Source organism: Rhinolophus sinicus, linkage group LG11 (genome assembly GCF_036562045.2).
Source record: "Rhinolophus sinicus isolate RSC01 linkage group LG11, ASM3656204v1, whole genome shotgun sequence".
In the NCBI taxonomy this organism is placed as follows: Eukaryota; Metazoa; Chordata; class Mammalia; order Chiroptera; family Rhinolophidae; genus Rhinolophus; species Rhinolophus sinicus.
Genome location: NC_133760.1, coordinates 2,051,196 through 2,187,147, shown reverse-complemented (window position 1 = coordinate 2,187,147; position 135,952 = coordinate 2,051,196). Strand labels below are relative to the sequence as shown.

General features: G+C 43.9%; 3 protein-coding genes across 4 annotated transcripts; 1 reads left to right on the top strand and 2 right to left on the bottom strand.

Annotated features, from left to right (window-relative positions):
- Window positions 1-9,635: 9,635 nt before the first annotated feature.
- ZNF787 (zinc finger protein 787) lies at window positions 9,636-27,225 on the top strand. Of its 2 annotated transcripts, none has more exons than XM_074315420.1 (3): window positions 9,636-10,037; window positions 19,524-19,612; window positions 25,511-27,225. In XM_074315420.1, exons 2-3 carry the CDS (start codon window positions 19,534-19,536, stop codon window positions 26,578-26,580), a joined length of 1,149 nt encoding a protein of 382 aa, XP_074171521.1. In that variant the 5' UTR covers window positions 9,636-10,037; window positions 19,524-19,533; the 3' UTR covers window positions 26,581-27,225. The 2 variants fall into 2 exon arrangements, with proteins under 2 accessions (XP_074171521.1, XP_074171522.1); XM_074315421.1 differs by lacking the exon at window positions 9,636-10,037 and adding an exon at window positions 15,974-17,169.
- Window positions 27,226-40,852: 13,627 nt separating this feature from the next.
- Window positions 40,853-83,249, bottom strand: NLRP5 (NLR family pyrin domain containing 5). The gene is made up of 11 exons (XM_074315432.1): window positions 82,961-83,249; window positions 73,894-73,986; window positions 59,511-61,104; window positions 58,720-58,890; window positions 56,935-57,102; window positions 53,965-54,135; window positions 50,306-50,476; window positions 48,118-48,288; window positions 45,708-45,878; window positions 42,907-43,077; window positions 40,853-41,261 (listed from the first exon to the last, which is right to left on the bottom strand). Exons 1-11 carry the CDS (start codon window positions 83,247-83,249, stop codon window positions 41,129-41,131), a joined length of 3,303 nt encoding a protein of 1,100 aa, XP_074171533.1. The 3' UTR covers window positions 40,853-41,128.
- Window positions 83,250-91,335: 8,086 nt separating this feature from the next.
- NLRP8 (NLR family pyrin domain containing 8) lies at window positions 91,336-110,450 on the bottom strand. Its single transcript, XM_019710895.2, has 10 exons — window positions 110,078-110,450; window positions 107,997-108,071; window positions 104,739-106,323; window positions 101,813-101,983; window positions 99,834-100,001; window positions 97,986-98,138; window positions 96,672-96,845; window positions 94,669-94,839; window positions 92,927-93,097; window positions 91,336-91,764 (listed from the first exon to the last, which is right to left on the bottom strand). The coding sequence occupies exons 1-10, from the start codon at window positions 110,448-110,450 to the stop codon at window positions 91,674-91,676; spliced, it is 3,132 nt and encodes a 1,043-aa protein (XP_019566454.2). The 3' UTR covers window positions 91,336-91,673.
- Window positions 110,451-135,952: the final 25,502 nt, after the last annotated feature.

Sequence of the window (135,952 nt, the reverse complement as noted above, 5' to 3'; positions counted from 1 at the left end):
CTTCTTAAAACTTAAATAGGATCATGTCACTTTTCTGCTTAAAACCCTCCAGTGCAAACACATAATTGCACCCCTTCAGACCCAGGATTCCTCTAGCTTATATGTGCCTTTGTGCAAATTAGAAAAGGGCCCCCGAGCAGGGCATAGGGCTCTGTAGGTAGATCGGGAGGTGGGTTCAGCCCCCATGTCCCACTTGGCTGGGTGCCCGTAGGTAGGATAAAAGTTTTGCCCCCACCCTCAGCCAAACGCCACTCCCCCTCATGACCACTTTTCTACACCACTGTGCCTCACGGGCCTTTAACAGCAGTTCTCAAAGTCAAGGACACAGAGCATCACCTGGAAGACTTAGAAATGCAAATCCCGGCCCCCACCTGAAACCCACTGCATCAGGCACTGGGGTAGCCCCCGAACTTTGACAAGGCCCCCAGGGGATTCATGCACCAGCCGGCCGGCCTGTTAGAATAGTAACCACAGGGCTCATGCCAGGCTTCCTGAGTTAGTACCTGCAAAGCACCTAGAACACTGCCCGGAAGAGAGGAAGCAGTCGATAAGCATTACTTGACCTACAGCTGAGAACTAAGAAAAGCAAGCCCAACCCAGATGCAAAGTTGACACCCCCCCCCACCCCCGCACCACCCCACCCTGTAATGAAAACTGCTGATTTTACCACACAATGTCCGATTCATGTATGCTGGCCTGTATGATGAGACATCCCGAGTTTAGGGCACCACACAGCATGTGTGTCAGGGTTCAGACTGCCACCCAACACACCCCAGCTGCGACACCCTGGGCAAACCAGCTAATTAGTATCTTTATCTGAAATGGAGATGATCTAGCCCTACGATCCGAGGGGAACAATGAGGACCCGATTAGGGGCCCTGCCTATTGGCCTAAGCCCATCATGATGTTCCCAGTCTTGCTAGTGATTGGCTGAGGGTCGGGTGAGAGACAGTTCTGGCCAAGAAGTGTGAAGGAAGATTGGTGGGGTACCCTCAGGAGAGGTTTCCCCACTTCTTAAACAAGAGGTGGGCAGCAACAGGTATCCTTCTGCATTGTCCTATCTGTGGGTGACACTACACTGTGGCAGCCACCAGGCTGCCATAGAGGTGATCTTCAGAGATCCCACGTAGGCTGGGAGGGAGGAGCCGGCAATGGAGGAACCAGGCCTTCCTGGCACCAATGAGCTGCAGAATTAAGCCACCCTCGCTGGAGTGCCCCTACCTCCAGACTTCCCTTTGCATGAAATAATAAGTCCTCTCAAGGCTTTTCAAGTCAAGTCCAAACCAGAAGTGACAAAGTCACGCACGTATCCAGGGCCAGCTTCATGGGACTGCAGCCTGGACAGTCTCATGGGGCCCCACGCTGAGTTTAATGCGCTCATGTGGCCATTGTGAAATTCTTAACACTGTTTTTTCCCCAACACGAGGCTTTGCATTTTCATTCTACTCCGGACCCTGCAAATTAAGTAGCCCTTCAGGGAGCATCACCTTGCTGATGTGTGCAGTGTCTGCCCTTCACCACTTTGTGTTCATCGTTCAAGTGCATCGTAAACATTAGGGAGGAGTGGGATGAAGGAATGACTCCTTGAATGTCCTCCCTCCAGTTCTTCACCTGCTAATATTGTACATCCCTCAGTGATCAGTTCAGATGCCACCTACTCCATGAAGCCTTCCCAGACCACTTCCACCCCAATCAACCTGCCTCATCTGAAATCCTCAGGTGCCCCTACTCTCTCCACTTGGTGCCTGGTCAATTTTTTGAGTCAACCCCACCCACCCTCTGGTGAGCAACTCAATAGCAGAGGCCCAGTTGTTGCCAATTCCCAGCTTGGGGCCTGCCCAGTGAAAGACTAAACAAGGATTGAGGGAAAGTGGTTCTCACCCTACTTCCTGGGCCCAAGGGTGAGGATTCCTTTGGCAATAAGGTTAGCCCATACCTTACCAAAGCCTGCAGTCTCCTTTGTAGCACCGCTGTAATTATAACCCAAAATAATAATTAACATTTCCCTTTGCGTGAGGCTTTAAAGCAGGCCGATCCCCCAGGGCAGGGACGTGTCTGGTTCATCTCTGGGTCTCCAGCCCCTGGCACCCAGAGGCTCAGTTAATGTTTATTGGACGAATGGATGATGGTTGCGAAGGTGAAGGTGGGAGAGGACAGACCTGGATGGTGTGTCCCTGTCAGTCTGCACCTCACAGTGAGGGCTCCTGGGGGGCTGAATTTGAGCATGAGTCATCTTCACCAGGAAACACTGGAGAATGAATAATTAAATTGTTAATACATTGCTTAATGATGGGCTCACACTCCCCACTGTGCTGTTTCACCCTTATGCTCACCCCAGGAAATGTCAGAGCAGATGAAAGCATCAGCCCATTTTACAGTCAAGACAAGTGAGGCTCGGGGAGGTTACTGTGCCTTCCCCAAGGGACACAGCAAGAGAGAGACAGAGGTGGGGCCGCACCCAGGTTTCACCACCAGCCTTGTCTCCCTCCTGGAGGACCCTGGGCCAGCTGAGACGGCAGGTCTTCCCTGGCCAGGAAACCCTCTTCCCTGGACGCACTGTGAGCAGGGCCTGTGACAAGAAAGAATCAAACAGATTTATCTATCGTCACACAGTTCTGGAGGCTGGAAGTCCAAGTTCAGGGTGTCAGCAGAGTTGGTTTCTCACAAGCATTGACTTGGGGGTAACAAGTAAGTTTCAGTGAGTAAGCAAATTTGCAGCTATGGAATCCACATATAATGAGGACTGTCTATTTTTTTACAAATAACTTTTAGTTCTTTGTCAAGAGAGAATACCAACCAGACCTGAAAGTAGTGTTCTTGTGTAAACATGAAGTACAGGTCACTGTGTGAAGTGGCCTTTTCCAGGGTCAGTTATTTTGGGATACTGAGGACTTTGCGTGACGGTTAGTGTCCTTCCACAGAGGCTTGCAGGCGTTCAGAGCTTCTCTCTCCACCAAATTATGCATATAGAAATATAAAGAAGGTGCCAAAAAATGTACACACATTTTAAAAAAAGAAAACAAACTGTATTAAAATTGTAATACTCAATATACACCAATAACAAAAGATGAATACAAGTCACGTTTGACTTCTGCAATTACAAGAGGTGCTCAAAGTGGTTACCATCAGCGTCCAGACTCTTCTGATTATGGCGAACATTGTTTGGTAGAAATGTAACACATAAATGACATCTCTTAAAATGTGTGTACATTTTTTTGGCACCCCTGGTATATATACATACATGTATATGTATATGTATATGTATATGTATATGTATATGTATATGTATATGTATATGTATATGTATATGTATATGTATATGTATAGAGAGAGCGGGAGAGAGAGAGAATTCCGATCTGGGCAGCCTGAAGTCAGAGCAGGCCCTTCACCTTTGTAAAATGGAGCCCCACCTCACCAGTGGCCCCTTTGGTGTGCCAGGGAGATATGAGGTCAGATATGGAACCAGCAACCCAAAACATCTTATGTCCTGTGATAATGTCAGGAAAACCCGCCAGAGATAAATAAGCATTTATTTAAAAATGAACGCCTGCGGCAATGAAGAACCACTTCTGTGGTCCCTCAAAACCACTAGGAATTCATGCCGAACTTTTTATAGTTCTGAGAACAATTCACCGCCTAAAGAAAAAAGTATAACCGGTTTTACAGTTTGTTTACACTAACCAATACCACTTACACCTCTCTCGTTAATTTTCTCATAACATTTGTAATTGCCAAAGCAGGTGTCTGTTGAAATGAGCTGAAACCTTAAGCCTCACATATTTTTCTTGTTAAATAAGGAGCATATTTTAAAAAATGAATTTACAAAAAGCTTATTAAGTTAGCTTTATAGTTAAGGAGGTCTTTGAGGGGATTTTTTTGTTGTTTTTTAATTTTCGTTTTTTGTTACGTTTTTGGTAATCCATCTCTCCTTGGTGTCAAGAGTTTTAAGGGACAGAAAGTGCAATGTAGGCCAATTCAATCTCATTTGGGGATTTCAATTCTTTAACAGATGTAGTTAGAAAAGCATTCTAGTGAGACAAACATTTATTTCACAGTTAAAGAAGAAATGCATAGTTACGCTTTCATATTTCTTTTCAAAAAGGAGTTGCTGTGGTGGGGGAGTTTGCTTTACCCACCAAAAAACTCCCTTTGAAATCCAAATGCCCCACATAGTGATGTTAGGAGGTGGGGCCTTGGGGAGGTGACTAGGTCATGAAGGGATTAGTACCCTCATAAAAGAGGCTTCAGAGAGATCCTTTACTGGCTTCCACCTCGTGAGGACACAGTGAGAAGCTGGACGTGAACGAGGAAGGGGGTCTTCCACCTGAAGGTGACCATGGTGGAGCTTTGAGCCTGGACTTCCAGCCTCTAGGAACAGTGAGCAATACATTTCCGTTGTTTATAAGCCACCCAGTCGGTGGCATTTTGTGACAGCTGCCCAAATGGACTAAGACAAGAGGAAACACACTTACATGTGTGTGTCTACAGCGCTGTCTTCCACATGTACAACCTATTTCATGGGATTCACGGGAGGATGAAATGAGATCATGTGAACAGATCAGCAGTGTCCAGCCGGCGAAATTTCAGTTGATACTATTAACTCCTTGGACTGTGACATAAGATATCTGGTCTTCATCCAAGGTTCCTGGCTCACAGCTCTGGCAACCCTTGGAATTCTCTAAATGTGGAGTGGGACAGGGGTGTCTTTTGTTATGTTAATGAGGTAGCTTTTGGCCGGGGCTCATTGTCGGGAGAACCAACCACATGGTTAGAGGTTTGGAACTTTCAGACCTACGGCTCCCAGCCTGGAGGTCTGGGAGGAGAGCAGGGCTGGAGGTTGAATCAGTTGCCAATGGCCAGTGATTTAATCAGTCATGGCTTGTAATGAAGCCGCCATGGAAACCCAGGACAGCACCTTGGCCTCTTTTATCTGAGAGCGTGGGAACTGGAACATGCAGGGCCCCAAGCTCGAGGACAGTATCTCCTTCGATCGAGACCTTGTCTTCATCCGGCCGTTGGTTCATATCCTATAATGTCCTTTGTAATAAATCGACAGTCCTGTGAATACACAGGTTTTCTTGAGTTCTGTGAGCCATTCTAGCAAGTTGATGGAACCCAAAGAGGAGTCATTGGAACCTCCAATCTCTAGCAGGTTGGCAGGAAGCACAGGTAAGACCCGGGGCTTGCACTGGTGTCTGAAGTGTGCGTGTGTGTGTGCGTGCGTGTTTCAAGAGTTTCAGAATCAGATAGATGTGGGTTTGAGTCTCAGTGCTGCCCTTGCTCACTGTGGGTTCAGGACAAGAGGGCCCATCATTATAACCGGGGGTGGCAGGTGGAGGGGACAGCTGGCACAAACACTTAGAAGTGGGGAGATGGCAGCACATCTGGGAAACTTTCCAGTAGTTCCCTATGGCGATAGCCTAGTGTTACCTCAGGGGTCACCAGTGGGGCACTCAGAGATGCTGAGTCTGGAACAGTAGGTCAGATGAAGGGTCTCGGAGGCTGGGCTGAGCAGCTCTGCCTCCCTCATTGATAGGAGGGCTTTGGACAGGAGAGGAATGGTCATAATGGGGTGTTAGAAATCTCTTTCTGAGGCTGTGTTCATATCCCAGCCCCACCACTTGCTGTGTGGCCTTGCACATACTATTCAACCTCTCTGGGTCTCAGCTTTTTTGTCTGAAACTTGGACAAGAGTCTTCCCTGCCTCCTTCAAGCAATGTTGTAAGTTTGAAGATGCTTTGGACACGTGAAAGTCTTAGGTGTCTCCATTACTAAGGAGCTTCCCCAAATTGGGTGACCAGGGGAATGGCTGTCAGCACAGCCTTTGGCATTACACATACTTGGAATTAACAAGGCGACCACGTGGCTTTGGGCATGTAAGCTCCCCTCTCCCATCACCAGTTTGCTCCTGCATGCAATGGGAACAACAATAGTTTCTATCCAGATTAGTTGGGACATGCTCAATTACAAGTCCTAGGAAACTCATCTACAACTTGGTCAAACTCAGAGGACTTATTGTTCAGTAGGAAAGTTTCAAGTGAGGGATCGGTCCAGTCAATTTGATACAGTGGCTCAAAAATGTACCATGGGCTTGTCTTCTTTCCCACTCTCCACTCTGCTTCCTATGCTGTGGATCTCTCCCCAGGCTGGTACCCCTCACGATGGCAAAATGACTGCCACCATTCCAAGCATCACATCCCATATCTCACCATCCAGGAAGAGAGAACCCCACTTGAAATACTTCTCTATCACATTGGCATGAATTGGGCTACGTCCTACCCAAAGACAGGGTTGTGGGCTAGGAATTTACTTTGACTTGCTCAGCCCTAAGGCAGGTGTTACTCCCATTTTTTAAAATCCAGGGGTGGAGTTGCCTCCTCCCTCCCTCCCACAGACCCCTCAGCACTTGGCATGGAGGAGGCTTGGAAATCTGGGGACATCAGTGCAGAGAAGAGGGTGGCTGGGGTTACGGAAGCACCCATAGTGTCTGCTACCAAGAGTTGCCAGATTTAGCAAATAAAAACACAGGATGCAGTTCCACCGGTTTTTCAAAGAAATCACAAATAGTTATTTTGGATATGCATCTTTCAGAACGTTTTCATGCTAAAGATATTACTTTTGTCTGAAATTAAAAGTTCGCTGGGCATCCTGAAGCTTATCGGGCACCATCTCGTGGGTGAGAAGCACTTGAGAGTTGGGTGAAAATGCAGATTCTGACTTGGTAGGTGGGAGAGGGGCCTGAGACTGTATTTCTTGAAGGCTCTTGGGGCATGGATGCTGCATGTTGGAGGAAGGGTCCATAGTGTCCCACGGGGTAGGATGAGGAGTAAGGACGGTAATTGAAGTAAAGCACTCAGCACAGTGTCCAGCCCATGACAAAAACTCAAGAGATGGTTGGTCACTATCATGGTAATGATAATGTGAAAAGTGTGATTGTGTGTGTGTGTGTGTGTGTGTGTGTGTGCGCGCGCACGCGCGCGCGCCTGTCTGTCTCAGGGCGCTTCTCAGCAATTGTATTTCAACAGCTGCAAACTCTGCATCTCCAATCTGACCACTGCAGCTGTTCCCAACACTCAACAGAGATGTCATAGGAGGAACTTATGAGGAGGGTTGGAAGGGTTGTAGAGTGGGAGCTGTTCCTTGGGTCCCTGTACCCGGGATTTCTGTGAGCACAGCCAAAGCGGAGGCTTACATATTGACTCATTCAACCCCTTCTTCATTCCCTCATTTCAACATCAAACGAGTCTTGTAGTACACAATGTGCTGTGGGAGACTGGGGGTTCTTTTGGTTACAAGTGACCGAAACCTGAGTGGAATTCACTGAGGCCCGAATAGGGATTTCCTGGAAGGAATCTAGAGAGACTCACTTAAGAGAAGAGCTGGACATTGAAACTTCAAGAGGGTTAGGGGTGTTGGGGCACCAGAACTTAGTCAGGTCATTCGCTCTCTCCATCTCTCACTGCTCCGTGTAGCTTCATTTTCTCCTGCAGACTGCCTTCCTCCACATGGTGAGAAACAGGCTGTCATTGCTCCAGAATCTCGAATCCCAGAGAGGTGACTCTGTTTTCTGAATTCCAGAGAGAAAAATCCCAGGGAAGGCCACTGACTGATTGGCTCCGCTTGGGTTACATGACCACAGATAGATCTGCTTCTCTTTCTTCCTCCCTAGATCCTATTCAGTCCCATGGTTCTTAATTATGTCTAGATGCTGATGAATCTCCAAAGGGGAGTCTTGCCATTGTTTTCACTGCGTAGCATCTGAAAACCCTGTTAGTTAGCATAGAGGAATCTTCCAGAACAAAGAAACACATATGTCTTAGTCCCTTTGGGCTGCTATAACAAAATACCACCAACAGGGTGGACTATAAACAACTGATTTACTGCTCACAGTTCTGGAGGCTGGAAGTCCAAGATCAAGGTGCTGGCATAGTCACCTTCTGTTGGGGGCCTTCTTCCTTGTTCATAGCTAGTGAGAACCAATTACAAGGCCACACTCTCATGGCATGAGAACTGGTCAACGAAGTCTCTGGTTGGGAGCAGCGTTCCAGGAGTAATCCCGTCCTTTGGAAGGGAGAACAGGTTTTGGTGGTGAATTAGCCATTTCTATTGCAACCCCATCCTATGTCTGGGAAATATCCCAACATTAGTTTGGTTGACGAGACTCTGAATGACCCATGGTTTAAATCAGAAAGTCATTTCTCAAGTAGTATCTCAGCTGGCACATAAGCCATCAAGTGTCTGTCTTGCTACTTTTAGCTTATTGATTTACTGTCTACACTATATGGCTTCCATCTAGTGTTCCAACATAGATGCTCCAGATCTTACATTTAGGTTCTCCATCTGGGAGTGAGCAGCTGGAAGGAGAGAGAAGTTGTCCCCTCCTATCACCAGGCCACTGCAGACGTAATCATCTGATTTGGAGGAGCACACATGTGTGACGTTTCATATACACAGGTGTAAACTTCACACCCATAATAATTCGTGCTTATTTTTATTGTCATAGCACTTTCCCTCTGTTCTAAGATGTATTGAAACATTTACCTTTGAGATATTTCTGAAGGTGAGATAGACATATCTTGCTATTTAAATGTACATTTAATACCATCCTGTTTCTTTTCTCCTGAAAAATGTTATTAAATCAACCGTGCACATCTTATGAGTGATGGTGACTGAGAATTTAGTGTATACAGCGGCCACAATAGTAGAAATACTACTACTAATAACTAATACTAATCACTACCATTTTCACTGAGAGCTTACTATGAGCCAGAAACGGAATTAAGCAAATTTACACTGACTATCTCGCTAAATCGAGGCTGTGAAATGTGTTATTCAACGAGTGAATTGTACATCCCCTTTCCAACTCCCAAGCTTGGTGACTGTTAAAATGATGACAATAAACTTGTTATAAATAATAGTAAATCATCAGGTTCTTAGGTGAGAGCCAGCCAAGTATAGAACACGGAATAAACTACAGGGACCAGCCTGCAAGGACTCTATGGTGTAAACAATAACTTAAAAATGTATTTTATGTATATACTAACAAGACCAGCTAACATTCAGCCAGTGCGTACTAAAACGCCTGCCTCGCCAGAGGGAAGCGGGTGAATCTTTAGCAGCTGATCAATATTCTATTCTAGGGGTTTAGCCGAGGTTAAAGTTGGGAGCCAGCCGGGCTTCAGCCCGGGCTTTGCACACTCCGCGTGTGGTATTCTGCAAGTGCCTTGACCTCTGTCCCTCCTTATCTGCAGAATGGGACTGCATTATAGGATATTAATACGACCTCATGAATGTAGAGCCCTCGGAGGCATACACTGTTAATACTCCAGAAGGGGGGAAACTGAAGCTGAGATAGACATGGACATGGGCCGGCGCCTGTGGCCAACACGCTCTGTCGGGTAACGAAAGGACCAGGGTCGCAGATTACAGACCCCTCCAGCACGCGGCTGCGGGTCACTTGCAAGAAGCGACGGCAGGGAAAGGGTTACGATGATAGAGACGACTGGAGGACCCGGGGTGGCACGAGCGGCCCTCGCCACCCTCCTCATACCTCCCACCCACAGCCGGCGCGGGGAGCGGACTGCGCAGGCGCGAGTGCCAGTACCGGGGGTGGGGGGCACCTCCCCAGACACCGGAAGTCTCCGCCTAACGGGCCGAGCCCGCGCCTCCGGTCCTAGGAGGGGGCGGGGCCGTAGCCCCTCGGCGCGCGGAGCCATAGAGCGCGGACGGAGGACCCGCATCCTAGATGCGCCCGGAAGTGGCTCCCTGAGAGCCGTTTCGCACCATAGAGCGGGGGGGGGCGGCGACTAGGGGGTCGCGGGCTCGCCTTCCTAGAGCGGCGAGGACGGGGTGGAGGCCGGAGGGGGGGTGGAAAAGGGAGGGGGGAGTGGCGCGGGCGGAAGCGGCCTGGAAGGTCACTTCCGGCCTGGGCGCCCGTCCCCCTGACCCCCGGGTCTGAGTCGCCGCTGCCGCCACTGCCACCATCCGCGAGGGAGGAGAGAGGAGGAGTGCGGCGCGGCGGCCCCGGGACCGAGGAGGTGAGGGGAGGGTGCGGGGGCGGGGGGCGTGCGCCCGGGGCCAGGGGGGCGCGCCTCAGCAACCGGGCTGTGGACGGGGGACGGGCGGGGAGGCGGGCGGCGAGCGCGACTGGGTGGTGAGTGCGCGTGCGCGCCACTGGGGGGGCGTGAGGGCGCGCGGCCGGAGTCGCGGGGCGGGGCAGACGGGGGCGCGCTGGGAGGGCCGCGGGCGAGCGCGTTCGCGGCGGGCAGTGCGCGTGCGCGGCAAGCATGGAGCGCGCCCAGGTGGAGCGCGCGTGCGTTGCGCCGGGGGCTTTACCCTGGAGCTTCGCTCCGGGTGGGGCCACCGCGAACCCCCAGCCTTCCACGCCGGTTGTGGCCGGAAGTGGTGGCGACTCCGGGGGGAAGTTGAGGCTCCGTGGGGGAGGGGGCCACGCTGGCCGAAACGGCCTGACCGGAAGCGGCGGCCCTAGGGGGGCGAGTCCAGGTCCCGGCCTGATCCCCACTGCTTCCCATTTTCAAAGCTGCCTGGGTCCGTTGCTGCCTCGGGCGAGCCGCGTGCGGCCTTTGATCCGAGCGGTAATTACGAGCATTCTGGCCGGCGGAGGCTCATTCATTCCCTGGCGCGGGCGGGGGCAGGAAGCGAGTGCGCCGGCAAGGAAGCGACTGGGCCAAGGTCAGGCCCCTAGTGCCCCGCGGTGCAGGATGAAGAGGGTAGCTGGGCCTCCTGGTGACCCGCAAGGCCTCCTGGGCGCCGAACCGCGCGCCCCGTATCCCCCCACTCTTAGCCACAAAAGTGGACACCCCAGTTCGTGGAGATGAGTGCCCGTGGTGTCCTGCAAGTTCAGGATGGCGTGTTCAGACAGAAAAGTGACCCACAGGCAGGAGAGCCAGCAGCGAGCGTGGACGCAGGCTCTTCAGTGCTGGCCTCCAAGGACAGGGCCTGAAGCAGGCCAGTAGAGAAGCACATCTGGAAACAGAGTGCTCACCTGGTGACCAGAGCCCTGATGGATAGGTTCAGGGACTGTGGGAGCCTGAGGAGGGCACCTAGCCCAGCCCAGTGGAGAGGGGCCGTCAGAGTTTTAGGAAGGGAGTGACTTGGTCTCTGCGTCTTCCTGTTTCCTGGTGGCAGACCCCAGGTTGGGCAGTGCTGAGGATCCAGCTGGGAGGCAGGTCTCGCCTGGCTCCTGGAAGCACAGTTGCTGTTGATCCTGACTTACCTCCTTCCTAAGATTGTAAGCCTCTTTGCTAAATGCAGCTGGCATTCACCTGCTGCGTCTTCTGCAGTCCCTTCAGCCCTCCTTGGCCCCAGAGAACATTCAGATCAGGTTCCTCCTTGTGTTATCCCATGTCTTCGCCCTTTTCCTCTTGGAAGCCTTCTAGACCTACCCCCCACCCTGGTGGTGCTGAAGAATGACAGTGCCTGGTCCATGGGTACCATGTTTTCCCAAAAATAAGACCTAATCGGAAAATAAGCCCTAGCATGAGTTTTCAGGATGACATCCTCTGAACATAAGCCCTAATGCATCTTTTGGAGCAAAAGTTAATATAAGACCTGGTCTTATTTTCGGGGAAACACGGTAGATAGCACTGCAGCCAGTTAGCCAAGAGCTTGGGGGTCAGACAGATCTGCGTTCAAATTTCAGTTCCATCTTTCATACCTTTGTGACCTTAGGGAGCTTTAACCTCGGTTTCCAACTGGATAAAAGAGGGATGATAATAACAGTATTGATCTTGGTAGGAAGGCTCCTAATCCTTCCCTTTTAGAGCCAGAGAGGTGGGTTTAGAGTGTGTGGAAAGGATTCTGGAGCCAGACGTTCCTAGGCCGCTCTCCTCCAGTCCTCAGCTTCCTCTCCTCCAGTCCTGTGACCTTGGACCTGCCATTTCCGCTTTCCCAGGCTCAGTTTCCTCTTCATCCCCTAAGGTGGGGAGCACAGTCCACCATTCACTGCATCAGCCTTGTCCAGTGCTGGGCACATGAACACAGTCCTTTGCTGTATGGTAGGAGAGGAGGGTCGGTTAGCACACATTTCTCAGTGTTCCCCTGGGCCAGACCCAGATTTGGGTGACGGGCAGCAGTTGCTATCCTGGAGCAACTCAGAGTCCTGTGGGGAGACACATGCACAGGAGCAAGCGGCAGAGGGGCTGGGGTTGCAGACTAGCTCCTGGGAGCTGTAGAAGCCCAGGAGGGCCCTCTGGTTGGGGGAGGATATCCAGGGGAGGTAGCACGTCCTGAGTCTTGAAAGAACAGAGGAATTGGCCAAGAGGACCCTGGACTCCAGGGAGGATGGCTGTGAGCTCTGGGCCGGCAGTGGCAAAGGTCCGGCCATGGCCTCCAGAGGCTGCCTGGCTGTCCAGGGTCGTGGGTTGTCACTGCTGGGCACTGAGCTTTCAGGGTACCTGCGCCCAGATGCATCCCCCTGCCCCTAACCTGGCTCGTTCCTCCTCAGTGCTGCCTGAGGCCTCGCGGCAGAGGCAGACTGCAAATAACCACACTCGCTTGCTGAGCACTTGGCAGGTGCCTGCCCTGTGCCTGGTGCTAACTGTGCTAAGCCCTTAGGATGGAGGTGGTCCCCCATTTTAAGGGGTTGGGCCTGAGCCCCAGACCCCACAGCAGCATTGGAGCATGGGTCTACGTGTGATTCCAGATCTTGGCCCTTTACCATAATGGTGCCGTCTTTGTTGACTTAATTTCTTTTGGCCAAGGTTGGGGTCTGGGAAGACAGGCTGTTCTGAGGCCTCTTAGGTGTCAGTCATTGGGCTGGGTACTCGGGGCTCTCCCTCCAGTGGAGCACAGCCACAGGCTGGCTCGGGATCCCCAGCCGCAGCCCCTCGTTCAGGTGTGACTTTCACAGGTGGCAGGAGGGGGAGTTGGGACAGGTACACTGCCAGTGTTAGCAGCACTATTGGACGAGCACAGAAAGCTATGGGGTTTCTCTGTTCCGTCTGCTTGGACTTTGGTCTCATAGAACATGCTTCTGTCTTGTGCTGAGTGGGGAGTCCCATGTGGCCTTGGAATGGATGATGCAGGGGACCCAGAGAGGCGTCAGGCGTGGTCCCGGACTTGAAGCTCAGGTCATTCAGAGAGTCTTGGGTTGTTGGGGCTGCTGTGTGGGTGTCTGTGCTGGGAGCTAGTCCTTGCCCTCCCTTAGCATGAAGTCTGCTGGGTTGGGGGTGGGGGGACCCCACCCGCGGCATGTAGGACTCAGCTATAGTGATGGGAGTTACAGGGAACAAGTGCCAGTGTCCTAAAAGAAGGGGAAGAAGCTGCCTTTGAGTCTGGCCGACCCAGTTCATCCCTGCCCTGCTGCTCTGGCTGTGTGACGTTGGGTTGGCCCTTGAGCTTGTCTGAGCCCCAGCATTAGACTCTGACAAGTCCAGTCGATGTGACAACAGCACTAGGCACTTGCTAGGTTCCTGGCTTCTCTTTGAGCACCTCGCAGGCATCATCTCATTGTTCACAGAGAGGTGAAGGGCTTTGCCCAAGGTCATGTGGCTGGTGGGTGGGGGGCCGAGTCTAACCCTGCAGCCTGCCTGGAGAGGTTGTCCTCCGTTGCTCCATGTGGTGGTGGGACTAGGATTTTGTGCCTACAGCAGCCTGTGCTCAGAGTCTGCCATGTAGCCTGTGCTTGATGAATACCTTCTGCAATTTGAGAAGCGAGGACACTTGAGCTGAGGGAAGAGAGACATCTGGGAAGGCTTCCTGGGGGAGGTGCTGTTTTTGCTGGGCTCTGGCATCAAATCTTTAGGGAAGAGGTGGATGAGGTGGAAGTGTCTGCAAGAAAGGCCAGGGAGGGGGAGTGACACCCACCCAGAGGATGGGGGGGGGGTGTGGCCCTTTGGCCCAGTTGAGGGGTAACAGCTATAAGAGGGTCCGTAGGTGTGTGTCAGATCATTTTGGGGGGGCAGTCTAAGAGTATTTTCGTTTTGTTTAAACAATTATCAACATTTAAGAATCAGAAGCATTCACAGTCCTTTCTGATGGCCTGGGAACCCCAGATGGCAGCAGGTGGCCAGGGTGGGGCAATGGCTGCTCTGCTCTCTGCCACTCCTAGGTGGGGCTGCTGCCATAACAGTAGGTCAAGGTTCTAGAATTCTAGAAACTTCTCTTTCTCTTACGGTGAGAGTGGGGAGTGGTGACGGGCCGCACCTGTCCACCCTGGCCTAGCTCATTTTCTGGCCTGGCCCCTGGGGAGGGTTGGGAAGGACTGGAAGGGGGGGCGATGGCTGGTGCTGAACCTGAGGATGTGGGGAGGGTGGGTGGCTGGCAGCAAGTGTGTGAGTCCTGGGAGGCCAGGCGGGAAGCTGCTGGGGAGTCCAGAAGTGACGGGAGGGGGGAAATACTGCGCTGAACTAGACTTATGGGAGGCACGCAATCAGGGAACAGTGAGCGAGAGGAGGAAACGGGGCAGGACCCTAAGGGACTGTGATGCTCAACTCTCTAAATACACGGAAAACCCGCAGGAGGTGCAGGGCATGGTCTGCGGGATTGGATCTACCTGCGGACTCCACATGAGGTGGAAAATCTGCATAGACTAGTCTCCATGGGAAAACCAGAAAAAGTTCCAAAGAGACCCCCCCAATATTCAGACCACAGGATGGCCCACAGGGAGGGAGGGGGCAGGATGAGTTTCAGGCCTGGAGTAGAGGGGAAGCTGCTCGGAAAAGGAAAGGGGAGGGCTGGTCATAGGGGAGGAGGGGCTTGTCGGCAGCCCGTGAGACCACTTGGGGATCACTCCGCGCTGCAGAGGGGCTGAGACAGCCCCGAGAGTCCGGTGTCGAGCCGCAGCCGAGACCAGACCCTAAGGAAGGAAACGGGGAACATGCTTCTAGCCGGTAGTGGATGCTAGGAAGGAAGTCAGTCCTGCGCTGTGATGTGGGGCAGGGCCTGGGTGGCCTGGGCGGTGACATTTGAGCGGCCCCTTGAAAGGTGAGACAGCCCAGGCAGGTGGAGGACTAGGACGAGGCTTTCTAGGCAGAGGGAGCAGGAGGGGGAAGTGCGTTTGCAGGGGTGACGGCCTGGTGGGCCCATGGGGCCTGCGGAAGACTTTGGAATTTGGACTCAGTGCAGGGGGCTTTAGGCAGGGGAGTGATATGAACTGAGCTGCCTTTTGAAAAACAACAGTGTTACTGAGGTACAGTTCTCCTTCTGTGCAGTCTACCCAGCTAAAGCACATTTAGTGGTGTTTAATGTAACCGCAGACGGGTGTAACTGTCAGATTGTCACCGCACTGCTTTTAGGACGTTGTCATCCTCCCGAAAAGAGACTGTCCCCCTCCCCACCCCAGCAACCACAGCCATGTTCTGTGCACATGGAGTCATGCCTGTGCTCCATGTTTGGCTGCATTCACTGGGCACGTTTCGAGACCCACGCGTGATGCAGCAAGCATCAGTGCTTCCTTTGTGGCTGTGACATTCTGGTGTGTGGCTGGACCACAGTTTACACGTCCGTTCACCTGTGGATGGGCATTTGGGTGGCTCCAGCATTTGGCTGCTGCACCTTGTGTTTCTGTGAGCATGTGTGTATCGTGTGTGATAAGTGTGTTTTCACACCTGTTGGGCATGTACCCAGAAGCGGAGCAGCTGGCACGTGGTGGTTCTGTGTTTAGCCTTCTGAGGAGCCACCCATGTCAGCTGCCCCCTTTCACATTCCCACCAGCAGTTTCTCCATGTCCTTGACACACGTGCTGCCTTCTGCTTTTATTCTGTCCACCCCGGCAGTGTGCAATGGGACCTCAGTATGCTTTTCATGAGGATGTGTGTCCCTGAGGGCAGTGACATGGAGCATCTTGTCGTGTGCCCATCAGCCTTTGCGTGTGTTCTTTGGGGGAATGGCTAGTTCGAGCCTCTTTTAATTGGCTTGTTTGAACTGAGTGACTTACAAAGATGAGTTGCTCTGTGGTCTGCGGAATGGGCTGTAGGGGTGGGCCAGGGTGAGAGGAGGAGGAGAGGGGCATGCTGCACATGGCTGCATGGGGCGGAGTGTCAAAGCTGAGAAGTCCTTACTGCATTTGGTGACCAAAAGGTTGGAGGGAGCAGTGGGTAGGGACTGGTTGGGAGGTAAGGGGAGGAGGTAAGGAAAGCAGAGAGAGGAGTGAGAGAGAGAAGCAGTGAGCAGGCGCTCGACAGAAGGGTCTGGCAGAGACAGGAGGGGGCAAAGGGCAGCCTTGGGGCAGGATGAGGGGCAGCTCTTTCCTGCCACGGAGAAGCTGGGGGAGCTGGCTGTGGGAGAAGCCAGAGCCGGGCTTGGCAGCAGAAGAAAGGGCTGGGTAATTGGTGGGCAGGCATCCAAAGGAGGTGGGTGGGTCTAATAACAGCAATAACAATAATTTGTCTACAGCTTAATACCCGCGGGCCCTGTCAGCTCTGCGCTAATTGGATTGCTGGGGTGGGCTGGGCAGTACAGGTCCTGCAGGGTGAGGACACGGCCGCGTGGTGTCAGTATGACTAGGGGCTTTGAGCTGCCAGCTGAGAGTGGGGTACTGGGTGGGAAGGTTGGCAGGGCAGGATCTGCCTCCTGCCTCAGAAGTTGTGTGAGTTCACATCTGGACTGGCCTGGGCCTTCTCCAGGGCACGCTGGGGACCGTGTCCTCCAGGGAGCTGTGGGCCCTGCCACCCAGGTCGGGACTGCCCGGGCCACAAGCCTGGCGCTTCCTGTCTGCACTCACCCCTAGGTGGCAAGGGGCTGCAGCCCCCCAGCTCTGAGATCCTGGTAGGACTCAGAGTCTCTGGGATCAGGACGAGGGGCCTCAGCAGCTACGTGAGTGAGCAGCGCAGGACAGGCCTGGCTGAGCCCTGCCGGATGCCCTTCTTCACTCACAAGGACCCGCAGTCACAGCGCCTGGTCTACACACCCAGCTCTGCTGCCTGGGTCCCTTTGTGCAGAGGCCCAGTGCGTGCACAGAACCCATTCAGAGCTGGAGGGCAGGGTCCAGGCGGGGGGGCCATGTACCGAAGCTCACGCCTTCCCTCTGGGCTGCAGTCTGGCCTTTTCTAGCCGCCTGTAGGAGAGTGAGCTGGGCCTTTGGCCTCTCAGGGTTTCCGGCCAGGACGGACGCAGGTTAACAGAGAAGCCTAAGAATCGTATTTCCGTGAACACGAGGACCCACAGAAGTGAGCAGGCCAGAGTGCTTGTCCTCCAGGCGACAGAGTGGTAGGTAACTGCCGGACCTGGGAGACGAGAGAGGAGCAGGGATCCTTGAACTGCTCTGTTCGTGCAGATTTCTCTCCCGGTCGCGACTCCGTGCAGCCCGAGATAAGCCTATTTCTTCCTCCTGCTCAGGAAGCAACTTCACGTGGGGGCTTCATCTGCTTCAGCAGGAAAGGGGAGGTGGGACGTCCTTGTACGTGCTGCCTCCTTGATCTCAAGATAATCCAGCAGAGCAGCCTGTTGTGTGTGGTCTCAGGGCCAGCCCTCCTGTTCCGTTCCGGCCTCACAGCCTTCATGCGCGCTGTTTCTCCATTGGTTCCCTGTCGGCCGTGCCCTGGGCAGTGGGGCTCCTGGCCGTCAGTAAGCACCTGCTGAATGTGCTGCATGGCCCCAGGCAGGTACATGGCCCCAGACACCTTGCTTTGAGCAGACAGAAGGAGCCCCTAGCTGCCTGGCCCAGGACTGCCCCAGAGCCCCGCAGGTTCCCTCCCTGCAGGAAGCCAGGCCTGAGCTGGAGGCTGGGGCTGGGAAGTCCTTACACACCAGTTGTTCCACTTGGCAGGCACGTTTGGAAGAGAAGAAGGCAAAGGAGTGGTCTCTGCCATCTTACCTCCTCAACCCCCATAGCGCTTGGCGTCTTTCTTCCTGTTCTTTTTTTAATGTTTATGGTGTAGCTGTACAGTTTTTGAGTCTATTTTTTAATTGAGATATGACTCGCACACTGTAAACTTCGTCCCTTTGACGTCTACAGTGGTGGTTAATGTACTCACAGAGTTGTGCAGCTATCACCACTCTGGTTCCAGAAGGCTTTCGCCACCCTGCCCAAGAGCAGCCCCTTCCATCCCCACCCAAGCCCCTGGCAGCCACTTATCTCTGTCCTGGACATTTGTGTGTGGCCCTTTGTGACTGGCTCCTTTCACCCGGCCTTTGGGAGGTCTCTGATTTTCGGCTGCTGGGAACATTTGTGCACAAGTCTTGTGTGGACATGTGGTAGGTTTCTCGGGTGCATACCCTGAGTGGAAACCGCCAGACCGGTTTCCACAGAGCCAGCTGCCTAATTTGCACACCCGCCACTGTGCGTGAGGGCTCGTGCGGTGCTTGTGTTGACTGTGTGACCCGAGTTCCTGCACGGCTCTGTCTCCTGCTTTGCCCTTCAGGGTCCTGCGATTGTCCTCTTGTGGTGCATAGTCCTCGTGGCCACCAAAGAAAGCCAACTTACAGTCTTTTTCAAATCCTTATTACAGAAGCAATTACCCATTATTGTGGGGGGGGGAAGGGAAAATGAAGATAGAAAGAAAAATGTTATAGCCAGTCTTCCTGTTATCAGCGGGCCTGGCCACCGACCGTTGTTGCCGAGCCTGTGACACCTGTGGGCCCATGTCCATATGCCATATTTACAGTCAGGGCTGATGGGTTCTTTCCACTTTTCCTGCAAGAAGCGTTTTCTGAGGTTTAGGTTTCCCCCTCAGATGAGCTGGAGTGGGGTCATCGGTCAGGGGCCGACTTGCGATTGTGCCGTGTCACCTGGACTGCAGCTCTCACTGTCCCTGGTCTGCCATGTTGCAGGTGCTGGGCACCCAGTGGGTCTCAGGGCATGTCGGGGAGGGGACATGGGGGGCTGGGAGGTGTGTCTGAGGAGCTGGTGCCCCAGCTCACCAGGAGACAGACTGCTGTAGGCAGGTCCCTGGGCTGAGTGGGCTAGCTGGGCAGTGTCCGGACACCACACGTCTCCTGGGAGTGGCTGTGCCTCTGAGCCCAGCATCACTTGCGCTAGTGACCTAGCTGCCCCGCCCTGGCTGCAGGTGTCCAGGTGTCCTGCTGCATGTCACCTGTAAGGCAGATGTGACGGTGCCCATCTCAAAGGGACCCACATTTCAAATGATGCCTCCATCCCCTCTGGCCTGTGAGGCCCCACTGGAGGCTGCCCACATCTGTGGCACCCCTGGCTGCGTGGCCGACCTGGGCCTACCTTGGGCCTTGTCCCCATCGACCCTGCTGTCTGTGGTCCCTCCTCCTGGGAGATTTGCCAGGCCTCCCTGATCCTCCTCCTGCCTGCACACGTGACAGCACTGGCCTGCGTGTCTGCATGTGTTGGAAAGGGGCCGCTACAGCGGGTGGCTGCAGCCTGCGAGCTTCCCCCCAGATTGTGTGTGTCCTCAGGTCTGTCCCCTGCCGTGGGGCTGGGGCCAGGCCTCCCTAGTCCCTCAGATACCCACTGCCCTGCACCTTGTCTGCGGATCCATGGGGCCACTGTGAGCTGGAGCGCAGATTGGAGCCGATGCGTCCCTGCCCTGTGGGCACGCTGTTCATCTGCCGTTCTGTAAACTGTGTTCTCCTTTCTCGTCTCCTTCTAACAGGGACCCACACATGGAGCTGCGGGAAGAGGCCTGGTCTCCGGGGCCGCTGGATTCTGAGGACCAGCAGATGGCCAGTCATGAGAATCCAGGTGAGGTGGGCTTGGGCAATTGTCAGCGGACCCGAGCCCTTCCCCGGACCCTGGCTCCCTTCGCCTCCCCTCCGGTGGTTCTGAGATCCCACCTTTTCCTCCAGAGGCCTTGGCCTCGGCCTCAGCCAGGCCGTCTCCTGGGCTGGGTGGTCAAGTTTCCTTCCAGCTGCACATCCCTGGGGGCCGCTGGGGGCCAACTTCTCGCTGTCTCTTGTCAAGGGTGTCCCCTCCTTCCTGTCCCTCATGGCATGGTCCCTGTTCCCCCACTGTCCTGGGCACTTGGCCCCATTTCTAGTTGGTCTCTCGATTCTCCCAGACGGGAAACTCTTTAGACCAGGGTGGCAACTCCAAATACTGGCAGGGCCTGGGATGTGACAGGGTGGGGACAGCAGAGGCGTGTGGGGAATGACAGGACTGAAGAGGAGGCTGTGGGTTGATTGTGGGGGGAACGCTGGATGTCTGCGTTTTTATGGGAAATCTTTCACTTTAAATATTGGCAACGTGTTTAAAGCATTGCTTGGGTTGAATAAAACTCATCCCTCAGTGGAAGCTGTGCTCACTGTTTCCAGGGGCTTTCACACAGGGCATCTGAGAAATAAAGTGTGGACTTTTTTTCATGTGGCTGTTGATGCGTCTTCATGCCGGGTGTCATGCTGGCACTGGGTCCACAAATGTTTCTTACTGTAAAGGGTCACAGCGGAAATATTTTCAGCTTTGCAGGCCACGAGCTGTAGAGCAGTCACCGACAGAATGGAAATGAATGGGTGTGACCATGTACCAATAAAACTTTATTCACAAGACAGGCGCTGAGTTTGCAACCCCTGTGCCAGCATTGTGTAGTCATCTTAAGAGGAAGGTTCTGAAGACCTGGATGAAAGTGGGGGCAGGTTTTATAACGCACCTTGGCTCCTTCTGCTTCTAACGCCAGAGGAGAATGAAGAGCAGCTCTCTGCGGGTGGGTCCGGGCGGCCTCGGTTTGGAGGAGGCCCGGAGCCTTAGGGCTGGTGCTGGTGAGGACCCGTGGCCAGTGGGGTGCACACTCCCCCGCCCCTGGTGGTGAGCACTGTCACCCATCCTTCCCCTTTTTACCCCTGGGCTTGCTCCCTCTTCTTCCTGTCGTACGATCTTGGCCTTTGTGCCTTGTAAAAATTAGCTTGAAACTCTTGTTCATTATGGAAATTTCAAACACAAATATTAATAAATAAAGTGATGCCTCTCCGTTTTCCCCCACCCATCTTTAGCAACTAGCAATACTTGGTCAGTCTTATTTCACTATTTGTGCCCCTAGTTTTGTGGATCTTATTTCCTGGAGTATTTTAAAGAAAATCCCAGACATTATATCATTTTAAACCCATAAATTCTCCAACAGATAAGGACTCAAAAAGAAACCAAGCAAACCAACAACAACCCAAAATAACTACAAAATGTATAGCTCACCCAACAAAACATTACTCCTTAATATCATCTAATATCCAGTCGGTGTTAAAATACCCAAAATTGTCTCTAAAATGTATGTGAATTTTTAATTTTACAAGTCATCCATTAAGTCATTCTCTTTATAAAACCTTTAGAAAGTACAGGTGGGTTCTCATGTCCCCCTTGTCCAGTCTGTTGCCCCCCCCCCCCATTCTCCCCCACTGGGGGTCTGTTGGAAATCTCTGAATCTCTGCTGGGGTGCCACCACCTGTGATCTCCCCCATCTCAGCTGTAAGCCCTGTGGCCTGGATGCTTCCAAGTGCTGTGTTGAATTGGAGCCTCCTGTGACGTGACAGTGCTAGGTGACCTGCCGGGTGGGGGGCGGGGCAGCAGGGCTCAGCGCAGGGGAGCTCCCCTGGTCTGTTTCCACAAGTTTCCCTCTGGCCTGTTGGTGAGGGAAGTGGAGTCCGGGGGCAGGGCAGGCACACGGAGGAGGGGCATGTGGGGGACAGGCCAAGCTCTGTGGAGAGGACGGGTCTGGATTGTGTGAGCACCCTAGGTGGAAGGAAGGTAACCTGTGGGCTGTCACCCCTGCGCAAGGTGCAGCCTGTCCCTCCGCTGCTCCAGCGCCCCCGACTGAGTAAAGTCCTTACCTGGCTCTGAGGCCCAGGGGCCTGCAGAGGAGGAATGGCAGAGGGGGAGGAGAGAAGGGTTCCGTGTGGAGAGAAGAGGCAGTGAGGAGGCAGGGTTGAACCCCGGTGGGCAGAGTGGAGCTGTGAGACCGTGGGTGGGGCACAGAGGGTTCCCCCGAGTCCCAAGTCCCCGTGTCGGACCAGGTGTAGGCTGTAGCTTTGAGAAGGTGGGTGGATGCCAGCCTAGACTCGCAGCCACGCTGTAGGACGACCCTGACCCTGGCGCTGGAGCCTGGGCTGCAGCCCTGGGATCTCCCTGCACTCAGCCGCCCTGTGCACCTGACCTATGCACATCTGCGCGTCTCCTCTCAAAATACATCCGGAATGAGGCCAGTCTGCCCTGCCAGGCCCAAGCCGCTGGATCTTAGACCTGGATTGCCAACTGCTCCGACCTGCCCGCCATCCCTGCATCTACAGTTGTCGTCCACCTTTGTCCACAGCTGCCAGCAGGAGCCTCTTGAATTGGAGGTGAGGCCCTGGTTCACTGGAGTGGCACTGGTGCCCTGCACTGCTCACCTGGCCTGCGGCCACCTGGCACGTCGTCCCCAACACAGATGTGGGCAGCCTAACTCATGTCACAAAGGGGATTCCAGCAAAGACCGCTTCTCCAGAGAGGTCTGCCTAGTGGGGTCAGCATAGACCTACATGAGGACACAGGGCTGGCTGCTGAAGGAGATGTGACCAAATGGAGAAGGCAGCAGCTGGCATGGATCAAAGGCCCCATGAAGAGCTTGAGGACGGAGATGAGGCAGCCTGGCAGGACGGCGGGGACCCTTTCAGCTGCCCAGAGAACCCACCCAACAGCTGGCTGGAGGTGGGTGGTTCCAGGGGTGGTTAATTCAGTCATTTCTCCATGAGCCACTGATACAAGGGCCCTGGTGGCCACTGTCCCGTCCTGATAAGGCACTTCAGCCCCAGCCATCACACCCTCCTAGGAAACACCAAAAGAAATAGGGCAGGAAGGGTAGGACGAGGGAAGCTTTTGGGCATCTCTCCCTCTGTCCACCCCCATCTTGGGTGTCACTGGCCATATTGAGACACATGACATAGGGAGGTGGTTTCAGGGTCACCATGACTGGCTTATTCCAGGTCAGTCCCGTGCTTGGGACTTTCTGGCCAGGAAGAAAGCGGACCGACTGACAGCAAGGCTTTGCGCAGTCTCAGCAGTGCCTTGGGACCCCGGGCGCATTGTCCTTGCTGGCCACTCAGGAGTTGTGGGCACTCTTTCCCCAGGCAGGAGCTATCATGGGCTGAAGGCTCCTTCCCTGAGGCCAGTGGCTTTGCAAACTCAGTGATCTCGGAGACTGTGGGCTGGGTGCAGTCGAGGAGGTGGGCTTGGCAGGTGCCAGCAGGCCAGGCTCCAGCATAGGAAGTCTGAAGAAAAGGTTCCAGCCCTTTCTTTCCTCAGAATTTTGAACCTTCCCACCCCAATGATAGTAAAAGCACCTTGAGAGACATGGCAGAGGGGACACTTGTCACCTGGGGCAGGCCCAACTTCCTCGGTTTTGGTGAGCTGGCTCTGGAACTCCCATGGTGTGTTCTTCCAACTGTGCCAAAGCCTGAAGTCATTTATGTGGTCAGTTCCCAGGTCTGCATACACCCCAGCCCCACGTTTGTTTATATGGGACTGAAATAAAAGCTTCACAGAAGAGTCCTCATGTACTGACAGCACACACAACACTTGCTTCTCCTGCCCTTTGTCATTCATCTGCTAAATCAAGTTGGCCCCCACTGCCGGGCTGTGACCCACAGTGACCGTGCTGCTCTGCACTGAGGTCCGTTCAGTGACTGAAAAGAACTAAACTCAGTTTTTCTTCCAGACAAAACGGACTTACCCAGGGCGTTTGGGGAGCCTCAGAAATGTTACCGTTTCCCCCCTGTATTTGAACATTTGCAGCAAGAGTGTCCAGAGTCCAGTGTCCTGAGCTAATGCTGTTTTCAGTGGCCCGTGCTCCACAGCTCTTCAGGGCAGGTCATGTCACAGAATTGTCATCACAGCCTGCGGGCCATAGACGCTGGGGCAGGAGAATGATGGCAGGGAAGGCAGACCCACTGGCCCAGGGTCAGGCAGTGCTCCCTGACCGGCTGCGAGCCCTTTCACCTGGTGGCCCCAGCCTGGAGAAGGCGATGGGTGTGGGTCGGGCAGTGGGGGCTGGGAGAGCCATCCCGGTCCGTCTTGGGCCTTAGCTACAGGTGTTCAGAAAGAGAAGCAACCTGACAAATGAATGCAAACACGGAAGACATCCTAATTCTGAGGAGGGAGCTCTCCCAGCAAAGATGTCAGCTGGTGTCTTGGAAATCAGCGGCCTGGGCCAGGCTTCTGCTGTCCCTGTCAGCTTGCTCTCACGGCCCAGTGCGCTTGAGACTCCTCTGAGAGGTCACCCAGGACGCCCCGTCTGAACCCAGGATGGTGCAGCCTTTGATCTCACCAGATCCCTCATAAAACAGCAACCGCATGGCAAACTCACCCCTCGGGGCCACTATGAAAACATGCCATAAGTGCGAAGGTGTCTCCATGAGCCCCAAACTAGAGTTGCGTCGGGGTAAATAGCCGCCATACGCCTGTGTGTTGTTAGCAACGTTGATACATCACGCCCTCTTCGCATGTTCGCTAGCATCGTCTCGGAGACAGTATTGGAGTTCTTTGTGCCTGCTGTGCGTGGTGTTGGAACATGGGGACCCTCGCTGCCCACGTGGAGCTTCAGGTCTGGTGAGGAGTGAGCTGGAGAACTTTGCCCAGGATTTGTACTGGGAAGGAACCTGCAGAGCGCACCTGGGGCTGCTGAGCCTGAGGCCGGGCCATGGCCCGGGGGCGGGGCTGTGCTCCATGGGGCAGGGTCAGAGCCCCGCTGGAGTCACCATCCCACGGTAGTTCAGGCCCAGGCCCAGGCCCAGGCTGCATGGGGGGAGCAGAAGTGGCAGGTGCACACAGACCACTGTCCGGGCTGGGCGAATTGGGGAAGAGGCAGGCTCATTTATCCCGAGAGACTGCTCAGCCAGGCGTGGTGCAAATGTGTGATTGGCTTTGTTGGGCCTCTGGTCTCTGGACGTACCCCCCACTTTGCAGACAGCAGGACCATGGCTCCACTGGGTACACGGATCCACAAAACTAGGGACCAGTGCGAGTACGTCTGTAATAACGGCTACATTATGTGGAGGTTGCTCTCCCAGTTAATGGGGCCAGCATGCCGGTGCTGGTCTGTGATCCCATTAACCATTTCTTTTTCCCTTCCTCTCCTCTCTACTCCACCCTGCAGTCCGGACAGTGTCCTCGAGCCCAATTGTGGCCCCACTCTCCCCGGCTTGTGCACTTTCAGGGTGGTGCCACTCACTGCCCCTGGCCCAGTGTCCGAAGGCCCAGCACTTCCTTTAGGGCTGGCTTTGCCGCCCTCTCCCTCTCCCTCTCCCAGTGAGCTCTCCCTGGAAGCCCCCTGCCCCCAACTTGGTGTCCCTACTGTCCCAGGCATTGTCCTAGATGTGGGGAAAACTGCTGTGAAGGAGAAATCCTAAGGGCTGGGTAGTGAACAGATGAGTTTCCTGAAATGCCAGGGACTGATGGGCGCGCTGAGGAAAATAGGGAGGGTAAGGGGTGGAGACCGATGGGACACCTCCAAGGGCCAGGTCTGTGCAAAGTTGTGCACTGACCGGGCGCATCAACATCCTGTGCCAGGTGAGCCTGCGAGGCACACAGGTGAGTGGGTTACCCGTGGCCACCCGCGCACATGGACGGGCACTATATGGAGCTGTGGCCTCTCTGACTCCTCTCTCCTTCCATCTTCTTGCCTTCTAGTGGACATCCTCATCATGGATGATGACGACGTCCCCAGCTGGCCCCCGACCAAGCTGTCCCCTCCCCAGTCGGCGCCCCCGGCCGGCCCCCCGCCCCGGCCTCGGCCGCCCGCCCCCTATATCTGCAACGAGTGCGGCAAGAGCTTCAGCCACTGGTCCAAGCTGACACGGCACCAGCGCACGCACACGGGTGAGCGGCCCAACGCCTGCGCCGATTGCGGCAAGACCTTCTCGCAGAGCTCGCACCTGGTGCAGCACCGGCGCATCCACACGGGCGAGAAGCCCTACGCTTGCTCCGAGTGCGGCAAGCGCTTCAGCTGGAGCTCCAACCTCATGCAGCACCAGCGCATCCACACGGGCGAGAAGCCCTATGCCTGCCCCGACTGCGGTCGCAGCTTCACGCAGAGCAAGAGCCTGGCCAAGCACCGGCGCTCGCACAGCGGCCTCAAGCCCTTCGTGTGCCCGCGCTGCGGCCGCGGATTCAGCCAGCCCAAGAGCCTGGCGCGCCACCTGCGGCTGCATCCGGAGCTGTCGGGGCCAGGCGTGGCGGCCAAGGTGCTGGCGGCCAGCGTGCGCCGGGCCAAGGCGCCCGAGGAGGCGGCCGCGGCGGACGGCGAGATCGCCATCCCGGTGGGCGACGGCGACGGCATCATTGTGGTGGGCGCGCCGGGAGAGGGGGCCACAGCGGCCGCGGTGGCAGGCGGCCCGGGGGCCAAGACGCCGGGGCCCCGCTCGCGGCGTGCACCGGCCCCCAAGCCGTATGTGTGCGTGGAGTGCGGGCAGGGCTTCGGGCACGGGGCCGGGCTCTTGGCACACCAGCGCGCCCAGCACGGGGACGGGCTGGGGGTGGCGGGGGCCGAGGAGCCGGCGCACATCTGCGTGGAGTGCGGCGAGGGCTTCGTGCAGGGCGCGGCGCTGCGCAGACACAAGAAGGTCCATGTCGTGGGCGTGCCCTCGGTCTGCAGCCGCTGCGGACAGAGCTACTACCGGACCGGCGAGGACGACGAGGACGACGAGGACGAAGCGACTGGCGGCAGGTGCAGCGAGTGCCGGGGTGGGGAGGCCCGGTAGGGGCGGAGGGCCCGAGGGGGCAAGGCCCCTCGGGCTCGGCGGGAAAGACGGCGCAGGACCCAGAGAGCCGTGGAGAAACGGACCTACGGGGGCCAAGGACCAGCGGCGACCTCCACGGGGTGCAGTGGCCTCCAGGAGGCGCTGGGGGGCGCTCACTTGGTCGCCAACCCTCCCTGCCCCCGTCCCTGCCTGGCCTGCTCCTTCTAGGTTCTCGGTCGAGCCCGAGATAGACGTGAACTAGAGACCAAGAGACGGCAAACCCCGAGTGAAAGACCGTTTCCCGCCTTCTCTTCCCTCACCGTCGGGGAGCGTGGCAAGGAATGGAGAGCAATTCGACCCTTTCGGTTTAGAGTGGGGCCCCAGAGAGGGAAGGGAAAGAGGGGTCCTTTTCCCTTTTAGAATTTCCTTTTAATCGTACCCATCCGACTCCACCCACCACTATTTTTTCTCATCTCCCCTTTGGTCCCATCCTTTTTTTTCCGCCTGAGTCCTTTCTCCCCATCCTGGGTCTGGCGGCGCAGGAGTGTGGAAGCAGAACCAGCCCTGGTTCCAAGCATGCTTCTCGGAGAACGGGGTCTCTATTCCTTGGCCTGGGCGCGGTGGAGGAGGGGTGTGAAGGCCAATAAATGGCACTATCTGATTGTCCCTGCTGTGCTTGGTTCTTGGGGAGGGAGAAGGGCTGGCCAGGTAGGGGCTCTGGAGGGGACACCTGCCAGGGGCCAGGCTGGAGGAGAGGCAGCCAGCAGGGTAACTGCCCAGTCAGTCCACATCCTGCCAGGGTGTAGACTGGGTTGTCGTGGGCTCTGAGTCACAGAGGGGTGGCTATCACGTGTCCAGGCTTGTGAGAAACGGGGATCACATTCCCCCTTTTTAAAGGAATCCTGCAAGTTCGTTCAAAGGAAAGCGGCAGGTGGCTTTCCTCCACCAGCCCTGAAGCCCCTCCCTGTATCCAGCTTCTGGAAGACTTGGCACCTGCTCCCCTCCCTCACATCCCACCATAGTGGAGGGCAGTCTTGGGGGTTGCGTCTCACTTGCAGGAGAGGCAAGTGACCCTGCCTGGGCCACTACTTACGACGACAAAGCTACATGGCCGAAGAAGGGAGAGGGACTGGTGGGCTCCCAGCTGTCCCCTCCAGGGGTTCGATGGCAGGAGCCAGCTGGGGGCGGGGGAAGAGGGGCAGGGTTTTGGCAGCTGTGTTCAGGTGCTGCTGGTGCCTGACGGCTCCACAGTCATCGCAGCAGTGCTGTGAAGTGAACACTGCTAGTGTGTCTTCTGGGGTGGGGCCCTCATGCCAGTTCCAGTTTCCTGGGACCCACAGCCAGAGTCCTGAGGACCCATGTCCTTCATATCTTGGGATGCTGCAAGGTGCTGTCCTGTGGGGGAGCGAGCCTGGCCAAGGGTGCATTCAGTCTGGCTGGACGGCCACAGTTGTGCAGAAGGGGGTTGGAGGAGGGACATCGTGCCTGTCACTTCTGCAGAAGAATGGACAAGTTGACAGTAGAGGAAGGGCTGAAGTTCAGTCCTGAATCTGTCACATGGCACTCTGCAGTGTGGACAGATTATGGCCCTGCCCCTGGGGGCCTTCAGCTCCTCATCTGGAGAGACTCAAAACCAAGCTCTGTGTGGCCATCTGGCAGGTGGGAGTGTGGCTCCCTGGGAGCATGTATTAGACCTTTGCGGTTGGGATGGTAGGTCAGAAATGCCTTGCTTGGAAATTGGTGAATGCAGTTTAGTTTGAGGTCTCAGGTCACTTTAAAGGAGGGAGGGATGAAACTTGTTTGTCCAGAGAGGGCACAGGTACTCAGGGATGGAGACAACATTGCCTAATGTCTGTAGGACCCTTCTTGGGTGCTTCCGGAGAGAGGGAGAAGAGTCATGGGAGCCTGGGTGGCAGGAAGTGCACTGTCACTCAGAAGCAGGCAGTTTGGTTTCCAGCTCACGATGGAGCTGGAAGGCAAGACAGTGAGACTGCTTTCACACCTGCCTCATCCTCTCCTACCCCAAGAGGTGGTGACAGGAGCTGACACCAGGGCAAGACCACATATAGGCTGTGTGACCCTGAGCAAGTGAAGTAACCCGTCTGACCCTCGGGTTCTCCCTCTTGCCTGTGACTGTTTCTAGGGCTGCCCCAGGGTCGGAAAGTGCTGGTGCTCAGTCTCTGACAGCTCTTTCTTTAAAGCCTGGGTGAACCAACCTAAACACATTTGAGGCCCGTTTTTGTCTAAGGACCTTCAGTTTCCAATTCTCTCTTTAGTATTCATTCAAGAGAATTAAGTTCTCACCAGAAACAAATGAAATACTCGAGGTGATAGATGTACTAATTAACTGTATGGTGGGAACACTTTCGCATGTGTACATATGTCACATCAACACGAAGTGCACTTCAAATATCTTACATTTTATTTGCCCATTATGCTTTAATAAAGCTGAAAAAAAATACAAAGAGAAAATCAAGGTTTTGGCAGCCCACACCAGTAACTTTTGTCTCCTTTTCATGATCTTGAGCCAGAATTTTAAATCAGATGTGGCATAAAAATAGTGGGTTATCTGGCTTCTGTTGGAACAATCATGAGTCCAGGGCAACACGAGCTTAATGTTGACAGGACAATTGGCTGGAGTTGTGTGTGGGTGACCTTCAGAGTCTGACACGCCCCCCCACCCCCTCCCCCAAGCCCAGAGGCAGGTTGGCTGTTGTTCTTGATAACAGGACCCTGAAGCAGGGATCTTTACAGCTTGCAGAGCCAATGCATTTTTTTTTTTAATTTTATTTTATTAAATTTATTGGGGCGACAATTGTTAGTAGAATTACATAGATTTCAGGTGTACAATTCTGTATTACATCATTTATAAATCCCATTGTGTGTTCATCACCCAGAGTCAGTTCTCCTTCCATCACCATATATTCGATGCCCCTTACCCTCATCTCCCACCCCCCACCCCCCACCCCCCTTACCCTCTGGCAACCACTAAACTATTATTTGTGTCTATGAGTTTCTGTTTCTCATTTGTTTGTCTTGTTTTTTTGTTGTTTTTGGTTTATATACCACATATCAGTGAAATCACATGGTTCTCTGCTTTTTCTGTCTGACTTATTTCGCTCAGCATTACTCTCTCAAGATCCATCCATGTTGTCACAAATGTTCCTATATCATCTTTTCTTACCGCCGAATAGTTTGTATATATACCATTGTGTCTATATACCACAACTTCTTTATCCATTCATCTATCGAAGGACATTTTGGTTGTTTCCATGTCTTGGCCACTGTAAACAAAGCTGCAATGAACATTGGAGCACACGTGTCTTTATCTCTAAATGTTTTCAGATTTTTGGGTAGATACCCAGGAGAGGGATTGCTGGGTCATATGGCAATTCTATTCGTAATTTTTTGAGGAACCTCCACACTGCCTTCCATAATGGCTGCACCAGTCTGCATTCCCACCAACAGTGTATGAGGGTTCCTTTTTCTCCACAGCCTCTCCAACATTTGTTACTATTTGTCTTGTTGATGATAGCCATTCTGACTGGGGTGAGGTGATATCTCATTGTGGTTTTGATTTGCATTTCTCTGATGATTAGTGATGTTGAGCATTTTTGCATATGTCTATTTGCCATTTGTATGTCCTCTTTGGAGAAATGTCTCTTCAAGTCCTCTGCCCATTTTTCAATTGGGTTGTTTGTTTTTTGTTGTTGAGTTGCATGAGTTCCTTGTATATTCTGGATACTAGCCCCTTATCGGAGGCACTGTTTGCAAAAATCTTCTCCCATTCAGTTGGTGGCCTCTTTATTTTGTCAATGGTTTCTTTTGCTGTGCAGAAGCTTTTAAGTTTCATATAGTCCCATTCGTTTATTTTAGCTTTTACTTCCATTGCCTTTGGAGTCAAGTTCATAAAATGCTCTTTGAACCCAAGGTCCATAAGTTTAGTACCTATGTTTTCTTCTATGCAGTTTATTGTGTCAGGTCTTATGCTTAAGTCTTTGATCCATTTTGAATTAACTTTGGTACATGGTGACAAATAGCAGTCCAGTTTCATTCTTTTGCACGTGGCTATCCAATTCTCCCAGCACCATTTATTGAAGAGGCTGTCTTTGCTCCATTGTATGTTTTAGCTTCTTTGTCAAAAATTATCTGTCCATATTTATGTGGTTTTATTTCTGGGTTCTCAATTCTATTCCATTGGTCTATGTGTCTGTTTTTCTGCCAATACCATGCTGTTTTGATTATTGTAGCCCTGTAGTACAAGCCAAAGTCAGGAAGTGTGATACCTCCATTATTGTTCTTTTTCTTAAGATTGCTTTGGCTATTCGGGGTCTTTTGTGGTTCCAAACAAATCTGATGATTTTTGTTCTATTTCTTTAAAATATGCCATTGGGATTTTGATGGGGATTGCATTGAATCTGTATATTGCTTTGGGTAATATGGCCATTTTAACTATGTTGATTCTTCCAATCCATGAGCACGGAATGTCTTTCCATTTCTTTGTGTCTTCTTCAATTTCTTTCAAAAATGTCTTATAGTTTTCAGCATATAGGTCTTTCACATCCTTGGTTAAGTTTATTCCTAGGTATTTTATTCTTTTTGCTGCAATTGCAAAAGGAATTGTTTTTGTATTTCTTTTTCTGAGATTTCATTGTTAGTATATAGGAAGGCAATGGACTTTTGTGCGTTGATTTTGTAGCCAGCAACTTTACTGTATTCGTTGATTGTTTCTAATAGCTTTTTGGTGGAGTCTTTAGGGTTTTCTATATATAGCATCATGTCATCTGCAAAGAGTGATAATTTAACTTCTTCATTCCCAATTTGGATGCCTTTTATTTCTTTCTCTTGCCTGATTGCTCTGGCAAGGACTTCCAACACTATGTTGAAAAGCAGAGGTGATAGGGGACATCCCTGTCGTGTTCCTGAACGTAGAGCAAAGGGCTTCAGTTTTTCTCCATTAATTATGAGATTAGCAGAGGGCTTGTCATATATGGCCTTTATTATGTTAAGGTATTTTCCTTCTATACCCATTTTATTAAGTGTTTTAATCATAAATGGATGTTGTATCTTGTCAAATGCTTTTTCTGCATCAATTGATATAATCATATGATTTTTGTCCTTTATTTTGTTTATGTGATGTATCACATTGATGGATTCTTGGATGTTGAACCATCCTTGTGCCCCGGGATGAACCCCACTTGGTCGTGATGAATAATCTTTTAATGCATTGTTGTATTCGATTTGCTAGAATTTTATTTAGGATTTTTGCATCGGTATTCATCAGAGATATTGGTCTGTAGTTTTCTTTTTTTGTGCTGTCCTTACCAGGTTTTGGTATCAGGGTAATGTTGGCCTCATAAAATGAGTTAGGGAGTACTGTCTCTTCTTCAATTTTTTGGAAGAGTTTGCGCAGAATTGGTATTAGAGCCTCTTTGAAGGTTTGGTAGAATTCACTAGTGAAGCCATCTGGTCCCGGACTTTTGCTTTTGGGAAGGTTTTGGATGACTGATTCAATTTCGTTATTGGTGATCGGTCTGTTTAGATTTTCCAGTTCTTCATGGTTCAGCCTTGGAAGGCTATATGTTTCTAAGAACCTGTCCATTTCTTCTAGGTTGTTGAATTTGGTGGCAATAGTCTTTCATAGTATTCTTGGACGATCCTTTGTATTTCTTTGGTGTCCGTGATAACTTCCCCTTTTACGTTTCTGATTTTGTTAATCAGTGTCGTCGCTCTTTTTATCTTAGTCTAGCCAAGGGTTTGTCAATTTTGTTAATCTTTTCAAAGAACCAGCTCTTTGTCACATTAATTTTTTCTATTGTCTTTTTGTTCTCTATTTCATTTAGTTCTGCTCTAATTTTTGTTATTTCCTTTCTTCTGCTGACCTTGGGTTTTACTTGTTCTTCTTTTTCTAGTTCTTTAAGGTGTAACATGAGGTTATTTATTTGGGAGTTTTCTTGTTTCTTGAGATAGGCCTGTAATGAGATAAATTTCCCTCTTTAAACTGCTTTCGCTGCATCCCAAAAATTTTGGTAGGATGTATTTTCATTGTCATTTGTTTCTATGTATCTTTTGATCTCTCCTCTAATTTCTTCTTTGACCCAGTCCTTCTTTAAAAGTATGTTGTTTAATCTCCATGTATTTGTGTTTTTTCCCGCTTTCTTTTTACAGTTGATATCCAATTTCAAAGCCTTGTGATCAGAGAATATGCATGGTATGATTTCAATCTTCTTAAATTTGTTGAGACTGATTTTATGTCCCAATATATGGTCTATCCTTGAGAATGTTCCATGTACACTAGAAAAGAATGTATAGTCTGATGTTTTAGGATGAAGTGCTCTATAAATGTCAATTATGTCCATTTCATCTAATGTGTCATTTAGGGCTACTATTTCGTTATTTATTTTCTGTTTGGATGATCTATCCATAGCTGTCAATGATGTATTTAAGTCCCCTAGTATAATTGTGTTTTGGTCAATTTCTCCCTTTAGTTCTGTTAGTAGTTGCTTGGTGTATTTCGGTGCTCCTGATTGGGGGCATAAATATTGATGACTGTTATGTCTTCTTGTTGTACAGTCCCCTTCACCATTATGAAATGTCCATCTTTGTCTCTTGTTATCTTTTTCACCTTGAAGTCTGTTTCATCTGATATCATTATGGCTACACCTGATTTTCTCTGGGTACCATTTGCTTGGAGTGTCAATTTTCACCCTTTCACTTTGAGTCTATGCTTGTCCTTGTAGCTGAGATGTGTCTCTTGGAGACAGCATATGGTTGGGTTTAGTTTTTTGATCCAATCTGCTACTCTGTGCCTTTTTATTGGTGAGTTCAGTCCATTTACATTTAGGGTGATTATTGATATGTGAGGATTTCCTGTCATTCTATCTTTAGTTTTCTGGTAAGACCGTGTCTCCATTGTTTCTTTGCCTTTTGGTTGTTGTCTATTATTTCTGTGTGGTGGTATTCTATGATGTTTCCCTCTGTTTCTTCTTTTATTTCAGTATATATTTCAATTCTGGATTTATTTTGAGTGGTTACCCTTAAGTTTATGTAAAAGAAAGTTTGATATTTAGAGTATTCCATTTTCTTCAGCACGCTTACTTTCTCCATTCCCCTATTCCGGTTCAGGCCTTTACTCTCCCCCTTTTTGAGTTTTGGTTGCCACAAATTGTCCCTGTTGATGGTGGTCGAATAACCTCCTTTAGTATTTCTTGTAGTGCAGGTCGTGTATTAGAAAATTCCCTCCGCTTCTGTTTGTCTGGAAAGGTCTTTATTCCTCCTTCATATATAAAGGATATCTTTTTCTTGGCTCATGATTTCTCTCTTTCAATAGTTTGAATATTTGGTTCCACTCCCTCCTGGCTTGTAGAGTTTCTGCTGAAAAATCTGATGATAATCTAATGGGCTTTCCTTTGTAAGTTACCGTCTTCTTTTCCCTGGCTGCCTTGAGGATTCTTTCTTTGTCGTTGATTTTAGACAGCTTCAATACAATGTGCCTTGGAGAAGGCCTGTTGGGATTGAGGTAACTAGGTGTTCTATTTGCTTCTTGGATTCGAGGGTCCAGTTCTGTCCACAAATTTGGGAAGTTTTCATCGACAATTTGTTTGAATATATTCTCTGTTCCCTTCTCTCTTTCTTCTCCTTCTGGTATGCCCATTATTCTTATATTGCTCTTTCTGATGGAGTCAGAAAGTTCTTGTAGAGTTCTTTCATTTCTTTTAAGTCTCAAGTCTCTTTCTTCTTCTATCTGTGTCATTTCCAGGTTTCTATCTTCGATGTCACTGATTCTTTCCTCCATCTGGTCAACTCTACTACCTAAGCTGGTTATTTCATTCTTAATTTCTTCTATTGAGTTCTTAATCTCCAGAAATTCTATTTGGTTCTTTTTTAAAATTTCAATCTCTTTCGTAAAATGCTCATGCTGTTCTTTGATTGAGTTTCTGAGTTCATTTAACTGCCTATCTGTGTTTTCTTGTATCTCGTTGAGTTTTTTCAGAACCGCAATCTTGAATTCTCTGTCATTTAAGTCACATATTTCTGTATCTTTAAGTGCCTTCTCTGGAGATTTTTCACTTTCTTTCTGAGCTAGCTTGTTGCCTTGGTTATTCATGGCGATTACCGGTTTACTATTTCTCTTCCTAGACATCTACAGGAGTGACTTCTGCAACAGGTTGATAGGAAGAGGTCTTTCTTTTGTTTTCCAGTACTTGTTGGTAGAATGTTTTATTATTTCTCCAACTGCAATTTATTTTTCTTCTCCCACACGGTAATGCTGTTTTCTCTGCACTATTCCTGCTTCTCACACAATGGGGGGATTCCCTGGGAGACGGGCTTCTCCTCTGTTAATAGTTCGTCTAGGTCACAGGGCGCAGTGTCCCGGTGGGTGTGCGGAGAGCTTTTGATGTTCCAAAGCTCTTCCAGCTCCTGATTCAGAGCCCGTATGTTTCAGCAGTTCTGTTTACTCCTGCAGGGATCCGCCCAGATAGGTGGGGTCAGGGGCGGGGTGAGTTGTGAGAGGTGGCCCAGAGCAATGGTGGCGACCACCACCACAGCCGGTCCTGCTTCCACAGCTCCCCCCCCTTGCCGGAACTAGTTGGGCTGTGAATTTGTGTCTGCGGTTCACAGTTCTCAAAACAGCAAATTTTCTGTTGTTTTGATCTGACACTGCTACTGTTTCGCTTCTAGCACCGGGCAGGTGGGGGCGGGGCGAGCTCTGGGAGGGGAGGGAGGGGGCGGCTAGTCTCAGTGCCTAAGGCTCCGTTCTCTGCTCGGCAGTGAGGGCTTAAACCACCGTTTTCAGCCCTCTTCCCTCAGTCTTTTCTCCGAGGTCTCTGCCGTGAGCGTTGGGTTCAGCCGTGTTATATTCTGTCCCCTCAGCCCTGTGGAGCCCTGGCGGAGCCCTAGCAGTCCGAGTTCTTCCCTCTCCCGCAGCTGTAGTGGTTCCGGGAAGCAGCGATCTCGGAGCACTGAGCTGGGTCTGCGTCCTGCGCCCGCGCACCTCCGTCTCCGCACTTCTCCCTTTCCTCCTCCCCCCGCTGGCGCGAATTCCCACCTGTAGGTGATTTCAGTCGGTAGTGGGCCTCTTCGTCTTGCCTTTCTGCTGTGCAGGTAGTGCTTTGTGGAGTTTTTGTTGTTCGATTCTTTGTAAATTCCAGGGGAGCTTTACAGAGGCTCACCTCACGCCGCCATTTTTCCGGAAGAGTCCCAATGCATCTTGAGTTTCCCTTTTAGCTGGTACAGTTGGTTCTGGAGGCCAAGGATTTTGACTTTGGGACAAACACTCCATATTGTAACTGGAAAAGGCAAATACTGGTTCCAATGCAAATTCCACGTCATTTTATATAAGTGACCAGAGCACCCACGGAGTTTGGTATTTGTAGGTGTTTGTGTCCTGCAGCCAATGCCCCATGGATGCTGAGGGACAACTGTGTTTTTATGTACATGTTCATACTTGCATGGGTGTCTGTGTCTCTGTGTATTTGTGTGTGTGTGTGTGTGTGTGTTAGTGTTATAATCCATTAATCTTTTCCTTTCCACTTAACTCCCAAAGAATTTTGGATGGGAGTGGGTTGTTTCTGGCCCGGTCCATTTCATCTCCTCTCCTGCCTGGTGGACAAAAGTCTATCCATGAATCCCCGCCTCCCCATACCTCTGGGGCAAGTCCTTCAGCACCGCGGACAGAGCCCAACTGCTGCGTCTTGGTGACAGAGCTCAGCTTCATTCCCACTCAGCACCTTTAAGGTTTGCAACTGTCTCACGAGGGGGCATTATCCCCATTTCACAGACAGGGAAACAGGCTTAGGGGAGGCTCCGTATTGCCTGCAGCCTCTCAAGCTACTAAGTAGCAGAGCTTACGAGTCTGAATCAAATGCCCCCACTCACGCTGGTCTAGACTGCATGGAACACTTGAGGGACTGCTGCGGCCACCAGCTGGCAAAGCAAACAGTCTATTTTGGTGGATAAAGTCATTATGATGGATGGGGGCTATGCTAAGCTCAGGAATTGATATGACTGGTCACAAATTAGACTCAAAAAGAATAGATAACTTGGAGGAAAAGCTTACTTTCTGAGACTCTTATATTGATTCCCATATTCCTCATTCCTCTCCCTACATTATCCTTTGAGATACTCAGTGCATGCACAAGTGCCTTTTAAAATTAATCTTTCAAGCAGAATGTACCATGTGTGCTGTTCTGCCATGTGTATGTATCTGTGTATCTGTGTGTATCTATCATGTATCTATCAATCCTTGTTATTTCTAATCTATGTATCCTTTTATCTATAAATCTGTGTATGTATATCTATCCTTGTCTCTATATGTGTATGTTTCTATGTATCTTCTACCTATCCTTGTATCTATGTATCCATGTATCTATCTATCCTTGTATCTGTGTATATGTATCTATCGGGGGTGCCAAAAAATGTATACACATGACTTGTATTCATCTTTTGTTATTGGCATATATTATTACAATTTTAATAGTTTTTTCCTTTCTTAAAGTGTATACATTTTTTGGCATCCTTTAATTACCATCTATCTATACATATATGGCTATCTATCATCTATGTGTGTATGTATCTATGTTCTCATCTGCTTTATCATCTATGTATCTATCTACAGATATATCTATGTCTATTACCTATCATGTATGTATGTATGTATCTATATATCGTCTATCCATCATTTATACATCTATCATGTATCTATCATCTCTCTTATCTATCTGTCTATCTATCTATCTATCTATCTATCTATCTATCTATATCAAGATTGTTCCAGAGAGGCACATATACATCGTCTTATTTCCTTTAATATTTTCCAAACGTTTCATTGTGGATAAATTTTCCTTACCTAGTCCCAGTCTGATGCACAGTTAGATTGTCTCCAGTCTTGTGCTACTATATCAAGGCTACAGGAAATCTCTTCATTCCTATGCTGGCATCCAGGAGCTGCATGAAGGGGTGTGCATTTGAATTCTGACAGATAAGGCCTCTCCCTGGAGATTAGACTGACTGTGTCCCCAACAGTGTCTGCGGTGACTGCCTCTGCATGCCCTCCACACGTGAGGGTTTTGAGATGGCTGATACCTGAGAGACTCTGGGAAGGGAGATACACTGTAACGCACGTCTACTACATGCCTGGCACTTCATGGATATCATCTTGCCTGATCTTCACACTAATGCTGTGACGTAGGAACTGCTCCCTCTTGTGCAGAGGGAGAAGCAGCCTCAAAGAGGTGACATAGAGACACTGGGTTTTGGCCACTGGGTTCTGCCACACACAGTATAGACATAGCTGGATTTTGTTAATTTGTTAAGTGAAGCACTTGTCCAACATCTGTTCAGTACCGTCATTACCAACAGGATAAAAACACTGCTCAGAACCCCATCTTCTTCTGAAGCTTCTCTGTCCAGCCGCCTGGTCCCGGACCTCCGTGGTCTCTCTCTCCTCAGCTGCGTTCACTGCTGTTGGTTAATCCAGAACGGCTTGGCGGCAGCCTTCTGTGTGACGACTCCATGGCCGATGCAGGCTAGAATTGCTCGCTGAAACCTGGCGAGGTAATAGCTCCTAGTCTAGAGCTTCCTTGGGGGTGGGGTGAGAGGTGGGAGCCTCTAGAAAAACGCTGGTCTCTGCTGCCACCGTCTGGATTCTTGAGAATAGCACATGTCTGTGAAATGAAAAGACTGGCTCCAGAATGAGGAGCAGTGAATTTGTGGTCTCCGTAGTTTTGCCTTTTCTAGAATGTCATATAGTTGAAATCACCTAGTGTGTAGCCTTTGCAGATTGGCTTCTTTCACTTAGTCATATGCAGCTAAGTTTCCTCCGTGTTTCGTCATGCTTTCATAGCTCATTTCTTTCTTTAAGCAATGAATAGTATTCTATTGTCTGAATTGACCACAGTGTATTTATCCGCTCACCTCCTGAAGGGCACCTTGTTTGTTTCTGAGTTTGGGCAATTATGGATAATAAAGCTACACTCTTGTGTGTCTAGTAAGCAGTTGTCCCTTCTATGAAAGAAGCAAGAAGTGGCTGGCACCCTCAGCACTGTATGCTCATGTAGGGTTGCCTGTGAGCCAGTCCGTCCAGTGGGGTGCAGGAAAAGCTGCTCGCGGGGCTTCTGAGGGAGGTTTCCCCACTGCATGTAGGACAGCAGGCGGGGGGACTGTGCCCCACAGGTAACATCTGGCAATGTCTGAAGTCACGCCTGGGGGCTGTGCTCCTGGGATGTAACGGGCAGAAGCAGCCAGGTTTGCTGCTCAACATCCTACATGCACAGCACTGCTCCTTCCGCGGCAGCAGACGCTTAGCTGGCCCCAAACGCCAGCAGTGCCGAATCGGGACCTGTGAGCACCTAATTTCTCCTCGATCTTATCTTTATAAAGATAAGAATGATGCTCTACTGTCACCTAGTGAGCACCAGCAGAAGTTCAATGGCTTCACACGAACATAAACTCTGCACTTTCCCCATCTGCAAAGTGTACAGAGTGGGTAGAGGTGAATTCTTATCATATGACATGGGGAAAAGGGTCCTACTGGAGAAAATGACAAGTGAAGAGCCCAGAGTCATCAAGGAGGCAGCTTCTCCCCACCCTAAGTCTCCACCCCATGGACAGAGGTACCAGGTCAATGCAATACTGCTGGGATCGCTAAGGGTTGCCCTCCAGGAGAGGGTCCCTGTCGTCTTGGGCTCTGCCTCCCCTGTGCAATTGTAGAGATAAATGTGCATGCAGGCACTGGGCAATTGGGACATAAGCACCCGACACTCAGACTGTAAATCTCAGTGCTTTGGGAGATAGTCTGAGAACCTCAGTCGCCAGGTGAAAGGACCCCTGTTCCCATGGGAGGAGGGGCATGGAGGATCTCCAGACCCAGTCCGTTTGCTGTCAGGTGGAACCTCTCCAATGACTTCCTACTGTGCTTAGAATAACCCCAGTCCTTGGGGTGCTGTCCCCTGTCCTCATGTGATCTGGGTCACATCCCTCTCTGCCATGTTCCAGGTGCCCCTCTCCTCATATCCTGGCTCCAACCTCAGGGCCTTTGCACCAGCTGTCCCTGTGCCCTCACACCCTTCCTACGTGGTGAACTCCTCCTTGATATTCAGGTTCTGCTAAAACATTACTTCTTGTATCAGCCAGGGTTCTCTAGAGAAACAAGACCAATAGGATATATAACAAATAAGATCTATAATAAAATACAACAAAACCTATTCACAGCATGTACCTGTGTTTATTATGAGGAATTATTTATTATGAGTGATGATGGCGGCTGAGTCTCACGACCTGCCATCTGCAAGCAGGAAAGCCAGTGGTGCAATTCAATCTGAATCAATCACGTCACACAACACACGTCCCATTGGTTTAATGGACAAGCCTGGTATAATGTGAACTAATTCTTCCAGAACACGTAAGTGTTTAAAAGGTATTTCTGCAAAGAAACTACAGATTGAAGATAATGCTAATAACATAAGGCCCAGTAGACTACGGGGCTGATAATTCTCCTACGCCTGCCATCAACCTTTCCTCAGCCACACACAAGGACGAGGGAGGCTGGCCAATCACCGTCTAATTTGATCTGACAGAGAACAAGCCTAAAAAATGTTCAGGTGTGGAAAATGGTGCTTGAATTTGAAGATCAAATGAGTTCATTTATAGGTAAGTGCTTAGAAAAGAGCCTGGCACACAAGAAGGGCTGTGTATTACCTATCATCGTCATGGATTAGATAATACATATAAGAAATAATAAAAGTACCTAGTGGTAAGAATGCAAGAGTTTCCCAACCTCTGGGAAGAGATTGTTTTGTAGCCATGGTAACAAGTAGCTCCCCAAACAGGTTTAAACCCATTCAGTGGATCCAAAACAGCTTCCCTCAAACAGCCTTTATAAGCCAACCAATGATTCAACTTAAGCTTCTGAAATTCAACCAATTAGCAAAGATCCACTTTGATGAACACACCTGTTAGTGCCAGTCAGTCTCACCTGAGTAACTATGTGTCAACTCACCTGTCATCAATCCCTAAATTCCGTGTTTCCCCCAAGGTCCTACCTACATAAGATCAGAGAAATGGTGGTAGACCAGTTATATTTGACTGCACTAACCAATACATTTGTTTATATATCAGGTTTTTGAGTGATAGTCACATCATTCTTTGATGTTCAGATATGGGCTTAAAAATTTTTTTTCAAACACCAGCAGAGTTATCAAAATTTGGGGGCCATGTGTAAGGACCTAAATCCTGCTATCTCTGCTCTTGAATCACATCCCCAATGACCAAGAAGGCCACTTGACACTTTTTCCAAATGCTCAGTATTTATTTGATTCTCTCTGAGGTAGGACAGACATTTCATAGAGAATGAGGTCCTACAACTTGACAGTCACAAGCCTACATGCAAGGGAAATACAATAAACAAATTAGACTGGACACACAAGTGTCACTACCAGCGAGGGCTTTGTGAGAATTAGAAATCATTTTCCATCTCTGAGGAAGAACTCCTGGGCACAGCTTTCCCCACAAAGACAGCTTTTAAAGTTCCTCTGCCAGAGTGGGTGTGGGTGGGGAGGGTTTCTCATCTTCAGTTTTTCCACCAATACCGGTCTTCTTCGTCAAAAGCATACCAGCCATCGCCAATCACAACCTGAGGCTTCAGTAGTTGCACCTCCTCCAGCAACTTCCTCACTTGAGCTGGATATTGCCATTTCCACAGCCTGCAGACACACGAAGAAAGGGGGAGTCATGGCTCTGGGAATTTGCTCTTACTCTTCTCCCTTCCTTCAAATTTCTGGAATCCCCCACCAATGATCCGAAAGCTCTTCTTGTTGAGGAGCTGGAGTGTGTTCCCCAGAGAGTAAAAGCAAGTCCATCCATGTAAAGGGACATTTCGATGTGTCAATACCACACCGAGCATTTGTGGGCATCTGCCCCTCACAGGAAAACTAAGAGGCAGCCATGATTAGTCATCCATCATGGTCTCGTTTCCAAGAATCAGCTTTATGCCTGGTCTTGTTGTAGGGTTTGGGGGCACAATGATGAAGAAAGCAAAGTCCCCACCCTTACACAGCTTATATTCTAGGAGAGGAGAGAGAGAAATGGGTATTCAAATAGACACATGGGGAAACCGGCTCCTGAAAGGCCGATTAGGAAAATCCAGGTCTGACTCATCTACTTCAATTACTAAGTCCCTTTTTCACAAGCTGATTTTTGTCTAAGGCTAACTGCCTCCTGAGTCATTGATACAAATATGCTCTCTTTCAACCCAAGTTTCTGCCTTTTCAGCTCATTTGCTGAAGTGATTGCTGTAATATTTCTCTTTGACCAAATCAAGATCTCCAAATCCACTGAGCTATGCTTTGCAGTCCGTCTCCCTTCCTGTCTCCATGCCCTATCCCCCCTCAGATCCCACACTACAACCACTCTTGTGGTCTTTCTGGTTACATCCATCTGCCAAAACTTGACTCCTGTATATAGCTGCAAGCTGGACCACACAGGAGAAGACAGGGACTCAAATGGGAAATTGGCTATTGATATAAGTGCATCACAACTGACCTCAATGTGCTGCCCACCCTCACCATTTGTCAGTGCACAGTTCAGTGGTGTTGAGTACATCTGCACTGCTGTGCAGCCACAACCACCATCCGTCCCCAGAATTCTCATCTTCCCCAGCTGACACGCTGTCCCCATGAAGTACCCAGTCCCTCTCCTCCCAGCCCCTGGCACCCACCATTCTCCTTTCTATCCACTCTAGGGACCTCACGTACATAGGATTATATTTATTTGTCTTTTTATGTCTGGCTTATTTTACTCCGTATAATGTTCTTGAGGCTCATCTATGTTGCAGCATGTGTCACAATTTCCTTCCTTTGTAAGGCGAATAATATGCCATTGTATGTAGATACCACATTTCATTTATCCATTCACCCATCAGTGGACACCTGGGTTGCCTACACCTCTTGGCAGTTGTGAATAATCCTGCTTTGAACACGGGTGTGTACATATCTCTTTGAGATCCTTTCGATTCTTTTGAGTGTCTACCCAGAAGTAAAACTGTTGCCTCAGACAGGAGTTCTATTTTGAGTTTTTTGAGGATAAACATTTTATTTGTATGTTGTCCTTCTACTTTCCCAAACCCATCCCAAAGTAAGCCCCATGATAGCGACATCTTGCCTCAACCTCCCATGTCCCTGCATCCCCAGCACCCAGCACAGTGCCTGAGCATAGTGGGCCTTGTTAGTTGAATAAAAACCTAGGGGCTTAGCCAGGACCTCAACTTCTCTGATAAAGTGCTTCTCTGCCAACTAGCATGTCTGTAACAGAGGGAAGTTTGTGTCTCAGAAGACATCACCAGGGACTTACCCAACAATCTGTAGATTCGAGTTGGGATGTGCAAAGGCTGGACACAGCTTCATTATTCCTTCAGGACTGAAATTATTCCGCATCAGGTTTAGGCTGGTCAGACTCTGGTTGCAGGAGAGAGCCAAGGAGAGGGCCTCACAACAGTCAGAAGTCAAGTCACATGCCTCCAACCTGCAGGGCCAGGACCCCAAAATAACCCCCGAGAGCGATGAGCCATCCTTTTCTCTTCCGCCTGTTTGACTCCACTTTGAAGTTTCAAAAAGGAGCAGTGGGCTCCACCCTAGGGTTTCTGGGCCAGTGGTTCTAGGGAGGGGCCTGAAGTTTGCATTTCTAATGAGTTCCCAGGTGGTGCTGCTGGTTCTCACATTGAGCGCTGCTGGACCACCCAACTACAGTTGTGGAACTAATGAAAGATAAAGGTTGAGAGGGCCTCCGACTAGGGAACAAAACAAGGAACATGGAGAGAGACCCACTGAGAAAGTGGCTTGTCACCTAAAACTCAAAAGAAGAGAAGAAGGCAGCTCAGTGAATGGGGGACAGGAAGTACTGACACTTGCTTATGAAACTGCACGTCTTGTCCTTGGTGAAGGAAGGAGTGGGCGTGTCTGAGACATGGACTATGGGCTAGATGGCCAAAGTGGAGTAGAGGCAGTGGTGTGAGATGAGGCCGGACCTTTTAGGTCATGTTAAGGATTTTAGGATTTTGTCCCAAGAGCAGTGGAAAAACCAAATGGTGTTAAGTGTAATAATGGTATGGTAGCAGCGTTCTTACAGTTTAGAAATGCATGCTGAGGTATGTACGAGAGGAGCATCCAAATTGGTAACTTGCAACGAAGTAGTGTACCTGACAGATAAAATTAGCTGGTGGGTATATACTGTGCTTCCCCGAAAATAAGATCTAGCCAGACAATCAGCTCTAATGCGTCTTTTGGAGCAAAAATTAATATAACAATTATAAATTATAATTAATATAAAATTAATATAACAGTCTTATAGTAAAATAAGACTGGGTATAATATAATATAACATAATATAACATAATATATAATACTTATATTAATTTCTGCTCCAAAAGATGCATTAGAGCTGATTGTCCGGCTAGGTCTTATTTTTTGGGAAACACAGTCAGTCTTATATGTCCTAATCATTGTAGATTTTGTGTATTTGGTAATTCTCATGATAAAGAGTATGGATGGCAGCTAAGTAAGTATAGCCGTCTGTAGCTAGATGTAGAGATGGGATTGAATGAAGGTTTATTGTTATTATTGGCTTGCTACCAAAATAATATGTAAACATTTATGAAAACAGAAAATTTCCGTGAGGGAAGCTGACAGAGGCAAGGGGGCAGGGGACAGACAGATGATTACAGGCTCCCCAACATGGGTAATGTTAACCTGTGGTCATGGGAGACATGCTTCCCACTCTGTTTTGAAAGAAGGGAATGTAGGTATAGCTGTTAATTGGTTTCCTGGTAGAAGGTCGAGGACTTTCCTATTAATGGTTTTACATTGATTTGAAGAGGGTGAGATCATCTCTTAAGCTCCAGGAAGAACAGAATAGGTTAAAAAGTGTCCAGATAATGCAATTGGTTTGAAATCATTGTTTCAGGAAGAGAAGGAAGCAAGCAAACCAGAAAAACATAATGCTGGGAAGACAGAAATCTACATCAATGACGACTGACTGTACATGATACCAACGTACCCTTGTCTGTCTTTTCACTCCTGCAATTCTCAGCTACCTCAGTGAGAGGGTGGGGAGTTGGGTTTGTCCAGGCTTAGAGTATCTCTAGGTGGATGAAGGCAAGAACAGAAGACTATAGCACATGGAAGCTAAAACAGCTAAAAGGGGAGCTAGGGATGGGACATGACTGCAGAGGGAGAGTGGGAGGGACAAGACAATGGAAGTGGTGATGAGCCTGAAGAACGGAGTGTGATTTAGAGAAATGGGTCCTCCAATTAAACCCTTTGCCCAACAAAAGAGGAATACTACCCTTTCCTTCCAGTGTCACGGGGGTTGTAAATAACGTATGCATGATGCTGGCATGTGGTGGGTGCTCACAAATGGTAGCAAATACCACATTTTACAATAGTTCACAACGTCTTACAACCACTACCTCTATCTAGTTACAACATATTTTCATCCCCCCAGAAGGAAATTGGTACCCATAAGCAGCCCCTCAGGCCCCTGGAAGCCACTACTCCACTTCCTGTCTATGGATTTGCCCATCCTGATATCGCATACAAATGGAATCCTACAACATGACCTTTTGTGTTTGTCTTCTTTCACTCAGCCTCATGTTTTCAAGGTTCATCCACGTGGTAGCATGTGTCAGTGCTTTGTATCTTTTTATGGCAGAATAATATTCCACGGAATGTACCCGCACCCTGTTTTAAAAAACCTCCTTCATGATTCTGACACTGACACTAAAGTTTGAGAACCGCCAAAATCATCACTTGCTTTGTGGTTCACTTTTCTCACTGGACTGTATATTCTGCAACACCGTGATCTTTTCACCTTAGTACTTCCACCACTTAGCACTGTGTCTACCACACATGGGTTGTCCTATACACACTTCCTGAGTGTGCCAGACAGCGCTGTCAACCATATGCCATTTCACTCATTCCACATTGACAGGAGACCCGCTGGAGTTTCTGTCTCAGCCTGTTACTCTGCCAAGGTTGTGTTCTGCCCGATTGAATGGGAGCGTGAAAGTCAGAACATCATCTCTGTTCAAGCAACTTCACTCTCGGGTCCCCCTTCCTCTGAGCCCAGCCCTCAAAAGGGTGATCCCAGGACCTTACCCGAGTCTCCTCAGAGAACCCTGCCTTTGATTCAACCCCTCGCACAGTGCTGCCATCCCACCGTCACCCAGGGCATTGGCGGCAAGATCCAGGCTCCTCAGGTGTTTGCTTCTTGTGATCACAAAGGACAGCTTCTTGCAGCAAGTGACAGTGAGGTGACACTTGACCAGTCTGCAGAAAGAATATCCAGAGATTATCTTGAAGAGAGTGCTACAGTGGAACAATGTTCAGAAACATTATGGGGATTCCCTTTATTCCTTCCTAATTGGTCACATTTCTGTCCATCGCTGAAGTGCACAGGCTATGTGGCATCCTTTGGCTCAGGAGAGGGATGACAGCAGAGAGTGGGGAGTGATTGATGGGACTGGAGGTATTTTTGGAAAAAGAAATGAGCACATTAGGGCTTGCTTCCAACCTGGAAGTGGGATAAAAGTTCTCCATGGTGGAGGGGGAGAGACAGGAAACACATGGGTGAGTAGGAGTTGGTAAGGTCCCTGAGAGGGACAGAAAAGATGACAGCAGTTACTGAAATGCTAAGTAGGGTTTGGGATCCAAAAAGAGAGGAGTCTTGTGCTTCTGTTCCCAGGACACGTGGGGGAAAAAGGGGTGTGTGTGGAAATGGCCCCTGCAGTAATGACTGGGTGATTCACCTGAAATGATGGGAGCAGCTTCAGTCTCATTTCATCATGTTAGTATGCTAAGGATAGAATGGTTTCATTGGGGGACAATTCACATCAGGAATGACGAAGGACCCAGCCGTGAGGTCTCACACTTGAAGATCAGGTGGGAAGGACCATGTCTTTGATGCCAGGTGGATAAATGATGGTGATAAAGGCCACATAATCTCCTGGCGTTGAAATGCAATCCCAAAGAAATGGCACCCCCAATTGACTAAGCTTAAGTTTCTATACCATGCTGAAGTAGGGCTTCAAATGGCAATTTCATGAAAATAGAGGAATTCATACTTGGAGGGCAGTCAGAGTTTTGTGGACTTTGATTTCAATCAATACTTTTGCTTATTTTTGGGGAGGGAGAAATCTCAAATGGTCCCATTTTTTGGTCCATTAATTCTACCTTTGTAATTGAGCATAAGAAAAATGCTACCAAGTACACAAAGGTTAATAAACATGATTAAAACATTGGACACAAGCTAAGTGTCCAGCTTTAGGGGATTTAAAAAGTTATGATGCACCATTAAACAGAATACTGTACCACGCTTTAATTACTATTATGATCTGCATACAATAGTCCCTTATCTGTGGGTTCAGTTACCCACAGTCAACCACAGGTAACATATTAAATAGAAAATTCCAGGAAGAAACAATTTATAAGTTCTAAATTATGCACTGTTTTGAGTAGTGTGATAAAATCTCACATGATCCAGCTCCATCCTGTCTGGGACGTGAAGCATCCCTTTGTCCAGCATCTTCATGCTGCGTACGCTCCCACCTGTCAGTCACTTAGTAGCCATCCAGGTTATCAGATGGACTGTCATGGTATCACAGTACTTGTGTCCAAGTGACCCTTATTTTACTTAATAATGGCCCCACAGCACAAGAGTAGTGATGCTGGCAATTCGGATATGCCACAGAGAAGCCATACAGTGCTTCCTTTAAAAGATGAGTATAGTACAATAAGATGTTGAGAGAGAGGGAGAGAGGGAGAGAGGGAGAGAGGGAGAGAGAGAGAGAGAGAGAGAGAGAGAGAGAGAGAGAGAGACCACATTCACGTAACTTGTCTTACAGTATATTGTTATAATTGTTCCATTTTAATATTATTGTTGTTAATGCTACTGTCTAATTTATAAATTAAACTATCACAGGTATGTATGTATAGGAAAATACATAGTATATATAGGGTGCAGTACTTACCACCTGTGGTTTCAAAACATCCACTGGGGGGTCTTGGAACATGTCCCCCATGGATAAGGGGGGAACGACTGTATCTTCAAAGACAGAATGTGAGATCAAAGGCAGGGTTTTGGTCCCTTGGGAGTTCTAGTCCCCCCCCCTTCTCAGTTATGATTGGTGGGGGACTACCTGAGGCTAGACATGCAAAATACTTAGAGCCCTGTGCCTGCCACCTGGTAAAAATGCTAGGATCCTTTCTTTGTAACATGTTAAATGCTACTTATGCATCCAGGAGAGGACATGTTTTGAGAAGTGAACAGGTTTTGGAGATCAAGGGTGACCTAAAACTCCATAGGTCCTGCCATGGGGTTCCGTTCAGAATAATTGCGGTCCTTCTCATACTCACTGTAGCGTCACTGTAGTGTCCACTGGACAAAATGAGACTCAGTTCACCCTGGGACTAATTTTTGGTTCCCATCTCCCTACTCATGTCTCCTGACCTTCTAGGAACCTCAGCCGCCACGATGCAGAGGTGACCCCCACAACCATGGGAAACTTACTCCAGGTCCTGGAGGTGACAAGATGGTTCCGCGATGGCCTCACACAGAAGGATCACCCCGTCATCTCCCACGGGGTTCATGCTGAGGCTCAGATGCGTCAGATGTCGGTTGCCCATAAGTGCAAGAGCAAGAAAGCCACAGCCAATGACATCCAGGTTGCATTCATTTAGTCTGTAGGGCATATGCGAGGGAAAGAGGAAGGTCACACTTGTGACTTGGTGTGACCTTGAGTAAGCCACTTCTCCTGGCCTCAGCTTGCCTCTCCTTTGGGAGGGGATTAAGTTCGTAGTTAAGAGGGTTGTTAGGCGTATGTGATGGGAGGACCTCAGAACGCTTGGCACAGCGCCTAATGCCCATGCTGGACACTAATCAAGGTCCTCTGACCTCTTCTTTTAGTTTTTCTACATATTCAGTGTATTAGCTCCCTGTTGCTGCTGGAAGAAACCACCACAGACATAGTGCCTTAGAACACATATGTCATGTTCACTCTGGAGGTCAGTCTTACTGTTAGCAGGGCTGTGTTCCTTCTGGAGACTCAAAGGGAAAACTGTTTCCTTGCCTTTTCCAGCATTTATAGGCTGCCCATATTCCTTAGGTCCTGGTCCCCAGCCAGCAGTTGCATCCCTCTGACTTCCATTATGCATCCCCTCCTCTAACTCTCCTGCCTCTTTCTTTCCCTCATAAAGACCCTGTGATGACATTGGGGCCACCCAGATAATCCAGGATCATCTCAAGATCCTTAATCACACCTGCAAAGTCCTTTTTGCCATGTAAGTTTACATAATCACAAGGAGTAGGACATGGATGTCTTCTTTTGGGGGGAGGTCATCATTCTAGCCACCGTACTCTGTATCATCCCATCACTTAGTCACCAGGGAACTTTAGAACATGTCATAAGGTAGACATGCATTAAAGTTCTATTCTTTAGCAGAATTTTGGGCTGTAGGGCTCCCATTGGTGGATTAATTGGTGAAAGGGATGAAATGACAGAAAACGTTGACAGCATGGAAGAGGAGTGACAAAAACCTCTCATTCTCAGTGTCAAGTAGGAGATTCAGGATAGAAGAGCAATCTGGCATCACACAGAGGCAGTTACAGTGGTGACACGGACACCTCATTGTACAATAAATAGCAGAGCGCAGAGCATGCTCTAGCTGTATGTCTGCTTTCCCTGCTGTTGTGTCACACAGACTTTGTGACTTTTGGCCCTGTGTCACCACTACACCCTCTGAAAATCTCATTTTTTTATTATCCAACTCCACCCTACCAGAATTTAAGCTACATAAAAATAGAGACCTCCATCTGTCTTTTATCTTTGTATCACTAACGGTTAAGAATGTTACTGGCTTAATAAATACAGTCGGTCCTCAGGATTCATGGTTGTGTTTGTGACTTTGCCTGCTTGCTAAAATTTATTGGTGACCCGCTCAAAATCAATACTCGTGGCACTCATAGTCCTTCATGAACACACACGGGAAAATCTGAGTCGCCTGTCGCACATGCTGGAGCTAAGGTTGAACCCATGTCTTACTTTTGTGAACAGTGTCCTTTTTGTGGTCCAGTTAGTGCCACATTTTCTTGCTTTTCTGTGCTTTTTTGGGGGTTGTTGATTTAATTGTTTAAAATGTAGAGCTGAAGTCCTATTCAGTATCCCAATCTCATCAAGGCCATGATGTGTTGTGTGGAGAAAATACGTGTGTTATATACATAAGCTTCACTGGGGCATGAGTCCCACTGCTGCTGGCCACCAGCTCAATACCAACGGACCAACAGTCCATCAGAAGAGGGCGTTTTTAAACAGAACCACACAAAACAAGGTGAGGTATTGACCCGTTGAGGAAAATGTGAGCAGAGGCTACAGGAAACTCATCGTCCATTTCCCCCAGGGACCACGGTTCAACATCAGTAACTCAATGCTCTCTGTGACTTTATAGGATACAGCTAACTGCCACAAATCATGAGAACCCACCCTACGTGGGTGAGTGACGACCTCCTTCTGTAAGAAAATGCAAATGCAGAGCTAGCATTTTCCAAGGAAGTGTGAGATATAGGAGGTGACCAGTCGGGACAGCATGTAGCACACAGCAGGTCACTTCCTTCTGACTATTTCTGCACTCCCAACTCTGAGGGGGCACACACTATTTGTCACCAAGCTATGAAGTCCTCACAGGGAACTGAGTTGACTCACATCAGCCTCCGTAGGGCACAGCTGAAAAGTTTTAAGGCACGACACAACAGATTCACACCTTCACTGCCCAGGTTGTTGGTCGACAGGTACAAGTGTGTTAATCTCTGGTTGCTGATGAGGGCCGAGGCCAGATCCTGGCAGCCGGCAGCTGTCAGGCCACAGTCTCCCAGTCTGCAAGAAGCCCCAGAAAAGATGATGAGGCCTCAAAGGGGCATCTCTGCCTCCCTTGCAAGGGAGAGAAAGAAACGTCATCCCCATAGCTCACATGCCCTTGCAGGTATAGGATGAAGTCACATCATATCTGCATTTAACTTGGGAGCTCAAAACCAGTGCTTCAATCCAACAATAACACTCTAAATAGACTGGGTGATTACATCTGTGTCCACCAAGGGAAACATCCGGGCAGCGTAATTCTGCTGTTTGGTTGTTTCTGCTCCCCACATGTACTGTGCAGTAAGGTTTTTGCTGAGATGAGTGACCTTCCTATTTAGAAGTACCTACGTTTAATACGTCATGACCCTTACATGTAAACAAGACAGTCCACCCGTTTCTCAAAGCTTAAGAAGCAATTGTACTTGAAAATAAGAGTTTAATAGTACCTCTCTCATGGGGTTGTGACAAAGTGAAGTGAAATGACACATCTAAAGTGCTTAAAGCAGTGCACTGCTTATAGCAAACACTTACTCCATATTGATGGTGATTTCTTTCAGTAAAGGAAGAAATGCTGGTTGGATTGGACTTGAAAGGGATCAGGATATGACATCCCAAAATATGCCACCTAATATTATTTTGAGTTGATGGCAATGGAGAAAAAGCAGAAGCACGGAAGAGCTGCCATCCCCCTATCTGCCTACAAGCAGGACACAAATTTCCCTTGGGGAGGTGTTCCCCCCTCTCCTGTACCAGGAAGAGGACAAAGACCTTCATCACTAGAGATGGAGATGAGTCTTGATATAACCCTTACCTACCATTAATTTTCCCCATATACTTCCCAGCCACCTTCTCACAATTTATCTGCCATAGAAGCCCAAATACCCCTTTTCTTTGTCTAGTCACTTCTCGACAATTTATTGCCGTTTGTTAAAATGGTATAAAGCTCCTGAGTCTAACCACTTCAATGGATTTTTTACTTCCTTTCTGTGAAGTCCCCATGCACTTAAAAAAGAAAACACCAATAAATTTGTGTGCTCTTTCTCCCGTTAATTTTTCTACTGTCAGTTTAATTTGCATGCTCAGACACAGAACCTAAGAGGGTAGGTGAAAAGGGTTTGTTTGTTTGTTTTTTTAAGCCTCTCCTATAGTCTGATGGAGAGAAGATACGTTGGCTTCTACTATTTATCACCTTCTACAAAGGGTGATTTGTATTATTTGGTTTTCAACTTTTGCTGTGACTTTAGGACCAAACTCCCACTGAAGGACGGATGCTATAGCCATGGCATGCTTTGGAAGTGTGGAGAGAAACAACCTTGCCCAGACTGTAGGACACCAAGGAGAAAATCCGCAGGTAATAGATGAGTTCTAATACTGCAGGTATCACTCTCCCTGACTTTAGCTTGTACTACAGGGCTACAATAATCAAAACAGCCCGGTATTGGCAGAAAAACAGACACATAGACCAATGGAATAGAATTGAGAACCCAGAAATAAAACCACATAAATATGGACAGATAATTTTTGACAAAGAAGCAAAAAACATACAATGGAGAAAAGACAGCCTCTTCAATAAATGATGCTGGGAGAATTGGATAGCCACATGCAAAAGAATGAAACTGGACTGCTATTTGTCACCATGTACCAAAATTAATTCAAAATGGATCAAAGACTTAAGCATAAGACCTGACACAATAAACTGCATAGAAGAAAACATAGGTACTAAACTTATGGACCTTGGGTTCAAAGAGCATTTTATGAATTTGGCTCCAAAGGCAAGGGAAGTAAAAGCTGAAATAAATGAATGGGACTATACGAAACTTAAAAGCTTCTGCACAGCAAAAGAAACCATCGACAAAATAAAGAGGCAACCAACTGAATGGGAGAAGATTTTTGCAAACAGTGCCTCCGATAAGGGGCTAGTATCCAAAATATACAAGGAACTCATGCAACTCAACAACAAAAAAACAAACAACCCAATTGAAAAATGGGCAGAGGACCTGAAGAGACATTTCTCCAAAGAGGACATACAAATGGCAAATAGACATATGAAAAACTGCTCAACATCACTAATCATCAGAGAAATGCAAATAAAAACCACAATGAGATATCACCTCACCCCAGTCAGAATGGCTATCATCAACAAGACAAATAGTAACAAGTGTTGGAGAGGCTGTGGAGAAAAAGGAACCCTCAGACACTGTTGGTGGGAATGCAGACTGGTGCAGCCGTTATGGAAGGCAGTGTGGAGGTTCCTCAAAAAATTACGAATAGAATTGCCATATGACCCAGCAATCCCTCTCCTGGGTATCCACCCAAAAAATCTGAAAACATTTAGAGATAAAGACGCGTGTGCTCCAATGTTCATTGCAGCTTTGTTTACAGTGGCCAAGACATGGAAACAACCAAAATGTCCTTCGAGAGATGAATGGATAAAGAAGTTGTGGTATATATACACAATGGAATAGTATTTGGCGGTAAGAAAAGATGATATAGGAACATTTGTGACAACATGGCTGGATCTTGAGAGTATGATGCTAAGCGAAATACGTCAGACGGAAAAAGCAGAGAACCATATGATTTCACTGATATGTGGTATATAAACCAAAAACAAGAAAAGAACAAGACAAACAAATGAGAAACAAAAGCTCATACACACAGACAATAGTTTAGTGGTTACCAGAGGGTAAGGGGGGTGGGGGGTGGGAGATGAGGGTAAGGGGGATCAAATATATGGTGATGGAAGGAGAACTGACTCTGGGTGGTGAACACACAATGGGATTTATAGATGATGTAATACAGAATTGTACACCTGAAATCTATGTAATTTTACTAACAATTGTCACCCCAGTAAATAAGTAAGTAAATAAATAAAATAGATGAGTTCCTGAAGTGTCGCACAGGAGCTCATATTTTTGCTGTGCCTTTCACTCCCTGTGCGACCTTAGACAAGAGACTTCTTGTCGTCTTCCGCATTGCTTTCCCTATCAGCCAATGGGATGAAAAGAGTTCCTACCTGGTGGGTTGTTTGTGCAGGTGATGTTACTGGGAACAGAACACTTAGCACAGGGCCTGACACTCCACAACGCCACAGATGGCTCTAACCACAAGCCTATGACTCTGGGATTTGGCATTGCTGAACTTTCCAGTGTATAATACAGCATTGTCAATTATAATCAGAATGCTGTACATTGAGCCCCAGAACTTATCTATAACCTTTGATCCACACCCCCATTTCCCCCACCCCCAGCCCCTGGTAACCACCCTTCTCCTCTCTGTTTCTACAAGTCTGGCTGCTGCCCTCATCTATTATATCAGTTTAGAACTCAGTAGGAAAGACACAGATGTTATTTATTGGGTCTTTCTCAAACCTCAACATTGGGGCACTCCCATGAGGTTACAACTGCCACTCTGACCCTTGGCTCATGCATCTGTTAATTTCCCTCCCCCGTTACCTGGATGACCTGAGTTAAGACAAGATAATCCTGACGAAAGGAAGCACAACTCACAGCAGCTTCTTCAGGGTGCACTGCGAGACCTTCAAGGCGTCACAGAGAGGTGTGGCGCCCTGGTGCGTCACCTTATTTCCTGTGAGGCTGAGAGATTTCAGTCTGGTGGCTGTAACCAGGATTTGGGAGATGAGCAGACAACAGGTGTGGGTTAACCCACAGTGATCCAACCTGCAGATGCAGATACGGACGACGTGAAACGTATCCTCATCTGCCCCCAAAGGCAACCCACTTCCCCTTACTCACCACATGCCAGCCACTCTGGCCATTCTGCTGATTCCCGGCTTCCGAGACACTGCTTGCTCCCGCCCTCAGGGTCTGAGCACTTGTACCTCATTTGCAACATCCCTCCTCATCCCCAACCCCAAGTCTATCTGTGGAACTATTTTTCATTCAGATCTCCTGAATGTTACCTCTTCCGAGTAAGCCGGTCTCACTACCTTAAACTGTGACAGCCCCACCCCACCCCACCCCACTCCACTCTACTATCTCCAGCATTATTTTATTCACAGTAACGATCACCAGCAAACATTTTCTATATTTCTATGTATACTTTTTTTTTTTTTTTATGGAGGGCGCAGCTCACAGTGGCCCATGTGGGGATCAAACCATCAATCTTAGTGCTACCAGCACCACGCTGTAACCAACTGAGCTAACTGGCCAACCCTGCACTTGTTTTTTTCATTGAAATATATCTGACAAATAACATTGTGTAAGTTTAATGGATAAATATGTGGATTTGATACATTTAGATACTGTAATGTGATTGTCATTGTAGCAATAGCTAGCTCCTCGATCATGTCACATAAGTATCATTTCTTTTTTGTGGTGAGAATAATTAAAGTCTAGCCTTTTAGGAGAACAGGAAGTGATTTCCTCTGCAAAGAAAGCCCAGGAAATCCCTTCCTCCAGGGAATCCTTCTCAAGCTCTTTTTGCTTGCTTTCCAATGGGCAAACACTTTAAGTATTTTTCAGTTAGTATAGACAGTTCATCTCAGCACAAAACTTTTATATTCCTTTTGCTTACAGAACATAGAAGCTTTGCAAAGACAGTTCTAAGTGTTTATACATATTTGTATAGTATACTCAGCTTTATGCAACTATTTCTCCCCAAAATTTATGTAAATTAAAACATAATTGAGTACAAAAAAAAGAAGATCTAGTCTCTTAGTAAGTTTTATGTGTATAATCCAATGTTGTTGTCTGTAACCGTTATACTGTGCATTAGATCCCCAGGACCTACGTATGTACCTAGTAGTTGCAAGTTTGTAGTCTAACATATTGCCCCTGGTAACCACCATTTTACTGTTTGTATGAATTCAGCTGTTTTAGAGTCCACATGTAAGTGAGATCCTACAGTATTTGTCTTCCTTTGTCTGAATATCTCCCTTAGCATGATGCCCTTAAGTTCCATCCATGTTGCTGCAAATGGCAGGACTTCCTTCTTTCTCATGGCTGAATAATTACTTGCAGTAATTCTTTGTCTATCTTCCTCCCTAGAACGTAACCTCCATGAGGGAGGGGATCTAGCTTGCCTTGCTGCCTGCTGTATCATTAGCAACTACAATAGTGCCGGGTACACAGTGGGCACTCAAGTGTTTGCTGAAAGGTGCAGTCTCCCGAGAAAACTGGCAATGCTTATGAAAGCTGAATGTGTGTCTACCCTACGACCCCTCTACCCAATTCTCCCCCAGAGTACATTCCCAAGGTCTGCCATGTCAGGGTGCCATTGTGCTGGGAGCGTCACACTGAACCCAAGCTCATTGCACTGTGGTACAACTGTACCACAGACAGTTGGCAGCAGCTTCCTCCTCATTCCCAGAGGCAGTTGCCAAACCTACCTGGTGTGGGGCAAACACCTATGCATTCCAGCCTGCAAGGACTCCTGTGCTTTGGCTGACTTCCTTGGGTTACGTTCTTAAAAGTGAAGCTCATGAGTTACAGAGCAAACGCATGCAGGGTGCAAAGCAAATCACTCTTCCACACTTGCTGTGTGTCCATGGACACAGCTCAAGACAGAGCTCGCCTTCTGGGTCTCACAGCCTGAGCACCCATAGGACTGTCTTCAGACCCAGCCAGTCTAAGCGATAAAACACAGGCCCGGATGTACAAAACTGTGGTGATAGCCCCAAACTGGAAATGACCACAATGTCCCTGGACAGGTGAATGGTCACACCAACTGTACCACCCAACAGTACTCAGCAATAAGAAGGAACACACTATGGATACAAAAAAATTGGCTTGTATCCACTCAAAGGCACCTGCTGAGTGAAAAAAGCCAATTATAATGGTGATGACGAATTGTATGACTCCACTTTGACAGTGTGGTCAAAATGACAAAATTATAGTGATGGAAAACATGAGTTATCACCATGGGTTGGGGGGGTAGGTGGGAGGCTGTGGCTGGGAAAGGATAACACAAGAGCGACGGCAGTTCCGTGTCTTGGTTGCAGTGTGGTTTCATGAATCCATACACATTCACATTTTATGTGACAAAATGACATAGAATGATGTGTAACTATTACATTGTTTTGTACACCTGAAACTAATAATAATAATAATAGTAATAGTAATAAATGACACAGAATGACATACATGTCCTGGTTTTGACGTCATACTATAGTTATGTAGGACATAACCATTGGGAGAAACTGGCTGCAGGGTACTTGTGACCTCCCTGATTTTTTTTTAAATCTCTATCTATGAAACATTGAAAGTTACCTTTTTACTGTAGTAAAATATACATCACATAAAATTTAGCACCTTCCCCATTTTTAAGCATATAATTCAGTGACATCAAGTCGCCCACTGTTGTACGACCATCGCCACCATCCATCTTTAGACTTCATCATTCTCCTAACTATCTGTAATATTTTTGCAACTTGCTGTGAATTATTTCAAAATAAAAAACTGGAAACAAACAACAAAAAACCTGAAATTAAAAATGCGAAAACCATTCCCAGGACTTACCTCAAAGACTCCAACATACAACTTGGGTGTCGTAGTGCTTCACGCACCATCCCCATATCCTCGTCCTTCAGGCGAGTGCCTTCCAAGTTCAAGTATTTAATACTATGGTTGATGATGACAGTCCTCCAGAGATGTTGGAGACCAAAGGTAATTCGTGCACTTTTAAATCTACAAACCAGAAACAAGAAAATATGAATCAGATACTGGAGACATTTACTTGTGCCCTAATTTTTCCTTTTCATGCTTTTCCCATTCCAACTCTCATCCCTCTCACTATTTGTGTTTACTTAATTTTAAAGCAACAAATACTAAGTCACCTATGATGCAGCAGACACTGGGAAGAGAGCATTAAATGATGCTAATGTTCGTACTCTCATGGAGCGTCATCTAGTGGGGGAGACACTCAACAAAGAGTTGGAAAAACAATTAGGCTTAAGAAAAAATTATGGTAAATGAACAAAGCAGAAACAAGTCACAGATACAGAAGACATTTTGATGGTTGCCAAATGGAGGGTGGGGTTTGGGGGACAGGGTGAAAAAGGGGAAGGGAATAAGATGTACAAATTGCCAGTTATAAAAACAGTCACAGGGCTGTAAAGTACAGCACAGGGAATATAGTCAATAATATTGTAATAACTATGGATGGTGCCAGGTGGGGACTAGATTTATGGGGTGGGGGGGATCACTTCGTAAGGTATATAAATGTTTAGCCACTACACTGTACTCCTGAAACTAATTAAGAATAGGAAAGAACTGCACACAGTTATGTGGCCCAGTTCAAGTTGAAGAAAAAAGTCAAATGTAAGAACAACATGTATACCGTGATACCATTTTGATTAAAAAAAATTCATACGCCATGGAAAATGTATGTGATGTGAAAGGAGTTAATTAGGGAAATAGGAAATTGAAGAGGCATCAAACAATTTACTTAACACCCTTTGTTCATTCCTAAATCTCTTTGCCATTATCATGTATTGCTGTTGTATTACAAATACAGTGATGACACTTGGATTAAAGCAAATTACAGGCTGTAATATGAGTTTAAAACAGGGACAGTTAGTGGGGAGAGGGTCCCAAGGGAAAAGCATTCATCTAACAGCTGACAGAGGAGTTAACATTGGTGTAAGCCTTACAGTGAAAAGGGCATTACTCATAACGCTGGGCTCACCAAGATCCTTGGCGCAGCCCAGTTTAAGGAAAGTACTTAGAGAAGATATAGAAAAGGCAGGAATAAGATGTTTGCAACCAAGAACGTGACTTGCTCCAGTCTTGGGTGTCACGTGTGCTTCTCTTGGTCTTGGAGGAGAGAGCAAATAATAAAATCTTTGTCTGATTTGGACCTAGCACTTCATCTCCTACTCTAGGTGAGCACCCTGGGGTCTACAACAGACCCAGAAACTCATTAGGTGTTCAAATATTTGCTACTCTATGAATTAGCCTAAAAGCACTAAGGACTGACATAAAGCCTCCTGTAAATCGTGCCCTTTGATCTTGCCATTGCCTCACGCTTACCGTTAGCCTGAAATGAGCTCCCCTCACCTTTTTCCTATTAACTAACTGCTATTCATCCTTCAAAAGCCAGAGTAAATGAACCCACCTCAGTAATCCCTTCACAATGTCTTCAGTCAGTCCCCATCCTGTGCTTTTGGGAACTTGGTTCCTGCACCTCCCACAGCACTTATCCCTTCTGATTACATGTTATAGGTTGGTCTTCTCTCAGTTGGTGGGAGAGGAGAGCTGTGACAGCCATGCAAAGGGGCATGTACAGGGGCTGGAAAGACTTACATCAGATTCTGTATTTTACAGGTTGGCTGTCTGAGCTTGATGCACAGGGTCCTCATTGCACACTCGTTCAGGATGCTGCCACTTAGGTCTAGCTGTCGTAGGTTTGGGTGGGTGCTGAGCACCAAGCAAAGATTTTCCCACCAGTCGTCAACCAGGACCTTGGTCTGCATCCTACATTGGAGAAGGAAACAAACATCTGCTTCACAGGGGGGATATTCACACAAGCCAGTTGCAAGAATGTCCGAGTCGAGAGATCAGTGTATCAGGGCGAGACTGGAATGGCCTTAGAAGCTCGGAGGCCAGTTTAGTGGCATCACTTTGTGCTCTGCACGAGCACTCGCATATCCACCCTGCATCTTGAGTGTTTGGTACGCCAGGGGATACAGTAAGATGATTTTGAGCCACCGGCTTTCAAATCAGACTTATGCTTAAATTCTAGCTCCCCCTTGAATACTAAATGGTGCAGCCACTATGGAAAACAGTATGGAGGTTCCTCAAAAAATTAAAAATAGAACTACCTTATGACCCAGTGATCCCTTATACAAAAGAATTGAAATCAGGATCTTAAGAGATATTCGTACTCTATTCGCAATATCTAAGATATGGAAATAACCTCAATTTCCATTAATGGATGAATGGATAAAGAAAATGATACACACATATGAAAAATGGTGGCTCTGTCAGGTCATAGATATGCTAATTAGCTTGATTGTAGCACTTATTTCATTATATCAAAGCACCAATACCTCCACAAAGATGGAAAGAATAAAACTACAGAGGAGGGTGCTCACCCTTGTGGAATCATGGGCCATGCCTCAGTGACCTCATCTTCTGAGAAGATCTCTCTGACATCCATCTGAATTTTCCATAAATACTGGCAGTGCTGGAGACAGTAGGAAGATACTAGTAAGTCCATTCGCCGGTTAATTGAAAGCCATACTGCTTGGAAACTGTTCAATGCTAAGCGAACAAACTCTTCGTCCTGAGTCTCAAAAAGACAGTAGAAGCAGTCCAGGAACTCTAGAGGGCTGGTGGTGTGGGCCTGTTGACCTAACAGACAGATCCAGTGGAGAAGTGCCTGTTTCACCACTGCGGGGATGGGACACCCCAGCAGATTTTCCAGAACCCTCATCACCTCCTTGTTCACCAGGCCAAACAAGAAACGCTTCACTTGCAGCAAGTGGGCATTGATGCTGATTTGTTTGAGTTCCATTAAAGTCCTTATATTCTCCACGAACAGAGGGTGGGGCTCCCACTCTCTTTCCAATCCTTCTAGAATGTAGTACAAAGCAGCACAGAACTCTTGGAGGCTGGGGTGGCGGAACGTGTAACATCTCTCACTGGGGCCATCTGGGAGAAGGATGTCCATGTGAAAGAGGGCACAGAGCTCCGATGGGGTCAGTCCATGAACGCGCAGGTCATTGCCGTAAAACACAAACTTGGTACCCCACACCCCTTCCACGGCCATCCGGCAGACGGCCTTCAGGACAGCTCTTTCTTCCAGGCTGAGACAGCACCCGAAGGCATCTCGAGGGGTGAGCTGATGGGCCACAAATGTGACATACAAGCCCGTGAGGATTTGGCAAGTATGTGGCAGGCTCTTCCCTGACGCCTCTTGCATCTGGAGAGCCTGGCAGATAAGCGACCACACGACGGAGACCTGGCACTTGCCAAACAGCTGGTCATTGTCCACCACCGAGTGCAACACTTGAATTTTCTGATGCTCATTCTTCACGTGCTCCAGGAATAGCTGAGTCCTCCTTTCCATTGACATTCCTTCAACTAAGAGGTAACGGGGAGACATGACCACAGCTTGGAGAGTTTCCATGCCCACGTCTGTGACGGTGACGATGAGGGACGCCTCCGGGAGGAGGACCTTCTTCAGCAGACTGCGCATCAGGACAGACACGGGCTGCTTCTCCGCCCAGTCGTCACAGAGATGCATGTCATCCTCTTTGAAGGCAACGTCCAGGTCATCGAAACCGTCCACCACAAACAGGAGCCTTTCTGGTTGAGACAGGATGTCCATCACGGGCACCAGGGAATCTGGCCACTCCCTGGAAATTAACTCCATAAAACTGCTCTCCTTCCTGGACTGGATCTCTCCAGCGTGGAGAAAGAAGGCGTAGGAGAACAAGCTGGGGTACAGGTCCCCTCGGGCCCAGTGCAGCAGGACCGTCCGGGCCAAAACTGACTTGCCGACGCCTGACTCTCCGTGCACCACCACAGTGCGGGGCCGAAAGCCGCACTGGTCTGGGGTGAACGCGCCACACAGCATGTGCATTTGCAGACAGTCAGAGGCCAGGGTTTTTAAATCATGGTGTGCATCCGACATCATGGCAAATTTTGTCATCACGTGAGCCTTGTAGTGCCATTCGTCACCTCCTAACTCAGGTAGGGAAGGGGAGAAAAAAACCAGGAAGCAGAATTTGGAGATAGTCTGGACTTCAGTCTACATAGGTACCTGGGAGCTCTGTTTGCTCCCAGCAACACACGGATAGCTGCAACTCTCGTTCCTCCATTCGACCACATCCTCTAACACTTGTGGACTTTCTACAAAAGAGCTCTATTTGTCCCTTTAACCCGATTTCTCTCTTTAGCACTTAATACCTGACACGTTGCAATTTTGTCTGCTTATGGTGTGTCTCCCCCAGTAGACTCTATGCAGGGACGTCTACATTTGCTGTTGTATCTTGGTATTTATAACAGTCCCTGGCGTCCTGCAGACATGCAAGTGTTTGTTCAGTGAATAATTACTCCAATGCTGGTATGAGGTCTGTGAAAGACAGAGGAGCACGGGGGAACTGAGGACATGTACGCCATGGCCTAGATCTGTAGGACCAGCGTGCATCTCCAGGCCCATCCAGTAGGTCCAGGCTACAATGGAGAAACACCTCCATGGGATGGACACAGAAAGGCAAGCATAGCCCTAGAAGTTAGATCCTGTTGGGGGTCCCAAGCTCTATCCTGCAGTGTCTTTCTGATTTGGAACATGTTGCCTCACTCTCTGGGCCTCAGCTTCCCCACTTCTGCAATGACATTAACATCCTCTTGAAAGGGTTGTGATAAATATTTAAGAAAGGATGTGCATTATTTTAGCACAGGACTTGGCAAAAATGGTCACTGGCTACTATTGTCATTACAAACCATAATTCTTTTCAAAAATTAAAAAAATGTTCAATTACTTGACATTCAATATTATATTAGTTTCAGGTGTACAACGTAGTGGTTATACATTTATATACTTTACAAAATGATCTCCCTGATAAGTCTAGTACCCACCTGGCACCATATATAGTTATTACAATACTATTGACTATATTCCCTGTGCTGTACTTTACATCCCATGAATATTTTGTAACTGCCAATTTATACTTCTTATTTCCTCCCCCTTTTCCACCCAGACCCCAAATACCTTCTATCTGGCCACCATCAAAATGTTCTCTGTTATCTTTGCATTTGTTTCTGTTTTGTTTGTTCATGTATTTGATTTTCTAGATTCCACATGTAAGTGAGATCATATGGTATTTGTCTTTTTCTGTCTAATTTCACTTAGCATATTGCCCTCTAGGTCTATCCATGTTGTTACAAATGGTAAAATTTCATTCTTTTTTATGGTCAAGCAATATTCCATTGTGTAAATGTACCACATCTTCTTTATCCAGTCATCTATTGATGGACACTTAGGTTGCCTCCTTACCTTGACTACTGTAAATAATATTTCAATAAACATAGGGGTGTGTGTATCTTTTCAAACCATAATTCTTTCACATTATCTTGTTTTATTTTTATCCCAGTGTTTGTCATCAACTGCAATTCTTTAATTATCATCTGTCTAGCCACTAACTTACAATGCAAGTTCCATAAGAAAAATATCTTATCTAATCTCAACATCTCCAGCATTTTCAACAGTCTCTGACATCCAATAGTTACTCAGTAACATGGGGGAAAAAAACCCTCTAATTCTGGGTCCTTACATTTGTTGGTATTACCGTGATCTTTTTAAAAAAAGACAGGAGTCTTATATGAGTGTATAAGATAATTACTAGCTCTACATAAAATCTCTCCAAATAGTGCTAAACCTTATACTTCCTTACTCTGTATCATGTCTGTGCCAAGAGCTCCAAACATCTCTCTCTAGTGCTGACCTCTTTCCTAAAATTCCAGGCTCTGATGTCTAACTCACCACCTGAAAGTGTCACAGGGACCTCACATTCAATGTATCCAAAACTTATTTCATCTTTGACCTCCAACCAAAAGTGTACTCCTCACAAGTACTCCTCATAAGTGATTAATTAGAAAAAATCTTCTATTTGTGAACTTAATTTTGAACAGCTGTTTGACTGTTTTATACATAAATCTAATTTTAGTCTCACAACAACCATCCGTGGTAGTCTATTCACCTATGAAATGGGGGATATTCACTCCTTCTTTATGAGATTGGTGTAGGGTGCCATGGCCTAGTCATAAAACACGAGAACAGCACCTGGCTCATAGTAAGTGCTTTAGGAATGTCCTCAATATTGGCACTCAGTACAACTCATCCCAACTGAAAATGGACAATACTGGCAGCCATTAGGTTTTCAAGTATTTGTCCAATGAATAATTAAGTAATGCACACCGTGCCATCACGCTATGTTGTACAGGTGGGAAAAAAGCCCAGCTTGAAGTGATTCCAGAGTTTGAAATTTAAATCATTCACTCCTGGTATAACCATCCATCAGTTGTCCAAGCAGAAGGTGGAAGCCATTCATGAAGCTTTTCTTCTGAAAACCCAAGCCCCAAGTTCTATTAAATATCTCACAAGTCAAATCACTTCTTTCCATCACCACTTCTTTCTATATGAATGTTAATAGCAGCATTATTCACAATAGCCAAGACATGGAGAGCACCAAAATGCCTATTGTCTGATGAATGGATAAAGAAAATGTGGTCTCTTCATATGATGGAATATTATTCAGCAGTAAAAATGAACTAAGTGTCGATACATGCTACAACACGGATGAACTCGGAAAACATTGTACTAAATGAAAGAAGCCAATCATGAAAGAATATTCTTCTCAGACTTCCGGAAAAATGGCAGCGTGAGGTGAGCCTCTGTAAAGCTCCCCTGGAATTTACAAAGAATTGAACAACAAAAACTCCACAAACGACTCCCTGCACAGCAGACAGGCAAGACGAAGAGGCCCACTACCGACTGAAATCACCTACAGGTGGGAGATTCGCGCAAGCGGGGCGGGGGGGGGGGGGGAGGAGAGGGAGAAGTGCGGAGACGGAAGCGCGCGGGCGCAGGACGCAGACCCAGCTCAGTGCTCCAGCTCGCTGCTTCCCGGAACTACTGCAGCTGCCGGAAAGGGAAGAACTCGGACTGCTAGGGCTCCGCTTGTGGCCCACAGGGCTGAGGGGGCAGCATATAACACTGCTGAACCCAACGCTCATGGCAGAGACCTCGGAGCAAAGACTGAGGGAAGAAGGCTGAAAACAGCGGTTTAAGCCCTCACTGCCGAGCAGAGAATGGAGCCTTAGGCACTGAGACTAGCCGTCCCCTCCCTACCCTCCCAGAGCTCGCCCCGCCCCCACCTGCCTGGTGCTAGAAGCGAAACAGTAGCAGTGTCAGATCAAAGGAACAGAAAATTTGCTGTTTTGAGAACTGTGGACCGCAGACACAAATTCACAGCCCAACTAGTTCCAGCAAAGGGGAGGGAGCTGTGGAAGCAGGACCAGCTGTGGTGGTGGTGGCCGCCATTGCTCTGGGCCACCTCTCACAACTCACCCTGCCCGTGGCCCCACCTATCTGGGCGGATCCCTGCAGGAGTAAACAGAACTGCTGAAACATACGGGCTCTGAATCAGGAGCGGGAAGAGCTTTGGAACATCAAAAGCTCTCCGCACACCCACCGGGACACTGCGCCCTGTGACCTAGACGAACTATTAACAGAGGAGAAGCCCGTCTCCCAGGGAATCCCTCCATTGTATGAGAAGCTGGAATAGTGCAGAGAAAACATAGCACTACCGTGTGGGAGAAGAAAAATAAGCTGCAGTTGGAGAAAAAATAAAACATTCTACCAACAAGTACTGGAAAACAAAAGAAAGACCTCTTCCTATCAACCTGTTGCAGAAGTCACTCCTGTAGATGTCTAGGAAGAGAAATAGTAAACCAGTAATCGCCATGAATAACCAAGGCAACAAGATAGCTCAGAAAGAAAGTGAAAAATCTCCAGAAAAGGCACTTAAAGATACAGAAATATGTGACTTAAATGACAGAGAATTCAAGATTGCAGTTCTGAAAAAACTCAACGAGATACAAGAAAACACAGATAGGCAGTTAAATGAACTCAGAAACTCAATCAAAGAACAGCATGAGCATTTTACGAAAGAGATTGAAATTTTAAAAAGAACCAAATAGAATTTCTGGAGATTAAGAACTCAATAGAAGAAATTAAGAATGAAATAACCAGCTTAGGTAGTAGAGTTGACCAGATGGAGGAAAGAATCAGTGACATCGAAGATAGAAACCTGGAAATGACACAGATAGAAGAAGAAAGAGACTTGAGACTTAAAAGAAATGAAAGAACTCTACAAGAACTTTCTGACTCCATCAGAAAGAGCAATATAAGAATAATGGGCATACCAGAAGGAGAAGAAAGAGAGAAGGGAACAGAGAATATATTCAAACAAATTGTCGATGAGAACTTCCCAAATTTGTGGACAGAACTGGACCCTCGAATCCAAGAAGCAAATAGAACACCTAGTTACCTCAATCCCAACAGGCCTTCTCCAAGGCACATTGTATTGAAGCTGTCTAAAATCAACAACAAAGAAAGAATCCTCAAGGCAGCCAGGGAAAAAAAGACGGTAACTTACAAAGGAAAGCCCATTAGATTATCATCAGATTTCTCAGCAGAAACTCTACAAGCCAGGAGGAAGTGGAACCAAATATTCAAACTATTGAAAGAGAGAAATCATGAGCCAAGAATAATATATCCAGCAAAGATATCCTTTAGATATGAAGGAGGAATAAAGACCTTTCCAGACATACAGAAGCTGAGGGAATTTTCTAATACACGACCTGCACTACAAGAAATACTAAAGGAGGCTATTTGACCACCGTCAACAGGGACAATTTGTGGCAACCAAAACTCAAAAAGGAGGAGAGTAAAGGCCTGAACCGGAAAACGGGAATGGAGAAAGTAAACGTGCTGAAGAAAATGGAATACTCTAAATATCAAACTTTCTTTTACATAAACTTAGGGGTAACCACTCAAAAAAAAATCCAGAATTGAAATATATACTGAAATAAAAGAAGAAACAGAGGGAAACATCATAGAATACCACCACACAGAAATAATACACAACAACAAAAAGGCAAAGAAACAATGGAGACACAGCCTTACCAGAAAACTAAAGATAGAATGACAGGAATCCTCACATATCAATAATCACCCTAAATGTAAATGGACTGAACTCACCAATAAAAAGGCACAGAGTAGCAGATTGGATCAAAAACTAAACCCAACCATATGCTGTCTCCAAGAGACACATCTCAGCTACAAGGACAAGCATAGACTCAAAGTGAAAGGGTGGAAATTGACACTCCAAGCAAATGGTACCCAGAGAAAATCAGGTGTAGCCATAATGATATCAGATGAAACAGACTTCAAGGTGAAAAAGATAACAAGAGACAAAGATGGACATTTCATAATGGTGAAGGGACTGTACAACAAGAAGACATAACAGTCATCAATATTTATGCCCCCAATCAGGGAGCACCGAAATACACCAAGCAACTACTAACAGAACTAAAGGGAGAAATTGACCAAAACACAATTATACTAGGGGACTTAAATACATCATTGACAGCTATGGATAGATCATCCAAACAGAAAATAAATAACGAAATAGTAGCCCTAAATGACACATTAGATGAAATGGACATAATTGACATTTATAGAGCACTTCATCCTAAAACATCAGACTATACATTCTTTTCTAGTGTACATGGAACATTCTCAAGGATAGACCATATATTGGGACATAAAATCAGTCTCAACAAATTTAAGAAGATTGAAATCATACCATGCATATTCTCTGATCACAAGGCTTTGAAATTGGATATCAACTGAAAAAGAAAGCGGAAAAAACACAAACACATGGAGATTAAACAACATACTTTTAAAGAAGGACTACGTCACAGAAGAAGTTAGAGGAGAGATCAAAAGATACATAGAAACAAATGACAATGAAAATACATCCTACCAAAATTTTTGGGATGCAGCGAAAGCAGTTTTAAGAGGGAAATTTATCTCATTACAGGCCTATCTCAAGAAACAAGAAAACTCCCAAATAAATAACCTCATGTTACACCTTAAAGAACTAGAAAAAGAAGAACAAGTGAAACCCAAGGCCAGCAGAAGAAAGGAAACACAAATTAGAGCAGAACTAAATGAAATAGAGAACAAAAAGACAATAGAAAAAATTAATGTGACAAAGAGCTGGTTCTTTGAAAAGATTAACAAAATTGACAAACCCTTGACTAGACTTACTAAGATAAAAAGAGAGAAGACACTAATTAACAAAATTAGAAACGAAAAAGGGGAAGTTATCACGACACCACAGAAATACAAAGGATCATCCAAGAATACTATGAAGGACTATATGCCACCAAATTCAACAACCTAGAAGAAATGGACAAGTTCTTAGAAACATATAGCCTTCCAAGGCTGAACCATGAAGAACTGGAAAATCTAAACAGACCGATCACCAGTAACGAAATTGAATCAGTCATCCAAAACCTTCCCAAAAGCAAAAGTCCGGGACCAGATGGCTTCACTAGTGAATTCTACCAAACCTTCAAAGAGGATCTAATACCAATCCTGCACAAACTCTTCCAAAAATTGAAGAAGAGACAGTACTCCCTAACTCATTTTATGAGGCCAACATTACCCTGATACCAAAACCTGGTAAGGACAGCACAAAAAAGAAAACTACAGACCAATATCTCTGATGAATACCGATGCAAAAATCCTAAATAAAATTCTAGCAAATCGAATACAACAATGCATTAAAAAGATTATTCATCACGACCAAGTGGGGTTCATCCCAGGGCACAAGGATGGTTCAACATCGCAAATCCATCAATGTGATACATCACATAAACAAAATAAAGGACAAAAATCATATGATTATATCAATTGATGCAGAAAAAGCATTTGACAAGATACAACATCCATTTATGATTAAAACACTTAATAAAATGGGTATAGAAGGAAAATACCTTAACATAATAAAGGCCATATATGACAAGCCCTCTGCTAATCTCATAATTAATGGAGAAAAACTGAAGCCCTTTGCTCTACGTTCAGGAACACGACAGGGCTGTCCCCTATCACCTCTGCTTTTCAACATCGTGTTGAAGTCCTTGCCAGAGCAATCAGGCAAGAGAAAGAAATAAAAGGCATCCAAATTGGCAACGAAGAAGTTGAATTATCACTCTTTGCAGATGACATGATGCTATATATAGAAAACCCTAAAGACTCCACCAAAAAGCTATTAGAAACAATCAACGAATACAGTAAATTTGCTGGCTACAAAATCAACACACAAAAGTCCATTGCCTTCCTATATACTAGCAATGAAATCTCTGAAAAAGAAATACAAACAACAATTCCTTCTGCAATTGCAGCAAAAGAATAAAATACCTAGGAATAAACTTAACCAAGGATGTGAAAGACCTATATGCTGAAAACTATAAGACATTTTTGAAAGAAATTGAAGAAGACACAAAGAAATGGAAAGACATTCCATGCTCATGGATTGGAAGAATCAACATAGTTAAAATGGCCATATTATCCAAAGCAATATACAGATTCAATGCAATCCCCATCAAAATCCCAATGGCATATTTTAAAGAAATAGAACAAAAAATCATCAGATTTGTTTGGAACCACAAAAGACCCAAAATTGCCAAAGCAATCTTAAGAAAAAGAACAATAATGGAGGTATCACACTTCCTGACTTTGGCTTGTACTACAGGGCTACAATAATCAAAACAGCATGGTATTGGCAGAAAAACAGACACATAGACCAATGGAATAGAATTGAGAACCCAGAAATAAAACCACATAAATATGGACAGATAATTTTTGACAAAGAAGCTAAAAACATACAATGGAGCAAAGACAGCCTCTTCAATAAATGGTGCTGGGAGAATTGGATAGCCACGTGTAAAAGAATGAAACTGGACTGCTATTTGTCACCATGTACCAAAGTTAATTCAAAATGGATCAAAGACTTAAGCATAAGACCTGACACAATAAACTGCATAGAAGAAAACATAGGTACTAAACTTATGGACCTTGGGTTCAAAGAGCATTTTATGAATTTGACTCCAAAGGCAATGGAAGCAAGAGCTAAAATATACGAATGGGACTACATGAAACTTAAAAGCTTCTGCACAACAAAAGAAACCATAGACAAAATAAAGAGGCCCCCAACTGAATGGGAGAAGATTTTTGCAAACAGTGCATCCGATAAGGGGCTAGTATCCAGAATATACAAGGAACTCATGCAACTCAACAACAAAAAAACAAACAACCCAATTGAAAAATGGGCAGAGGACTTGAAGAGACATTTCTCCAAAGAGGACATACAAATGGCAAATAGACATATGAAAAACTGCTCAACATCACTAATCATCAGAGAAATGCAAATCAAAACCACAGTGAGATATCACCTCACCCCAGTCAGAATGGCTATCATCAACAAGACAAATAGTAGCAAATGTTGGAGAGGCTGTGGAGAAAAAGGAACCCTCGTACAGTGTTGGTGGGAATGCAGACTGGTGCAGCCATTATGGAAGGCAGTGTGGAGGTTCCTCAAAAAATTACGAATAGAATTGCCATATGACCCAGCAATCCCTCTCCTGGGTATCTACCCAAAAAATCTGAAAACATTTAGAGATAAAGACACGTGTGCTCCAATGTTCATTGCAGCTTTGTTTACGGTGGCCAAGACATGGAAACAACCAAAATGTCCTTCGATAGATGAATGGATAAAGAAGTTGTGGTATATATACACAATGGAATATTGTTCGGCAGTAAGAAAAGATGATATAGGAACATTTGTGACAACATGGATGGATCTTGAGAGAGTAATGCTAAGCGAAATAAGTCAGACAGAAAAAGCAGAGAACCATGTGATTTCACTGATATGTGGTATATAAACCAAAAAGAACTAAAGAACAAGACAAACAAATGAGAAACAGAAACTCATAGACACAGACAATAGTTTAGTGGTTACCAGAGGGTAAGGGAGGTGGGGGGTGGGAGATGAGGGTAAGGGGGATCAAATATATGGTGATGAAAGGAGAACTGACTCTGGGTGATGAACACACAATGGGATTTATAGATGATGTAATACAGATTTGTACACCTGAAATCTATGTAATTTTACTAACAATTGTCACCCCAATAAATTTAATAAAATAACATTAAAAAAAAAAAAAGAAGCCAATCATATATTGCATGAAGGGCCACATATTGCATGATTCCATTTATAGGAAATGTCCAGAACAGGCAAATTCACAGAGACAGAAAATAGATCAGTGGTTTCCTAGGGCTGGGGGAAGGAAGTGGGGAATGGCTGCTTGTGGGTATGGGGTTTCTTTTCCTGAGAGGAAATCCTCCTGGAATTAGATAGTGGTGACAGTTGCACAACTTGTGAATGTACTGAAAACCACTGAATTCTACACTTTAAAAGGGTGAGGTTTTTGGTATATAAATTATATCTCAATAGAAAAGCCTCAAGTGACATTTCCTCAGAGAAGCCTGCTGGCTGGTCAACAGGTGTGACTGGTCAACTCTCATTTCACACAATCATAGCACCTGGGATCTTGTCTTCATTTGATATTTTGTTTGGTTTAATTAATGTATAACTGGACTGTCAACAGTATGAAGGCAAGAAATTGTGTGTGTGTGTGTGTGTGTGTGTGTGTGTGTGTGTGTGTGTGTGTGTATTTTACTGCTACCGTGTTTCCCCAAAAATAATACCTAGCGGGACAATCAGCTCTAATGTGTCTTTTGGAGCAAGAATTAATATAAGACCCAGTCTTATTTTACTATAACATATGACTGGCTCTTTATAATATAATATAATGTAATATAATATAACATAACATTACATTACATAACATAATATAATATAATACCAGGTCTTATATTAATTTTTGCTCCAAAAGACACAATAGAGTTGACTTGTCTGGCTAGGTCTTATTTTTGGGGAAACACAGTATAGTCCTGTCACAGTTCTTCAAATGGTAGGTATTCACTAAATAAAGGTTGAAAGGAATTATGAAAAATCAAAATAAAAGGAAATTTTAAAAAAGAAATCAGCACTAGTTAAGTAATTTTGAACAAAGTACTTGACTTTTTGTTTCCATATTTAGCAGCTGTCAAACAAGCTTGTCCCGGGTACCCACATTCTGTAGCATGAACTTTGGAATTTATCTTCATAAATCTGACCACTGATAATCACAGTGAACATACATGACTTGTCCGTGGTGATCCCGGGATCTCTTAAGGGAAGCGACTGACGCACCAGAGACAAATGAGGATGAAGAAAGTGAAAGGGAACTCCCCCACCACTTACCCTCCACACACTGCTCTTCTCCCAACTTCACTCCAAGATGGCAAAAAATATTAGGTTGGTGCAAAAATAATTGCGGTTTAACAGGTTAAAAATAATTGTAAAAACTGCAATTACTTTTGCACCAACCTAATACATATATGAATAAACAAGATTTCTTTACCTTGATCTTTTGTCCCTGCTGCTGTGGAACCATCTTGTTCCATAGCTTGTGACATTTCTGGAAAAAAAAAATAAAAAGGGAAGAAGTATAAACTCCCATGCATTTAGGTGAATTATCCAAGTCAGCGATGGCACAGAGCCACTAAGTCCCTGAGATAAGCTTTGCAATGCCAGAACTCATCTTCTGACCCATCTGGAATGTGGCAACCATGGGCTCAGCTAGAGAGGAAGAGCACACATAAAATGAGCACTAGGTTCAAAATCAGAAGGTACAGGTTCTGGTCTCATTTCGGCTTTTTATTCTGGCAGACCTTTGGGCAAGTTACTAAAATGAGGGGTTAAATCTAGTGGTTAAGAACTAAGAGCCTGGAGTCAGACACAATTTAAAGGTAAATTCTGTCATTTACTACCTATAAGGTCATAGACAAGTTAATGGGCTTATGTGCTTCTCTTTGCTCATCTACAAAGCAAGGATAATAGTCTCTGTGTCGGGAAGTTGCTCTGAAGATTGCTGAGGTGATTTGGGAGAGGAATGGCACAGTCTCCAACATATAACAGCTAACAGTTATTAAAAACAGCCACTATGTGTGCTTATTAGGAAAGAGTTTCTAGGTTTTCAAGTATTTGTACATATTTGTCTTAGAATATGTGAGAATGACCTTGCCATATTTAAAGAACAGTTACAAGGGTGGGGTTAGTCTTACCAGTCACAGAAAAATCATATCACAAATGAATTGCATGTAACCAGACTGGAGATAGATTAGAGATTCAAATGGAATGATTGTGATATATAGGCTTTGGGAAGAAATGCATAGAAATGAATTGTATTTTAGAGATAGGTCTCATATGAGTTCCTGATTCATTAGGTAGAGGGTAAAGAAAGATTCGATCAATAAATAAACAGACTAAAAAATGACCAGGATTTTGTTGTGAGTAGTCCCTTAGTCCCGTGACCAACATAGAAAACACTGGAGGCAGATATATAGAAAAATAATCAATAACAGAAAGCATGTTCTTCTGAAGCACACATGTTATCCTGTAAAACACAGTCCCCATTTAAAAGGATTGAAATCATACAGTATATGCTCTCTTGGTTCAAAAGGGTAAAATTATAAATCAGTAACAGAAAGAAATCTGAAAAACACAAATATGTGGAAATTAAACAAGGCAATCATAAATAATCAAAGGGTCAAAGAAGAAATCATGAAGGAAATTAGAAATTTTGTTAAGACAAGTGAAAATGAAACATAATATACCCAAACTTATGGCATAGGGCTAAAGCAGCACTTACAGTGAAATCAAAAGCTGTCAATGTCTATACACGTAGAGTTTTGGCCATTTAGCCTCTGGGTCTCAGTGTTGTTATTGGACAAGTGGGATTATGGTTACTACTACACAGGCAGTATGAGAATTTTGAGAATGATGAGGAAGGCACTTGACATGGTGCTGACATAGGTCTCGGCGAGCGGTGGTTCTTGTGTACAATAATAATTTAGAGGGATTTCCCAAAGTGGCCTATGATAAGACTTCAGCTCCTGTCACACTGTCTCTGTGTCATACCATTGCTAAACCACCACTTTGTAATCTAGTAAAATACAACTTCATCACTGGGGAGAGAATAACCCACAGGACTTACCCTGTTAAGCCTAGATTTACATTAAACTTAGAACAACTGATAACCTCTGGGATTCTGGGACTGACACATTAATTCCTGCACCTTGATCATTTGAAGTGCTTTCCTGCCCACAGCCTGAACAAGGCTGCACCAAAGTGAGGTTGGTGTTAGAGTTCATGGACAGCACTGGCGGCTGGAAGAGTCACAAGATGCAGGCAATAGTGAAGGTAATAGTGAGGAGTGCACACTGTGTACACAAACCCACCTCTCTCCCTCTGGGTTGTGGTCTCACTGGGTTACATCCTATCTGCTGGTTCATCTCCCTTCTGCACTTGAAGTGTAAAGCTTCCTGAACTATGTCTATGGATGTATCACAAGTACACAGAGCAGTGCCTGGCACGTCGTCAGTACTCAAATGTTTGGGGAATTGTATTGAGTCTGGTTTCAGGCTACGTGGTTCTCTCCACCAAAGTCTCCAAAACAGATTATTAGGAGGGGCTTGTTTTAGTAGGGTCATAAAGTTGCCAAAACTGAAGATGGGAACCCAATGAGTTGTAAGAAAGCCTTAAGACCACAGCACTCCCTTGGACTTAGACAAAGAAAGACAACAATTACCAGATCCTCGGAACCTATCCAGTCAGCTAATTATAGGCCATTGAACTCGAAGGAACACCATGCTATCAGAAGCCATGCTTCCAGTCCTAGATGTGCCACTAACTAATCACCATGTGGCTTTAGGCATGTACATTTCTCCACCACCCTCACACTGACCTGGCTCTTCTTCCATGCTTGTTCCTTGGTCAGTCTTCATCGGTGTAGAATCTTCTGGTACTTCAACCAGTGAACATTCTGCAACAGAGTAGATGAAGAGAACGGCCTCATAGCAATTACCCAGACCAGGGATGAGAGCATGCCCTGCCCAAATTACCAAGGGGAACCAAGAAGAAACCCAGGATCTCAGTTTATTCCATGACTATCCTGTAATGGAGACAGTGGAGTCAGAGAGAAACAACAAAGATTTATAGTAAAGAGTGCTCTGATTTTGAACTTGGAAACACACATTTCAATCCCTGTTTTGCTGTATGGCCTTGGGTAAGTCATATAATGAGGAAGTATGTTATGGTTATTGTGAATTTATCTTCAAGAGTCATCCTAAATACCTCTCTTGAACTTCAGACTAGTTAACTAGTCATTAGACGCCTGTGGCTTACCCAAATAGAGGCATCTTCAACTCACAAGGTCTCCCACTGACTACTCTCCCAGGGCTATGTGCTGCAAACACCTCTCCTGGGCCAGGGCCATGGAAACCCGTCCACCCAGCTTCTGTGCCAGAAACTTGGGTATCATCCTTGATACCATATTCTCCCTCTGCATGTAGTCCTCAAAAACTGCTGTGTCTTCTTTTGAAACATCTTCCAATTCCATTTCTACTTCTTTCATTAACTGCCATTGTCACCCCAGTCCAAGCTGCCTTCATTTCTCCCATGGGAGATGAGCATGGACTCCTAACTGGTCTCTCCATATCAACTCATGACTCTTTCTGGACCGCTCAACCCTTCCACAACAATGCTGAATCACCAGTTTGATTATTTTTACCCCCACTCCTTTAAAACCATTCCATTGCTCATGCTTTGCTATTAAAATTATTTTCAAGATGCTACGTTATCTGACTTCTAGTCCATCTCTCCATCATCATTTCCTGCCACAGTCCCTCCAATTCCCCATGGGCTGTCCAGGCTATTTCTTGGTTAAATGCTGTTGTTCTTTGCTCAGACTCTTCTTTGCTACCATGCCAAATTAGCTTGGCTAACTCTTTTTCTTCATTTTTGTCTGAGCCTGAACCTTGTTTCTTCTAGGAAGTGATTCTAGTTTGTACTTCCCTCTAAACAGAAATAGGAACATCTCATATTTTTTTCTACACCATTTATTTAAAAAATTGCCCATTTATCCCTCTTCCTTACTTCACTGAAAGCTATAGATCTCTGGTGCATGACACATGTTAATTTAAAGATATACTAAATGAATGTTAAATAATGAGTCTCTTCTTTGCCATACATTAGCTCACAAACTCGGTCAGGTTGTGTAACTTGGAGAAACTATTTGAGCTTCTGCCATGGGAAGCCTGTTTTGTTGGGTAGGTTTCAGACTCAATGGCAGGGCACATAACATACAGCCTACTTGGAGTACTGACCCAGTAAAGATCAGCTATCATTTTAATTTTCTAACCCTCATTTCCTGTGAATAATATCAACATGCTTTCCACACAGGCCTTTTTGAAGCTCAGAAGGTATAGCTTTTCTTAAAGTCCTTTGGATTACATGACAGAAATGGTGGCATCAGGTGAGGCCCTTGAAATCACCCCTGGAATTTACAACAAATTGAACAGCAATAAGTCCACAAAGGACTCCCTGCACAGTGCACAGGCAAGCCTAAGAGACATGCAATTAGAATCATCTAAAGGTGGGCAAATGGGGGGGGAAGGGGAGGGCGAAGTGCAGAGACGTGGGCCACAGGATGCAGACTGGAGCTTGGAGCTCCCTGCATTCCAGAGCTACTGCAGTCATGGGAGAGGGAAGAATTCTGACTGCTAGGGATCCCCTTATGACCCACAGGGCTGAGGGGGCAGCATATAACACGGCTGAACCCAACACTCATGGCAGAGACCTCGGAGCAAAGACTGAGGGAAGAAGGCTGAAAACCATGGTTTAAGCCCTCATTGCCAAGCAGAGAATGGAAGCCTTAGGCACTGAGACTAGCCGCCCCTTCCCTACCCGCCCAGAGCTCACCCCGCCCCCACCTGCCCGGTGCTAGAAGCGGAACAGAAGCAGTGTCAGATCAAAAGAACAGAATATTTGCTGCTCTGAGAACTGTGGAGCGCAGACAAAAATTCACAGCCCAACTAGTTCCGGCAAAGGGGAGGGAGCTGTGGAAGCAAGACCGGCTGTGGTGGTGGTCGCAGCCATTGCTCTGGGCCACCTCTCACAACTCACCCTGCCCCTGGCCCCACCTATCTGGGCGGATCCCTGCAGGAGTAAACAGAACTGTTGAAACATACGGGCTCTGAATCTGGTGCAGGAAGAGCTTTGGAACTTCAAAAGCTCTCCACATACCCACACGGACACTGCGCCCTGTGACCCAGGCAAACTATTAATAGAGGAGAAGCCCGTCTTCCAGGGAATCCCCCCATTGTGTGAGAAGCTGGAATAGTGCAGAGACAACATAGCACTACCATGTGAGAGAGAGAAAAAAAGGCTGCAGTCGGAGAGAAAATAAAACATTCTACCAACAAGTACTGGAAAACAAAAGAAAGACCTCTTCCTATCAACCTGTTGCAGAAGCCCCTCCTGTAGATGTCTAGGAAGAGAAATAATAAATCAGTCATCACCATGAATAACCAAGGCAACAAGACGGCTCAGAAAGAAAGTGAAAATTCTCCAGAAAAGGCACTTAAAGATATGAAAATATGTGACTTAAATGACAGAGAATTCAATGAAATCACATGGTTCTCTGCTTTTTCTGTCTGACTTATTTCGCTCAGCATTACCTCTCAAGATCCATCCATGTAGATATGTGGTATTTAAACCAAAAACAACAAAAGAACAAGACAAACAAATGAGAAACAGAAACTCATAGACACAGACAATAGTTTAGTGGTTACCAGAGGGTAAGGGGGATGGGGGGTGGGGGGTGGGAGATGAGGGTAAGGGGGATCAAATATATGGTGACAGAAGGAGAACTGACTCTGGGTGACGAACACACAAGGGGATTTATAGATGATGTAATACAGAGTTGTACACCTGAAATCTATGTAATTTTACTAACAATTGTCACCCCAATAAATTAAAAAAAAAGTGACAGAGAATTCAAGATTGCAGTTCTGAAAAAACTCAACGAGATGCAAGAAAACACAGAAAGGCAGTTTAATGAACTCAGAAACACAATCAAAGAACAACATGAGCATCTTACGAAAGAGATTGAAATTTTAAAAAAGAACCAAATAGAATTTCTGGAGATTAAGAACTCAATAGAAGAAATTAAGAATGAAATAACCAGCTTAGGTAGTAGAGTTGACCAGATGGAGGAAAGAATCAGTGACATCGAAGATAGAAACCTGGAAACTACACAGATGGAAGAAGAAAGAGACTTGAGACTTAGAAGAAATGAAAGAACTCTACAAGAACTTTCTGACTCCATCAGAAAGAGCAATATAAGAATAATGGGCATACCAGAAGGAGAAGAAAGAGAGAAGGGAACAGAGAATATATTCAAACAAATTGTCGATGAGAACTCCCAAACTTGTGGACAGAACTGGATCCTTGAATCCAAAAGCAAATAGAACACCTAATTACCTCAATCCCAACAGGCCTTCTCCAAGGCACATTGTACTGAAGCTGTCTAAAATCAACGACAAAGAAACAATCCTCTAGGCAGCCAGGGAAAAGAAGACGGTAACATACAAAGGAAAGCTCATTAGATTATCATTAGATTTTCCAGCAGAAACTCTACAAGCCAGGAGGGAGTGGAACCAAATATTCAAACTATTGAAAGAGAGAAATTATGGGCCAAGAATAATATATCCAGCAAAGATATCCTTTAGATATGAAGGAGGAATAAAGACCTTTCCAGACATACAGAAGCTGAGGGAATTTTCTAATACACGACCTGCACTACAAGAAATACTAAAGGAGGCTATTCGACCACCATCAACAAGGACAATTTGTGGCAACCAAAACATAAAAAGGGGGAGAGTAAAGGCCTGAACCGGAATACGGCAATGGAGAAAGTAAGTGTGCTGAAGAAAATGGAATACTCTAATTATCAAACTTTCTTTTACATAAACTTAAGGGTAACCACTCAAAAAAAATCCAGAACTGAAATATATACTGCAATAAAAGAAGAAACAGAGGGAAACATCATAGAATACCACCACACAGAAATAATAGACAACAACAAAAAGGCAAAGAAACAATGGAGACACAGCCTTACCAGAAAACTAAAGATAGAATGACAGGAAATCCTCACATATCAATAATCACCCTAAATGTAAATGGACTGAACTCACCAATAAAAAGGCACAGAGTAGCAGATTGGATCAAAAAACTAAACCCAACCATATGCTGTCTCCAAGAGACACATCTCAGCTACAAGGACAAGCATAGACTCAAAGTGAAAGGGTGGAAATTGACACTCCAAGCAAACGGTATCCAGAGAAAATCAGGTGTAGCCATAATGATATCAGATGAAACAGACTTCAGGGTGAAAAAGGTAACAAGAGACAAAGATGGACATTTCATACTGGTAAAGGGAACTATACAACAAGAAGACATAATAGTCATCAATATTTATGCCCCCAATCAGGGAGCACCGAAATATACCAAGCAACTACTAACAGAACTAAAGGGAGAAATTGACCAAAACACAATTATACTAGGGGACTTAAATACATCATTGACAGCTATGGATAGATCATCCAAACAGAAAATAAATAACGAAATAGCAGCCCTAAATGACACATTAGATGAAATGGACATAATTGACATTTATAGAGCACTTCATCCTAAAACATCAGACTATATATTTTTTTCTAGTGTACATGGAACATTCTCAAGGATAGACCATATATTGGGACATAAAACTAGCCTCAGCAAATTTAAGAAGATTGAAATCATACCAAGCATATTCTCCAACCACAAGGCTTTGAAATTGAGTATCAACTGCAAAAAGAAAGCAGGAGAAACCATGAATATGTGGAAATTAAACAACATACTTTTAAAGAACAATTGGTTTAAAGAATAAGAGATCAAAAGATAATAGAAGCAAATGAGAATGAAAGTACATCCTGTCAAGATTATTGGGATGCAGCGAAAGCAGTAATAAGAGGGAAATTTATCTCATTACAGGCTTAGCTCAAGAAAGAAGAAAAATCCCAGATAAACACCTCACATTACACCTTAAAGAACTAGAAAAAAAGAGCAAATGAAACCCAAAGGCAGCAGAAGGAAGAAAATAATCAAAATCAGAGCAGAACTAAATAAAACAGAGAGCAAAAGGCAATAGAAAAAACTCAACAAAGAGCTGGTTCTTTGAAACGATTAACAAAATTGACAAACCCTTGGCTAGACTCACTAAGATAAAAAAAGAAAAGGCACAAATAAACAAAATCAGAAATGAAAGAGGGGAAGTTATCACGGATGCCACAGAAATACAAACGATCATCCAAGAATACCATGAAGGACTATATGCCACCAAATTTAATAACCTAGAAAAAATGGACAAGTTCTTAGAAACTTGCCTTCCTAGGCTGAATCACAAAAAACTGGAAAATCTAAATAGACTGATCAATAGTAAGAAAATTGAATCAGTCATTGAAAAACCTTCCCAAAAGCAAAAGTCCAGGACCAGATGGCTTCACTAGTGAATTCTACCAAACATTCAAAGAGGATCTAATACCTGTTCTCCTCAAATTCTTCAAAAACATTGAAGAAGAGACAGTACTCCCTAACTCATTTTATGAAGCCAGCATTACCCTGATACCAAAACCTGGTAAGGACAGCACACAAAAAGAAAACTACAGACCAATATCTATGATGAATACAGATGCAAAAATCCTAAACAAAATTCTAGCAAATCGAATAAAACAATGCATTAAAAAGGTTATCTATCATGACCAAGTGGGGTTCATTCCAGGGGGCACAAGGATGGTTCAACATATGCAATTTGATCAATGTGGTACACCACATAAACAAAATAAAGGACAAAAATCATAGGATTATATCAATAGATGCAGGAAAAGCATTTGACAAGATACAACATCCATTTATAATTAAAACATTCAATAAAATGGTTATAGAAGGAAAATATTTAAACATAATAAAGGCCATATATGACAAACCCTCAGCTAATATCATAATTAACAGTGAAAAACTGAAGCCCTTCACTCTATGTTCAGGAACACGACAGGGCTGTCCCCTATCACCTCTGCTTTTCAACATAGTATTGGAAGTCCTTGCCAGAGCAATCAGGCAAGAGAAAGAAATAAAATGCATCCCAGTTGGGAATGAAGAAGTTAAATTATCACTTTTTGCAGATGACATGATGCTATATATAGAAAACCCTAAAGACTCCACTAAAAAGCTATTAGAAACAATCAACGAATACAGTAAAGTTGCTGGCTACAAAATCAATTTACAAAAATCCACTGCATTCCTATATACTAACAATAAAATCTCAGAAAAAGAAATAAAACATTCCTTTTGCAATTGCAACAAAAGAATAAAATACCTAGGAATAAATTTAACTAAGGATGTGAAAGACCTATACATTGAAAACTATAAGACATTTTTAAAAGAAATTGAAGAAGACAGAAAGAAATGGAAAGATATTCCATGCTCATGGATTGGAAGAATCAACATAGTTAAAATGGACATATTACCTAAAGCAATATACAGATTTAATGCAATCCTCATCAAAATCCCAATGGCATTTTTAAAAGAAATAGAACCAAAAAAATCATCAGATTTTTATGGCATGAGAAAAGACCCCCAATAGCCAAAGCAATCCTATGAGAAAAGAACAATGCTGAGGTATCACACTCTCTGACTTCAGCTTGTACTACAGAGGAACAATAATCAAAACAGCATGGTATTGGCAGAAAAACAGACACGCAGACCAATAGAATAGAATTGAAAACCCAGAAATAAACCCACATAAATATGGATAGATAATTTTCGACAAAGGAGTCAAAACATACAAAGGAGAAAAGATAGCCTCTTCAATAAATGGTGCTGGGAGAATTGGAAAGCCATCAGCAAAAAATTGAAACTAGACTGCTATCTGTCACCATGTACCAAAATTAACTCAAAATGGATCAAAGATCTAAACATAAGACCTGGAACAATAAACTGCATAAAAAAAAAAGGTACTAAACGTATGGACCTCGGGTTTAAAGAGGATTTTATGAATTTGACCTCAAAGACAAGGGACATAAAAGCTAAAATAAATGAATGGGACTATATCAAACTAAAATGCTTCTGCACAGCAAAAGAAACCATCAACAAAATAAAGAGGCAACCAACTGAATGGGAGAAGATTTTTGCAAACAGTGTCTCCAGTAGGGGCTAATATCCAAAATATACAAGGAACTCATACAACTCAACAACAAAAAACAAACAATCCAATTAAAAAATGGGCAGAGGACCTGAAGAAACATTTCTCCAAAGAGGACCTACATATGGCAAATAGACATAAGAAAAGATGCTCAACATCACTAATCATCAGAGAAAGGAAAATAAAAATCACAATGAAATTAAAACAAAAACCACCTCATACCAGTTAGAATGGCTATTAACAAGACAACTAATAAGTGTTGGAAAGGCTGTGGAGAAAAAGGGACCCTCATACACTGTTGTTGGGAATGCAGACTGGTGCAGCCGCTATGGAAAACAGTGTGGAGGTTCCTCAAAAACTCAAGGATAGAATTACCATGTGACCCAGTAATCCCTCTCCTGGGTATATACCCAAAAAAATCTGAAAACATTTATCTGTATAGGTATATATACTCCACTGTTCACTGCAACTTTATTTACAGTGGCAAGACACGGAAACAACTAAAGTGTCCTTTGTTAGATGATTGGATAAAGAAGATGTGGTATATATACACAATGGAATACTATTCTGCCATAAGAAAAGATGAAATAGTGCCACTTGTGACAACATGGATGGATCTTGAGATTATGGCAAGCGAAATAAGTCAGAAAAAGTTGAGAACCATATGACTTCACTGATATGTGGGATATAAAACTGAAAGCAACAAAGGAACAAAATAATCAAAGAAACAATAACTGATAGACATAGACAATAGTTTAGTGGTTACCAGAGAGTAAGGTGGGAGGGGGCTGGTAGATGAGGGTAAGGGGGATCAAATATATGGTGATGGAAGGAGAACTGACTGGGTGGTGGACACAATGCGATGTATAGATGATGTAATACAGAATTGTACACCTGAAACCTATGTAACTTTACTAACAATTGTCACTCCAATAAACTTTACTTAAAAAAGAAAAGTCCTTTGTAGCTGCAGATGCCACGTCACATCTAGGCATGTGCTACCTGTGGTCTTTGAGGCCAGTCTGACTGCTCATACGTGGGACTCTTCTAAGTTTTCTGTCCACAGATAGAGTAAAGAAGAGCTATTATTTTTATTTCTTACTACCTTCCTCTTAAACCCCCTAAGGTAATCCACCCTTTGATCTAAGTACATCCCTATAATACGGCACCAACAGTCTGAGTAAGGTCAGTCCCTGGAAGAGTTCCTTGAATTTGGTCCCTCAGCCTGGGGCAAGATGCCCATTGTACAACAACTGTATGTTCTCAAAAGACGGATTCAGCTTCATTAACCACTTTCTATACATTACCCTATCGAACCCTTGCAATGGCTTGTATGAACATCACAGCTACTGTCGCAAGATGTGGAATACAAGGGTCAGAGGAGGAGGGGGCTTGCTCAAAGTCACACATATAACAGATGGCAGCTCCAGAACTCAGGCTTAGTGTTCACAACTCTGAATCCTTTCTATTAATATCCACTAAATTCTGACTGGCTAGAGGGTCTTCTACTCATCTCTCCTCCTTTGTTGTTTCATAGACTAGAGACTACAGTAGTTTCCAGCCAGGGAGGGTGACCAGTGAGTTACTTCTCAGGATTTAGACTCAAGTTGTAGAGGTGGGCCCAATGAGAGGACAATGGTACCCTCCCTGTTCCCATGGGACCTGGAGGTCCCCCTCGCTTGTCTCCTACCCCTAAGTAGGCCCATGTCTTACTCACTTTCCATGTGATCCCTTGCCTTCTGAGAGAGTGCTGGCAGGTCCATCTCGTCAAAGATGCTTATGGATATCTTCCAGACAAGAGGTCCCCTACAATGCTCATGCAAGAGGTAGGCTAAATGTTCCACATTGGCATTATCCACTTCAATCCACGGAAAGGAGCACGCTGCCAGTTCTGAAGCTTTTCCCTTTACTAAGTCCTTAAATGTCTGAAACCCTTCTTCTCCCAGCTGCTTGAAATACCACTGTAGTCCGTACTTGGAAAGGGAGGGTAAGTTGGCTTCTCCCATCTTAACTCAAGGCTAAGGGCTCAAGTGTTGATGGAAAAGTAGACTCTTTGATAGTAGAGAGCAAATGGGGACCTGTTGGAAGAGTGACAAGATTAAGAGAATCTTGCATTAAATGATCACATCCATACAACCAACCTCAATCAACTCAGTAGATGGATCAACATTTTTCTATGCCTTTGGTGAAACATACCAAGAGAAGCCCAACTCCCAGGTAACAATTCTTTATACACTAAAAATTCTTTGACATTTCATCTGTCTATCTTGTTACTGGACTATAAGTTGTGGGCTATTTTCCTACCCATATCCCTGGTTCCTGGAACAGTACCGGGCATAGAGTAGGAGTCAAAGCCCTTGTCAGTGAGTGCCCTTGGCTAAGACGCTGTACTCAACATAGCTCAGAGGTAGCGCTCCATAGACAGTTGTCACAGACTGACCAACTTCCTGGAGAAGCGAGTAGTTTCCTCCCTTGCGTTCTTCCATCTTCTCTTTCTAGCCCAGAGAGTGTTCTGCTACAATGAATCGCTAGTGATAGTATTGTGGCGGACGGCATCTGTGTCCTCATGGTGCCAAGTCTGAAGGTTTGGATTCCACAGAGGTGGATTCTAAGAAAATCAAACTCATGGAAACAGAGTAGTTTGGTAGCTGCCAGGGGAGGCAGTTAGAAGATGGATAAGTGCTGGGAACCTATTGCAGAGTGAGGTGACAATAACTAACATTACCATATTGTGTACCTGACATTTGCTGAGGAGCTTAAATGTTCTCACCACACACACATAAAATGGCAACTATGTGAGGTGCTGGAGGTGTGAGTTTCACGTCACAAGGTATCTGTGTATCAAAACATCACACTGTACACCTTAAATATATACAATTTTTATTTGTCAATACCACAATTAAAACTGGGGGAAAACATCCCACACAGGTCATTTGATTTTAAGAGGGTGTCTATTTCTGTGATTACAAGGGCCCTGAAATCAGAGTGACAGCCCTAAATTCAACTCCTGCTCTGCTAACTTTCATGATACATCACCTTGGGCAAGTGACTGAACCTCTGAGGTTGGGCGCTTTCTCCTCTGACAGGTGGGAGTCATAGTACCTGTACTTCCGAGGGCTTTGTGAGGTTTCAGGGAAGGAACACAAATGAGTGAAATCCTGAATAACATCGGCTCTAATTGTTACACAGTGGGAACTACGTTTCCTAAACAAGTGCTCAGGGTCATGTTTAGATTTAGGATTTAATTGTTTGATTTCTGGGTGTGTGGGTGAAGCTGAGATAACCTTATATTTTGGTAACTCTGAAATGTCTGCAGATTAGGAAATAAGGCATTTGAAGTCAATCTAATCCAGTCTTTGGAGTTCCTAATTAATTTTGTCAAAAGAGGCAAGATTTCTATGAACCTACTGACCTTCTGTGGGGACAAATGTCTTTTTATGTTACTGTTTGCTATTCACATGATTAAAACTTTTATAAGAGTGGTTAATACTTTTTCCCCTCTCCATGTGGAACAGAAACCTCAACTGGTCCTTAAGCACAGAATATGAGCCTATGGTTTTTACTAAAAGCAGTTTTGTTTCTCTTTGTAAGTCTTTTTGTAGGCACGGATGACCTCAATTTGAAGCAATAGCAGCATCTCTTTACACTGCAGTCAGTTTTTACCAGTATTTTGTCACAAGAAAGAAGAGCTTTGTATAAGGAAACAGACTATCACCCCCGTACAAAGGCCGCATTAAATAAATAGACTGGCGCCAGTGCTGAGAATTAGGACTCAGAAGAGAAATAGCTAAAAAGCAAAAACAAAAAACAAAAACCCAAAACACACACACAGGAGGACAGTTTCTATTTAGGGCAGAGGGTCGTGGCCATACACAGTCCCGTGAAAAAAGTAGGTTTAAAACAGAACAAAGTAAGTAGAATCTTCCACATTTCACAGAAAAATAAAACAAAATCATATGATCTTAAGGAATGTATAAATAGTACAAGAGAAACACTTTGCAAATTCAAACTAGACATCCTTCAACAAATTAAAACTTTCTACTAATAAAAGCAAATATACTTAGTGGTGAAACATTGATTCCTTTTTTTTTTTTTTTTAAAGCACAGAGCAGAGATCGGCAAACATTCTGAAAAGGGTCAGCTATTTTCAGTTTTGTGGGTTATTCAGTCTCTATTGTAACTAATGATGACCATTGATGATATATAACCAATGGGGAAGATGTGTTCCAATAAAACATTTACCAAAACAGAAGGAATTAAGAGTACAAATTGGTGGTTACAAAATAGTCACAAATGTAAAAAGTACAGCACAGGGAATATAATCAATAATATTGTAATAACTATGGATGGTATCAGGTGGAGACTAGACTTATCGGGGTGATCACTTCGTAAGTTATATAAATGTCTAACCACTATGCTGTACACCTGAAACTAATATAAAATACTGAATGTCAACTGTAACTGAAACAAACAAACAAAAACATTTACCAAAATAGCCAGTGTGCTGGGTTTAGCCCTGAGGCGGTCTTGTCTGACCCCACATGGAGAGAGGAGGGTGTCAGCATTCCTGCTCAGTTTTGTACTCCCTACACTATTATTTAATGAATTCTGTAGCAAAGTAATTGAATAAAGAAATGAGAGGTATAAAAGTGGCAGAGAAAGGTAAAATATTAACATTTGCAGGTGGGTCTCTGCCTAATAAAGCCAAGGAAATCACTTGAAAAACTATTATAAATCACAAGTCATCATTAAAATGGGTTGGTAACAAATTTGACATTGAAAATACCACCTTAACAAAATAAAACAAAATTCCACCCTAATTCTAATAACCAGTCAGAAAACCTAAGAGATCAGATTAACTGCAGCAACTACAGAGATAAAAATGTTTCTAATTTAGAAAATGGAAGTGTCCATTTTGAAAGCTTTAAATTGCCTGTGAGAGATTAAAAAAAAAAAAAAAAACTTGATGGAAAAAGATGGAGTGTATATTTTCAAAATACCAATTCTCCTTAAAGTAATCACTATGATATCATCCCAGAAGTCCTGCTGATATTTTAATTGGGACTAGACGCTCATTAAAGATCTTATAAAATGCCAAAAACAGACAAGAAAATTCTGAATAAAAGTTTATTTACTTTGTTAATGTTTAAGTTAGGCCATAACTTCTATGAGAGAATGTTACTGTTCTAGGGTCCAAGATAAGAGAGATGTTACATTTTAAAAACTTTTATGTTTGTGAATTCCTATTTCACATGTAACCCCACATCATTTACAGCTGGAACAGAATGTCTTAATCTACAGTAGAAATGAGACAAATAAGACAACAAAAACTCATTCGACTCAAAACCCTCCCCCCTTCCCAAAAAACTTTGAAGCTCTAAAAATGAATTGGTATAAATACATTTGAAACACAGGACAAAGAATACATTACACAAGGAGCTCTTCCAGTCGATGAAAGTTACCAATAGTTCAATTTATTAAAATGAGCAAAGGACTGGAACAGCTCAGAAAACCTGAACATGGCTTTTAAACGTACTTGCAATCAACATTGTCATGGAAGACAATAATGATCCATAAGAATTACAAGGACACCATGTTGGACGTATCAACCTGGCCATGTCCATGATGTTTGATCACCTACTGCTTTGTTGTAGGTGAGGAAAAAAATGTGCCATCTCTTTGGAGGGTAATTTGGCAAGACCTATGCATTTTAAAAGTAAATATTAGACAGTCTTGTTTGCAACAGCAAGACTGAAGGTCATTTGGGTTTGATCAATAACAGGTGTGTTAATTCACGCACTGATATACTCTGCATCCTTAAAAACGCCTGATTGACAATTGGCACAGAATGGTCAGCCTGTAAGATACTAACACCCCCACCCCATACACACACACTATTTTGGTGGGATAGCGGGAAATGGATTGACTGGCGGGGGGAGGGTGAACTAAACATGCCAAGGAAAGGACACTTTTCACTTTCTACCTTCTCTATTGTTTGCTTTTTCAAAACTAATAAAAGGTATCTCCCATGAAAACATCATTTTAGTAGTGGAAGCCAATAGAAATAAATGCATTTTACTAAAATAACTGAGATATTACCATTACTGGTCTATGAATAAGGGAGAGAACGAGGACGACAGAGGTCACTGATGATGGAGGAGGTTTTTGTGCTGAATTACTCAAAACAGAACCTAACACGAGAATAAGCGTTTGTGCACATTCCCGTATATTATCTAAGAAAAGTATTGACCCTATTGGTGGTTAAAAGGAAAAAAAAATACTTATTTCTAAGAACAAGTTTAAAAGGTTGCATCCTAACCACGGAGCAATGAAAACTTCCTAGGTTAAAAGTAAATTAAGATTTCCTCATTTTTCACCTCTAACATAAAACAACCTGGATACATGGAGACTGCAAACAGAGCACAAGAAGCCTCCCCACCCCCACCCCAAAAAAATCTCTCGTTTGGCTAAGCGATTGAATTAATAAGGGAAGTTTACTTAAAAGAGAATGCATTTCAGATGACTACCCCTGAACACATTTATCTATACACGGTTTGAATAAAACCTTTGAATTAAACATATTGCACCAAGATTCACAAGCGGGATTAGGGGAACAAGGAGAGAACCTTGGCTGTAAAAAGCTACAAACCCCTGAGTGGTAGGGGAAAAAAATCAGTACGGTGCAGGGCGAGTTATTTTTAGGACAAGATGATTGAGACAGACTATATACCCCCTACTAAGACTGAGCAAAGGAAGAGCAGCAGGAAGGAAAGGGAGTGGGTATTCTTTTCTAAATCCTGCTTAGGCGACTGACAGCATCTCATTTATGCTTTCCATAAATCATCTCAGTGTAGGAAGATTACTGTCCTCACTTTACAGAGTTGAAAGCTGAGGTTGTAACAAGTTAAAAGGTTCGCTCTCTTTTAGGGAAAAGCATTTTAACGCACATCTGACATAAGGCTCCACTTTTCCCAATACACCACAGAGTGGACACTGAGGAATCAAACCGAAGGACAGACAAGTGGGTGGGGTTAGAGCCCAGGTGAAAAGGGTAATTTGGGGTAGGCACACGGACACTTGTTCTGTAAAACTGGGGTGGGACTGGGGAAACGAGAAGGACACTGTTCCAGTCCAGGCAGGACTGTGGGCTGGAGGCTGTGAATTAAGGCTGGTGGTTAAGACCACTTTCTGAGGATAAAGACTTGCCAGAATTTCATTTTGTCCCATCCTTTCTCTACACTCTCTGCCGCTCCTGTGACACCACAGGTGTCTTCAACGAGCCCACAGAAGCAATTAAGATTCCAGGGCCTGGTTTTGGCTTTATCTTGGCACCCAGGTAAAGCTGGTTACTCACCAGCGACTCAGTGTCCTCACTTGACAAAGAACACCCTCAGGATGGATGTCGGGAAGCCATAGTTAACATAGTTACAATGAACACAGTAAGACACCCATATTCCCACAAAATGTGGACCGGACATCAGCTGATACTGACCTGGAGCTACAACCCCCCACTTATATCGTCTGTTTTGGACCTAGAGACTGGAAAGGGTAAGGCATGTACCTAAATACCCCAAACATAAATGGGACCCTTCATCCTTTCAAAGGGTATATTTGGGCCCTGGGCTCTCACTACTGTAAGTGGAGATGGTGGGAACACAGACCAGGGCCCAGTGAATAAGTTCTAATCAGTTATGGAGAAAGAAAAGGGGGAGAAAGGAGCTGGGAACAAGATGGGAGAGTACACTCACAGACTGGACTCCTCACCTCCAGGGTCGGATCCCAACTGGTAACCACGTGATACCGTGCTTTGGGGAATCCTGGGTGGTGACGTTGTCACTGACCATTGGCTGCCACGGCTCAGAGTGGCCGGGCCCAGGGTCAATGTGCTGCAGCTGCTTTCTGCCCCTGTGCCCCATCCCCTTCCCACCTGTGCTGATACTGCAGGTGAAGACAGCGCATGCCCCTTGGCATACCTGTGCCCAGGGCCTCTGCATGAGCACAGTCTTCTCCTGGTCTTCCCAGTGATAATTGTGCGTGTGTGTCCTTCTTTTCCATGACCTGGAAATTTCATCTCACAGCTACTGACCACTTTCTAATGATGCTGTTTGTTGAATCGACTTTCTCCATAAGACTCTATTATGTGGGTTGCCCGTGAGCTCACAGTAGGCATTTCTGTTTGTTATCAAATGCATGTTCTCCAACATTCTAAAGTGTCCACCTTGGGTAACAAATACCAGCTCCCTTGTGCCTTGAGTCTCTACATTAATGATTATCTCCCATTTCTTTCTCCCTCCCAGCTTTCTTGATACACAATTGGCAATACCGTGTAGGTTTAAGGTGGACAATGCATTGATTCGATATACTTACATATTGCGAAGTGGTTACCATAGTAACGACATCTCCTATTCAGTTCCCAAACTTCACCACAGGTTAGACTCCCCTGGGGAACTTTTAAAATCCCCATGACTGTGCCCCATCCCATTCCAATGAAGTCAGGACGTCTGGGGCTGGAAGCCAGGTTTCTGTACTTTTAAAGATTTGCATATAACAACGTGCACAGAGGTCAGGAACCACCGTCCTACTTCCAGCCCTGTTCTTCTCAAGGCATGTTCCCTTATTGCTTTAGGAAAGGGGGTACCCCTAGGCCCTTTGGGGGAGCACATCACTGGGTGAGATCTCCGGCTTTGCACTGCCCACCTCTCAGCCTATTGATGGCAGGCAAGGCCGTTGGGGCAGCCCCACCTCATTCCAGGTGGGTCATCTTAGTGCTGCTTGATCAGCTCCAGCGGTTAAATTCTGGACTCTGGAGAACAAATTAAAGCTAACCTGTAACAGAGCTTGGCTTTTGATGGGCCTTTCTTTCTGTCTGCTCCTTAAGAATGGGGTGGGGTTGAGGATCTCAGCTGCTCTGACTTTTGCAACAAAAACCCCTTTAGAGAGTTGAGAAATCAGCAGGGGGTAATACCTGATCATTACTTTATGTAGAGAAAGATGACTGTTTCAAAATAAAAAAGCCCTACGATTGTTTTCTAGATCTTTGAGCTCCAGATGCTACCCTAACTCCTTTCGTTGTGTACTGAATAGGTCAGACCTGACAGAATTCAGGGTCTGCCCCATGATGTAAAGTCCCTCCCCAAGGTGTTGGAAGGGAGGGCACCCATGTACTCATTCCTGCACCTCCTCAAAGTCCTGCGGACCCAAAGAATAAAGGACACCACTCTCTACATCCGGTCTAGCGATAGGTTCAACCCACTACACCTCCAAGAAAAATTTGCTTTGATTTACTCTATGAATAGATTAAACTCATTTTTACCAAGTTATGAATCATGCATTTTTTTAAAGAGTTCCTTAAACATGATTCCTCTTTTCCATCACTTGCTAGTATCAGGGCTCAGGGTAGGCCGCCCGAAGAGATCCCACAATGCATATTGATTATTTTGAATTAATGTCATTTAAGCAGCAGCCCATGCAAGAAGGAAATCCTGACCTCTCTGTCCTCCTAAAAGCGGGAGATAAGTGCCCTCCCCACTCCTGCAGGAGATAAGGGCTGACACACAACTTATCACAAGAGTTAAAAGAATTGAGTCGAGAGCATATATAAATAAGCCTGGTGACAGCTTTACTAATTTACCACCCAAGCCCAAACTTTGTTTCGCGTCCTCACTAACCAACACCCAAACCTTGCGTAGGTGCCTTCTGGATGAGCACTAACTTTCTTTGTTAAAAGATATTAAATTTCTCATGAATTCATTGTTTCTTTGTCTAAAAAGTATAAATAGGTATCTGGTTTGATCATTTCTTCGACATTCATCTCATGATCTGAGCACCAGATTGTAATTCTCCCAACATATTATATTGGTTTTTCGACTGTTAATCTAGTCTGGTGTCAATTTTATTATTGTATTATTAGTCCAGCTGTAAGAACTAAAAAAGGGTGATGGGGGGAGGAATTCTCCCTCTCCCTGACACTGTTATTATCTTTCTTGGCAATGTCCTCTGCATACTTTATCCGGACAAGTTAAGGAATAGATTTCTTCCTTCTTAACAGTCGATGTACCAGTCTACAGGTAAATAACACTTGGAAAACAAAAATGCATTCATGTACATTTTTAATTAAATTCTCCCAATACTCTAGTAGGTGAGACAGACAATTCCCAGAGACAACATAACATATCTAAAGACATCTAGAAGCCAGGAGTGGAAGTGGGCTGAACTCTCCATGGTGCCCCCAGTTCAGTGACTAGTCTCCATCTAACAATGACCCTCAGTACCTCCAAGGAAGCTATTTGAGGGTCATGCTTGAAACCATTTTCCAGAACTCACTGAGCCAGCCATCCCAGACGCAGAATGACCCACAGAACAGGCAACCGTTTCCCAAGTTTTCATTAGGAAAAAACTCTCCACGGGGTCACCATACTGCCCTCAGCATTCTAGTCCTTTATTATCTTCAGGATTTCATTTTTCGCTTGTGGGCCCTCCAGCCTTGTCATCATATCCACTCTACAACTCTGTTTCTTCTCCCTGTGAAGGATAAGAACCAGGTTGGTTTCTCATACTCTGGTTTCCGTTTGGAGTCCTAGAAAAGTATGCAAAGCCTCTAGGACAGAAATGTAGCCCCCAGGACAACCCTCTGGTCCCACGAAGCAGATTGAGAGCGATGGTGATGCTCTCAAGAGCTCAGGGGAGGAGTCAAAGTGCCTGGGTTCCACTGCATACTAGGCAGGTGTGGTAGGCCCCCAGTGATTTTCCCTGTCACACACACTCTTGTGTTGTCCCCTCTTCCACTGACCAATAGAATAAGGCAGAAGTGATGGGATTTTGGGATGTCACCTTCAAGATGAAGTAATAAAAGACTGTGGCTCTGTTTGGGCTCTCATTCTCTCTCTCTCTCTCTCTCTCTCTCTCTCTCTCTCTCTCTCTCTCATTCAGGAGGAAGCCAGCTACAACGTCATGAGCAGCTCTATAGAGAGCAACTGAGGCCTCCTGCCAACAGCCACATGGGTAAGCTTGAAAGTTGATCCTTCAGTCCCCATTAAGCTCCTGTCAAAAGCATAACTTAGACCTCATGAGACACTGTGAGCTAAAACCACCCAATTACACCCATATTTCGGACCCTCAGAAATTATATAAGAAAATAAATGTATGTTGTCTTAAGTTACTAAGTGTCGTGTCAATTTGTTACAGAGCAACAGGTAATGAATACACCAGGTGTAGTTATAACCTTCACCCAGAACCCTCCACTGACTAAAAATGTCATGGTGTTAGGTACTGTGCTAAGTGCCTTATAGGTGCACTTTCTTTCAATATTCATAACATCCCCATGGAGGGAGATGCCATCCAACTTTATAGGTGGGGAAACTGAGACTCAGAAGGTAAACTACCTGTTAACAGTCATAGAACAGGTAAGTGGTGATAACAAACTCAGTTGTTTAAGACAAGGAGAGAAGATTGGCAAAAAGAAAGAATTTAAAATCAGACAGGTGAATCCAGGTCATTTTTCCCATTACACTCAATCAGGAGTTGGGGTTTGAACAGCCACAGAAAGGGAAGTATAAATCCCCAGGAAATGAGAGAAGAATGTCAGCAACACCTGCAATAGCATTTTCATTCAGAATCTCACTCTTCAGGAGGAGCTTTTCTTGAGCTGTTGTTTCTGCAGAGGGAACCTAGTAGAGAGACTTACAGGACGACCTTTGCTCTCAATTTCCGCTTCTGAAAGGTCTCACGCAAGAGCACCATGCCACTGGGCCCAATATCATTCTTGCTCAAGTCGAGATACCTCAGATATTGGTGGTTGAGGAGCATGGAAGCCATGGCCTGGCAGCAGATGGAGGTGAACAGGCACCTGTCCAGCCTGTGGGATGGAAACAGAACAAATGCCACATTCCATATCTAAGAGCTCAGCCCCAACAAAGGTTGACAGCCTAGAAACCACACTTAGATGGGAACAAGTCCTTTCATTCCAAATATGTGAGTACCTACCAGGCGTAGGTTTCTTTGTGTGTTTTGGATGATTATTCAGAGTCGGCTATGCAGTTCCTAACTCTGAGATGGGATGAGCCATATCTTGTTAAAAAATGATTGTGACCACTCATTGCCTTTGCTCAGTCAGAACAGACCTGTTTGGCACCACCTGTGTGCTGAGCACGGCACTGGGTGTTGTTGACACAACAGTGAAGAAAAACAGTGCAAAGGTTACACCATCCCTGGCTTCCTGGAACTCAGAGTTGATTGGGGGGTGGGGGAGAGAAGGCAGGAAATCAAGTAAGTGTACTCTGTTGACTTTAAACAAATAGCCAGATGTTTCTCCAGCAAAACCGATTTATTTGGGAACAATAAAGAATTGCCATTCGGTAGATAAAGAAGAGATGGTGCATGTATACAACAGAACATTCCTCAGCCATAAAACAGAAGGAAATCCTGCCACTGGTGAGGACATGGATGGACCTAGAGGGTAATGTGCTGAATGGAGTGTCAGACAGAGAAAGACAAATACCATATGATCTCACTTATATGTGGAATCTACAAAACAAATGAACAAACAAAACAGAAACAAATTCATAGATACAGAGAGCCAACTGGTGGTTGCCAGATGGGAGGGGGCTTGGGAGGCTGGGTGTAAAAGGTGAAGGGATTAAGAAGTACAAATTGGCAGTTACAAAACAGTAAAGAGGATGTAAAGCACAGCATAGGGAATATAGTCAGCTATACTGTAATAACTATGTGTGGTGTCAGGTGGGTACTAGACTTATCAGGGCGATCACTTTGTAAGGTATATAAATGTCTAGTCACTATGTTGTACACCTGAAGCTAATATAATATTGGATGTCAACTGTAATTGAAAAAAATTTTTAAATTACACAAAAATACCTGCCAATATTATGACAGAAAAAAAAAAGAACTGCCATTCAGGACAAGTGGTCTAATGGCAAATCACACAGGCATGCAGAGAACAAAGGAGGGGAATGCTCATTTATGGACTTGGGAGGGGCTGTTGTAAACAGAGTCCATTGGAGAAACCTTCAGTGCAGCGTTACTCACAGTAGTTAGAATAAAAACAGCCTAAGTGTCCGTTGAAGGATGAATGGATGAAGATGTGATGTTTACATACAATGGAATGTTACTCAGCCACAAGAAAGACGGAAATCCTGCCATTTGCAATAACTCGGGATGGACCTAGAGGACATTATACTAAGCGAGATAAGCCAAACCCAAAAAGACAAATTATGCCAGAATTTGCATTTCTAACAAAGTCCCAGATGACATTCCTAGGCTGAGGACCACACTTTGAACCACTGTTTTGAAGCTCCCCAGTCCTCCAATCAAATCGAGGGGAAAAACCAGAAATGCAAAAAGACTTTCCCCATATTCTATCCTGACAGAATTCTATAGACCATTGTCCTGATCTCAAAGAAGGAAACATACTCAAGAATCTGTAGTCCAGAGTCAGGGTTCATCAGGCCCTTACAGAGCAGGATAACCCCTTCGTCCTTCAGGCTGTTAAAACCAAGGTCCAGACTTCTCAGGTTTTTGTTTTTATCAAGAACAGATGCCATATCCTGAGAGCAGTCAGAGGTCAGGGCACAGTTTCTCAGCCTGCAAAGAAACACACATAAGGGGAAAACCAAACCAACCAAAACACCTTTAAATTTGACGTCTTTCCTGCTTTTTTTTTTTTTTGAATAACAGCTTTATCGAGATATAATTAACATGCCATACATTTCACCCATTTAAAGTGTACTAGCATTGCTTTTTAGTATGTTTACAGATTTGTGTGACATTTACCACAATTTTAGAATATTTTTTTTACCCCCCCAAAGGAAAACCCTGTACCCCTGAGCAGTCACTCCCAATTTCTCCCCCACCCCACCCTTAGCAACCACTAATCTGCTTTCTGGATATTTAAACAAATATCTGCGCCCCATGTTCATTGCAGCATGACAGGTTTGCCTGTTCTGGACACTTAAGATAAATGTGATCACACACGATGTGGTCTTTTGTGTCTGGCTTTTCACTGACCATAATATTTTCAAGATTCATCCACGTTGTAAAACATATTAGTACTTCGCTCCATTTCACTGAATAATATTCCACAGTAAGGATAGACCACACTTTCTTTATCCATTTATCAGCTGAGGGACACTTGGGTTGTTTCCACGTTTTGGCATTATGAATAATGCTGCTGTGAACACCGTGTACAAGTTTTTGTATAGATGTTAGTTTTTATTTTGCTTGTGTCTATGCCTAGGAAGTGGGGTTGCTGACTCATGTGTGTGTCTATGGTTAGCTTTACAGCTGCTACTACATCATTTTCCAAAGCAGTTACACTATTTCTTGCTTCTTTTTGGGGACACTGAAAATGTCAGTGGGTTCAGGGGATATTTTGTGCCACTTCTGCATTTCTGGTTTTATGAACCAGCAAATTTCTTTACGGTTTAAGATAGTTTGAGTTTATTTTCTGATGATAATAATAATAATATGATAGAATTGTATTATTAATAATAAAAGCACCCTGACACCTAAGGGAGATCATTTAAAGGATTCCTCATAGAGTGAGATAAACGTCAAGCAGAATATCATTTAGTATGTATCCTGGGCCCTACCTTTGAGTTAGTGACGTGACCCTCTTCCTAATGCCTTACTGTGTTTCCCCGAAAATAAGACCTAGCCGGACAATCAGCTCTAATGTGTCTTTTGGAGCAAAAATTAATACAAGACCCGGAATTACATTATATTATATTATACTATATTGTATTATACCCAGTCTTATTTTATAGAAAAAAAAGACTGGGTCTTATATTAATTTTTGCTCCAAAAGACGCTTTAGAGCTGATTGTCTGGCTAGGTCTTATTTTCGGGGAAACACGGTATGTTATTCTGATCTCAAAGGCATAACACTCACTCTGAATGTCAGGGCTCATGGGAACACTTTAGAGCAGAGACTCCCAGACTTCGTCAGTTCATGTCACCCTTAGCATCTCAGTGGTTGTCTCACATCGCCCTGTTCCCCATTAAATTTTGTGAGCAGTCACATGGCAGCAGTGGCTAAAAACCTAGCTTTGCCAAGATATGACATCACTGAAAGGAACGTACACAGTCTGAGGTTGAAGTGAAACCACCTGAAGCTAATAGTTCTTGCAGTGATGAGCAGATGTTGCTGTTTCTTAAATTTAAACTATCCTTTAGTGCCTCTGTGAGGTCACTGTGGGATGTTTTGGCACGCAGTTTGAGAACTCTGCCTCTAGATACCTTGTCTCTGAAACCGAGGTAATAACAATGTTCCCTTTACTATGCTTTCCTCTAGCATCCGCACCACATACGCAGGAGGTACTTAATAAATACGTTGCATATGTGCATATATAACAGGTCCTGTCAATGATGCCATTCTACTCCAGGGTTTTCCAAGAAGAGAACATTTGGGGACTTACACGAGCCTCTGCAGAGGATACTTGGTATGTCGTAAGGCATTCCAAAGTTGTTTTGCCCCTTTGTCCGTCAAGGCATTTTCTGCCAAACTCAGGTGGGTCAGCATATTGTTGGTATTCTTGAGAGGCAAAATGAGACTGTTACAGCAGAGCAATGTAGTGTCACAGTTCTCCAGCCTGTGGGGGAGAAACACATGGGTGGGAGGCAACTTAACTCCTGCCTGAGACTGGGTTTTGTCTCCTACTGAGCAATGAAAGTTCAGCCTGGGCTTTCCTTCTAAATGCAAAAGCCTCAGCATTACCTCTGGGACCGCCTCTCAGGGCTTCCAAGTTTTAAAGGAGAGGACAGCAAGTTTGATGTGAGAACAGTAGACTCAAGAACTATGGGTCAGGGAACTCATTACATCGTGGGACTAAGAGGGACGAGAAAGAGATCATCAATGACTGAAGAATAAATAACAGATATGGAGATGGCTCAGGAAGAGACATCATTTCATGAATTGAAAAAATAGAAAGATGCATTAAAGACATGAGCAGGCATTCATGTTAGAGAAACTAAGATGAGTAGTAAGGCTATGAAAATATTTTCATTAGTAATGAGGGACATGCAAATTTAATAACATGATATCCTTTCTTGCTCAACAGATTGGCAAAAACAGTAATGGGAATACGGACAGTAACAAGTGTTGGATGAGCTGTATGGAGGGTGTGTGTGTGTGCTGTCTGAACCTCGGCAGCAGGTAACATAGGTACCTACATCGATGCATGATCATATAACTGTTCTCATTCAGCAGTGAAGACCAATGGGCTACAGAAGCAATGGAACACAGATGAACACTAAAATGTCAGCTGATCAGAAAAAGGGCACATAGTAGATGAAGCCACTTATGTGACGTTCAAGCAGTGCAAGGCTCTGTGATGCTCTGCTGAAGGACATGTGGATAGTAGCACTAGGTGTGCATAAAAATAAGGAGCCTGGTCATCCCAATGCAAGATGGCTATTGTGGGGGGTGGGGCAGGGTTCAAGACAACCAATGAGGAAGGAAAACAGTACTGGTGAGGTTCTAGTTCATAAACCAATGATGGGTATATCTGGCTCATTATAATTATATATTCTAGGATATTGGGTATAAATATGTACTTTTATGAAGATTCCACCCCCCTCTATGTAATTGACCCACCTATGTAATTATATCAATCACAAGACTCAAGTTTGTTCCATTATACACGCATTCCTCTATTACTGCTTTACCCCCCAGAAGCACTGAACCTACCAAACAAATAAACAACAGTCACAGCAACAATAAAAAGACTTACGATAATCTCTCTAATTGGGCCAATGATAGGTAATATATCCCAGAGTTCATCAGGGAGCTACTTCTTAGCATTAGAGTCTTCAGGTGTGGGTTACTTTTGAGATTCCTGGCAAGATCAAGCAAACTTTTGGGGGTGATTGAGCAGTCTTCCAACCTGTAAGAGTCATACACAAAAACGCCAAGCCTCAGCTCCTGGGGAAAATGGTGCCCATTTAGTTACATAGATCTCCACTACTGTGTCACACTCTTGTTCCTCACACCAGAGTGACTCTAGGGGTTATCTGCCTCTTCCGTGGCTGGTAGACCTACATCAAGTTCAGCACAGTCACAAATTATCAGTAGAAAAGGATACATACTTGGGGCTATTATCAAATGCCCAACCATCACTGGCTCTAATTACCGTGTTTCCCTGAAAATAAGACCTAACCGGAAAATAAGCCCTAGCATGATTTTTCAGGATGACATCCCCTGAACATAAGCCCTAATGTATCTTTTGGAGCAAAAATTAATGTAAGACCTGGTCTTATTTTCGGGAAACACGGTATGAGCCAGGGACGCAATTCAGCCCTTGAAATACAGCTTCTTATTACACTTCTTTGCCAAACAGCCTTTATGAGGAAGAAATGACACTCAGTCACATGAGACAGCTCTTCCTAAGTCACACCGCTGCCACCTTGTCAAGCAAAGTGTCCATCTCAAGTCGACCTGCTCAGACAGACTTTTAAGCAAACTATTATCCTTTATTTACCACCCCCTTAGATCGTTCTGTAATGTAAAAGAAAGGCAGGAGAATGTAGTGAAGATCCAGGCTCCATTCAGCTCTGACATGTCAGGGAGCGCAGCTGGCAGAAGGAAACAAAACAAGAGGCAACGTAACACAGCAAAAGGCTGTGGGGGAGCTAAGTAAGCCTCCATGTGCTGGTGTGGGGGCTTCAAAAGTACTTTTCCTCTCACCTTCTAAGTTCTTCTGGATGGACTAATAAGCAAATTGAACAGAGACAGATTAACAGAAGAAAATGCCCCAAGTTCATTACGGATGTACGTGTGGGGATGCCATTAAATAGGTGACTTAAAGAGGTATTGGGCAGTTGTGGTTTATAAGCCATTCTGGAGCTAAGGAGAAATGGGGGTTGTGGTTTGGGGCTTCAAAGGAGAGGAAGGCAAGTCACATGGAGATGGAAACTCAATGTTTGGTAAATAAATGTTTGTTGGGCCATCTGTAAGAAGGGGACACGGAGAGAACTTCGAACAATGGGCTTCGCTAGGCTCCTCCCTCTCTCACTCTAGTTCATATTAAACATACTTATTTCTGATGATGGCCAACTTCCCCAAGCAGGTCAGCTGTCTAAATTCCTGTTAGGTAGTTGGGGGTGGGGAGGTCAAAGGTTTTTCTGAGTCTTTTGTTCCTTAATTACCAGCTTAAAAGCAATATCCCAAAAGGCATATTTCTGGGGTGGCAAGCTCTGCTTCCCCTGAAATGTTGATTTGCTGACTCTGGAGAAAAAGGCTCTGATATACCGTATCTGCCCATGTCTGCTGTGTAAACACCGCCACCACGGCTGGTTTCAAGTGACTGCTGTGAAGTCACTGAATGCAGAGATGGGAAGAGATATGCAGCTGCACACAAAAATGGTAACTATGCGAGGTGGTGGTAGATGTGTTCATGAGCTTGACTGTGGTGGTCATGTCACAACACCTATGTACATTACACCATTATGTGGTATGCCTCAAAAAAAAAAAAAAGCTGAGTGATCTGGATCAAAGATGGCCTGCAGACTGACCATGTGACCTACACCTCTGAAAAGACTACCTGGGTGTGGGGATGCTCTCTCCCAGCCTTGAGTCTCACCTCAGACACTGCAGACAACACTGCCAGCATTTCAAGGCCATGCATAGAGTTTCCATGGCCTCATGTCCCACTTCTGTCCCTTGTATTTCCAAGTATCTCAGATACTGGTTTTTCATCAAAACTTGCATTAAGTCTTCAGTCAATAGGGAAGATTTCACACACCTAAAGCTGGAGAGGTAAGCAGTGCCCAAGTTATGGATCCCATTATTTGTTCTTTTTAAATAGCATTATTGAGGTATAATTGATGTATCAAAAATGCATCTGTCCTATATTTAATGCTTCCAATTTGATGAGCTTAGACATATGCATACACCGAGAAACCTTCACCACACTCGAGGTAGCTAATTAGCTATTTTATTCCTCCAGCTTTATTAGGATGTAATTGACATATAACAATGTCTATGTTTACTCAAAGAGGGTTTTATGAATTTGACCTCAAAGGCAAGAGAAGTAAAAGCTAAAATAAATGAATGGGACTATATCGAACTAAAAAGCTTCTGAACAGCAAAAACCATTGATAAAACAAAGAGGCAACCAACCGAATGGGAGAAGACGTTTGCAAACAATGCCTCTGATAAGGGGCTAATATCCAAAATATATAAGGAACTCTTACAACTCAACAACAAAAAGACAAACAATACAATTAAAAAATGGGCAGAGGACCTGAACAGAAACTTCTCCCAACAAGACATACAAATGGCCAACAGATGTATGAAAAAATGCTCAACTTCACTAGCTATTAGGGAAATGCAAATAAAAACTTGAATGAGATATTACCTTACACCAGTTAGAATGGCTATCATCAACAAGACAAATAACAAGTGTTGGAGAGGCTGTGGATAAAAAGGAACCCTCATATACTGTTGGTGGGAATGTAGATTGGTGCAGCCACTATGGAAAACAGTATGGAGGTTCCTCAAAAAATGAAAAATAGAATTACCATATGATCCAGCAATCCCTCTCCTGGGTATCTACCAAAAAAATCTGAAAACATTTATCCATAAAGATATATGTACTCCGATGTTCATTGCAGCTTTATTTATGGTGGCCAAGACATGGAAACAACCAAAGTGTCCTTCGATAGATGATTGGATAAAGAAGTTGTGGTATATATACACAATGGACTACTTCTCTGCCATAAGACAAATAGTGCCATTTGTGACAACATGGGCAGATCTTGAGATTATTATGCTAAGTGAAATTAAGTCAGAAAAAGTCAAGAACCATATGACTTCACTGATATGTGGTATATAAACCAAAAACAACAAAAGAACAAGACAAACAAATGAGAAACAAAAACCCATAGACACAGGCAATAGTTTAGTGGTTACCAGAGGGTAAGGGGGGAGCGGGCTGGGGGATGAGGGTAAGGGGGATCAAATATATGGTGATGGAAGGAGAACTGACTCTGGGTGGTGAGCACATTGTGTAATGTGACATATAGATGATGTAATACAGAATTGTACACTTGAAACCTATATATTAAGTTGGTGCAAAAGTAACTGCCGTTTTTGCAATTATTTTTAACCTTTTAAACCACAATTACATTTGCACCAACCTAATAACTTTACTAACCATTGTCACCCCAATAAACTTTAATTTAAAAAAAAGAAATATTGTGCAATCTCACTTATATGTGGCATCTAAAACTAAAATAAATGAATAAACAAGACAAAAACAGACCCACAGATATGGAGAACAAGCTGATGATTGCTAACAGGGAGGAGGTGGGGAGATGGGAAACAACTAAACTTATAATGGTAATCATTTTGCAATATACATGTCAAGTCAAAAGACTATACACCCTAAACTTATACAGTGTTGTATGTCGATTACTTCTCAATAAGACTAGAAGGAATAAGACGATGGACATGGAGTCCTCCTGCAAATCTAGTGTGAGCAGAGGGAGGAAACAAACTGGGTGGGAGACAGACCGTCTCCATGGAACTCCTTCCAGCCGGGCTTTGTTTCATACTCACATCAGTTTTCGTAGCTTACATGCAGGGTGTTTCAGGGCTGTGGAAAGAACCTTCACTGCATCAGGCTCCATAAAGCTGTTTGTCACAGCCAGGACTTCCAAGTTCCTATGTGTCCTAAACACAGAGCACAGGTCTTGCCACCAGAGGAAACATCGATTGCTGCCTTCTGGTCTGAGTGGAAGGGAGAAAACAGAATATGACTCATGTTTAGAGATCATACTGGAGAAAACAGGAGTAAACCCAAAGCCGGTGGTCCCTACCCTGGTTATGATCAGACCCCTTGATGGTTCTAACAAGAGTCCCTTATTTTAAAAAATGCCCAGAAGAATCAGTACAAGATTTCTCACTTCATTCCAGGAAGATTCACGGCCTCAGGTAAAGATACCTGTATCTCCCCAGGATGTACGAAGAAAGGAAGTTGTTTTTTAATCACTTAAGATTTCTATGGGGTCAGAGACTGAATTCTATCTTGCATCCTATATACTTAGTCTGTGTTTATGAAATTGTTATTAAAAAGAAAACATGCTACATAGGAGAACGAGGAAAAACTTAATCTGGAAGGACCTGCTGACTCTCTCTTCATTCTTCTCCATGAACCCTTTCAGAGAAGCTGACCAAGAGATGCAGGAGGAAATGGGTGGAGCTGGTCAAAGGGTACAAACTTCCAGTGATAAGATTAATACATTCTGGGGATGTAATTAATTCTGGGGATGTCCAGTAGGATGATTAATAACATTGTATTGTACATTTGAAAGTTGCGAACAGAGGGGATTCTAACAATTTTCATCACACACACAAAAATTGTAACTATGCAAGGTGATGGATATTAACTCACCTTGTTGTGGTCATTTTTCAATATATACATACATAAAATCACTATGTTGTGTACCTTAAACTTACATAATGTTACATGTCAATTATATCTTAGTAAAACTGGGGAGAATGGACCAACCAACCTTCAAGAACTTCCACAAGAGTTAGCAATGGACTAATTCACGTGAAAAATCTGTCATCTTTTAAGAGTTCTACTAATGTTAGGTTTTAAGATTAATCAGTCTTTTTAAAAAAAACTTTGTTTTGAGGTTATTTTATTTTCTAATATGATGTGTGACTTAGTAAATTTTAAAAAGTTTTAATTTTTCAATTACAGTTGACATACAATATATCAGTTTCAGGGGTAAATTTTATTTTTAATTATAGTTGACACATAACATTTTATTAGTATCAGGTGTACAATATGGTGATTCAACATTTATATATCTTATGAAATGATCACCACAATGTTTAGTCACCATCTGTCACCACTGTTATATTTTTGGCTCTATTCCCTATGCAAAGATAATTCAGTCTTATAGCAAGACATTATAATTATAGACTTTTGACCAATATGCAACACCAAGTTGAGTATCAAGCCCTTGGCCTTCATTCCTCTCCCAGACAGAAGGTACTTGGGGCTGGAAGGCCAATCAGATATGATGTGGAGCCGACTGGGTTTATCCATATAAGCTGGGAGTGGACATGGAAGAGCCTGTCCTGTGAAGTCATTCAATACCAGTGAATACAATTCATTCCACCCATGAAATACTAACACTCCTTGGAGAGCAACTGGTGATAACTGTGATGATAAAGTTAAAGATGTGATATGTGGACTCCATGATCCAGCAATTCTAAAAATATACCCTAGGACAGGGGCTGGCTAACTTTTTCTGTGATTGGCCAGACATACGCTTTGTGGCAACTACTCAACTCTGCCGTAGCTGTTTGGTAGCAGTCATGGGCAATACATCACAAGCAACCATGGCTGAGCTTCAATTAACTTTTATTGATTAAAATAAGAAGCAAAGTCAGTCTATTTGCCCAGCTCCTCATTGTAGCTATTGGAGGTCCAATGTTAGTTCAAGTCATAGCTTCAGCCAGTTGTGTGACCTTGCACAAGACATGACATCTATCTGACCTCCAGGGCTTTGTGGTGTCAAGTGGTGACAATAAGAGAAATAATTCACATAAAAGTACCTGGCACTGTGTCTGGTGTATGGTAAAGGCTATACAAATATCAACCAATACGAAAACAGTATGGAAAAAAATGGGTAGTCAGTGCTATTTGCCATGTCTTAAAAAAAACAAATCCATTGTATTTGTTAAAATATAAATTTGTTTAAGTGTTTCCTGAGAGAGTCTTAGCTGAGTGGTGGGGATAAGAATTATACTGGAACAGCTGGAGAACTCAAGCCCTTGACCACAGCACTAGACGTGCACTTCAGACTTCAGTGGGGAATAAGATACAGGCAGGAGACATGATGATTTCAAGTGGTTCGGTAGGAAAGCAAGGAGGGAGATGGAATGGTCCCTTGATGAGGATTTGCAGTTTTCATTTATTTTCTTCCTTATTTAAAGATGGGAGAGATGTGTTTACACTGAAAGAAAGACGCCCAGAGCTGTGCAGTCCAATATGGTGGCCACTAGCTGCATGTGGCTATTTAAATTTAAAAATAAATAAAATTTAAAATCCAGTGTCACAGTCACACTAGCCATATTCCAAGGGCTCAACAGTTCCACATAACTAGTGGTTCCCATATTGGATGGCACAGATAGAAAATGTTTCCATCATCATAGAAAGTCCCATTGGATAGCTCTTCCCCAGAGACTAAAAGACTGATGACACACAGAAGTAAGGGTGACAGAGAAACTAAGTTCCCCACATGTATAGGAGGGGAGGGCATGCAGAATAGAGATAAGGAAGGTGATCAACTCATCTTGTTTTTCCAGGACGTCCCCAGTTTTAACATGGAAACCTGCATTCCAGAAACACCTTCTGTCCTGGTTTTCAAACTGAAAGTCCTATGTGTCAGGGATCCCGTTGAGACAGGTGGTCACCCTAGATACCCTGGACAGTGCAGACTGGCAAGGGAGCGGTTAGAGCACTCACTCAGGGCAAGAAAGGGGATCTGAGTCGAGACTGCACGCTTTGGTGATGCTCAGGGTAACAGTCAGTTCCATTTCCCGCAAATGTTGACAGTGCTTGAGGCAGAAAGCAGACACTTGCATGTCTTTCTTCTTGCTAATGACCAAAGTTGCTTTATGACAATCATGTAGGGTGTGACTCACAAATGCCTCCTCCTGGATTTCATGCAGACAGTAGAATAACTTTGGGACCCGGTGGTGCATGGTAAGTGACAGGGCTGTGACTTTCAGCAGTTTCTTTTTATTCTCCAAGGACACCCTGCATCCAAAGGACAGCTCCACAGTGCGAGCACACCTCTCATTTAAAAGGCCAAACAGGAAAAGCCCCATGTAAGTGAGGTGATTTCTCTTTCTTCCAGTATGTGATATCAAGCGTATGGCCTGAGCACAGTCCAACACCTGGAAATTGCAGAGTCTCTGTGGGAAGTGAAGGACGTACAACAAGGCTGCAAAAAATTCCTGGAAGCTCAAGAGGGCGAAGGCATAGTGGTCTTCTCCCCCTGCCACCCTTCGAAAAATATTTGCATTGAGGAGAGTAGCCACAGCCGCCTCGTCCAGCTTGACCCGCTCGAGGTCTTTCTTATCAAACACACATCGTATGTTCCACATACCTTCTGCCGCCACTTGACACAGGCCTTTCAGTTGTTCTTGGTAACTCTCATTGGCAAAGCTTCCAACCTTGGTTCGAAACATGCTAGACAGATACTGGGCAAAGACAGCTGTGGCATTCGGATACACGTGGGCGAGAATGGTTCCTCTCTCTAGCTGATGTTTCAGACATGAACACACCATCCAACAGACCACAGGCACCTGGCACATGGAGAAGAGGATCGTGTTCCCTGCAACAAAACCCAAGGCTTCGTCAGCCTGCCTCTTGTTTCTGAAATACGTCCTGAAATACTGAGCTCTTTCGGCCACACTGAACCCTGTAAGGGTGATAAAAGAGGGACATTTCAGAAAGGGCTTGAGGGTCCTGTAGGAGGAGACCCTCAGGAGGACCAGGAGTGTGGCCTCAGGAAGCATCCTTTTGCTCAGCACACTGGCCAGGAGGACAGACGCAGGCAACTTCTGGCTCCAGTCTTCACTCAGGTCCTCTGGTCTGTCCGTGAGAGTTAATTTCACTTCCTCGAAGCCATCAAGGAGGAGCAGCAGTTGTTCTGGCTTGGACATAACCTTGGACACTAGAGGTTGAGACCCGGGCCACTTGCATGCCATCAGCTCAGACAAGCTCTGCCGGTCCACCTGGGCCACTTCCCGGCAGTGGACATAGAAAGCGTACCAGACCTTGTGGGGGTAGAACTTGTTTTCTGCCCACTCCAACATCATCTTCTGGGCCAGGGTTGTTTTCCCAACCCCAGCGACTCCCTGGAGGATGACAGTCTTGGGCTGTCGACCTTGAGGTCTCCTGGGAAGAAACAGACATGGTAAAAGTCCGTCGTGCCTGTGAATGTCTTGGTAAAAGAAGTCCACGTGGTTCCTGGGCCACGATGTCTTGTCCCGCAGGGCAGAAGACTGGTCCATCACATGCAGTCTGTATTCACGGAGTCCATCTAGATTAGCGAGATGGGAGAAATACAGGGCATATCATCAGAGTTATTTGTGAGAACCAATTCACCAACAAGAAAACTAGCCTTGAGGTCTGTACAAGTCCTATGAAACACTTGCATAAATCACACACTTTTCGGGAGAGTGGGGCTTCACTTGCAGTTAAGACCTGCAAGTCACAGAAAAATCCACTTCACGAGGCTTAAACAAAGCAAGGACTGCTTTTTGCAGAAAAGGGGGTGGGTGCGTGGGTGGAAGTAAAGCTGTTGAAGTTGGATGATTGGCTCCAAAGCTTCAGGGCCAAGTAGAACCACAGTTCTATTAGCACATTTGTCCTATTTCTTGCCTCACAAATAGAAGATTGTTCCTACGGCTTTATCTATGTCATCTGCATTCAAAGCAGGAATAACAGGGAGAAGGCTCCTGCTAACAGCGCCTGTCTACTTTTATGAGGACAAACTGAAGCCCCCAGAAGACATCTACTTATATCCCATGACCTACAGCTGTCACCCCAACTTCAAGGAAACCTAGGGAAATGGTATTTCCCACAAGGCTGGGCACATTTTATCTGTTAGTACGTGAGAAGGTAGAGTTAGATATGGGGTCAGGAGTTAACAAAATTGGTCACACACCTTCTTAATTTGTGATTCTCTTTCTCTCTCTCCTGTCCACTGGACATTTCACAAATTAGAAAAGTGTTTGGTTCCAACTGTGTCCCCTGCTGATGGGTAGGAAGGAACTTACTAGAAGTCTGAGAGCTACTAACTTATTAACTTTATGACCGTAGGCAAGTCACAGATTCTCCAAGCCTCAGACCTGCCATCTCTAAAATTAAAGTAGGATTTATGACTCTGGCTCAGCTCATAGTGTTAAAACTTTATCAGCTTGCCGGGATTTGTTGAGGGAGTGTAATCTAAGTAGGCTAAGGCAAGAACTGACCATCCCACATTCCATGTACTGTGGGTTTTCATGACATTAAAACGTTTTCGTTTGGTTCTTGGTTCCTTCTGACCTCATCTCTTTATGAAACCCAATTGAGAAGGCTGTTTTCACACTAACACAATTTGGATTCTTTCTAGAATTGTCCTTTTGATGGTCTAGGTAAGTGGCAGTGGGGGAATGAGGAAGGAACTAAGAAATCTGCTGTACCAGCCACTTCTATTCTGGTCCCAATTTTTCTTTGGAGAACTATCCCTTCCCGCTTTCGTCCTGTTACATTGCACTGTGGCTGGATTTACCACCCAACTAGGTCATATGCATAAGAGCCAGTGTCAAACAACCAGACATTTCATCATCTCCTCCATGCATGAGCTCACGATCCCAGTTCACTCAATGGAGTCAATTTCGGGACACTTTTTTCTGCTGGTGTTACTAAGATGGTACAACATATACTTAAAACGTCTGTTGGCAAAAGTGGCCACTGTGTGGAAGAGAGACCACCCAAGACTGAACCCACCAGAAAAGAGAAAGTTAGGAGGAGAGAAAGGATGCCACAGCGATGTAGTCTGAGCCCCTGGGTCGGGAGCTGGTCTTCTTAACTAGGCGTGTCCTCAGCTACTCTTTGTGGAAGAGACACCAGGCCAACTTGTTTACAATCCACCACGCCTCAGGAACCGAGCTTCTCTTCCCAAGCCACAGCCCATTCTCCTCCAGGGTTTCTCACGCTCCCGGCACATACCAGAGTCTTCTTCCTCCAGATTCATTTGTGTTCCTCTTTGGTTCAAGTCCTCTGGCTCCAAGTGAGGTAGAAGTTCTGGAACAGGCAACAAAAGAGGCTGTCCCGTTGGAACGGTAAGACTGACAGAACAGGAGGGCAACATGTGCCCTTTCTGGATCGTAGTGGCTATACCATTCAAGGGTCCCCACCTTAGTTTCCACCTTCTCTCACCATCTTAGTTCACAGAAAAGAAAGTTACCTAGACTCTGTCATGATGTCAGGAAGTGAGGACATGGTGCTGTTTTATGGTGTACTGAGGAAGGTGTTCAAAGACATACGAATTTACAGCCCAGGCAAACATTAAGACAAATACACACAAGCACAGGCACTCACACAAGTATGTATATGTAAAATACATACACACTTCAGCATCTATATGTATGTGCATATATGTGTATGTGTGTATGTGAGTATATCTGTGTATGTATATATTTATAGGTATATAAAATTATATGGTCATTGATTCTTGTTACTCACAGTAGTTACGATCCATAAAATCACTACAAACACTGAATTAGCCAAAACTGAACCACTGCTCCCAGGAAAATACAGGGCTCAGTTCCTGCAGCCTCTGATTACAACATCATCAATGACTCTTCAATGCATAACCTTGGTCTATGTGTGTTTTTGTTTAAAGACATATTATTCAATATATGTATTGCTGATTCAATCACCTTGCACTCACAGCCAGCAGTGCTAAAACTCATGGCTGAATGAAGCTCACTTAAAACAACGATTTCCTCCACACAGTACATTACAGCCTACTTGAGGTTAGAACACGAGACAACACTTTAGCACTACACTTGGGGGGTCATATGAAACAGGGACATCACCAACAAAAAGCACAAAAACACACAAAAATATGGTAATAAATAGACCATTGGAAGGACACTTTTTTACAGGATGAGTGCTGAGGCAAGAAGGCAGAGAGTCATGTCACCTTGTTCAGCTGGGAATGTGAACGTTCACATTTTTCACCCCTCTGTGCATGTCTGTGAATGACTGTGATAGCACCTCACACATTGATTTTGGGGTTACAAATAAATTTTTAGTGAGTAGGAAGAACCCACAAATAATGAAGACACATATACTCGTATGTGTATATGCATCCATATACAGATAAACATATGTATATGTACACTCTTTCTCTTATCTCATCAGGGTCTAGTCAATACTGACCTCTCCTGTTCCTCAAGGTTCTTTCCACCTCTGAGCTCTTTTGCATAAGGTTTTCCTGGCCTCTGATTCTGTTTTCTATTCACTCTCCCTCCTCCTCCCGTGGCTGTTTCCTCATTTGTTAGATCCCAACCTAGTGTCACTTCACCAAAGAGAACTACCTGGGGCTTCTTATCATAAACAGGCCCCTCTTCATAATAAATGATTCTCTATTCCTTCAATATTTGTGCACCTATGATACACCAGGTGCCGCACAAAGTGCTGGCTGATGAGATAGAAAAGGGACCTGGTCACCTTCTGTGTAGGTTTATGAATTGTGTTGTTCACACCTGCTCTGTTCTTACCAACATTTGACAACTTGTTACATCAGCTGTTGGAGAGCTGTGTGAATGTCTCTTGTCCTATTTGTAAGTTTGTCTAGTCCTCCTTTCAGTTGTCAGATTTGGCTTTCTGTATTTTGAAGATGTGTTTTTGACAGAGAAGTTTAGGATTGTAATGTCCTTGGGATTGACTCCCTTGATCATTATGAAATGGCCCTTTTTAGTCCTCAATCTGCTTGCCTTAAATATTATGTTGGTGACATCACTGTAGCTATACCATCTTTCTTCTGTTTAGCGGCATGTTTCCCCACCATCTTACTTCCTATTTCTCTGTCTTTATCTCTCTGTGTTCAAGTCTTATAAGCAGTATCTGGTTAAGTTTTTTTAAAAAATATGCTTAACAGAATAGTCTTTGCCTTTGGAGTCAGAGCCATCATCGTACTGTATTTGCTTTCTTGTTCAGTGTCCCATGTGGGTGGCCAGCAAAACATATAGTTTTTCAGCACCTAAGCCCAATGCCATTTCATATATTGGATTGTTACTCACCATTTAGCTCCATTTGTACCCGAAGACACAGTTCCGTCTGGTTCATCTTGGCAAAGATGTCATGAGTCACATCCCAAGCTAGTCGTCCAGGGAAGGACTCTATCAAAAGATGAACTACCTCCCCCCATCTGGCTGTCTTTACCTGGTCCCAGGTGATCTGGATGGAGCCAGGTCTGGGGTTCTCCTCCACTAAAAGCTGCTTGAACCTTTGTAGCTCCTCATTGCTTAAATACAGCATGTACAACATGACCCCATTTTCGAAAGGGGAGTTGGAAGAGGGCGAGGATGGCAAGGATGAGACGAAAGAAGGAGAGGAAGAGGAGAAGAAAGAGGAGGAGGAGGAGGAACCAGAATTCAGATTCACATCACTCATCTTCTCTCAACACCGAGAACCTCAGCACCAGCGATAAGGGCGACTCATCAGAAGAGAGAATGGACGAGACCTATGGAGACATTAAATTTTAAGAAAATGAAAACACTACCCAAGAGGACAGATTTATTTAATCCATATTTGGAGGATCCTACTATGTGCCAGGTACTCTATTTACCTCCTTCTCTCAAAGATTCTCTCTCCTGTGGAAAAACCTGGTGGCCCACCCAGCATTTGGGTTCAGTGTTTAGACTCAAATCCACTTTGTAGTTTTTATTCTCTATGCCACTTATTAGCAAAGTAACATCCCTCCATTATTAAATTACCGAACCTCCCTGTGCCTCTTTTCTCATCTTTGATCATGTCACATCCACTGGTGGGATTGTGAAGTTTCTCAGAAATAAATCCACAAGTACACTTAAGATAGTTCTTGGCCTGCTGTAGCTAAAAATCATTCAGGGTTTACTTTTATTCTGTGGTTATTTTAAAGACTCAACAGAAATTTATAAAACATGCCTGGAGTCAAAGGTATATTATTTCCCCTCTATCCATCCCCTCCAATGTCCCAACTTCCTTTTGTCTTCTTCTACCATGTTGATTGTGGACAAGAAGTGGTCGATGGAGAAGAAGTGACGAAAGAACGAAGTCACTAGCAGGAGACAGACTTTCTTCTTGGTTTACTTGCTACTCGTATACTATTGCTTCTCAGAGTTATCTTTTATGATTATCTTTTAATTCTCATCCCCATCATCTGAGAACTTCCTGGATACTCCCCTTACGTCATCACATATTGGGCACTGGCTCAAAGTTTTATCTCCTTCAGTTGATTGCAATAGTTTGAGATAATTGCAAGCTCCCTGTGGATGATGACCACTCTTTAAGTAAGCACTCACCCTTCATGTTCTCTCTTGAATTCTGTCATTTCTGATATGTGAGGGGAAAAAAAAGAAAGTAAAAGGCCTACATGAAGAAAAAAGAAAGCTATCAAATAAACAACCTAATTTTATGCCCGAAGGAACTAAACAAAGAAGAACAAACTAAGTCCAAAGTTAGCAGAAGGAAGGAAATAATACAGATTAGAGCAAAAATAAATAAAACAAAGACCAGAAAGACAATAGAAAAGTTCAATGAAACTAAGAGCTGATTTTTTAAAAGATAAGCAAAACTGACAAAACTTTAACTAGACTAACCATGAAAGAGAGGACTCAAATAAAATCAGAAATAAAAGAAGAGACATTACAACTAATACCACAGAAATACATACAAAGGAGAGACTATTATCAACAATTATACACCAACAAATTGGATAATCGAGAAGAAATGTATAAATTCCTAGAAACATACAACCTACTAAGACTAAATTATGAAGAAATAGAAAATCTGAACAGAATATTAACAAATAAGGAGATTGAAGCAGTAATCAAAAACTTCCCAACAAAAAAAATCCCAGGTCAGGTGATTTTCCTTGACAAAACCTGGTGCTCTGTTGGTGAGAATGTAAATTGGTGCAGCCACTATGAAAAACAGTATGGAGGTTCCTCAAGAAATTAAAAATAAAATTACTGTACGATCTAGCAATTCCACTTTTGGGTATATATCCAAAGGAAATGTAATCAGGATCTCAGCGAGATATCTGCATCACCATGTTCAGTGCAGCATTAACAATTGCCAAATACGGAAATAATTTAAGTGTCCATCGATGGATAAATGGATGAAGAACATGTGGTATATATACAGTGGAATATTATATAGCCATTAAAAGAAGGAAAGTCCTGCCATTTGCACCAATATGGATGAATCTGGAGGACATTATGCCAAGTAAAATCAGCCAAGAATAGAAAGAAAGACAATAACTGTGATTTCACTTATATGTGGAATTTAAAAAGGTTGAACTCATGTAAAGTACAGCATAGGGAATATAGTAAATAATATTGTAATAATTATATATGGCTTCAGCATCATACTAGACTTATTGAAGAGACCATAAGTTGTATAACAGTCTAACCACTATGTTATACACCTGAAGCTAATGTAATATTGAATGTCAATTGTAATTGAAAAATAAAAATAAGTTAAAAAAATTAAAACGTTGAACTCATAAAATCAGACAGTAGAATGGTGGTTGCCGAGGGCTGGGGTTGGGAAAAATGTGAGATGTTGGTCAAGGTACAAAATTTCAGTTATAAGATGAATAAGTTCCAGGGATCTCATGTACAGCATGGTGGTTACAGTTTATATTATATTGTGTACTTGAAATTTGCTAAGAGCATAGATCATAAGTGTTCTCAACACAAGGAAAAAAAGGTAATTATATGAGGTGATGGTTGTGTTAATTAGCTTGCTTGTGGTAATGATTTCACAACGTATACACATATTAAATCATCACTTTGTATACCTAAAAATATCATGATGTTCAACCTAAATATATACCATTTTTATTTGTCAATCATGCCTCTGTAAAGATGGAAAAATTATTTAAATTTCAAGAAATTTAAATTTATATTTAATGTATAAATATAATCAACACAATACATAAACCTATAAATATAATAAATTACACAATTTTAAATTATTCTATTTTAAATATCATGTTATATTAGGTTGGTGCAAAAGTAATTGTGGTTTAAAAGGTTAAAAATAATTGCAAAAACTGCAGTTACTTTTGGATCAACCTAATAGATACGTGACATAAAATTGACCATTTTAACCATTTATAACTACAATTCAGTGGCATTTAGTATACTGATAATGTTGTTCAGTTGCCACCACTAACCATTTGATAACTTTTTCATGGTCCCTGACAAAACTACATCCATTAAACACTACCTCCCGATTCCCATCACCCGCTCCCCCTAGGCCATGTAACCTCTTCTACTCTCTGTCTCTATGAATTTGACCACTCTGGGTGCCTTATATACATGGAATCATACAGGAGTTGTCCCTTTGTGACTGGTTTATTCCACTTATCATAACGTCCTCAAGGTTCATCCATGTCGCCGTGTGTGTCAGAATGTCCTTCCTTTTGAGAGCTAAATAATGAGCCATTATATGGATGGACCACATTCATTTACACATTCGTCTGTCATTGGACATTTGGATGGTTTCAAGCTTTTGGCTGCTGTGAACACTGGGTTGCAAATATCTATTTCAGTCCCTCTCTCAGGCCTTTTGGGTCTAGACCTAGGAGTGCAATAGCTGGACAACATGGTGATTTTACACTTAACTTTTTGAGGCTCTCCTGTTCTGCTTTCCACAGAAGCAGCTCATTTTACATTTCCACCAGTTGTGGAATTCCAATTTCTCCACATCTTCACCAACACTAGTTATTTTCCACTAAACCTCCCTCACCCCATCCTAATGGGTAAACATTTTTAAAAAGGTAAAAAGCTGTAATCCTGTCTGTCCAGTGGTAGAATCTGGATCACCTCAGGGTCCATGTGACTTCAAATTTTTATGAGAATTCTATCACATTGATTCTTTCCCCTCCATTTTATAAGGGAGAAAAATGAGGTTTATGTAAGTTAAATAAATTCAGCCAAATCTGAGTGGCAGAAACCAGCAGCTGGAGCCATTTCTGATGCCCAAACCCATAAACTGAGCCATGCAGCTAAACTGATAATTATATTTATTGTGTAGGAATACTTTGAGGGAAGGGTGGCCAAAGCCAGCATTTCTGAATCCCAGCTGTCTCACAATTCTCCTCTGTGAGTACATCTATCTTCGTTTTTTAAAAATAATCTGAGAGACATCACCAAAATGGCGGTGTGAGGTGAGCCTCTGGAAATCTCCCCTATTTATAACAAATTGAACAACTATAACTCCACAAAGGACAACCTGTACAGCAGACAGGCAAGACGAAGAGGCCCCCTACTGAATTCACCTGAAGGTGGTCAAATTGTGTGTGGGGGGGTGGGGAGGCGGGGGAAGGAGGGAAGGGAGAAGTGCAGAGACGGAGCCCCACAGGCGCAGGACACAGACCTAGCTCAGTGTTCCAAGCTCTCTGCACCCCAGACTACCGCAGCTGTGGGAGAGGGAAGAACTTGGACTGCTCGGGCTCCGTTTACGGCCCACAGGGCTGAGGGGGCAGCATATAACACAGCTGAACCCAACGCTCACGGCAGAGACTGAGGGAAGAAGCTGAAAACAGTGGTTTAAGCCCTCACTGCCCCAGAGAACTGAAGCCTTAGGCACTGAGACTACCCGCCCCCTCCCTACCCTCCCAGAGATCGCCCCGCCCCCATCTGCCAGGTGCTACAAGTGGAACACTAGCAGTTCAGATCAAGAGAACAGAATATTTCCTGTTCTGAGAACTGTGGACCACAAATTCACAGCCCAACTAGTTCCGGCAAAGGGGAAGGAGCTGTGGAAGCAAGATGGGCTGTGGTGGTGGTCGCCGCCATTGCTCTGGGCCACCTCTCACACCTCACCCCGCCCCTGACCCCACCTATCTGGGCGGATCCCTGCAGGAGTAAACAGAACTGCTGAAACATACGGGCTCTGAATCTGGAGCTGGAAGAGCTTTGGAACATCAAAAGCTCTCCGCATACCCACTGGGACACTGCGCCCTGTGACCTAGATGAACTATTAACAGAGGAGAAGCCTGTCTCCCAGGGAATCCCCCCATTGTGTGAGAAGCTGGAATAGTGCAGAGAAAACATAGCACTACCATGTGGGAGAAGAAAAATAAGCTGCAGTTGGAGAAAAAAATAAAACATTCTATCAACAAGTACTGGAAAACAAAAGAAAGACCATTTCCTATCAACCTGTTGCAGAAGCCACTCCTGTAGATGTCTAGGAAGAGAAATAGTAAACCAGTAATTGCCATGAATAATCAAGGCAACAAGATAGCTCAGAAAGAAAGTGAAAAATCTCCAGAGAAGGCACTTAAAGATACAGAAATATGTGACTTAGATGACAGAGAATTCAAGATTGCAGTTCTGAAAAAACTCAACGAGATGCAAGAAAACACAGATAGGCAGTTCAATGAACTCAGAAACACAATCAAAGAACAGCATGAGCATTTTACGAAAGAGATTGAAATTTTAAAAAAGAACCAAAGAGAATTTCTGGAGATTAAGAACTCAATAGAAGAAATTAAGAATGAAATAACCAGCTTAGGTAGTAGAGTTGACCAGATGGAGGAAAGAATCAGTGACATCGAAGATACAAACCTGGAAATGACACAGATGGAAGAAGAAAGAGACTTGAGACTTAAAAGAAATGAAAGAACTCTACAAGAACTTTCTGACTCCATCAGAAAGAGGAATATAAGAATGATGGGCATACCAGAAGGAGAAGAAAGCGAGAAGGGAACAGAGAATATATTCAAACAAATTGTCGATGAGAACTACCCAAACTTGTGGACAGAACTGGACCCTCAAATGCAAGAAGCAAATAGAACACCTAATTAACTCAATCCCAACAGGCCTTCTCCAAGCCACATTGTATTGAAGCTGTCTAAAATCAACGACAAAGAAAGAATCCTCAAGACAGCCAGGGAAAAGAAGATGGTAACTTACAAAGGAAAGCCCATTAGATTATCATCAGATTTTCCAGCAGAAACGCTACAAACCAGGAGAGAGTGGAACCAAATATTCAAACTATTGAAAGAGAGAAATCATGAGCCAAGACTAATATATCCAGCAAAGATATCCTTTAGATATGAAGGAGGAATAAAGACCTTTCCAGACATACAGAAGCTGAGGTAATGTTCTAATACACGACCTGCACTACAAGAAATACTAAAGGAGGCTATTCGACCACCATCAACAAGGACAATTTGTGGCAACCAAAACTCAAAAAGGGGGAGAATAAGGGCCGGAACCGGAATATGGCAATGGAGAAAGTAAGTGTGCTGAAGAAAATGGAATACTCTAAATATCAAACTTTCTTTTACATAAACTTTAGGGTAACCACTCAAAAAAAAATCCTGAACTGAAATATATACTGTAATAAAAGAAGAAACAGAGGGAAACATCATAGAATACCACCACACAGAAATAATAGACAACAACAAAAAGGCAAAGAAACAATGGAGACACAGCCTTACTAGAAAACTAAAGATAGAATGACAGGAAATCCTCACATATCAATAATCACCCTAAATGTAAATGGACTGAACTCACCAATAAAAAGGCACAGAGTAGCAGATTGGATCAAAAAACTAAAGCCAACCATATGCTGTCTCCAAGAGACACATCTCAGCTACAAGGACAAGCATAGACTCAAAGTGAAAGGGTGGAAATTGACACTCCAAGCAAATGGTACCCAGAGAAAATCAGGTGTAGCCATAATGATATCAGATGAAACAGACTTCAAGGTGAAAAAGATAACAAGAGACAAAGATGGACATTTTATAATGGTGAAGTGGACTATACAACAAGAAGACATAACAGTCATCAATAATTATGCCCCCAATCAGGGAGCACTGAAATATACCAAGCAACTACTAACAGAACTAAAGGGAGAAATTGACCAAAACACAATTATACTAGGGGACTTAAATACATCATTGACAGCTATGGATAGATCATCCAAACAGAAAATAAATAATGAAATAGCAACCCTAAATGACACATTAGATGAAATGGACATAATTGACATTTATAGAGCACTTCATCCTAAAACATCAGACTATACATTCTTTTCTAGTGTACATGGAACATTCTCAAGGATAGACCATATATTGGGACATAAAATCAGTCTCAGCAAATTTAAGAAGATTGAAATCATACCAAGCATATTCTCTGATCACAAGGCTTTGAAATTGGATATCAACTGCAAAAAGAAAGCGGGAAAAAACACAAATACATGGAGATTAAACAACATACTTTTAAAGAATGACTGGGTCAAAGAAGAAGTTAGAGGAGAGATCAAAAGATACATAGAAACAAATGACAATGAAAATACATCCTACCAAAATTTTTGGGATGCAGCGAAAGCAGTTTTAAGAGGGAAATTTATCTCATTACAGGCCTATCTCAAGAAACAAGAAAACTCCCAAATAAATAACCTCATGTTACACCTTAAAGAACTAGAAAAAGAAGAACAAGTGAAACCCAAGGTCAGCAGAAGAAAGGAAATAACAAAATTAGAGCAGAACTAAATGAAACAGAGAACAAAAAGACAATAGAAAAAATTAATGTGACAAAGAGCTGGTTCTTTGAAAAGATTAACAAAATTGACAAACCCTTGGCTAGACTCACTAAGATAAAAAGAGAAGACACTAATTAACAAAATCAGAAACGAAAAAGGGCAAGTTATCACGGACACCACAGAAATACAAAGGATCATCCAAGAATACTATTAAAGACTATATGCCACCAAATTCAGTAACCTAGAAGAAATGGACAAGTTCTTAGAAACATATAGCCTTCCAAGGCTGAACCATGAAGAACTGGAAAATCTAAACAGACAAATCACCAGTAACGAAATTGAATCAGTCATCTAAAACCTTCCCAAAAGCAAAAGTCCAGGACCAGATGGCTTCACCTGTGAATTCTACCCAACCTTCAAAGAGGATCTAACACCAATCCTGCTCAAACTCTTCCAAAAAGTGGAAGAAGAGACAGTACTCCCTAACTCATTTTATGAGGCCGACATTACCCTGATACCAAAACCTGGTAAGGACAGCACAAAAAAAGAAAACTGCAGACCAATATCTCTGATGAATACTGATGCAAAAATCCTAAATAAAATTCTAGCAAATGGAATACAACAATGCATTAAAAGATTATTCATCACGACCAAGTGGGGTTCATCCCCGGGGCACAAGGATGGTTCAACATCCGCAAATCCATCAATGTGATACATCACATAAACAAAATAAAGGACAAAAATCATATGATTATATCAATTGATGCAGAAAAAGCATTTGACAAGATACAACATCCATTTATGATTAAAACACTTAATAAAATAGGTATAGAAGGAAAATACCTTAACATAATAAAGGCCATATATGACAAACCCTCTGCTAATCTCATAATTAATGGTGAAAAACTGAAGCCCTTTGCTCTACGTTCAGGAACACGACAGGGCTGTCCCCTATCACCTCTGCTTTTCAACATAGTGTTGGAAGTCCTTGCCAGAGCAATCAGGCAAGAGAAAGAAATAAAAGGCATCCAAATTGGGAATGAAGAAGTTAAATTATCACTCTTTGCAGATGACATGATGCTATATAGAGAAAACCCTAAAGACTCCACCAAAAAGCTATTAGAAACAATCAATGAATACAGTAAAGTTGCTGGCTACAAAATCAACGTACGAAAGTCCATTGCTTTCCTATATACTAACAATGAAATCTCAGAAAAAGAAATACAAAAAACAATTCCTTTTGCAATTGCAGCAAAAAGAATAAAATACCTAGGAATAAACTTAACCAAGGATGTGAAAGACCTATATGCTGAAAACTATAAGACATTTTTGAAAGAAATTGAAGAAGACACAAAGAAATGGAAAGACATTCCATGCTCATGGATTGGAAGAATCAACATAGTTAAAATGGCCATATTACCCAAAGCAATATACAGATTCAATGCAATCCCCATCAAAATCCCAATGGCATTTTTAAAGAAATAGAACAAAAAATCATCAGATTTGTTTGGAACCACAAAAGACCCCGAATAGCCAAAGCAATCTTAAGAAAAAAGAACAATAATGGAGGTATCACACTTCCTGACTTTGGCTTGTACTACAGGGCTACAATAATCAAAACAGCATGGTATTGGCAGAAAAACAGACACATAGACCAATGGAATAGAATTGAGAACCCAGAAATAAAACCACATAAATATGGACAGATAATTTTTGACAAAGAAGCTAAAACATACAATGGAGCAAAGACAGCCTCTTCAATAAATGGTGCTGGGAGAATTGGATAGCCACGTGCAAAAGAATGAAACTGGACTGCTATTTGTCACCATGTACCAAAGTTAATTCAAAATGGATCAAAGACTTAAGCATAAGACCTGACACAATAAACTGCATAGAAGAAAACATAGGTACTAAACTTATGGACCTTGGGTTCAAAGAGCATTTTATGAATTTGACTCCAAAGGCAATGGAAGTAAAAGCTAAAATAAACGAATGGGACTATATGAAACTTAAAAGCTTCTGCACAGCAAAAGAAACCATTGACAAAATAAAGAGCCACCAACTGAATGGGAGAAGATTTTTGCAAACAGTGCCTCCGATAAAGGGCTAGTATCCAGAATATACAAGGAACTCATGCAACTCAACAACAAAAAAACAAACAACCCAATTGAAAAATGGGCAGAGGACTTGAAGAGACATTTCTCCAAAGAGGACATACAAATGGCAAATAGACATATGAAAAAATGCTCAACATCACTAATCATCATCAGAGAAATGCAAATCAAAACCACAATGAGATATCACCTCACCCCAGTTAGAATGGCTATCATCAACAAGACAAATAGTAACAAGTGTTGGAGAGGCTGTGGAGAAAAAGGAACCCTCATACACTGTTGGTGGGAACGCAGACTGGTGCAGCTGCTATGGAAGGCAGTGTGGAGATTCCCCAAAAAATTACGAATAGAATTGCCATATGACCCAGCAACCCCTCTCCTGGGTATCTACGCAAAAAATCTGAAAACATTTATAGATAAAGACACGTGTGCTCCAATGTTCATTGCAGCTTTGTTTATGGTGGCCAAGACATGGAAACAACCAAAATGTCCTTCGATAGATTAATGGATAAAGAAGTTGTGGTATATATACACAATGGAATACTATTCGGTCGTAAGAAAATATGAAATAGCATCATTTGTGACAACATGATGGATCTTGAGATTAAAATGCTAAGCAAAATAAGTCAGACAGAAAAAGCAGAGAACCATGTGATTTCACTGATATGTGGTATATAAACAAAAAACATCAAAAGAACAAGACAAACAAATGAGAAACAAAAAACTCATAGACACAGACAATAGTTTAGTGGTTACCAGAGGGTAAAGGGGGAGGGCAGTGGTAGATGAGGGTAAAGGGGATCAAATATGTGGTGATGGAAGGAGAACTAACTCTGGGTGGTGAACACACAATGGGATTTATAGATGATGTAATACAGAATTGTACACCTGAAATCTATGTAACTTTAGTAACAATTGTGACCCCAATAAAAAAAAATCTTATCTGATAATGGCTACTGTATACCTCTGAATATCTGGAGACCCTATGACATCTTTCAGGTCTTAAGATTTCGCTAGTTCAGACAGTGTTTTGGCCCTCGTACTCGGGGATTTGGAAGAAAAATTTGGAATTTAGAACTTCACTTCCAGGAAAGTGATTGGTAAGGATTTTATCAATGGAACAGAGCTGGTCCTTCTCAAAGGGGAATTTCTAGCCTTTGCTTTGTATTTTTGATATGGGCAATTGGACTCAGTAAATTCAAGTGTCTGTCATTCTAACTGTAAAGAAAGTGAGATGATAAGGAAAATAGGAGGTAGAAAATAGAAAAAAACAAAAGCCAAAACACTCACCCCTGAAAGGAATTAGGCTTCCTAGCTCCTTCCTGTCAAAGACATCTGCCAAAGCAGAAACAAAAAACACTTGGCCTGCTTTGCCCCCCAACCCTAAAATATTGGCTCTTGGGATCCAGGCAACTAACATCCTCCCTTCCCATTGGCTGTGACTGGCACGTTGTCATTCTTCTGCTTTGCACAGGTTGGAAAGCATTTAGCTTTGAGGCTCAGAGGTGATGATGGGCTGCAAGGCTGTTCCCTCAGGTGCTTCTTGTTTGTGAAGGGAAGCTTCCCCTGCCTCTTAGATTCAGAAGAACAGGTGATTTTAGAAAACAGTGGGTCTGGGGAGCTTTCCAGACTCCTGATTCCCATTTAGAAACATCTGCAACAATTCATTGAATGATCTTGTTCACCTGTCCATACCCTCTACTCAGTGTAATTTGACTGAACAAAAGGAGGGCCTCAGGATTGCCAAAACTGAATTTGGGGGCCAAAGCAACAAGCCCTGTCAAAGGGAGACAAGAGACAAACATGTAGGAGACACAGGCGCACACATGCACACACAGTGGTGGTCGTTTCCCACTGTTTCTTTGGGTTCCGTGATATGCAAATAAGTCATCTGCACATATAGCTTTACCTGATCCTTCCCAATTCTTTTATTAATTAACTAATAGAAGGAACCTAATCTTGCATTTCTCAGAGAAGCAATGGTTCAGTATTCACTAATTCAGTATTCCTGGTGACTTTATAGAACCTAACTACAGTGAATAATGAGCATGGACTGTACTTAAAACAGCAACTTAACTAATTACAGTTGACATACTATATTATATTAGTTTCAGGTGTACAACATAGTGGTTAGACTTTTATATAACTTACAAAGAGATCACCCCATAGGTCTAGTACCCACCTGACACCATCAATAGTTACTACAATATTATTGACTGTATTTCCTATGCTGTACTTTACATCCCCGTGAATATTTTGTAACTACCAATTTGTACTTCTTAATCCTCTTTCCCCTTTTCACCCATTCTTTTTAATTCTTATGCCTTTCTCTAACGACTTCCTAACAGCTAATTTAAAATTGCTAATTTCATTGGCTAATACCTCCAATGCAGTGTCATATTGTGGTGTTAAGACTATCCTGTCTTGTTCATGACTTCAGTGGAAAAGCCTTCATGTTTATTATGGAATGCTTTCACAGGTGGGTTTCCTGGAGTTGGGAGAACACATGGTCACTATATGCGGTCACTTCTGTGATTTTACAGCCTCATCAAGTCTTTCTTCTTCTCATCTTTCATTGTTCTATGAGGCCTCTCAGATGCTAGGAGAGGTACTCACATCCGTTTTGCTGGAGTGGAAGATTCATTTACACCAGCACAGCGTGGTGTTTAATGAGAAACCCATTCCTGCCCCCCCCTTCCAGCTGTGGTTTGCACCTGAAGAGAAGGGATCAGAGGTTATATGCAACAGCTGGGTCTTGGGGGCTTCTCAACCTATCAGGAGGGGGTGGGAAGAGAGCCATAAACCAGGACGCCCAGAGACAAACCTGAGAGGAGGTTGAGATCAACCTGAGGGCCAGTCACCGGCTGAGGAGGGCGTGGAGTTGACTACTTTCCCGAGGTCCCCTTAATTAGGACATCTGGACACTTGTACCACTTGTACGAGATTAGCAGTCTGACTGGTAAGTGATGTCTCCTTTCTTTTACGCTCCAAACCTTATACAAACCTGGTGTTCCTCCCCTTCTTGGATCCTGCTGGTGTCTTTCTTTCTTTTTAAAAAACAGCTGTATAGATGTACAAAAACGGTACGTATTTAATATATATAATTTGGTGAGTTTGAACCCAGGCACACACCTGTGAAACCATCACTACAATCAAGATAATAGACATATATATCACCTCCAAAAGTTTGTATCTTGTGTGTGTGTGTGTGTTAAGAACACATAATATGAGAGCTACTCTCTGAACACAATTTTAAGTGACAATACAGTTTATTGACTGTGAGCACTATACCACACACACAGCAGGTCTCTAGAATTAATTAATTTTACATAACCGAAACTTTATCCCGTAAAATATGCATTCAGTGGAATTTTATCCAGCCTTAAAAACAAAGGAAATTCTGTCACTCGAACCTGCAGGACATTATGCTAAGTGAAGTCAGCCAGTCCCAGAAGGACGAACACTGCATGATGCCACTTCTGGGAGGCACCTAAAATAGTCAAACTTACAGAAGCAGAGAAATGAAGGGTGGTTTCCAGGAGCTGGGGCCAGGGGGACGTGGAAAGCTGTGCCTGCTGGCGTTTTCTTCATCTGCCCTGGGACTTTGTTGTATGTCTGTCCTCATTTTATTGGAAGCTTTCGGCTTTCTCCACCCAGGGGATTCCACAGTTTTTAAAAAACTTCCAGCTGAATTTCACCATTCTTGTATTTTCACCCTTGGGGCTTTTGCACGTGTTGTTTTCATTGGCCATGGCCCCCTTACCCTTTTCCTACCCTCCTTGGCTCAGCCCCATACACCCGTCAAGTCTTATGGGCATAATTCTTCATAGTCTCACTTGTTCTACTCAGGGTGAAATCTCGTGGCATCCTGTAGAATCCTGTCTCGTACTCAACACATACAAAACTAATTACAATCGATTCTCATTATTCACGGAGTCCATGTTTGTAAATTCACTTCGCTAAAATTTATTTGTAACCCCGAGATCAACACTTAAAGTGCTTTCTCTGGTCAATCTCGATGCACAAAGAGTGGTGAAAACTCGAAGTCCCCTGACTCATGTTTCCAGCAGAGCTTGCTTAGTTTTTCAGCTCTCATCTTCTATCCACACATCCTTTTTTGTGGGTCCATTTTGTGCCGTTGTTTTGCACTTTTGTGCTGCTTTTTGGTGACTCAAATGTGGTGCTGAAGTGCTGTGTGGTGTCCTCAGCGCACGAAGGCTGTGATGTGGCTTATGGAGAAATTCGTATATTAGGCAGTTTTCCTACAGGTGTGGGTTACAGCACTGTTGGTCGTGAGTTCAGTGGTCAGTGTTAATGAAACAAAAATATAAAACAGGTGTCTTTAAACACAGACACACATACAACAAGGTGATGTATTGATGAGTTAACAAAAATATTGTGACTAGAAGCTCACAGGAATGTAATCCTGTATTTCCTGCCATGGTTCAGTATTCACTAATTCATTCCTGGTGACTTTTTTTAAAAAAATTTAATTTATTTTTCAGTTACACTTGACATTCAATATTATATTAGTTTCAGGTTCCAGGTGACTTTGTAGAATGTGACTATTGTGCATAGCGAGAATGGACTGTACTTACACTCGTAAAGGCCTGTCACCGGTACCAAATTGCAGAGGTGGTATGTTCACTTCTAAAAGCAGCATTTTATTTGGCTTTATACTGCCACAGCCACCATTCCTTGTGTTAACTCACAGTCTGGGCAGGCTCCATCACACCATGGTGCAGATGAAAATCACTCAGGAAGGAAACAGCAATGCTGAGTAAACACTCAGGGCTTCTGTCTTCTGGTGGGAAACATGCTGCATGAAGGACACTGGCCAAACATCACTGAGAAGGGGTCAAAATCAATTAAGTCAAATGGGTAAAATGTTAAGGAATGGAAGAAGCTGCTTTTTTTTTTTCACCCTTTCTCTCTTCTCCTTCTCAGTCTCCAAAAACAAGAGCAACTGAAGAAGCAAGTAAATTGAACAGGACAAAGAGGTAGGAAGATGATGGATATGGTAGCATAGTCTACATGGAAGCAAAGCATAATCACTGTAGCAAAAGATGAGCATAGAAAAGGGTCTGCCTTCTCACTGGGAAAACCCCAGGATATGAAATTAAGATGACACTTTTCATATGACGTCAGGTGTTTGTTATCTGTTAGGGTAGCATTAGGTCTTCCTTGAATTATTGTGAAATAACTCCAGGATACTATAAAGGTATTTGAATGAAAAAATTGTCTTTGTGCATATATATGTACGTCTGTCTGTTTTGTCTCTCTCACACCCTCACTCTATACTCGTATGCGCATATATATGAATATATATGAATACATATGAATATATAGTTGAACAGATATATCGCTGTGTATGTGGTTGAAAAGTTGTATATAATTGTATATATAGTTGAATAGTTGTATGTACCTGCTGTATATTTAGTTGAATATTTGTATATAGCTGTATATATGGTTGAATAGTTGTACATAGTTGCATATATAGTTGAATAGTTGTGTATAGCTGTATATGCTGTTGAATAGTTATAAATATCTGTACATCTGTTTAAAGAGTTACATATATATTCATAGTTGTATATAGCTGCTTCATAGTAAGCTGAATAGTTATATGTAGCTGTATATAAGGTTGAATATTGCATATAGCTGTAATTATGGTTGAAAAGTTTTAGATAGTTTTTATACACAATTAAATGGTTATATCTAAAACTATTATATATGTAGTTTAACAATTGAATATAGCTGTATATATACTTGAACAGTTGAGTGTAACTTCATGTGTAGTTGAATAGTTTATTGTATATATGATTAAATATATAGAATTGTACATAGCATTTAATATTTGTATTTAAATGCTGTATATTTAGTTTCATAGTTGTATAGCTATATATATATAGTTGAAAACTTGTATATAGCTGTATATGTAGATAAGTAGTTGTATATAGCGGCCATATACTTAGTTGAATGGTTGTATATAGGTGTATATGTAGTTGAATAGTTGTATATAGTAACCGTATATTTGTTTTAATAGTTGTATGTAACTGTATATGTAGTTTAATAGTTGTATATAACTGTATATTTGTTTCAATAGTTGTATATAACTGTATATGTGTTTGAAGAGTTGTATTTTGTTGCATGTGGAGTTGAATAGTTGTAGGTAGTTGCTATAGAGTTAAATAGTTGTACAACGTATAACTGCAAATGACACACATTTAATGAGCACCTCACGTGTGTCTCATGTTGTACCTGAGAATGGAGAATTGAACAGGACAGGCAAGGACTTCCTAACCATGCACCTTCATAGCTGGTCTGTTAGCTCGTGAGATCTGCTCATTCAAGGCTGTGTCACCCGGTCCTAGTGTAGTGCATTGCCTGGCTGCTGGTAGGCGTGTGATGATATTTTAATGCTATTTGAATCTCTAATAAACTTTCCCCCTAGTCTTCCTCTTCCCTGTTCATACCTCGAAAAACTTTTCCCCATGATCTACAAACTCTTCTCTGGTGCCCCTCCCCCTCCTGTTTCCAACCACTGCCAGCACTTCTTCTGAGTTTGGGCTGCTGGGATGGGTTTTAACGGATGCCTTCCAAGGATCTTATTACTGGAAAGGTAAGGCTACTAACCAGCGGCCTCAAGCACAGCTTTGTGTCCTGTCTTCCATGTTGCCTTCAATGAATGCTCCCTGAGATGGCCAGCATCCCACCTGCCAAGCTCCAAGGGGGACTGGCAGATCTTTCTCTTTTTCTTTTTCTTTTTCTTTCTTTTTTTTTTTTTTTTTTTTTGTCATAAGCATTGATTTGTATCAGCTTTGAGATCTTTTTGGCTTACTTTGTAAGACTGACAAAACTAAACTAGAGATATTTCTAAGCAGGCATTCTTTTTTTTCCTTTGATATCTCATTTTTAAATTTTTACTGGAATTTGTGATCAATTCTTCATACCTCGCCCTTTTTTCAACATGTATGAAGTTGTATGTATTTAATGTATACAACTCGGTGAGTTTAGGCATAAGTTATACCCGTGAAGCTATCAACACGTCAAGGCCATGGGCATATCCATCACCTCGCAAAGCTTCCTCCTGCCCTTTATTATTATGTTTTTTTTGTGTGGTAAGAAAATTTAGCGTAAGCTCTATCCTCTTAGCATATTTCAAGTACAGTACAGCATTTCTCGCTATAAGCAATGTGCTGTAAAGATCTCCAGAACTTATTCACCTCATAATGGGAGGTTTGTGCCCAGTGACCGTCACCTCCTCACCTTTTCCTCCCCTGGCCCCTGGCAACCACTATTCTCTCTTCTGCGAATCAGACTATTTTAGATACATAAGTGAGATCATACAGTATTTGTCTTTTGGTGTCTGACTCATTTCACCTAGCTTAATATCCTCCAGATTCTTCCATGTTGTCACAAATGGCAGGATTTCCTTCTTTTTGAAGGCTGAATAATATTCCTCTGTGTGTGTATATATATATCACATTTTCTTAATCCATTTGTCAACAGACATCAGAGTGTTTCCATGTCTTGGCTATCGTGAGTTATGCAGCAGACCTTAGTTCTGTGGACTGGTCGGTGGCCCACACCATGATGGACATAACTCAGTGCTGATTTTAAATTTCCTCTCTCCTTTACTCCTTTTTTCTGTTTATTTTCCCTCCCCTCCCGCATCTCTCAAATGTATTTGATGTGACTAATGCACTTCAGTGTTCTTTTTTATTCACATTTACGTTCAACTCCCTGAATGTGAGTTAAGTCCAGTCTTGAATCTGTAGGTTTGCTAGGACAGGAGTCACTATTTTAATAAGGGGAACAAATCAGGTGGTGTGATGTCCTTCTTTGTGGGAAAGGGTGGAGGCAGTGATCTTGAGTCTAGGTAAGATTGCCAGATAAAATACAGGATGTCCAGTTAAATTAGAATTATTTGGTGTTTATCTGAAATTCTTTCATATACATACCAAGTATCGTTTATCATTTTTTTCTGAAATTCAAATTTAACCAGAATCAGTGCCATCTGGAATTAAATTTCAGATAAATACAATACTTTTTTTTACTATATGTATGTCCTAAATATTTTTCTTACCTGAAGTTCGCCTGGAATTGGCAACATCTGGAATTACATTTGAGATAAACAATTATTTTTCCATATAAATATATCCCAAGTATCATCTGTTGTTTACTTGGAATTCAAACTCATTTGAATTCACATCCAGACCTGGGCATCCTGTATTTTTATTTGCTGAATCTGGCAACACTAGTTTAGTATCTACCGTCACTATCTCTCTCTCATCCTTGCTTCCCCAGGGTTGTGAACAAGAAGTTGAGAGCTATGCTCAGCACAAACCTTTGGTCCTTGGCTTATCAGTAGGCAGATGACCTATTATCTTCAACATATTACTGGTTTTCTTCTAGAAATAGTTGCCTGCTTCTTCAACGACAGGATATATGTATTTCTACACCTCTTTTGCCCTTGCCTTCTGCCTTATCACTGAGAACAGCCTCGCTGGATCGTGGGACAATTACACATCTCAGGAGGTGCCCTCTAGTTGAGGGGACAGAAGGCAAACTTTGATCAGAACCAAAGTGTCTTTGGGTCTTGAAGGGCCTATGACAGGATGGAGATGGGCTCAGAATTCTCCTTGACAGTCGTCTTTTTCATCTAGGGAGTGACCCACTGATGATGAAGGCCTGGGGTCAACCCGGAGACTTCTCCATTTCTGGTGCACTATTTGCTTCCAGGTCCTTTCTGTTGAGGGAGCAGGTACTTGAACCACAATAAAGAGCCAGTGGCCAGTCCACTCTGGCATCATATTAAAGTGACTTGGGGAATGTCTAGAAAATATATTATTAGAAGGTCTCGCCCCAGACCAATTATATCAGCACTGCTGTGGAGGTGGGAAGCACAGCCAATATAAACACTGTTGCTTTAAAGCTCTTCATGTGATTCTCATATATATCCAGGGTTGAGAACCATTGTTTTAAAAATGCAGAGTCTTTCATTTAAGTCCAAGCAGGATTTGCATGCCCTTTATGGGCATGCTCTTACTTTGGCGGTGTTTCTTTTACCTGAGAAAGAAAGAACAACCCTCACTCCTCCTTGCTCCTTTCACTCCCACTTCCTCTGCTAATGCCCCATTAATACCTTAAATATTTCACCTGAGATGCTTTTTCCCCCTCTAATATTTTTTTCATAGCTGTTTAAAATTGAGGTCAGATTCATACAACATGCAATTCACCCATTTAATGCACACATTTCAGTGGCATCAGCACGTTCACATGTACAACCGTCCCCTTTACTTCTGAAACGTTCTCATCACCCCAGAAGGAGACACGGACCCACTAAGAAGTCCCTCCATATCTCAAAGAGACGGTTACACTGGCAAGAGGCTTATTTAGACTTTTCAAGGATTTCCATCCATCTCCAAAGAGGCAGAGAAAGAATGTGCAATTCCGGGTTTGCTAATGGAAATGCTCTAAGAAAAGACCAGGGTTACCCCTTTTTTACTCTCTGAGGATTTTGACTGTTTTCAAGATTCCACATAAGGCGATGCATTCTGGGAACTGCATCATCAGGAAACACGGTCGTTGTGTGAACACCCTGGAGTGTCTTACACACACCTGGATGACACAGCCCACTGCAGTAATTGTGTGTGCTGTTTTTCTAGGAAGGGCACAGTAGGCTTGTTGATACCAGCACCAGTGTGAGCCGGGACAAATGGCTTTTTCTTTTTTTTTTCTTTTTTTTTTTTCTTTTTCTTTTTGTAATGCAAGTACCTGAAGCCTTGAGTGCAGAGGCCTCTGAAAGAAACACCTCGCCAGCGAGGGGGGGGGGGGGAGGCTAGATAAGGAGCCAGGCCAGCACCCCCCACTGAGGCGCCTTTGTTTTGTGTTATATTTCTCTTCCCACTATTTAAATTCTTGCTTATAAGTTATGCATTCAATTAATACCAATTAAGAGAAACCGTAGACTCCACCCTTGACCCCAATAAAAGCAGAACCCCAGATCCAGTGGGCTCGTGACCTTGTGGTGTGCCTCTGGCTGGCCTTTGCTCCCAGGCCTGTAAGTAGCAAGCTCTTTTTTCCTTTGAAGTTTCCTGGTGGTTATTACTGTCGGGTGGTTTGCAATCCTAGTAAGAACTACCAGGCTTGGTCTAGTTGTCAATTGGTTTAGGAAAGGGGAGATGTCCGTGGAAAGCTCACCGGGAACGGGGGAGGGCTCCCACGTACCTGTAGCCGATAGCATCATTATGGATGGACTGAGAGGCACAAAACAGTAATGCTCTCAGCTGGGATGTTAGGATGGCTAAGACGTCACCAGGCCATAGGAACTCAGCTCTGTCATCTCATGGGAACACCGTGTATATGGGTCTGTCATTGACCAAAATATTGTTACATAGCACATGACTGTATAAGTGACACCATGCAGTACATACTTGTCTGTGTCCGCTTATTTCACTTAACGAAATGTTGTCCATGTTTATCCATGCTTGCCAGGGGCTGAGGAGGGGACAAATAGGGACAGGTTGGTGAAAGGGTACGTACTTTCAGCTATAAGATTAATGAGGTCTGAGGATCTCATATGACTGTAGTTGATAACACTGAGCTGAATAATTGAAATTTGCTAAGAGTAGAACTGAAATGTTCTCATGCACACAAATGTATATGAGGTTGGACAATTAAGTTCGCGAACTTTCCACCGTGCACTTACGTGGTAGACAGTTTGCAAGTTTAATTGTCTGAGTTTGTATTATATGATGTGATGGGTGGGTTAATTAACTGGATGACGGAATTCTTTTAAAATGTATTGAAGTGTTTTGAACATTTAGTAAAATTAAGATGTTTTATTGCAGTTGTAGGGTGTAGTGTTATATATATATATATATATATATATATATATATATATATATATATATATAGTGTTTTACATATACACATCAAATGAGGTCAAGTTGGTTAATCATGTAGTTCAAATATTCTGTATCCTTATATATCCTTACATTTTTTTCTGCTGTTCCCTTAGTTATTGAAATGTGTGCTTAAATCTCCAATTAATCATCATTTTAGTTCTATTTTTGCTGTATATATCTTGAAGCTTCTCTGTTAGGGCTTGCTATGCCTTCCTGCTGGACTGACCCCATTATAAAAAGCCCTTTGCATTCAGTAGTAATTTTGCCTTAAAACCTACTTTGCTGACAACATAGCTACACCTGTTTTCTTCTGGTTAGCATGTGCATGCTGCATTTTCCCCCAATTAATTTAAATATTTTATGCTGCGAGACTTGAAGTATGCCTTTTATTTTTAATTCAATTTGATAGTCTTCCTTAGTTAGTGTTTAACCCACTTATATTAGGTTGGTGCAAAAGTAATTGCAGTTTAAAAAGTTAAAAAATAATTGCATAAACCACAACTACTTTTGCACCAACCTAATATAATTGCTGACACATTTGGGTTTTAGTATATTATCTTGCTATTTGTTTTCCAACATCTGTTTTTCTGTTCTTTTAGTCTTCATTTCTTGCCATTTCAATTTTTTCTCTGACTTAGTTATCCATCCTCTTATTATTATTAAAGTTTTACACTCGAGTTCAGTATTCATCTTTGACTAGCAGTTCACCTGAGATTACATGGCTTTCTGAGTAACACAACCATGAAACACCTGAGCATCATGTACTTCCCTCTTTTTTGTTACTGTTTCCTATTTTATGGTGTAGATTATAAATTCCAGAAGATGCTATTGTTGTCAAGGGTTAATACTCTTTCACATTTATACACATGTCAGACATTTCTCTGCTCTTTGTTCCTTTACATAGATCCATACATTTTTGGATCATTTTGGTGGTATATATCCCTGCTCACGATGAATTTTCTCACCTTAGAAATTTTTTCAAATATTTCCAGCTTTAATGAAGTAAGATTGACAAATAAAAATTGTACATATTTCAGTTGTATGACATGATTTTTAAAGGTGTCCAAGATGATGCTTTGATATACATATACATCATGAAATGATCAACTCAGTCATGTTAATTAACATCCTGTCACCTGTCACCTCTGCGTCTGTGTGTGTGGTGAGAACATTTCATATCTACTCTCTTATTTAGCAATGTTCAAGTATACAGTACAGTACTGTTAACTGTAACCACCATGCTGTACATTAGATGTCTAGAAACATTTCATCTCCTAACTGGAAGTCTGTACCCTTTGACCAACAGCTCCCCATTTCCCCCAGCCCCTGGCAACTCAGATTTTTATTGAAAACATCTTTATTTTGACTTAATTTTTTTTTTAATTAAATTTATTGAGGTGACAATTGTTAGTAAAATTACATAGATTTCAGGTGTACAATTCTGTATTACATCATCTATAAATCCCATTGTGTGTTCATCACCCAGAGTCAGTTCTCCTTCCATCACCATATATTCGATCCCCCTTACCCTCATCTCCCACCCCCACCCCCCACCACCCTTACCCTCTGGCAACCACTAAACTATTGTCTGTGTCTATGAGTTTCTGTTTCTCATTTGTTTGTCTTGTTCTTTTGTTGTTTTTGGTTTATATACCACATATCAGTGAAATCACATGGTTCTCTGCTTTTTCTGTCTGACTTATTTCGCTCAGCATTACACTCTCAAAATCCATCCATGTTGTCACAAATGTTCCTATATCATCTTTTCTTACCGCCGAATAGTATTCCATTGTGTATATATACCACAACTTCTTTATCCATTCATCTATCGAAGGACATTTTGGTTGTTTCCATGTCTTGGCCACCGTAAACAAAGCTGCAATGAACATTGGAGCACACGTGTCTTTATCTCTAAATGTTTTCAGATTTTTTGGGTAGATACCCAGGAGAGGGATTGCTGGGTCATATGGCAATTCTATTCGTAATTTTTTGAGGAACCTCCACACTGCCTTCCATAACGGCTGCACCAGTCTGCATTCCCACCAACAGTGTATGAGGGTTCCTTTTTCTCCACAGCCTCTCCAACATTTGTTACTATTTGTCTTGTTGATGATAGCCATTCTGACTGGGGTGAGGTGATATCTCATTGTGGTTTTGATTTGCATTTCTCTGATGATTAGAGATGTTGAGCATTTTTTCATATGTCTATTTGCCATTTGTATGTCCTCTTTGGAGAAATGTCTTTTCAGGTTCTGTGCCCATTTTTCAATTGGGTTGTTTGTTTTTCTGTTGTTGAGTTGCATGAGTTCCTTGTATATTCTGGATACTAGCCCCTTATCGGAGGCACTGTTTGCAAAAATCTTCTCCCATTCAGTTGGTGGCCTCTTTATTTTGTCAATGGTTTCTTTTGCTGTGCAGAAGCTTTTAAGTTTCATATAGTCCCATTCGTTTATTTTAGCTTTTACTTCCATTGCCTTTGGAGTCAAGTTCATAAAATGCTCTTTGAACCCAAGGTCCATAAGTTTAGTACCTATGTTTTCTTCTATGCAGTTTATTGTGTCAGGTCTTATGCTTAAGTCTTTGATCCATTTTGAATTAACTTTGGTACATGGTGACAAATAGCAGTCCAGTTTCATTCTTTTGCACGTGGCTATCCAATTCTCCCAGCACCATTTATTGAAGAGGCTGTCTTTGCTCCATTGTATGTTTTAGCTTCTTTGTCAAAAATTATCTGTCCATATTTATGTGGTTTTATTTCTGGGTTCTCAATTCTATTCCATTGGTCTATGTGTCTGTTTTTCTGCCAATACCATGCTGTTTTGATTATTGTGGCCCTGTAGTACAAGCCAAAGTCAGGAAGTGTGATACCTCCATTATTGTTCTTTTTTCTTAAGATTGCTTTGGCTATTCGGGGTCTTTTGTGGTTCCAAACAAATCTGATGATTTTTTGTTCTATTTCTTTAAAATATGCCATTGGGATTTTGATGGGGATTGCATTGAATCTGTATATTGCTTTGGGTAATATGGCCATTTTAACTATGTTGATTCTTCCAATCCATGAGCACGGAATGTCTTTCCATTTCTTTGTGTCTTCTTCAATTTCTTTCAAAAATGTCTTATAGTTTTCAGCATATAGGTCTTTCACATCCTTGGTTAAGTTTATTCCTAGGTATTTTATTCTTTTTGTTGCAATTACAAAAGGAATTGTTTTTTGTATTTCTTTTTCTGAGATTTCATTGTTGGTATATAGGAAGGCAATGGACTGTTGTGCGCTGATTTTGTAGCCAGCAACTTTACTGTACTCGTTGATTGTTTCTAATAGCTTTTTGGTGGAGTCTTTAGGGTTTTCTATATATAGCATCATGTCATCTGCAAAGAGTGATAATTTAACTTCTTCATTCCCAATTTGGATGCCTTTTATTTCTTTCTCTTGCCTGATTGCTCTGGCAAGGACTTCCAACACGATGTTGAAAAGCAGAGGTGATAGGGACATCCCTGTCGTGTTCCTGAACGTAGAGCAAAGGGCTTCAGTTTTCTCCATTAATTATGAGATTAGCAGAGGGCTTGTCATATATGGCCTTTATTATGTTAAGGTATTTTCCTTCTATACCCATTTTATTAAGTGTTTTAATCATAAATGGATGTTGTATCTTGTCAAATGCTTTTCTGCATCAATTGATATAATCATATGATTTTTGTCCTTTATTTTGTTTATGTGATGTATCACATTGATGGATTCGTATGTTGAACCATCCTTGTGCCCCGGGATGAACCCCACTTGGTCGTGATGAATAATCTTTTTAATGCATTGTTGTATTCGATTTGCTAGAATTTTATTTAGGATTTTTGCATCGGTATTCATCAGAGATATTGGTCTGTAGTTTTCTTTTTTGTGCTGTCCTTACCAGGTTTTGGTATCAGGGTAATGTTGGCCTCATAAAATGAGTTAGGGAGTACTGTCTCTTCTTCAATTTTTGGAAGAGTTTGTGCAGAATTGGTATTAGATCCTCTTTGAAGGTTTGGTAGAATTCACTAGTGAAGCCATCTGGTCCCGGACTTTTGCTTTTGGGAAGGTTTTGGATGACTGATTCAATTTAGTTACTGGTGATCGGTCTGTTTAGATTTTCCAGTTCTTCATGGTTCAGCCTTGGAAGGCTATATGTTTCTAAGAACTTGTCCATTTCTTCTAGGTTGTTGAATTTGGTGGCATATAGTCCTTCATAGTATTCTTGGATGATCCTTTGTATTTCTGTGGTGTCCGTGATAACTTCCCTTTTACGTTTCTGATTTTGTTAATCAGTGTCTTCTCTCTTTTTATCTTAGTAAGTCTAGCCAAGGGTTTGTCAATTTTGTTAATCTTTTCAAAGAACCAGCTCTTTGTCACATTAATTTTTTCTATTGTCTTTTTGTTCTCTATTTCATTTAGTTCTGCTCTAATTTGTGTTATTTCCTTTCTTCTGCTGACCTTGGGTTTTACTTGTTCTTCTTTTTCTAGTTCTTTAAGGTGTAACATGAGGTTATTTATTTGGGAGTTTTCTTGTTTCTTGAGATAGGCCTGTAATGAGATAAATTTCCCTCTTAAAACTGCTTTCGCTGCATCCCAAAAATTTTGGTAGGATGTATTTTCATTGTCATTTGTTTCTATGTATCTTTTGATCTCTCCTCTAATTTCTTCTTTGACCCAGTCCTTCTTTAAAAGTATGTTGTTTAGTCTCCATGTATTTTTTTTTTCTCGCTTTCTTTTTATAGTTGATATCCAATTTCAAAGCCTTGTGATCAGAGAATATGCTTGGTATGATTTCAATCTTTTTAAATTTGTTGAGACTGATTCTATGTCCCAATATATGGTCTATCCTTGAGAATGTTCCATGTACACTAGAAAAGAATGTATAGTCTGATGTTTTAGGATGAAGTGCTCTATAAATGTCAATTATGTCCATTTCATCTAATGTGTCATTTAGGGCTACTATTTCGTTATTTATTTTCTGTTTGGATGATCTATCCATAGCTGTCAATGATGTATTTAAGTCCCCTAGTATAATTGTGTTTTGGTCAATTTCTCCCTTTAGTTCTGTTAGTAGTTGCTTGGTATATTTCGGTGCTCCCTGATTGGGGGCATAAATATTGATGACTGTTATGTCTTCTTGTTGTACAGTCCCCTTCACCATTATGAAATGTCCATCTTTGTCTCTTGTTATCTTTTTCACCTTGAAGTCTGTTTCATCTGATATCATTATGGCTACACCTGATTTTCTCTGGGCACCATTTGCTTGGAGTGTCAATTTCCACCCTTTCACTTTGAGTCTATGCTTGTCCTTGTAGCTGAGATGTGTCTCTTGGAGACAGCATATGGTTGGCTTTAGTTTTTTGATCCAATCTGCTACTC

Bases quoted from the DNA above. Each gene is read 5' to 3' on its own strand.
- ZNF787 (XM_074315420.1), top strand. From the start codon at position 19,534: ATGGAGCTGCGGGAAGAGGCCTGGTCTCCGGGGCCGCTGGATTCTGAG. The intron at 19,613-25,510 runs GTGAGGTGGGCT...CTTGCCTTCTAG, and splicing joins GGCCAGTCATGAGAATCCAG to TGGACATCCTCATCATGGAT.
- NLRP5 (XM_074315432.1), bottom strand. From the start codon at position 83,249: ATGGGAGAAGCCAACTTACCCTCCCTTTCCAAGTACGGACTACAGTGG. The intron at 61,105-73,893 runs GTGGAGAAATGT...TACCTGAGTTAG, and splicing joins GCCAGGTCAGTGTGAGGGTG to GAGGTGACGAATGGCACTAC. The intron at 48,289-50,305 runs GTGAGTCAACTC...TATGCCCTACAG, and splicing joins TGTGCCCTACGGAGGCTGAT to ACTAAATGAATGCAACCTGG.
- NLRP8 (XM_019710895.2), bottom strand. From the start codon at position 110,450: ATGAGTGATGTGAATCTGAATTCTGGTTCCTCCTCCTCCTCCTCTTTC. The intron at 94,840-96,671 runs GTAAGTCCCCAA...GTTTCTTTGCAG, and splicing joins TATCCTCTGCAGAGGCTCGT to GCTGAGAAACTGTGCCCTGA. The intron at 93,098-94,668 runs GTATGTTTCCTT...TCCATCCCACAG, and splicing joins TCTGGACTACAGATTCTTGA to GCTGGACAGGTGCCTGTTCA.